Source organism: Oryza glaberrima, chromosome 5 (genome assembly GCF_000147395.1).
Source record: "Oryza glaberrima chromosome 5, OglaRS2, whole genome shotgun sequence".
NCBI classification, from domain to species: domain Eukaryota; kingdom Viridiplantae; phylum Streptophyta; class Magnoliopsida; order Poales; family Poaceae; genus Oryza; species Oryza glaberrima.
Window position 1 is genome coordinate 24,214,788 of NC_068330.1, and position 136,506 is coordinate 24,351,293.

The 136,506-nt window shown below is 44.9% G+C and overlaps 17 protein-coding genes, 1 non-coding gene and 1 pseudogene across 25 annotated transcripts in view; 12 read left to right on the forward strand and 7 right to left on the reverse strand.

The window, feature by feature from the left end:
* The first annotated feature begins 2,915 nt into the window (after nt 1–2,915).
* LOC127773863 (serine/threonine protein phosphatase 2A 57 kDa regulatory subunit B' kappa isoform) lies at nt 2,916–6,089 on the forward strand. Its single transcript, XM_052300071.1, has 2 exons — nt 2,916–4,726; nt 5,305–6,089. Exons 1-2 carry the CDS (start codon nt 3,563–3,565, stop codon nt 5,671–5,673), a joined length of 1,533 nt encoding a protein of 510 aa, XP_052156031.1. The 5' UTR covers nt 2,916–3,562; the 3' UTR covers nt 5,674–6,089.
* Nucleotides 6,090–6,373: 284 nt separating this feature from the next.
* TRNAE-CUC (transfer RNA glutamic acid (anticodon CUC)) lies at nt 6,374–6,446 on the reverse strand. The gene has a single exon. It is a non-coding gene; the product is annotated as a tRNA-Glu (tRNA).
* Nucleotides 6,447–6,578: 132 nt separating this feature from the next.
* On the reverse strand, nt 6,579–8,098 carry LOC127773864 (photosynthetic NDH subunit of subcomplex B 3, chloroplastic). 4 transcript variants are annotated; one of them, XM_052300074.1, is made up of 7 exons: nt 7,814–8,098; nt 7,617–7,730; nt 7,433–7,486; nt 7,145–7,228; nt 6,951–7,013; nt 6,821–6,853; nt 6,579–6,720 (listed from the first exon to the last, which is right to left on the reverse strand). In XM_052300074.1, exons 1-7 carry the CDS (start codon nt 8,039–8,041, stop codon nt 6,685–6,687), a joined length of 612 nt encoding a protein of 203 aa, XP_052156034.1. In that variant the 5' UTR covers nt 8,042–8,098; the 3' UTR covers nt 6,579–6,684. The 4 variants fall into 4 exon arrangements, with proteins under 4 accessions (XP_052156034.1, XP_052156035.1, XP_052156036.1 ...); XM_052300075.1 differs by lacking the exon at nt 6,821–6,853 and having other exon boundaries at nt 7,814–8,096; XM_052300076.1 differs by lacking the exon at nt 6,821–6,853 and having other exon boundaries at nt 7,166–7,228; nt 7,814–8,095.
* A 14,558-nt stretch (nt 8,099–22,656) lies between these two features.
* On the forward strand, nt 22,657–37,040 carry LOC127773744 (glutamate synthase 2 [NADH], chloroplastic). The gene is made up of 23 exons (XM_052299911.1): nt 22,657–22,821; nt 23,145–23,576; nt 23,691–23,810; nt 23,914–24,027; nt 24,141–24,293; nt 24,388–24,488; nt 24,790–24,886; nt 25,387–25,496; nt 25,620–25,723; nt 25,977–26,156; nt 26,246–26,589; nt 26,689–26,753; nt 26,829–27,298; nt 27,819–28,685; nt 29,914–30,068; nt 30,193–30,354; nt 30,563–32,128; nt 32,284–32,502; nt 34,821–35,095; nt 35,188–35,493; nt 35,642–35,909; nt 36,059–36,313; nt 36,434–37,040. The coding sequence occupies exons 2-23, from the start codon at nt 23,202–23,204 to the stop codon at nt 36,698–36,700; spliced, it is 6,573 nt and encodes a 2,190-aa protein (XP_052155871.1). The 5' UTR covers nt 22,657–22,821; nt 23,145–23,201; the 3' UTR covers nt 36,701–37,040.
* Nucleotides 37,041–38,591: 1,551 nt separating this feature from the next.
* Nucleotides 38,592–39,547, forward strand: LOC127774482 (uncharacterized). The gene has a single exon (XM_052300741.1). The coding sequence runs from the start codon at nt 38,754–38,756 to the stop codon at nt 39,189–39,191; it is 438 nt and encodes a 145-aa protein (XP_052156701.1). The 5' UTR covers nt 38,592–38,753; the 3' UTR covers nt 39,192–39,547.
* Nucleotides 39,548–41,240: 1,693 nt separating this feature from the next.
* On the forward strand, nt 41,241–43,141 carry LOC127774810 (60S ribosomal protein L35a-2). Its single transcript, XM_052301102.1, has 4 exons — nt 41,241–41,408; nt 41,526–41,754; nt 41,875–41,917; nt 42,926–43,141. The coding sequence occupies exons 1-3, from the start codon at nt 41,344–41,346 to the stop codon at nt 41,914–41,916; spliced, it is 336 nt and encodes a 111-aa protein (XP_052157062.1). The 5' UTR covers nt 41,241–41,343; the 3' UTR covers nt 41,917; nt 42,926–43,141.
* A 767-nt stretch (nt 43,142–43,908) lies between these two features.
* On the forward strand, nt 43,909–48,135 carry LOC127774806 (uncharacterized). 2 transcript variants are annotated; one of them, XM_052301098.1, is made up of 15 exons: nt 43,913–44,134; nt 44,219–44,296; nt 44,395–44,444; nt 44,522–44,575; nt 44,773–44,825; nt 44,909–44,981; nt 45,257–45,318; nt 45,728–45,796; nt 45,993–46,101; nt 46,466–46,533; nt 46,787–46,887; nt 47,122–47,217; nt 47,308–47,375; nt 47,703–47,748; nt 47,832–48,135. In XM_052301098.1, exons 1-15 carry the CDS (start codon nt 43,928–43,930, stop codon nt 47,910–47,912), a joined length of 1,215 nt encoding a protein of 404 aa, XP_052157058.1. In that variant the 5' UTR covers nt 43,913–43,927; the 3' UTR covers nt 47,913–48,135. The 2 variants fall into 2 exon arrangements, with proteins under 2 accessions (XP_052157059.1, XP_052157058.1); XM_052301099.1 differs by lacking the exon at nt 44,522–44,575 and having other exon boundaries at nt 43,909–44,134.
* Nucleotides 48,136–48,624: 489 nt separating this feature from the next.
* LOC127774801 (dynamin-related protein 5A) lies at nt 48,625–54,178 on the reverse strand. Its single transcript, XM_052301092.1, has 16 exons — nt 53,835–54,178; nt 53,412–53,475; nt 53,218–53,322; nt 52,888–52,989; nt 52,579–52,629; nt 52,419–52,480; nt 52,044–52,134; nt 51,900–51,964; nt 51,483–51,677; nt 51,278–51,397; nt 51,040–51,110; nt 50,221–50,446; nt 50,041–50,091; nt 49,508–49,736; nt 49,131–49,270; nt 48,625–48,994 (listed from the first exon to the last, which is right to left on the reverse strand). Exons 1-16 carry the CDS (start codon nt 53,961–53,963, stop codon nt 48,866–48,868), a joined length of 1,830 nt encoding a protein of 609 aa, XP_052157052.1. The 5' UTR covers nt 53,964–54,178; the 3' UTR covers nt 48,625–48,865.
* A 5,574-nt stretch (nt 54,179–59,752) lies between these two features.
* On the forward strand, nt 59,753–64,002 carry LOC127774802 (wax ester synthase/diacylglycerol acyltransferase 11-like). Its single transcript, XM_052301093.1, has 7 exons — nt 59,753–60,312; nt 61,757–62,368; nt 62,482–62,548; nt 62,644–62,735; nt 62,866–63,081; nt 63,242–63,379; nt 63,698–64,002. The coding sequence occupies exons 1-7, from the start codon at nt 59,896–59,898 to the stop codon at nt 63,845–63,847; spliced, it is 1,692 nt and encodes a 563-aa protein (XP_052157053.1). The 5' UTR covers nt 59,753–59,895; the 3' UTR covers nt 63,848–64,002.
* Nucleotides 64,003–65,345: 1,343 nt separating this feature from the next.
* LOC127774808 (cytochrome b561 and DOMON domain-containing protein At3g61750-like) lies at nt 65,346–68,393 on the forward strand. The gene is made up of 4 exons (XM_052301100.1): nt 65,346–65,639; nt 66,079–66,481; nt 67,493–67,779; nt 67,899–68,393. The coding sequence occupies exons 1-4, from the start codon at nt 65,481–65,483 to the stop codon at nt 68,157–68,159; spliced, it is 1,110 nt and encodes a 369-aa protein (XP_052157060.1). The 5' UTR covers nt 65,346–65,480; the 3' UTR covers nt 68,160–68,393.
* A 5,880-nt stretch (nt 68,394–74,273) lies between these two features.
* LOC127774805 (uncharacterized) lies at nt 74,274–78,905 on the forward strand. The gene is made up of 5 exons (XM_052301097.1): nt 74,274–74,595; nt 75,354–76,046; nt 77,128–77,470; nt 77,579–77,656; nt 78,409–78,905. Exons 1-5 carry the CDS (start codon nt 74,507–74,509, stop codon nt 78,463–78,465), a joined length of 1,260 nt encoding a protein of 419 aa, XP_052157057.1. The 5' UTR covers nt 74,274–74,506; the 3' UTR covers nt 78,466–78,905.
* Nucleotides 78,906–82,922: 4,017 nt separating this feature from the next.
* LOC127774803 (T-complex protein 1 subunit beta-like) lies at nt 82,923–87,424 on the forward strand. Of its 2 annotated transcripts, XM_052301095.1 has the most exons (12): nt 82,923–83,054; nt 83,657–83,713; nt 84,127–84,192; nt 84,333–84,444; nt 84,629–84,757; nt 85,123–85,194; nt 85,424–85,539; nt 85,712–85,788; nt 86,025–86,224; nt 86,291–86,510; nt 86,602–86,917; nt 86,998–87,424. In XM_052301095.1, the coding sequence occupies exons 1-12, from the start codon at nt 83,052–83,054 to the stop codon at nt 87,142–87,144; spliced, it is 1,515 nt and encodes a 504-aa protein (XP_052157055.1). In that variant the 5' UTR covers nt 82,923–83,051; the 3' UTR covers nt 87,145–87,424. The 2 variants fall into 2 exon arrangements, with proteins under 2 accessions (XP_052157055.1, XP_052157054.1); XM_052301094.1 differs by having other exon boundaries at nt 86,025–86,510.
* A 1,271-nt stretch (nt 87,425–88,695) lies between these two features.
* On the reverse strand, nt 88,696–90,545 carry LOC127774804 (probable purine permease 4; annotated as a pseudogene).
* A 3,758-nt stretch (nt 90,546–94,303) lies between these two features.
* Nucleotides 94,304–96,195, forward strand: LOC127774809 (60S ribosomal protein L35a-2). The gene is made up of 4 exons (XM_052301101.1): nt 94,304–94,462; nt 94,563–94,791; nt 94,904–94,956; nt 95,999–96,195. Exons 1-3 carry the CDS (start codon nt 94,398–94,400, stop codon nt 94,943–94,945), a joined length of 336 nt encoding a protein of 111 aa, XP_052157061.1. The 5' UTR covers nt 94,304–94,397; the 3' UTR covers nt 94,946–94,956; nt 95,999–96,195.
* A 2,551-nt stretch (nt 96,196–98,746) lies between these two features.
* LOC127773726 (60S ribosomal protein L37a-1) lies at nt 98,747–100,814 on the forward strand. Of its 2 annotated transcripts, XM_052299878.1 has the most exons (5): nt 98,747–98,854; nt 99,683–99,722; nt 99,821–99,909; nt 100,409–100,491; nt 100,563–100,814. In XM_052299878.1, exons 1-5 carry the CDS (start codon nt 98,852–98,854, stop codon nt 100,624–100,626), a joined length of 279 nt encoding a protein of 92 aa, XP_052155838.1. In that variant the 5' UTR covers nt 98,747–98,851; the 3' UTR covers nt 100,627–100,814. The 2 variants fall into 2 exon arrangements, with proteins under 2 accessions (XP_052155838.1, XP_052155837.1); XM_052299877.1 differs by lacking the exon at nt 98,747–98,854 and having other exon boundaries at nt 99,671–99,722.
* A 146-nt stretch (nt 100,815–100,960) lies between these two features.
* LOC127773725 (aspartic proteinase NANA, chloroplast-like) lies at nt 100,961–104,707 on the reverse strand. The gene is made up of 2 exons (XM_052299876.1): nt 103,669–104,707; nt 100,961–102,081 (listed from the first exon to the last, which is right to left on the reverse strand). The coding sequence occupies exons 1-2, from the start codon at nt 104,289–104,291 to the stop codon at nt 101,220–101,222; spliced, it is 1,485 nt and encodes a 494-aa protein (XP_052155836.1). The 5' UTR covers nt 104,292–104,707; the 3' UTR covers nt 100,961–101,219.
* A 6,637-nt stretch (nt 104,708–111,344) lies between these two features.
* Nucleotides 111,345–116,694, forward strand: LOC127774649 (uncharacterized). Its single transcript, XM_052300928.1, has 17 exons — nt 111,345–111,587; nt 112,076–112,139; nt 112,310–112,418; nt 112,613–112,675; nt 112,776–112,876; nt 112,981–113,047; nt 113,139–113,210; nt 113,316–113,477; nt 114,111–114,184; nt 114,264–114,361; nt 114,791–114,898; nt 115,036–115,133; nt 115,227–115,364; nt 115,470–115,517; nt 115,753–115,867; nt 116,212–116,306; nt 116,396–116,694. Exons 1-17 carry the CDS (start codon nt 111,512–111,514, stop codon nt 116,483–116,485), a joined length of 1,578 nt encoding a protein of 525 aa, XP_052156888.1. The 5' UTR covers nt 111,345–111,511; the 3' UTR covers nt 116,486–116,694.
* A 5,767-nt stretch (nt 116,695–122,461) lies between these two features.
* LOC127772666 (MACPF domain-containing protein NSL1-like) lies at nt 122,462–126,518 on the reverse strand. 2 transcript variants are annotated; one of them, XR_008017437.1, is made up of 8 exons: nt 125,874–126,518; nt 125,523–125,761; nt 125,201–125,405; nt 124,969–125,040; nt 124,667–124,850; nt 124,354–124,526; nt 123,455–124,247; nt 122,462–122,820 (listed from the first exon to the last, which is right to left on the reverse strand). XR_008017437.1 is itself a non-coding variant. In XM_052298619.1 (7 exons), the coding sequence occupies exons 1-7, from the start codon at nt 126,168–126,170 to the stop codon at nt 123,534–123,536; spliced, it is 1,884 nt and encodes a 627-aa protein (XP_052154579.1). In that variant the 5' UTR covers nt 126,171–126,517; the 3' UTR covers nt 123,152–123,533. The 2 variants fall into 2 exon arrangements, 1 of the variants encoding a protein (XP_052154579.1); XM_052298619.1 differs by lacking the exon at nt 122,462–122,820 and having other exon boundaries at nt 123,152–124,247; nt 125,874–126,517.
* A 5,601-nt stretch (nt 126,519–132,119) lies between these two features.
* Nucleotides 132,120–136,506, reverse strand: part of LOC127774293 (uncharacterized) — an 8,218-nt gene continuing 3,831 nt past the window's right edge. The window contains exons 8-9 of the mRNA XM_052300526.1: nt 136,267–136,506; nt 132,120–135,111 (exon numbers count right to left, since the gene is read on the reverse strand). The exon at nt 136,267–136,506 is cut by the window's right edge and continues 47 nt beyond it. Coding sequence (XP_052156486.1) covers nt 132,273–135,111; nt 136,267–136,506 — 3,079 coding nt within the window. The 3' untranslated portion in view covers nt 132,120–132,272. The remainder of the gene's footprint in view (nt 135,112–136,266) is intronic.

Sequence of the window (136,506 nt, forward strand, 5' to 3'; positions counted from 1 at the left end):
AGAGCTGTTATAGGGCACAACCGCTGGCGAAGCTAGAGGGGACCGGTGATGCCTCCAAATCCGATGGCCCGACCTTGTTGCTACAGGGACCTCATGCCTAGATCTTCGTCACCACACAACTTGGTGTCGTTGGAGCAACAAGCCTGCGGTGCACAGGAAGATCAACATCGGCTACGATCCTCGCCATCGACATTGGCTCTAGCACTGTGACCAGTTATAGCCCGTGGACGCTGCAACCGCTGCTCTCTTCCAGCTACACGAGCTCGCTGGAAGAGAGGAGAGAGGGAGAGGAAGAAGGGGATGGATGGAGAAAAATGGATAATTTGGTCCTAAAAATTTGAAAAATGTAATGAATGAGTAAGTAGTGGTATATTTCGAATATGTGTGAAATTTCAATGGCATTGTTCTAATTTCACAAACAATAATAGTATATTTCAAAACGGGTAAATTTATAATGTCATAGATCCAATTAAGAGAGAGAGAGAGAGTAGGAAATAACGCAATTTTCCTTCAGTCCAAAGAAAATAGTGGAATCCCATGAATGAACAAGTATCAGGGCCCCTTTGATTTGGAGGAAAAACATAAGAATTTTAGAGAATTTCAATCATATAGGAAAATTTCCTATGAAGCCCTTTGAAACAAATGATTGAATCATATCCAATCCTTTGAAATTCCTATGGAATGAACAATCCTATAGAGATTTTGGAGGAAATTTAGCAAGAGCTCCAACCTCTTGCTAACTTTCCTTTGAGTCTATCTCTCTCATCCAATTCCTGTGTTTTTCCTGTGATTCAATCAAACGGTCATTCTTGTGTTTTGCAATCCTCTGTTTTAAACTTATATTCATATCAAAATTCTACGTTTTTCTTATTCCTACGTTGTCTCCATCCTACGATTCAAAGAGGCCCTCAGAATGTGCACTACCTGCCTCTCCGGTCCTTTCACCCCAATATCTCTTTCCTCCTGAATAAACGCCTGATATGTTTCGATCAAGTGTTTCTGTTGGTATAGCCGCTGATTGGCCTTGAATGGACTCGTGAGCTGTGCTTATTGTGACTGAACTCTGGAGACTTGGAGTTGACCCCCAATTTGTTCATCGGATGTGCATGGAACATGGGGCTACTCTACTCATTAGCACGTCCATCCCCAATTCCCCATGGATCAAGCAAGGAACTACTGCTATTATTTCATTGCAGATCATGCAGCCAGACCACCACCATATTGGCGCTGATCGTTTCTGCTGGTTGTTGCAGCCAGCAAGCTGGGCATCCTGTTGCAGCGGTAGAAAATGAACTTGCATTAGGCTGTCTGCAGCCAGCAATACCGATCAGCGCCATTGATTGCGGGCGATATGACTACAAGAAAATATCGCTGATCCTCTCTCACACACACACATGTATCCGAAGATGTTACCGTGAATCAGAAGTCATAGGGCCGTTTAAATTGGTGCCATTTTAAATCATACCAATATTTAGTAAAATTAAAAAATATATAGTTGCATTTAGTTTGTGTACTCCCTCCGTTTAACAATATAAGTCATTCTAACATTTTCCACATTCATATTGATGCTAATGAATCTAGACGTATATATCTATCTAGATTCATTAACATCATTATGAATGTGGGAAATGCTAGAATGACTTACATTGTGAAACGGAGGAAGTACCAAATAGTGATAGTGCATAAGAAATTTTGGCACAACATATTTTTATTCTATACTATCAAAGTTTGAAAATTATACCAACTACCAAAAAGTTAAAATTTGAAAGATTGATCTTGACAATTATCTGAATTGAACAGGCACATACCCACTCAGGAAACATCTAGGCTCTCACGCCGTCTCACGGTCCCCACCTGTCGGCGACCGAGAGATGGAAGGAGCAGCGAGACGGACGGCACGGGGGCCCGTCAGGGTGGTCCGTGCCCACCGCCACCCGTGACGTTTGCTCGCCATCGATTGTGCCGGCGGCCGCACCGCCCGGCTCGGCCGGACACGTGTACGACCCTCCCCGCGCCGTGCGGCCTCTGCCACTCCCCATCGGACGGTCGGCCTCGCTCCGCCCGTGACCGTGTCTTTCGAATTAAAGGGGAGGCTTCCGCCGACCGGGCCCGTCCCCCCCTGCCCGTGCTGATGGGCCGGGGCTCCGATTAAAGGACCATATTTGCACATACCACCCTACACTTTCTCGAAAATTGTAGTGCTCGTACTAGTACTGGTTTCTTTTGTTGTTCTCATTGAGCATTAGCATGTGATTATTGGCTAATCTCTCCTTGTAAACCAAGGATCTGATGAAGCTTTGAAAAAGATCCAGATTTGCAGCTGGTTTTCTAATCAACATGGACATCGTAAGGCGTGCACAGCTCTTCTATAATGATCATGTCCGTACTACTACCACATGTTTAAAATTTGTGTTCCACAAGAGACACCAAAGGAACCATTCCTTGCGGTCCAGACCTGATGGCGATTAAAGTATTAAACCGAGAAAATTAAACCGGTCAGTGAACCTAGCATGTCTTTTGGCTTCATTGTTTGGCTTATTCGTGGAAATATTTATAAACTAGAAGTAATTTGTGAATAAAATTTTTATATACGTGTTCTCAATGGCATAAAAGTAAAGACTGAAAACTAAACTTTGATGAGAAAACCTCAAAACCAGCTTTAAATTTAAGGTTAAAAAATTAAATTTTGGCTGATAAGTATAAACATAAACGGAAAGATAGGTCAGTTTGTTTGATTTGAAGAGAATTAAACAAAATTAAGGGAGAGTAATTCCATATCACAATAAACGTATAATAACTTCCCTCCAAAATACTTTTCTTATGCTCTATTTCCAATCTTGCAAGGACCCTAATGTAAAAGTTTGCGAGACACAAAAAAATATTTTCTTTAACTTTCCCATCTCTTTCACAAATCACACACACCCCTCTTCGGCTCTTCCTCATCTTCTTCTCCCTTCTCTCGTCCCCTCCTCCCTTCTCTCCTACCGAGTCCAGTGTCGAATAGCTAGAGGCGCCGGCCGCCATTGCTGGCCCCTGCACGCGCCGCCCCCCCTGCGCCAAGGCCGTCGCCGCCGGCGGGAAGTGTAGCTCGCCGCCGCCACTCTGCGCGCACCCCCTTCGCCTTGCTCCGCCCGCCGCCGCCGCCGCCGCCGAGGTCGCTGCCGGTGCCCCCGCGCGTGCCCTAGCCACTCCCCCTGCCGCCTCCGCCTCCACATTGCCCCGCCCGCAGCTGACGGAGTCGCCGCCGTCGCCCCCCGCGCATCTGGCATCCAAGGCCTCCCACCCTCCACCGACGTCGCTCGGCTTCGCGGGGACCCTCCGGAGCTGTGGCCACAGGTTCGGCGAGGGCGCTGCTGTTGGTTGGACGAGCTCGTTGGTGGCCTGATCTGCTCAGTGGCGGTGCGGGGAGGCACGACAAGATCCCCGCCGGCCGGATCAGGTGGAGATTGGTTAGATCTTTTGGTTGGCATCCGCGGTTGTTGGTCCACTCGGTGCTAGCCTTGGTACGCTGCCTCAAAGCCTTGCTGCGGCCATGGTTTTGGCGTGAGAAGCTCGGTGGAAGATGTGGAAAGGGTTCCTCAGCAAGCTGCCCCGGAAGACCTCGGCCTCTGGGAGGGGCGCCGACCTCGACTCCGGCCAGTGCAGCAATGGCGCTGGGAATGGGAACCCGATACAGCGCACCAGCAGCTGCGGCAGCATCCCATCTGGCCGCTCCACTTCCACCATCAAGCGCATGTCATCCGCCATCTTCCCGTCCAGCGTCGTGGCTGGCATTGAGCCACTTGTCTCGTTCAAGGATGTCCCCAACTCGGAGAAGCAGAATCTGTTCGTCAGCAAGCTGAATCTGTGCTGTGCTGTCTTTGACTTCTCGGATCCGAACAAGAGCTCCGCGGAGAAGGATATCAAGAGGCAGACGTTGTTGGATCTCATAGATTACGTGGATTCCAGCAGTTCCCGTTTCTCCGAGGCGGTGATTGCTGCTAGCTCTAGGATGTTTGCTGTCAACTTGTTCCGGGTGTTTCCTCCAAATTACAGGTCCGGTTCATCTGGCGGCGGCGAGGGTGAAGAGGAGGAGCCAATGTTTGAGCCTGCATGGTGCCATCTGCAGCTTGTTTATGAGCTGCTACTGAAATTTATTGGATCCTCGTCCCTCGATGCAAAGGTAGGGAAAAAGTACTTTGATCACTCCTTCATTGTGAAACTGCTGAATCTTCTTGATTCAGAGGATCCAAGGGAAAGGGATTGTTTGAAAACTATTCTGCACAGGATTTATGGGAAGTTCATGGTTCACCGTCCTTTTATCCGGAAAGCAGTAAGCAATATATTCTACCACTTTGTGTTCGAGACTGACCGGCATAACGGAATTGCTGAGCTGCTGGAGGTATTTGGCAGTGTTATTAGTGGCTTTGCGTTGCCTCTGAAGGAAGAACACAAAATCTTTCTTTGGAGAGTTTTGGTTCCTTTACACAAACCAAAATCAGTTGGTGTGTATCTCCAGCAGTTGACATATTGTGTGACACAGTTCATAGAAAAGGATCCCAAGCTTGCTAGCTCAGTAATTATTGGTTTGCTAAGATATTGGCCAATAACAAATAGTCAGAAGGAGGTGATGTTTCTGAGTGAGATTGAAGAGATCTTGGAGACAATCAGCACGGCGGAATTCCAGAAATGTATGGTACCTTTGTTTAGGCGGATTGCTCAATGCATCAAGAGCTCTCACTTCCAGGTAACTTGCCCAAATAAATATAACCTATCGATGTTTATTTTCTGTTTTTGCCGCTATGCATTTCCCTCACCTAAGAAAAATAATATATAGGTGGTAAAAATAATATATCGGAGTACTACATATGAAAGTAGTTGTGGCCCTGTTTGATTGATCAATTGCCACGCTGATGAATTACTATACTAGTCGCTAACTCTACCGCTTCACCTAGACATTTTATTATATAGGTGGTAAAATTTTATGTAAACATCACTCAGTTGAAATGGATCATGATCGTAAAGCTCACATGGTATATAGGGTTTTTTTGGTTGCATCATTTATGTAAGGTATGAAAGCATTACCTGTTGACTTGCCAAATGGATGAGATAATAGATGTCTGATGGTCCGAAATAAATGTGGACAACAATAGTGGGCCATTATGTTATCAACTAATCATGCTTTGGGCATGGGGTTGCTCTGTACTGTTAATATCACAAATGTGAGATATTTGGACCAGCATTAAGAATTGAAGACATTTGTCTGCCATGACAGACTAATGCTTTTTATCCAAGTAATTGCCTCAACGAGATGGGTTTTTTCAGGTTGCTGAACGGGCGCTTTTCATATGGAACAACGATAACGTTATTAGCTTGATTGCACAAAACCGCCAAATGATCATGCCTATCATTGTTCCAGCATTGGAACATAATAGCCAGAATCATTGGAACCAAGCTGTCCTGAATCTCACAGATAATGTAAAGAAGATGTTTTCTGAGATGGATGACGTGCTCTTTTCGGCGTGCCTGGTCAAGTACAAGGAGGACGAAGAAAGGCAAGCTTCACTGGAATCAAAGAGGAGGTTAACATGGGAGAAGCTAGAATCAGCTGCTTCTTTCCAGCCAGTGACGGGCCATACAGCCGTCCTGGTAGGCCGCCAACCCTCAGCAAATTTGATTGCCACCCTTATTTAGCATGTGTTCAGTGGAGGTGAAAAATTAGCATGTGTTCAGTGAAGGTGAAAATGGGGTTCTTCACTTTCTGGTGATGCTCACCAACTGAACGACTTCAGACTTCACTATTTTTCCCTTATTTCTTTTTTATGTCTGTATTAGTAAGCAGTGCTGTAAGTTGTAACTATTTTCGTATGTTTATGCTCTGAAGGCAAAGCATGTATCGAGTGCTTAAACTCCTTACCTGTATCTTTGCCTGTTTATTTATGAGCAATTTCCTACGCCTAAACTCACTCTTCTTCTGGTCATGGTTGCTCAAGCAACTTCTAATACGTTGATTCAGTTTGGTAGTATCTCCTAATGTGGTATTCTTACAACCTAAAAGGGCATCTGGTGTGCTTGCAAATAAAAATTGTAAGATGATCTACGTAATGACCCTTGTTGAATTACATGCCATAAAGCTTCCAGTGTAGCATTTAGCTATTTAGCTTTGAAGATTTGTTAGTTTACTTGGCTACCTGTGTTTTCTTACTGCCTAAATGTGATCATTCAATGTCTTGTGTATTTGAAAATAAATACTTCACTTGAAATACTGAGATGCAAAAGAAGAATTTGCAAGATAAGAACATGAAAAAGCCTAAATGTGATCATTCAATGTCTTCTGTATTTGGATATAAATTCTTCACTTGAATTTCCTGAGATGCAAAAAATGAAAAAAAGATTCCGTTGCCGGGACTCGAACCCGGGTCTCTCGGGTGAGAGCCGAGTATCCTAACCAGCTAGACTACAACGGATTATTGAGTATTGTTTCATGTATAGTTATATTCACTAAGGCACTTCACAAACAACTCCGTAAAAGTTATTTTTCTACCGAAGTAAATGTAAATTTCAATGATATGGTATAATTTTTACATATTGCCAATAAATTCCAGGAGAAAAATCATTGCATGCTTCCGTGTTCAACAGTGCATAGCAGGTAGTACAACTTGATCGCTGATCACATGCAGTTAGTGCATCACGTGTGCACTACAATCATTTTTTCCACTGGGGCAGACGTTGGACGACAACCTGCGAAAATAAATAATAATAATTAAATCTCACTGAAATCATGGTGAATAAATGCATTTTCGTGGGCCAAATTTTGGGTGATAAGCATGAGCGAAAAGACCCTTCGTTCTTGTGGTATACTTGTAGTCTTGTACTGATTTATTCACAAAAAAAAAAAGAGACACATTTTCATAAGGACTCTTTTGGAGTAACATAATAATGAGAATAGTTCAACGTGTTAAGGAACATGCCTTGCCGGAATTTTCTTTGTTTCCAACAATAGTCTGACAAGCAAGCCTCCATGACTCCGGTTTCTGGCATATAGACAAGAAATACAAATAGCAGTCAATTGGCAGCTGTTTTGGTGTAATCAGAAAAGCATATAGCAACAGAAAGTTCAGAAAACAGGGAAGCCCAGAAACAGCATTGCCCAACTGAAAAAAACCTGAAATGGAATGCTTGGTACCTTCTTCAGATACCGGTTCTCAGTGTTTGTTCTTTCATTCAGGAGCTCCTTGCCATCAACTATCTGTGTCACATTGACAATTCCAAGCTGTGGTTAACTAATCCAGCTACAGTTTAAAGTTGCATAGCTAATATCCTAGTAAGGTGAAATGTTTCAGAGTCGTTTTCAGAATTCAGACCATGAACACACCATTTGCAGGTTCGGCCAAGCATCGATTTGAGGCAAGAACTAGAGATGCCATTGGTTAGGCAAGAGAGAGTAGGGTACCTCGACGATGCAAGTGCCGCAGCTGCCGCCGCCGCCGCAGTTCATCACCTTCCCCTGCAAAAACAACAAAACAGCAATGCAACTCTCTCTGTTACACTGCAGCTTGGCTAGAAGCAACCTGACAAAGTGACAACCGTAGCAAAAATCTTCAGAGAAATCGAGGCAGGGCGAGAGGGAAACTCACATATGCCGCGTAGAGCTCGATCTTGTTCTCGACCATGACGTCCCGGAGGAGCTTCTCGCCGCTGCCCGCCGCCGCCCGGTCCACCGGGAACGACCCATCGGCATCCGCCTTCGGCTGCACATCACCCAGGCCATCACACATCATAAGAAGGCAACCCCAACCTTCCCCATGGCGGGGACAACCAGCCAGTGACTTACTCCGACGAACTCGAGGTCGATTTGGGGCTTGGGCGGCGGCGCTGCCTCCTCCGCGGAGGCGGCTCCGGCGGACGCGTTCGGCGAGGCGGCGTTGGAGCACCTGATGCGGGCCGCCCGGAAGGGGCCACTGCCAGAGCTAGCCTTGCGGTGGCCTCGGGTGGAGCCGACGCGGGAGGAAGGGATGGCCAGCGAGAAGAGCGCCGTGGAGGTGGAGCTCGTGGCCGCCATGGCTTTCCTTCCCCTTCTCTTTTGGCGAGCACGTGGCCTCGAGCGAGACGGTTTTTTTTTATCGGCAGGAGGCGCGTCCACGGTGGAAGCCTCGCGCGCCACACGGTTGGCTGCGTTGCGTCGCTTCTCGCGGGCTTCTTTCCGTTTTCTCTAGGGCCCAAACCAAGACGAGGCGGGCCGCATCGTTGCCGTGGGCCAGCGCACGCGCGTCTTCCCGTTGTTGGGCCGCGTGCATGCGCGAATTGAGATTGGAAAAAGTACACCGAAGGTCCCTCAACTTGTCACCAGGATACAAAAGCGTCCTTGAACCGCAAAATCAGATATGCGAGGTCCCTAAACTACACAAAACCGGTCACCTGAGGTCTTTGGTGGTTTTGACTCCGGTTTTGATCTATGTGGCAGCTGAGTCAGCGTAGGACCCACATGTCAGCGTGCCACGTCTATGTGGCGTTCTCTTCTTTTTAGTTATCTTTGCTGCGGGGGAGTAGCATCGGGCGGCGCAGCGCGGGGCTGAGCGGCGGCCGGCGGAGGCGGCGTGCGATGGGCGGCTGGCAGAGAGCAGATGGGCGTGGCGGGCGTGGGCGGCGGCCGGCAAGGGAGGAGCTACCACCGGCGGCGGCGGCGTCACCGCGATCCCACACCTTACCCCTCCACCTCCACCTCCGCCGCTGATGTAGCAAACATGCGCACGCCGCACTCCCCCCATACACACCCCGAACGCGGCGCCCGACGCCGCCGAAGACGACGCATGCCGACGCCACTGCTGCTGAAGACGACGATGACTATGGCGACGGGTTCGAGGAGGAGGAGGACACGCACCTCCGCTGTGGGATCGCTGGTATCAAGCAGCAAGCATCCATCGCCGGCGAGCCACCATCCGTCGGTCTCGTCATCCCATCAGCTCTCCCGTCAGCAACAAGCGCATCTTCATCAGCAAGCAGCGAGCATATCCAGATCCACAGGCAAGCCGCAAGATCCAACGCCAAGCTGTTAAATCCACAGACAAGAAGCAAGCTAGCAGCAACAAGTAGCAAGTGTTAGCTTCAGTTATAATCCTGTGCCATATTATCGGTTACTGTAACGCGTCTAGCGTTGTCGTTTCTTCAGTTTCGTCAGAGTCTGTTTCTCTGTTTTTTTTTCTCATGTAAGCCGAGTCTTCCGGGTCGTGCGTCATGTGTGAGTCATCCGGGTTTCAGCGTCGTGGTCGCGTCGTCGTGAATGATGGCGTAGTGGTGTCAGTTTGAGTCTGTACAAATTGGCTATATATATGAGCATCAGAAAAGTCGCAGCGAGTAAGCGGCACCAAAAACTCTGTTCGTGTTCATCGTTCTTCCGAGATCAGTGAATTCGCGTGAGAGAGAGATAGTGAGTTTACACAAATCTTGGGCTTGGCTTTCATTTGGTATCAGAGCCATGTCCGCTCCCACCAGCGGCACGTCTCGCACTCCCCGGCGAACAGGCCGCCGGCTCTCGCCGTCTCCGCCACGGCCGCGCGGGTGACAGCTCGTCGTGCAGCGGATCGTTAAGGAAGGCAGCTCGGTCTCCTATCCAACGCTCACACGCTCAAATTACTCTGATTGGGCGGTGTTGATGCGAGTCAATCTCCAGGCTCAAGGTCTATGGGATGCTGTCGACACCGGCGATGTCCCGTATCAGGAGGATCGCCAGGCACTTTCGGCCATCTTGCGAGCGGTGCCGGCTGAGATGGTCCGGCCGCTCGCCGAGAAAGACAGTGCCAAAGATGCCTGGGACGCGCTCAAATCCATGCGAGTGGGCGCAGATCGTGTTAAGGAGTCCCGAGCACAGAAGCTGCGCCAAACTTTTGAGTCCATGCGATTCAAGAATGGCGAACACCTGGAGGATTTCAGCCTTCGTCTCCAGGGTGTTGTCAGCGATCTTCGTCTCCTTGGAGATGATCTGTCTGAAGAGAAGGTTGTTCGAAAATTGCTTCGCGTCGTTCCCCGGAGGTATCGCCAAATGGCTCTATCGATTGAAACCTTGATTGATCTGACCTCGCTTTCTATTGAGGATCTGACTGGCCGGCTTCTCACCGTCGACGATCACCCCGACTCTGACGGCGAGGACGCGGGTCAGGCGCTCTTCAGCGAAAAGGAGGCCTCTTCTCACTCAAACAAGGAAGCTGGGCATAACTCAGCCGGGGGGAGCGCGTCCAGCTCGCGGCAACCACACCGCAGTGGGCGCAGGCGCGACGGCAACGGCTCCGACGGCAAGTCGGGTTCGTCCCAAGCGGCGAGCCGCAATGTGTCCAAGGACAAATGCCGTTACTGTGGCAAACTTGGTCACTGGGCCAAGGACCGTCGCAAGGCGAAGCGAGACCGCGAGAAGCTGGCTCAAGCAAATCTTCTCATCGTTGAGCCAGCTCAGCCCGCGGACGAAGGGGAGCCGACACTCCTGATGGCGCAAGTGTGCGAGCTTGCCCCTGCTACCGATTCTGTCATTACTGATGGGGAGGTGACACTGAACAAGGAACGTGCTCACGTTTCTCTTCGTGATGAAGGAGAGCCCATTGATCCAGACTGGATCCTTGACACGGGCGCTTCAAATCACATGACGGGCTCCCGTGATGCCTTCTCCGAGCTTGACAGCACCGTGCGCGGCACTGTCAAGTTTGGTGATGCGTCGAGAGTCCGGATTGAAGGACGAGGCACGGTGCTGTTCGCCTGCAAGAACGGCGATCACTGCGCACTCACAGGTGTCTATTACATCCCCAAGCCTCGGAGCAACATGGTCAGCCTTGGCCAGCTTGATGAGGCACGTTACAAGACGGTGATTCACAGCGACGGCTGCTGTGTAGGGTGCGCCGAGGAACTGGGCGCCTCTATGTTCTCCACGTCGAGCTGGCGCAACCGGTTTCCCTTCTCGCAAAGGGGAACGATCAAGCCTGGGTCTGGCACGCCAGATACGGGCACCTCGACTTCGACGCACTCCGCTCACTGGCGAGCCGCGGCATGGCGCGCGGCATTCCCACTCTGGAGCGGGTCACCCAGGTCTGCGATGGCTGTCTAATAGGCAAACAGCGACGAGCGCCGTTCTCAACAGCGGCGTTGCATCGCGCCACTGGTCGTCTTGATCTGGTGCACGGGGACATCTGTGGACCCATCACGCCGTCGACACATGGCGGTAAAAAATAGTTCCTTCTTCTGATTGATGATCTAACTCGCTACATGTGGCTGTTTCTGCTAACATCAAAAAGCGAGGCTCCTGCTACAATCAAGCGGTTCAAGGCAGGAGTGGAGGTGGAGACCGGCTGCAAGCTGCGCGTTCTCCGCACTGATCGAGGAGGCGAATTCACCTCTGTCGAGTTCGGGCTATACTGCGCGAATGAAGGCGTCGCCTGGCAGTTGACGGCGCCGTACTCTCCACAGCAAAACGGCGTCGTCGAGCGCCGCAACCAGACGGTTGTGGCAATGGCCAGATGCATGATGAAGGCCAAGAACATGCGGGGGGAGTTCTGGGGCGAGGCGGTCACAACTGCCGTCTACATCCTCAACCAGGCGCCGACAAAGAGCGTCCGCGACAAAACACCATTCGAGGCGTGGCACGGTCGTACACCTGCTGTGCACTACTTTCGCACATTTGGCTGCATAGTCTACGTCAAGGAGGTGAAATCACACATCAACAAACTTGATGATCGGAGCAAGGCGATGGTCTTTCTCGGCTACGAGCTGGGTTCCAAGGCGTATCGTATCTACGACCCGGTGGCCAAGCGCATCGTCGTGAGCCGCGATGCCGTGTTTGACGAGGAAGCGTCGTGGCCATGGGCGTCACCCGGGGAGGAGGATGGGGGGGGCGTCTTCTCAGGAAACCTTCACCGTTCGCTACGAGGTAGCGGCGGTGAAAGTGCCGTCCCGCCACTCCGACTCCATGTCGTCGCCGGCTCACTCGGGACCACCGGCGCCATCAATCTCTGCATCACCGGGCGTCCCAGCGGTCGAGTTCGTGTCGCCGCCTGCGGAAACGCCTGATGTCGACGACGACAACGCAGGGCCACGTCGTTTCCGGACGGTGGCTAACATCCTCGACACTACCTCGCCAATTGAGCTCGATTCCGACGAGCTTCATCTGGCTGCTGCCGAGGAACCAAGTAACCACACTGAGGCGGCACAGGACACACTCTGGCAGCGAGCGATGCAGGAGGAACTAAAGTCCATCGTGGAGAACAACACGTGGACTCTCGCTGACCTCCCTGCTGGCAAGCGTCCCATTGGCTTGAAGTGGGTGTTCAAGCTCAAGAAGGACGAGACGGGCGCAATTGTCAAGCACAAGGTCCGACTGGTCGCTAAGGGTTACGTTCAGCGGCAGGGGATTGATTTCGACGAAGTATTCGCCCCTGTCGCCAGAATGGAATCCGTGCGGTTGCTACTCGCCATTGCAGCTCACCTTGGGTGGTTTGTGCATCACATGGATGTGAAGTCAGCCTTCCTGAACGGAGAGCTGGAGGAGGAGGTGTATGTCGCCCAGCCACCAGGTTTCGTCGACGACAAGCACCCAAATCAAGTCCTGCGCCTGAACAGAGCACTTTATGGCCTGCGTCAAGCTCCTCGTGCCTGGAACGCGAAGCTGGATGTTAGTCTTCATGAACTCGGGTTCACGCGGGGCATCACAGAACATGCTGTGTACACGCACGGGACCGGGAACGCGCGGCTAATCGTCGGCGTCTACGTCGACGATCTCATCATCACCGGCACTCACTCTGAAACAATTCAGAGTTTCAAGGGGGAGATGCACTCCCTATTCCGGATGAGTGATCTTGGATTACTCAGCTACTACCTCGGCATTGAGGTTCATCAAGGCAACGATGGGATCACAATAAATCAATCCACTTACGCGCAGAAGCTCTTGAAGATGGGTGGCCTGGCGGGATGCAATTCAGCTTGCGTTCCAATGGAACCCAGATTGAAACTGACGAAGAATAGCGATCGACCAAGTGTTGATTCAACCTTTTATCGCAGCTTAGTGGGGAGTCTGCGGTACTTGGTGCATATACGGCCGGACATTGCTTTCGCTGTGGGCTACGTCAGCCATTTCATGGAGTCGCCGCGCGATGATCATCTCATGGCGGTGAAGCACATTCTGCGCTATGTTGCAGGTACTGTGAACTATGGTTGCAAGTTTGCACATTCAGGAGAAGAGGGGATCCATTTGCTGGGATTTTCCGACAGTGATTTGGGGGGAGATGTGGACGATCGGAAGAGTACCTCTGGTGCTCTCTTCTTCCTCGGCTCAAGCCCGGTTGCATGGCAGTCCTAGAAGCAGAAAGTGGTCGCTCTTTCCTCCTGTGAGGCTGAATACATCGCTGCCACTGGAGCGGCGTGCCTCGGCATATGGCTAGCTCGATTGCTGGCTGAAGTGCTGGGAAGTGATCCGGGGAAGGCTCTCCTCAAGGTCGACAACAAGTCGGCTATCTCCCTGTGCAAGAATCCGGTTTTCCATGACCGGAGTAAACACATCGATACAAGGTATCATTTTATCAGGCAATGCATTGAGGAAAAAGAGGTTGAGGTGGAGTTCGTTCCTTCGGACGAGCAGGTTGCCGACATTCTCACGAAGCCACTCGGACGAATCAAGTTTCAAGAGTTTCGCAGTAAGGCGGGTGTCGTGCAGATTGTCACCCGGCGACAGGATTAGGGGGAGTTTGTTAGCTTCAGCTATAATCCTATGCCATATTATCGGTTACTGTAACGCGTCTAGCGTTGTCGTTTCTTCAGTTTCGTCAGAGTCTGTTTCTCTGTTTTTTTTCTCATGTAAGCCGAGTCTTCCGGGTCGTGCGTCGTGTGCGCGTCATCCAGGTTTCAGCGTCGTGGTCGCGTCGTCGTGAATGATGGCGTAGTGGTGTCAGTTTGAGTCTGTACAAATTGGCTATATATATGAGCATCAGAAAAGTCGCAGCGAGTAAGCGGCACCAAAAACTCTGTTCGTGTTTATCGTTCTTCCGAGATCAGTGAATTCGCGTGAGAGAGAGATAGTGAGTTTATACAAATCTTGGGCTTGGCTTTCAGCAAGCTCCCGCCGTCGTCGTCCATCACCACAAGCAGCAGCAAGTTGTACACGCCCTCCTGTTCGTCTTCAACAGCATCAGCAAGTCGGGGCCCCCAGGCCGCCGTCGATCGCTGTACGAACCCGCGCCGATCTCCGCCCGCATGCGCCGTAGCCCCGCCAGTTTCGGAGTTCGGACGCGTCGGCACTCCGCCCGCCGTCGCCCCTCTTCGCCCGCATGCGCCATTGCCCCACTCCGCCCGCTGCCGCCCCGCCGGCTTCGCGCGCGTCGCTGCTCCGCCCGCCGTCGCCCCGCTTCGCCCTCCGTCCAAGATGGACTGTTTCTTGTCCTCCGTTTGCACGCCACTTAATCTCTAGGTACACATCGATGATATAGATAGATGCTGCTCTGTGTGGTTGAGGTGATTTTGATCTTTGGTTGGATGCTTGATGTGCTCAGTTCATCGACGTGGCGTCAAGGTGGAGCGGGCGACCACGACAGTGGCGGCGGCAAAGGGGGGCGCCGCTGGGGAGGATATCGCACGCCGGGGCAGGAGGCGGTGGTGGTGGCGCGCAGGAGGAGAGGACGATACTGAAGGGGATAACCGACAAGGTGAGGCCGTGGGAGGTGCTGGCTGTACTGGGACCATCGGGGAGCGGCAAGTCGACGCTGGTCTCCATCCTCGGCGGGCGGCTCGCCGGCCGGCACGCCGGGATGGTGCTGGCAGGCGGGCGCGCGCCGTGCCGTGCCGTGCAGCGGCACACGGGGTTCGTGGCGCAGAACGACGTGCTCCACCCCCACCTCACCGTCTGCGAGACGCTCCTCTTCTGCGCCATGCTCCGCCTCCCGACCTCCGCGCCCGCCACCGCCGAGGCCCCCGCCGCCGAGGCCGTCATCTCCGAGCTCGGCCTCGCGTCGTGCGCCGACACCATCGTCGGCAACGCGTTCGTCCGCGGCGTCGCCTCTTCTGTGCCATGCTCCGCCCCCCCGGCCGCCGCGCGCTCGCACGCCGCCTCCGCCGACCGCCGCTCAGCACGCTGGGCGCCGCCCGTTGCTACTCCCTGCAGCAAAGAGAACTAAAAAAGAGAGAGAAAAAAGAAAGGGGAAATTTGACGTGGCACGCTGACATGTGGGTCCCACGCTGACTCAGCTGCCACGTAGACCAAGATCGGTGTTAATACCACCGAAGGACCTTAGGTGACCGGTTTTGTATAGTTAAGGGACCTCGCATATCTGGTTTTGCGGTTCGAGCCTCCACGTAGACCAAAATCGGTGTTAAAACCACCGAAGGACCTTGGGTGACCGGTTTTGTATAGTTAAGGGACCTCGCATATCTGGTTTTGCGGTTCGAGGACGTTTTTTATCCCGATGACAAGTTGAGGGACCTTCGGTGTACTTTTTCCAATTGAGATGGGATGGTTTGGGCCGGTTCTTCCAGCCCATTCAGATCGAGTTGCATTGACCAAACCCCCGATGGGACTAGCTAATCGTTTCAAATTCAGCGGCATTTGTGCCTACCTGAGTGCTAAGTAAATGGTGATTCTCTGAAGATACTCCAAGATATTCTTCTCGGCAATCGCTGCCTGAGAAATATCTTCATGTCAGCTAGTGGCAGCGAAGAGCACATTGCATGGCGTCATGGCGATGTTGATATGAGGCAAGCTTACCACTTGCTGCATGGCACTATGCTATATTGCTATGCCATCTACTCGCACTGTAACACGGTGTCTTTTTGTCACAAACGACATTGATCCCAACCTGAACAATGCTAGCTGCGAGCCTGCGGCGTTGGCCAGCATCAGGCCGGAGATGATGCACATATATGGAACAATCCATTGATGATGTGCACGTGTTTGTCTGCAACCTTGCGCCAGTGTTCTGGGTGACGGTTGTACATGCATATGGTCGATTGAGCCGGCCAGAGGTGGTGAATCTTGAAGATATTTGGTGATCCGATCCGATCCAATGCAGACACTTTTCATCTTATCATCATGTTCTAATACATTGACGTGTAATCCTTTTCACGTGTTCGTGAAATCTTCATCATCATGGGGTGCCCAATTCGATCATGCCGCGTAATTTATCAAAGCTTCTACATATTGTTCAGGACAATTCTCAACTGATCGATTTCAATGGAACATATACATGCATGCATGCTAAACTAGCTAAAGTAACCAACATCTCATCATCTAGCTAGATTCTTCTTCCTCTTCTTCTGAAGGATCATCATCATCATCTGGATTCTGGATGGGGAAGAAGATCACTTCCTGCTCCTGCATGCATGGATCAAAATATCCTGCAGGGTTATGGATAAACTCGAGGCAATGACTGGCTGTTGCGTAGCCAATTGTCGCAGCAGCCACCACTGCCCACTGCTGACACGACCGGCCGGTGTTGGGTACCAACGACAGCAGATGATTGTACCACCACATTGGTTGCCATCAGTTCAGTGCATTCTCTCGTCAACCTGGCCTCTCTTTCACAGGCAGCACACCGAATCGCCCAGCAACTAGCACACCGGAAAGAAACTAACTTAACCTTCAGTAGGAGTCATGCATTGACGTCGCCCTTGATCGCTAGAGCTAGCTGCAACTCAAGGAGAAATGGAACACCTCAAGCAGCTTTTGTAGAACCAATCAATATATAATTGTGATCAGTTTGGATGTAATTGCGAGCCAGGGCATAAACGTCGCCGCACACTAATACACTATCATATTCTAATGCAGGAGTTGCAGAATATTAACCCATTGATGCCAACTTGGATTATTCTGTAAGTAATATGCACGCATGAACGTGTGTTAGTTTTGTAACCATGTCATGTCATGTCATTTAAAGTCCAAATTAACAATGTGTGACGCATCAAAAAAAAAAAAACAATGTGTGATTCCTTCGCTATATTTGTGGGTGGACGCAGGCTAGTCGAAACCGTGAAGGGATCAACTGATGGCGAAGTTTTAGATCAGTGGATATTTGCATGATTAATTAGTTACTCGATCTGACGACCTGCCTTTGTCGTTGCAAAGGTTGCAGTAGAACGGACTAATTTTTTTCTCTCTTTTTTTTAAGGAAGAAAATCTGGGCTGGATGATACGTACACTATATCCACTTTACTTTTTGTTATGGCCGGACCTTGAATCTATGGGAAGATTTTGTAGTTGCAGCCAACTGTTTAAGCAATGAGATACTTGTCTGGTGGTTGCCCACTCAGACGTGTCCAAAGATGAAAATGATATGGGATTTCATGGCATCTTCTCGATCCTAATATATTGACAGGCCAAGCTTTAATGTGATCGTGAAAATTAAAAGATATAGAATATTGTAGCTCGATCAACTATAAATGAGTTGTCAAAACTCAACAATAGGCTGACATGGAAAGGAATCATCTAACTTAATTATTATGCTGTTAAGTCACTGCCATGTGAGCCGTAAAAAAGTGAAACCCACATGTTAATTATTGGGGGAGTATCTCCGGATCAAAGGAAGCTAGCCTCCGAAGGGCTGTAGCGCTCCGGAGAACCATCCTCCCCGGGAGATGACCGTGAATCATGGCCATGTCGGTCTGCAGATGGCTCCTCACTCCGGAAGCCTCGGGGATCCGATTCGGATCCCACAGTGCGAGAGGAGCAGGACCTAAGCAGGCTTCGGATGATGGCCGCCCGGCTCCGGGAAAGCTCCGGGAGGTCATAGCACCATGGGCTCCGGTGCCACCAAAGGTGACCGGGCTCCGAAGCCCAGAGGGGTTCCCAAAGTCTGGAAGGGGAGCTCCGGAGGCTACCTTAGGGCGTGGGAGCTCCGAGGGGCCCCTAAAGCCCGATATGCCGGCCGGAGCGGATCATGTCTCATGTGCTCTCACAAGACAAGCCAAGAACTAGGCGCTAGTGGACGTGAATAAATGCGCACTACGCGCCCCAACTAACTCTGACACTGTTGATGGCTGCCAGGCGGAGCATGCTATTACCCAAGGGATGCCTTTACCCGAGTAATAGCGAGGTCGCTCGGCAACAGTGGTGCCCCCATGCTGGGGCAGCACTCCTGTCCTCTGTCAAATTACCGCTAGGACCAAGGTGGGCCCACCGGTAAGTCGCATAGGCATATCATAAGGATAGGGACACTGAGGCCTTTTCCTCTTATGTATCCATGTAAATAAATACTTCCTCCGTCCCATAATACTTGTCTTTCTAGCATTTAAAAATTGTCCCAAAATAGTTGTCATTTTGAAGTACTACATGTCACATCAACCACTTCCAATTCAAATTTCTCCCCATTCTACCCCTAACCACCATTCCACATCCAACTATCCATTATTAATTAAGGGGTATTATAGTATTTTTCTTCAAAATATTAGTATATGCTAAACAACCTATAACGACAAGTATTTTGGGACGGAGGTAGTATGTAAATATCACCCATAGAGGGCAGATTGAATACATGAGAGAAATTGAGACACTTGTTGAATTCTTGCAACAACATTAATGACTCAACTATATATATGTGTCTCAGACTCGTTCGGTCTAACGTATATATCTAGTGGTATTTTTCAAACTCTGAAACTTCTATGGTGGTGTTTATGCCCGAATGTCTTTATTTCCTTGTTTTTCTCATTTATGATCATGTATATTTTAGCAGTTTTAAATTACTTCCCATTTTAGATTTTCCATAAGTTAAACATGTCTATCTTTGACTACCAACATCTACAAATCTAAAAAAAAAATAGTTTGACAACATGTGAAGTATATATTATGAAATTTTTTTCAAGGTGAATCTAAAAGCATACTCCTAAATCTTATGATGTTAAATTATATAATTTTTTAGAAACCGGTAGTCAAAATAAATATTTGACTTAAGATATATAGGTAAAACTATAACAAGAAGTAATTTGAAACAATTTTTTTGGATTGATCCTATATATCTATGTGCAGTAAATGTATACTCTGTATATGATCGATTGACTATTTGACTTGTAAGAGGATGTATATACTCCTATATATCTACTTGTGAATTATACTCTATCTATTGACTGCAGTGTCTCGAAAAAATGTCATGCATGCATAGACATGACCACTAGATAATGGTGGAAAACTGGAAATAAATCAGTTAATACTGCCATTTATGAGGCTTATGTGATTAGAGGACGCGTCTGAGAAGATAGCGCGATTATGACATGCTGATGAAGAGAGATGCGGCATTTAGCAGGCGATTTGTACTTCCTTCCAATCCACGTACCCAATAGATAAGACGTTGCTGAATGCTGATCAGCACCGGGCGGATTGTCCAATTAATTGTCCTCTTTTGGCTTTCATGTTCAGGTTGGGTAACACTAGGAAACTGAAAGAAATAATCTGGACCGGTGATCCCGAAGATCACAGTACGTACATCCTCCGATAATTTTCTGAATCGTAGTTAAACATGCGAAAATAATTGTAAATCAAAAACAGAACTCGAACTTCAGAACCAGCAATGCTATAACTCAACTGTTCAATCAAAGAATAGGTTGAAAATGACAAACTGATCGAGCATCATAAGGATTTTGACATATGCATGTGTTTATTGGTATTTCCAGTGATCAGATACAAGAGAAGTCATTGCCTCATTGGCATCTAGAGTTGAAAATTTTAATGTTGAATACGTCTAGAGAGGAAATTGCATTCTTACTTCTATTATCTAAAAAACATCTGCTAAGTTGACAATGACGATAGCTACATTTTCCGTTTGGGATGTGATTATATATATGTGCATATGCATAGAAAAACCTCTATGTTCTTACCACACTTATTGTCATTTTTCCTGTGGACAAATCTACCCATTGGTTCTGGAGCCATTAGTCGGGTTCGATGATCTGTATCGTGATATAAACAAACGAGAGAAAAAATATAAATAGAATGGTACATGAGTCATCTGAATTACTCCCTCCGTTTCAAAATATTTGACACCGTTGACTTTTTAGCACATGTTTAACCGTTCGTCTTATAAAAAAAATTATGAAATATATAAAACTATATGTGTACATGAAAGTATATTTAACAATGAATCAAATGATAGGAAAAGAATTAATAATTACTTAAAATTTTTGAATAAGACAAATGGTTAAACATGTACTTAAAAAGTCAACTATGTCAAATATTTTGAAACGGAGGGAGTATTTAACTTTCTTCTTTGTAGGTTGATGACATCTATATCTAGTTTCTGAAATGTTCAGAACTAGGAGCACCCCTGCACTTGGTTTCTCAGGCTAAATCCTTTGTTCTGTAGCGTTTCAGAGTATGATCTCACGAGTAGCATCGTGCACATATATAAAGTAGTAACATGTTTATGATTTTTAATTTTTGCAGAGATCAGATTCCTGGTCCCATTCTTGCCGTGCTTGACACATACTCTTCTGGAGGCAGCGGATTCCTGTGTAGCTAGGTAGGCTGACCTGAATATACCAGTGGATACGTGCAGACAACGAGCAATATATTAATCGTGACAGTGGCAAATTCAACGCTTTCACCTCTCACTAATCGCAGCTGCAACCCTTCAAATCCCTTTCGTTCACGTCAACTCTTTGGGTGCTACTAGTGGTCGAGAATAAGGGGATTTAAGCCAACCTTGCTTGGTCAATTTTGTGGATCACGGTAATGCGATTGGTTGACTACTTAAGCAGTTGTGGATACGTCTTGGTAACTATCATGTGTAAATAAAGTTAATTACTTCATTACCGACGAACTAATAATCAAGGTGTAGCTTGCAATTGTTAAGGCTTAAATTATGTGCAACTGATTAATTGACATACTAATTCTTTGTGCTCGGTAGCATGATTAATCACATTGATTCGAGCCCAGAAATTATTGAAGACCTCTCTCTATCTTCCCTTTTATTTTATTTTTAAAAAGAAGCAAATTCTTGAACTTCTCATCTTAGGCTTTGGTTTAGCATTCAATTTTGCAGAGAAGCGTTGTTTTGTCCATAGAAATTTGTCATGAATCATTGTCTTTCCGTTGTCACAAGCCGTTGTTGTAATCTGCAAGGAGATATCCTTGATAGGACAGTACCAAGGGGTATATAGGGCATGTTTAGATTGATGCCCAACCAAAATTTTGGTAGTGCCAAATCTTGGGCAAGTTTTGGTACTATCAAAATTTTGGTAGGGTAGAGTTGAAAATGTTTATTTGGATTGAAGCCAAAATTTGCCCATAAGAGACAAGTTCATAGGCAAAGCCAAATTTATGGCATTGGTAGAGTTTTAGTAGAGATGTTTGGTTTGCTACTCTACCAAAATTTTGGTAGGCAAATTTTGGTAGGGTAGCAACTTAAATTGGCCCATAATTTTAACTTCGAGATCTTGTATTTAATCCCTAACTCGCTACAATTTATACTTAAAAAGTATTTAGAAGTACGACTCTCCTCCAAAATCTCCTCCTGTTTTTGTTGTCGCCTGCACGAGTGCACGTGTCAGCTTGCTGGTGCAAGCGATCAATCGGTGACCGCCTGACCAGCCGGATCGAGATCGATCAGATCAGGCGCCGCTTGCGCCTCAGCTCGAGCCGAGCGGATAGCGACGTTGTCCTACGTGCAAATGGCGCTACGCGCTAATGAACAAAGAACCCAACAAATCCAACGCGACAGCCGGATCGTTCGCCGTTAAACTTGTGGATCGATAAGATGATGATGATGAGAAAAGGTGAAAAACAACTGGGTTTCGCCGCCTAATTGAGCGCGCGGCTTTGGCTCCCCGCGCCCGCTCGCCTCATCGGCATCGCCGCATCGCCGGCTGTGCCTCGCTGTCGCCGTGGCCCCCGCCAGCCGCTCCCCGTTTCCGCACGTCGCTCTCGGCTCGCTGCAGCTGAGCTAAAAGATTCTGCTTTAGCAGCGTCGGATTACGGGCTTTGCGGTTTGCGATCAACACCCTCTGAAGATGTAAATTATCGCGCATTTTGCCCATAGTTTTTTTTCCTCTTGTGAGGGTTGATGGAAGATTGTGAGCTTTTGAAGTCTACATTGTAATCTTCATATAACTGTCATGCAGTTCTTTGTAACTTTGGATGACGGTATAGCAATATGGTTCAATAATTATGTGCTTTTTATCTTGTGTTGATGTTCATTCCTTTGTGTTTGCTTTAATTATTGGAGTGTTTTTTAAGTTTACTTTGAGATACACTCGCTTCAAGTAATTTGATGTAATAATTAGCTATAACTCGTTAAGTAAAGGCCGGGATGATTTTATATTCCATAATTAGAAAAAAAAACTTTTTTCACCACCTGCAGACTGCAGTTACATTTCCTACCAAAATGCATGCCATTTGATAAAATTCTTAGTTATAATAAATTTAGGATGGAGGAGTATAATTTATAGCATACTGTAGAAATTTTTTCAAATTATGATATGTCCCTGGAAGTATTTGCTGTAAAACATTGGAGTCCCCCCTCCCAGCCATGTTGCTTTAGAAAAAAAAACATTGATGCCACCTACAAGGCTACAACAAGAATCAACGAAGAATCAGAGGGAGAAAAAAAAAGAAGTCCAAGAAAATACCACACGAAAATCTACGGGAAGATAGGGGGTGGTAGCGGCTATTGCGGGTCCCACACAAAATAACCCTATAAAAATGAGGGCGTGCTCTGTAGAACTTCAGAGCAGAGAGAGAAGAAGCGATACACACTACACTACCACGAGGTGGAGAGGCGAAGAAGCCGAGCGATCGGAGAGGGGAGAAAGCGGCCGGCGAGCCGCAGTTCGCCGGCGATCTCCATCCATCCGAGGTGAAGAGGAAACGACAGTTCAAATCTTCCACAGAATCGTGAGGTATAGGAATATCAGCTTTGTTTGTTTTTACGGCGTGATCTGCTTCTACTACGTGTGTTCGTCTCCTTTTCTGTTCTTCTTTTCCCGGTAGATTTCTCGGTTTATCCGAGGAGTTGTTGGTCACTTTTAGTTATCCGTAATACGGAGTAGTACTTATCTTGGTTTTATCTAAGATGGGTAGAACTAGACAATTCTGAACTTTCTGCAAGCTAATGTGCAGTTCTATATTTTTAAAAAAATTCTAATATTTTTTTATAATTTAATTCACTACCTTTGTTATTATCTCTAACGTTTTCTGTTGCATTTGCAAATTTTGTGTGCAGATTTAAAATAGCAGTTCTACTCTACTAGTAGCGGAGGCATTCGTTCCCGCGCGGGCAATGTCGGCGGCGCAGGGCCTTGCGCTGAAGCTGCGCGCCGCGCCGGCGGCGGCGGCGGGTGGCGTCCGCGGGGAGAAGCGGCGCCGCGCGGCATCGGCGACCGCGGCGGCGGCGGCGCGGCCTCGCCACGGCGCCATGTCGCTGGAGGGCGGGTTCCTCGGCGGCGCGCTCCCCGCCGAGGACCGGGTGGCGCCGCGGGCATCGGCGTCGCGCCAGGCGGAGGCGGGGGCTGGGGCGGGGGCGGCGCGTCCTCCTCCCAGGTCGATGTCGAAGATCCCCGAGAGCAGCATTGGGCTGTACGACCCCTCCATGGAGCGCGACTCCTGCGGCGTCGGCTTCATCGCCGAGCTCTCCGGCGAGTACAGCCGCAAAACGGTGAGGTTTCCGCGGCTAAGCACGGCGCTGGAGTTGATTGTTCCCGTGCAAACAATCGAAACCCCCAACGCGGCGTGAATTTCTGAGATTCTGAAATTGTTCTCGGTTTTGCAGGTCGATGACGCCATAGAGATGCTCGAGAGAATGGCTCACCGTGGCGCCTGCGGCTGCGAGAAGAACACCGGAGATGGCGCAGGCATCCTCGTCGCTCTGCCGCACAACTTCTTCAGAGAGGCAAACCTACTTGAAGTTTTAAGCCGAGAAATATGGGAATTTTCTACCGCTGGGGGAATCATTTTTTTTTTCTGCCTGTTTTTGTTTTTTTGTGTTCTGACAGGTCACGAAGGACGCAGGTTTTGAGCTTCCGCCGCCTGGTGAGTACGCCGTCGGGATGCTTTTCATGCCCACAGATGACAAACGCCGTGAAAAGAGCAAGCTTTTGTTTCGTGAGGTTGGTGACCAAGCAGAACACTAGAACAGTTCAGTTCAATCCTATTGTAACTGATATCATGATACCATTCTCAATTTCGTGTTGTATCTTTGGATTTGTTTGGGTTCATGCAGAAAGCAGAGTTGCTGGGGCATACCGTCCTCGGCTGGCGCCGGGTTCCCACAGACAACTCGGGCTTGGGTCAATCAGCGGTAGATACAGAACCAGTGATTGAGCAAGTGTTTGTCACCAAAAGTGCAAGTTCAAAGGCTGATTTTGAGCGGCAGGTTATTTGATGAGCCAGCACATTTGAACTTTATGGAATTCATCCGTAGCTGTTAATTTTTCCTTGACTTGTTCTTTTGTTGACTGCAACTCCAGATGTACGTCCTACGGAGGTTCTCAGTTATGTCCATACGAGAAGTTCTAGGCGTCAAGAATGGCGGACCAAAAGATTTCTACATGTGCTCTCTATCTTCAAGGTTCTGTGTTACCATCCCATTAAAGAATGTGGTTTAAGTTTCCAACCTTGGGTAATTTGAAGCGCTAGCCACTAAGGATTTCAGTTATCTGTATTAAGCAACAGTAAGCTGTGATATGGAATAAAAAAAAACATGTTTCAGAAATGCTTCATTTTGATAACAAGGAATAGAAGAAAACTTTTGGATGTTTTTTTTTTCCTTTGTGATTTGATCTCATCTGAAGTGAAGTTTGATTTGGTCACATGTGCATGCATTCCATTTTCTGCCAAGTAATTATTTCCTGAAATTCGGTTTTTTACAGGACCATTGTTTATAAGGGTCAGCTTAAGCCAAGCCAACTCAAGGGGTACTTCTTTGCAGACTTAGGCGATGAAAGCTTCACAAGTTACATGGCACTGGTAAGGGCATAACCATTTCAATATTATCTGAACAACAAAATCCATGATCATAGTCAGAAGATAGGATTACTAGCAGCAAGATTTTTGTGAGGATATATAATGCTTCTAAGCAGGCATCAAATATCCTCTTTTCTTTTATTAATATTAATATGCTATTTCCCTCCTGTTTCATGATGCCTTTGGCTGAAGCTGTAGAAACTGAAACTGTGTCAGCTGATGCCCAACAAAAAAGACACTTCAGAATCCTTGTGTAGTTCTGCTATTAGGTACTGCTTTTTCAGAATGTGTATCCTAATTAGGTGGTTTGAACAAACTTTATTTGGCTTGAGGTAGCTTAGGTTCTGAAACTGTTTTACATGGATGATAGCATATGGAGCAGGATTCAAGGATAGATAGTACTGGCCTACTGGGTATTCATATGAAACCATATTGCATATCATTTATATATAGTTGTGCAAAAGATGAACAAGGTATAGTTTAAAAGTTATGCATGCAAACAGATCCACTCAAGATTTTCCACGAACACCTTCCCTAGTTGGGATCGAGCGCAACCAATGCGTGTTTTGGGGCATAATGGCGAGATCAATACCCTTAGAGGGAACAAGAACTGGTAATTTCACTAAACACATCTCTCATCATTTTCTTGTGAGCAAGAATCTTCACATGCCTATGGACCATGGAGCTTATATTTATATGCTTACTTGCACTTTTGTCCTATTTCCATGTTTGGTAGGATGAAGGCACGTGAGGGTCTCTTGAAGTGCGAGGGACTAGGTCTAACAAGGGATGAAATGTTGAAACTTCTGCCGATAGTGGATGCTACATCTTCGGACTCAGGTTCCATTCCTTTATCATAATTTACACATGATAAAATAAAAGCAGTAGTTTGCTGCTAGCTCTGTCTCTGAAACAATGTGTGTGTGTGTGTGTGTGTGTGTATACATATATATATTGGGAATACGTGAGATGCACATTTTTGTATTAAGAGAAATAAATGTGTATATTTGGGATTCCATATCCCTTTTCACCTGTCAAATGGAAGTATGGCCATCTTTGCAAAGTTATTTATTGAATTATCTTGTGAATTCAGGTGCAATCGACAATGTTCTTGAGCTCCTCATACAATCTGGAAGAAGTGCGCCAGAGGCTGTCATGATGATGATCCCTGAGGCGTGGCAAAACGATGTTAACATGGACCCTGAGAGAAAAGCTTTGTATGAGTTCTTTTCAGCACTTATGGAGCCTTGGGATGGACCAGCTCTAATCTCATGTAACAAGATAAAACTAAACTCTCTTCTTAATATTGATGCATGCATTATGATAGATAAGTATCAATTCTGACCTGGTCTTCACGCACAGTTACTGATGGCCGCTACCTTGGTGCGACCCTTGATCGTAATGGTTTGAGGCCAGGCCGGTTTTATGTGACCTACAGTGGCCGTGTAATTATGGCTAGTGAAGTTGGTGTGGTCGATGTTCCTCCTCAAGATGTTTCAAGAAAGGGTAGGCTAAACCCTGGAATGATGCTTTTAGTTGATTTTGAGAACCATTGTGTTGTGAATGATGATGAATTGAAGAAAGAGTACTCCAAAGTTCGTCCATATGGAGAGTGGCTGAAAAGACAAAGGATACAACTCACAGATATCATAGAATCTGTAAATGAAGCAGAGAGAATTGCACCGAGCATTTCGGGTGCACTTCCAGTAAGTTAATTATCTTGCTAACTTTTGGAGTGTCCTGTTGGTTAGTAATTTACCATGTAATGGTGAGGTATTTTATGGATTTTTCACACTTTGCTGCAGATTACAAAGGAGAACAAAGCAGATATGGGTATCTGCGGAATTCTGACTCCGCTGAAGGCTTTTGGGTAAGCAACAGCCCAATCTTAGTATGTTTCTTCTCATCCTCCTTGTTGAAAAATTACCTATTTGGTTGGATTCAGGTATACAAGAGAAGCCCTTGAAATGTTGATGCTACCGATGGCCAAAGATGGACAAGAAGCTCTTGGATCAATGGGAAATGATACTCCTCTAGCTGTGATGTCAAACAGAGAGAAGCTGACTTTTGAATACTTCAAGCAGATGTTTGCACAAGTTACAAACCCACCGATTGACCCGATCCGGGAGAAAATTGTCACATCTATGGAGTGCATGATTGGTCCTGAAGGTGACTTGTCTGAAACAACAGAGCGGCAGTGCCATCGCCTCACGCTTAAGAGTCCTTTACTGAATACAAATGAAATGGAGGCTATTAAAAAGATGAACTACCGGGGTTGGCGCAGCAAGGTGCTTGACATAACTTATCCTAAAAAGAATGGCAGGATGGGCTTAAAACAGACTTTAGATAAAATTTGTGCTCAAGCACGTGAAGCTATTCATGAGGGCTACACTATTCTAGTTCTCTCTGATAGAGGTCAGTAAGATTCAGTTACACCAGACTCACTAAGCATGAATTTTATGATCCATGAATTTATCATCATCTAGATATAGATTCATGAGCAATAGTGTTAGTATGAAATCAATATTCTCCCCAAAATCTTTACTTTTGAGCTGAATTCAATATTGTGTTATTGTGGTACGAAAGATATCAAGATTTTTTTCTATATAGATCATGAATAAGTATATTTTCGTAACAACATGTTAACAGTCAACATCTTAGTTTCATCTTAGGTTAGGTCGTACTTAGTTTTTCTTGCTCCTCTTGGATCATGTGTCAACATAGCTCAGCTTTTCTTCTTTTTTTTTTTTTTTTTGCATCTAAGCTCCTCTTGCTATTCTTTTTTTTTTTTTGTTTGCATCCAAGCTCAGCTTTCCCAAGCTTGTCACCATGATATGTGCTCTGCATTTCAATGTTTAATTCTCAAAATTAACTTGATCCGTCATCTGTAGCATTTGGATTAAAACATTTGCTTTAACTAGAAGTTTCCATACAGGTTTTTCTTCAGAGCGTGTAGCTGTCAGTTCCCTATTGGCAGTTGGAGCTGTCCATCAGCACCTTGTCTCACATCTTGAGAGGACACGCATAGGATTGTTAGTTGAATCTGCTGAACCTCGCGAAGTGCACCATTTTTCCACCCTTATTGGATTTGGTGCTGATGCTATATGCCCTTATTTAGCTTTAGAAGCAATATGGCGGTTGCAAATTGATGGGAGGATTCCTCCTAATGATGGGAAACCTTATACACAAGAACAACTTATCGAGAAATATTTTTATGCTTCAAACTATGGAATGATGAAAGTTCTTGCGAAGATGGGAATATCCACTCTGGCATCTTACAAAGGTGCTCAGATTTTTGAGGCCCTTGGTCTTGCTTCGGAAGTGGTCAGCAAGTGTTTTGAAGGTACTCCTAGTAGAGTTGAAGGTGCAACCTTTGAAATGCTTGCACAAGATGCTCTTCGTCTCCATGAGATTGCATTCCCATCAAGAACTTTACCTCCTGGAAGTGCAGATGCAAATGCTCTTCCCAACCCTGGGGATTACCATTGGAGGAAAAATGGAGAAGTACACCTTAATGATCCTTTTTCCATTGCAAAATTACAAGAAGCAGCACGGATTAACAGCAGGGAAGCATACAAAGAATATTCTAGGCGCATTTACGAGCTGAATAAGGCATGTACTCTGCGTGGCATGCTGAAATTTAGAGAAATTCCAAACCAAATTTCCTTGGACGAGGTAGAACCTGCAAAGGAGATAGTGAAGCGGTTCTGTACTGGAGCAATGAGTTATGGATCCATTTCCTTGGAAGCTCATACTTCCCTGGCTGAGGCTATGAACACACTTGGAGGAAAATCTAACACAGGTATCTCGCATCATATACGGACCTGAACTTTTGCTGAGTCAGTTACTTTAAATGTCATGTGTGCTTTGTGTTGCATGTTTGCTTGATATAGTTCTAAGCTTCTTGATTTCCCATGATAACTTGCAAAAACTTTGAGCTAAAAAGTAACATCTAAAAACTAGTTGGCTCTTTTAGATCCTTTTAACATTGTTATTCCCAAATCACTTGAATTATGCTTAAAGTTCTTAATTATATGTGCCTGGAACGTGAAGGTTATATAACTATTAAGAATGGGAGCAAAGGCCAGTTAACAACTCAAACACTGACCTTCTTCCATGGCACAGGTTAAGCTTTATAGTAGCCAAATTACCCTTGATATTGGAAATAGAAGTATAATATCCCCCCATTAGTTGCCAGACCAATTTTCGACGGTGTCGATTGAACTGCGTATCATTACATAGTGGGAGGGTAACCACATAAGCGTAGAGTTGTAACACCATATGACCCAAAATTCGCCCAATGGCTGGGCCTCCATTTGGTGGTGGGGGATGGGCCACTCTTGCATAGCACCTTACTTGGGCTTTCATCCTTGCTTTCCCAGAAAGGTTAACAAGATCAGGAAATGTTATATTTTGGGCCAACAGGGCTTATACGCTACTATAGCTAAAGGTAAACAGGCAATTGGTTTTTTTACCTTTCCAGTCGAACCATTTGCTTTGGGTAGATGGTGTTGTGAGAACTTTGTTCCTTTCAATCTTAATACAAATGATGCACAAAGCTTATGCGCATTCCCTAAGAAAAACGTAAGTGAATAAATCAGGGGATCCTTTGACAGGCGTATAAGGCTTTCTTTTTTGTTAATTGATAGTAGGCATATATCACTTGGATTCAATCCAGTAGCTTAGATCATAGTCTTTGTTTGTTCTCCGATTTCAGGGCTAGTCGCAATTTGATATGAACCTTTATTTTAAATTCCTTCTGAACTATTTTCATATGCTACACAGAAACAAATGGGAAGATGCCTGTTGTTTGCTTATTTGAGCACAGCAGCTAGGCTGATGCAAGTTATTTATCAACTTTTGTTCATTCTTATTTTTCTCTAATATTGCACTTCCTATCTGCAGAGCATCTTATGTAAACCTTTTTATGACTTATTTGTGCACAGCTATTTATTTAGAATATCAACTTACTACTGTAGTGAATTTGCTAACTGACTCCATTTTATATGTTAATTGGGACATCTAAAAAGGTGAGGGAGGGGAACAACCTTGCCGTATGGTGCCTCTTCCTGATGGATCAAAGAATCCAAGAATAAGTGCAATCAAGCAAGTTGCCAGCGGAAGATTTGGAGTTTCCATCTATTATTTGACTAATGCAGTTGAGGTGCAGATAAAAATGGCTCAGGTATTTGACCAGATTGGTTTTTTGTAAAACTAAATGAGTTACTTCCTGCAATATGTCCATGACCACTGGTCTGGCTATTTCATCAGGCAGTAGAAATTTATGTCTTGTTCCTCTAACTGTATAGGGTGCTAAACCTGGTGAAGGTGGTGAGCTACCAGGCCACAAGGTCATTGGTGATATTGCAGTCACTAGAAATTCTACAGCTGGTGTAGGGCTCATTAGCCCACCTCCTCACCACGATATATATTCTATTGAGGATCTCGCACAACTTATCCATGACCTTAAGGTATAGTCTCATTTGTAAAAAGTCTCATGATGGTGGCTTATAACTATTTAGTGCAAGACTCCAGTTTGCCACTTACACATTTACTTCCTTATTAATTGGCATTTTTTTGTTGTAATGTTTCATATTAGAGAACCTTTTTAATTGAAATCATGCATGTCGCACTTTACAGTTTTGCTTGCTTATGCTATATCGCTTCTTTCTACTGTAGAATGCAAACCCAGGTGCCAGAATCAGCGTCAAACTAGTCTCTGAAGCTGGTGTAGGAATTGTCGCTAGTGGTGTGGTGAAAGGACATGCAGACCATGTTCTGATCTCTGGACATGATGGAGGCACTGGAGCCTCCAGATGGACAGGGATTAAAAATGCTGGACTTCCTTGGGAGCTTGGATTAGCTGAAACACACCAGACTCTTGTGGCCAATGGTCTCCGTGGCCGAGCTGTTCTTCAGACAGATGGACAGATGAAAACTGGTAGAGATGTTGCTGTTGCTTGTTTACTTGGAGCAGAAGAATTTGGATTCAGCACAGCGCCATTAATCACACTTGGCTGCATTATGATGAGGAAGTGCCATACCAACACTTGCCCTGCTGGTATTGCTACACAAGATCCAGTGCTCCGCGCAAAGTTTGCTGGGAAGCCAGAACATGTCATAAACTACTTCTTCATGCTTGCTGAAGAGGTACGAGAAATCATGGCACAGCTTGGCTTCCGCACTGTTAATGAAATGGTTGGGCGATCGGACATGCTTGAGATCGATCCCAAAGTACTGGAGGGCAACGAGAAACTTGAAAACATTGATCTCTCACGGCTGCTGAAACCAGCTGCTGAAATTAGCCCTGGGGCTGTTCAATATTGTGTTGAGAAGCAAGATCATGGCCTCGACATGGCATTAGATAACAAACTCATAGCCTCCTCAACAGCTGCCCTTCGAAAAGGTGTTCGTGTTTTCATTGAGACACCAGTACGGAACATTAACCGAGCTGTTGGTACTATGCTCAGCCATGAAGTCACAAAACGGTATCACATTCATGGATTGCCATCAGATACCATCCATATTAAGCTGAATGGAAGTGCTGGCCAAAGTTTTGGTGCTTTTCTCTGTCCTGGGATCACTCTTGAGCTTGAGGGAGACAGCAACGATTATGTTGGTAAGGGACTATCTGGTGGAAAGATTGTTGTGTATCCACCAAGAAATAGTCGATTTAATCCACAAGACAATATTGTGATTGGTAATGTGGCTTTATATGGTGCTACAAAGGGAGAGGCATATTTCAATGGTATGGCGGCAGAAAGGTTTTGTGTCCGCAATTCAGGAGCTCAAGCAGTAGTTGAAGGGATTGGCGATCATGGATGTGAGTACATGACAGGAGGTACAGCTGTTATTCTTGGAAAAACTGGTAGGAACTTTGCAGCTGGCATGAGTGGAGGTATTGCTTATGTTTATGATGTGGATGGGAAGTTCAGTAGCCGTTGCAACTATGAGTTAGTTGACTTGTATGCTGTAGTTGAAGAGGATGACATCACAACATTGAGAATGATGATACAACAGCACAGACTTCATACACAAAGTGATTTGGCCAGAGATATACTCTTGAATTTTGATACTCTCCTCCCAAAATTTATAAAAGTATATCCAAGGGATTACAAGCGGGTTTTGGATAAACTAAAAGAAGAGAAGGCTGCTAAAGAAGCAGAGCAAAAGGCAAGAGAAGTGGTGGATAAGAAGCCAGTTGAAGTAATTCAAGCTCCAAATGGCATTTCAGTAAAGACAGAGGTAAATAAGGTTTAAGCAGGATTATTTCTCATTCTCTATATCGGTGATATTTAACTTGACTGTTGGAAATTTATGATGTCCTTCTTAAAATAGTTATTATTGTAATTCTGTAAGCTAAGCTTTCTAGTCTGACTTAAAGTCTTTTTGATATGCAGAAAGTAATGAACGAAGAGCCATCAAGCCGACCATCACAAGTTTCAAATGCTGTGAAGTACCGAGGTTTCATAAAATATGAGCGAGAGGGTACTTCTTACAGAGATCCAAATGAGCGTGTAAAAGATTGGAATGAAGTTGCAATTGAATTGGTTCCTGGGCCACTGCTAAAGACGCAATCTGCTCGGTGCATGGATTGTGGCACTCCTTTCTGTCATCAGGTGATACTCAGTTTTTTTCCCTTTTGTATTAGGCAGTTTTTTTTCATAAAATACAATGATGCTTTTCAGTACAGTAGTTTTATATGAATGTCACCCGGCAAAAAAGTTTTATATGAATGTCCTTGATGCTCTTGATTTCTTGTCCATATATATTAGTGCATATAGTCGTGCATTCGCACGAATTTAACCATCCTCTATACTGAATATCTTTACATATTATTTGTAGTAACAAAATATACTTCTCTTTTTAATAGATGACACTGTTAACTTTTAACATAATATTTAATCATTCATCTTATTAAAAAATATTATGTAAATGTTAATTTTTTTGGTCTGACTTGTTTTATCATTACTGCGTTATGATATTTTGGTAAGTTGGCAATGGTAGGGTATGCTTAGTTAGTTACCCTATAAAATTTGGTATTTTTTTCTATTTTATTTAATTTTTAGGTAAACTAAATTCATAATATTTTACTTTACTTTAGAAGGTGTGTTCGTTGAAAAAAAACTGAGATGGTTAATTTGTGTGCTAAACAAAACCGACAATCCGAGTGTACTTTATACAATGTTTAAAAAAGTGTGTAAAGAATATAATCTATTATATTATTAAAGGAATAGAAAAAGAAGCCTCCACGTTCGCTCTCATGGCCTAGAAATTCTCACATTAATCGGAGAAAAAGAAAAGACAGAGTCCATATAGAAATACAATTTAGAAATAGCTGAAATTTGGAATTAAAAAATAAGGAATATTAGAAGAGGAGACTAGAGTCCATATAGAAATACAATTTAGAAATAGCTGAAATTCGGAATTAAAAAATAAGGAATATTAGAAGAGGAGACTAGAGTCCATATAGAAATACAATTAGGAAATAACTGAAATTCGGAATTAAAAAGAAGGAATATTCGAAGTAGAGTATAGAGTCCATATAGAAATACAATTAGGAAATAACTCAAATTCGGAATTAAAAAATAAGGAATATTAGAAAAGGAGACTAGAGTCCATATAGAAATATAATTTAAAATTAGTTGAAATTCGGAATTAAAAAATAAGGAATATTAGAAGAGGAGACTAGAGTCCATATAGAAATACAATTAGGAAATAACTGATATTCGGAATTAAAAATAAGGAATATTAGAAGTAGAGTATAGAGTCCATATAGAAATACAATTAGAAAATAATAGAAATTCGGAATTAAAAATAATGAATATTAGAAGTAGAGTATATAGTCCATATAGAAATACAATTAAGAAAAAAAAAGAAATTCGGAATTAAAAAATAAGGAATATTAGAAGTAGAGTATAGAGTCCATATAGGAATTTAAAACTAACTAAAATTCAGAATAAACATAATAAAATTAAAAGTAGAGTTTAGAGTCTGTATAAAAATACAATTTACAAATAACTAAAATTCGAGATTAAGAAAAACATGGAAAGAAGAGTTTAAAGTCAATATAGGAATACAATTTAGAAGTAACTGAAATTCGAAATTAAAAATTAAAGAATATTGAAAGATAAGTTTAGAGTCCACATAGAAATACAATTAGAAATAATAAAAATTCAGAAATAAAAATAAATAATATTGGAAGAAGAGCCTAGAGTCTATATAGAAATACAATTTACAGAAAATTTGGAATTAAAAAAATATATTAAAAGGTGAGTCTAGAGTCCATATAGGAATATATATATTTTACAAATAACTAAAATTTGATATTAAAAATAATTAATAACTAACACGTATATAAAATACAATATGAATATTACACATTAGTAGTTTCGTAAAGTTATTGCAAAATCTAAAATTATGTTGTCATTTTAATATATTTGGATAATATATTGAGAAAACATATATGCTATTATATGAGAGAAAATATAATGATGCTAGCCGCGCAATCTGCACAGGACACCATGCTAGTTTCAATAGTAAAACTCAAAACTTTCAAGGTTCTTCACGTATACGAGGTTTTAATTGTACACAAGGTATAAAAATAATTTACCAATATTCAAAACTCAAAACCTCCAAAATTATACGCCTAAGAAAAAAATATTTTTTAGGCTTAAAAATAAAAAGGTGCCATGGTTGTGACATATTGGCAGGTTCAGAGGTGGACTTGGAATATCTAGTAACTTCCTTGCCACTCTTCCATCGGACAGCTGAGATTTATTCTTCAGTTTTTGTCCTTTTATCGATTCTATGGCCATTATTTACTACATGATGTGGCTTTTTCTCTTTGCATCATCAGATTGTCTTTTCACTTGTTAAGATTTGTGAAATTTTCTTGGTATGGTTCCTGTATTTTTCTTATATCAAACTTTTGCAGGAGGGTTCTGGTGCTGGTTGTCCTCTTGGAAATAAGATTCCTGAATTCAATGAATTGGTTCATCAGAATAGATGGCATGAAGCCTTGGATCGGCTACTTGAGACAAACAATTTCCCTGAGTTTACTGGACGAGTTTGTCCTGCTCCTTGTGAGGGTTCGTGCGTACTTGGCATTATAGACAATCCAGTATCCATAAAAAGCATAGAGTGCGCCATCATAGACAAAGGATTTGAAGAGGGATGGATGGTACCACGGCCTCCACTTCGGAGAACAGGGTGTGTGTTCGGCACAACTTTGTACTTGCTTTCTTATATGAGTTGAAGCATGTAACAATAGCTGCACCTAAAGCTACTTCATTTTTTTGCAGAAAGAGAGTTGCTATTGTTGGCAGTGGCCCAGCTGGTCTAGCTGCTGCAGACCAACTGAACAAAATGGGCCATTTCGTGACTGTCTTTGAACGTGCTGACCGTATTGGAGGACTGATGATGTATGGGGTTCCAAATATGAAGGCTGACAAAGAGGGCATTGTTCAGCGACGTGTCGAGTTGATGGCTAAGGAGGGGGTTCAATTCATTGTGAATGCCCATGTTGGAAGTGACCCTTTATACTCCGTTGAAAAGCTCCGCTCTGAGAATGATGCCATTATTTTGGCCTGTGGAGCTACAAAGCCAAAGTGAGTTAATACAAAAACGAAAAAAAGAAGAGTTTGTAACTCTAGTTTACATCTTTCTTGGCACCAGTTTTTAAAGTCTAAGCAACACAGTCTATATCATTCATGCCTTTGAAACTTGGCTAATGTTTAGAGCATTATCCTTGAGCAGAGATCTCCCTATTCCTGGACGGGAGTTGGCAGGCATCCATTTCGCTATGGAATTTCTTCATGCCAATACCAAAAGTTTACTTGACAGCAACTTGGAGGATGGTAACTACATATCAGCCCAAGGGAGAAAGGTGGTTGTCATTGGTGGTGGAGACACAGGCACAGATTGCATTGGGACATCCATTAGGCATGGTTGCACCAACCTTGTAAATCTTGAACTTTTGCCAGAGCCACCAAGAAAGAGGGCACCTGACAACCCCTGGCCCCAGGTTAGTTCCCTCATCATATAAAACAACAGCATCTTTATATTCTTTTTTTAGTGAAAATCTTTGTATGTTTAGAATGTAAGCATTGCGCCACTACGGTTGCCTGAAATTCCACTAACATTACTCTGTTGTGTTTCTACTATTGCCTTCAGTGGCCCAGGATCTTCCGTGTTGATTATGGGCACCAGGAAGCAACTAGCAAGTTTGGAAAAGATCCAAGAAGTTACAAAGTCCTGACGAAGCGATTTATCGGAGATGAGAATGGAAATGTGAAGGCCCTTGAGGTAATACGTGTTGAATGGGAAAAGGTGAACGGAAGGTTCCAATTCAAGGAAGTTGAAGGATCAGAAGAAATTATTGAGGCCGATCTTGTCCTCTTAGCTATGGGATTCCTGGGTCCCGAAGCGGTTAGTTTTCCTCCCTTTCTCTTATGAGTTATGACAAGAATAGCATTACACAATTGTGCACATAGCTATCTGTTTAGAGACCAACCAACACATAGTGCCTAACTGCATATCCTTCTACAGACTGTTGCTAACAAGCTGGGTCTAGAACAAGACATGAGGTCAAACTTCAAAGCTCAATTTGGAAACTTTGCGACCAATGTGGAAGGTGTATTTGCTGCTGGAGACTGCAGACGTGGGCAATCACTGGTTGTTTGGGCCATCACAGAGGGGCGCCAAGCTGCAGCAGCCGTAGACAATTACCTGTCGAAGGATGATGAAGGTGAAACCAATGGCACAGAAGACATTGCTGTCTCAAGTGAAGGTCTGGTCCAACCCGTAGTTGCATAGGCCGAGAGAACATTTCTGCAATTTTGATACAGCATTGATGATGCGAAGATAGTAGGGCCATGCATTTTTTAGCTATAAAAAGGTAAAATAAAGGGCCTGTAAATAATTTACAAGAAAAGAGGGGGCCCTTTTGTTTATATAAGTATGATAAAAGGGAAATTTTGCGGACGCGTATATTTTTTCCCTGTTTCTTCTTGTGAAGAGATGCAAATCCTGTGATTATAAGAGCAATGTCTGGTTTTTGTTAAATAAATGTGAGGGGATTCTGTTAAAAACATCTATTTATTATGTGTAAGTACACAATGGATCTTCGTGTTTCTCTTCCATCCATGAACCTACCACAATGCTGCTGCATGAATTGTAAATGTTTTTAAAGTTTTTGAAGTGTTGTCATTGACTAGTTCAAGAATCGATCTGCAGCCATAATTAATCAGTTAAACTTTTTTTCTTAAACAAAAGCAGAAGCTCTGTTTCATTTCATTGATTCGCTTCCTTTATTGAAAAGAAACTCAAACCTCGTGTGACATGTTTGGTTGTTATTAACTGTTTTATAATTGGAGCGAAGTCACGCATTATTAGTCTGACTAGAAGATATTACTGACGACACCTGATGCAAAAGAAATTCATATTTGATATGCCTTGTTCTAAATTGGCAATGCCGTTATGAAAAAAAAAAGTACAGTCCATTAGTGACTGCGTGCATGACGACCAATAATTATTCTGGATTGAGCAACGAAACACAAAAGAATATATAGAACGGGTAACAAGATTGACCTTGTAAAATGGTGCTGCTTCAATTATGAGATGTATATACCTGTTAAATGTAAACAATTTTATTGAGAATTTCTCTATAAGAACTTTTTTTAACGAGGACTTAATTTTTTTTTAACAAACTGGCAAGCCGCCAATTTCATTAAATAGAGATGGAGTAAATTGTACAAAACCCAAAAAAAAATGAAAGAAGTTACAAGCTCAGAGCCTTTGGACCGAGCTAACCACATAATGAGCCAGTTGCCAAGGTTCTTCTCACCCACCAAAACCCATGTTTTGGCTTCCTCTTTAATCTTGGCTAGGAGACTGGTTGCCAGGAGCTCCTTTTGTTGGAAGGTCCCGCGAGGCCACTAGCAACAGGAGGGTTTAATTTCAAAGTAATGATATGCACTTGCTAGTGTATTGGTATTGTAGTAGGATGTATTAGTTTAACTATATGATCCCTTTATTTTGGTTCTCAACATGATAATATTTTATTTTTAATTATTTGACAAAAAGATTCCCCCGGTTGCTCAGTCCTTTTAAAAATCAAAGCTATACTGTTGCATACCATATTTGTGGATACACTTTGTACATAGGCCGTGTTTAGATCCAAAGTTTTTCTTCAAACTTCTAACTTTTCAATTACATCAAAACTTTCCTACACACATAAACTTTCAACTTTTCCGTTACATTGTTCCAATTTCAACCAAACTTCCATTTTCAACGTGAACTAAACACAAGCATACTCACATTTAGTTTCAAAATTAAATGTCATTGCACAAAATGTATTTGCGGATACATTCATAATACGTACTACCTCCGTCCTAAAATATAGCAATTTTTAGTTATGAATCTGGATACACAGTTGTCCAGATTTATAACTAAAAATTCTTACATTTTGGGACGAAGGAAGTACATACTCGCTGCAGTATGCTTGGAAAAATATTTTTACTATTGCAACTTATACGAGCCAAAGACCGTTGACAAGCTAGTCAACAGTCATTAGCGTACCTGACCGGCTGACTAGTCCATCGATCGAGGTTACACGCATGACGTACATAATAGGCTACTATCAGAATTCTTTTTTAGTGCAAAAATTTGCCTAATTTTAGTCTATAATTTGATACCCCATCACTTACGCTCGCTTCTCCTACTGAACAAGTCAAGCTCTCCTCTTCACCGCTATATAACGCACACTTTCTCCAATTCTCCATCCAGGTGCCACTCAAAGCTCACACATCGCCATTGATTCTCCACTCGAAGCTTAGCTACACAGAGAGAAGCATCTAGTAGTAGTCGCATGGGCAACAGCTTGCAGCTGCCATGTCCGTGCCAGGAGGCCACGGCGGTGGCCACCTCGGGAGTCAAGAAGAGGAGGAAGAAGTCGCCGGCCACCGCCGCTGTCAGGAGCAGCAAGGCGGCGGCGGCGGCGTCGTCGAGGCACGTGGTTCCGGTGATAGACACGCCGGGGGAGGAGGAGGAGATGAGGATGGCGTGGCCGGGGTGCCACGTGGAGCCGGCCGTCGACGGCGGCGACGGCATGCGGGTGAAGGTGGTGATGAAGAGGAAGGACGCGGCGGAGCTGATGGCGAGGCTGGAGGAGCGGTGCGCCGTCGAGAGGAAGGCCAAGATGGTGGAGCTCAACGCCGGCCTCCGCGGCGGCCACGGCCACGGCCACGGCGGCGGCGGCGCCAGGGACGCGTGGGCGCCGCGGCTCGTGGCCATACCGGAGAACTAGCAAATTAAGCAAGAACTGCAACTGCGAAAAAATTCTGCATGCACAGTACAGTAGCTGTAACATTTTTGGAGCCCTGATAAAATTACATATAGCTCGAGTACATTAGCTAGCAAGTTTTTAATTAGTGACATGGTGAATTGAATTGGTGATTTCTACTCTCTTTGTTTTTTTTTCCTTCTCTTGATTCCTCTTGGCTTCTTGAGAAGATGAACTCTGTCGGCTCCGCCATGGCGCAGCAGTGTATGCAGAGAGTTGTCAATTGTGCAACTTATGATGAGCATGATATGTTCATATCCATGTGTAAATAATCCCCTTGTTTTATAAGATGCATCCTTGCTTGATAAAGAACAGGTTTTTATTTCTTGTCACGCTATTTTAGCAAGCAAGAGGAGATTGATTCATATGTTGCAGACTTGCAGTTGTAGCACATCAACTCTTTGTGAATTCTCTAAAAACAACCTTTTGAATTGAAATCGAAATTCGATCGGCTGATCTGGATGTTGCTGCCTACCAGCTTCCTTCTACCAAACTTGTCCTCGACATTGACATATTTGTTGTGATCGGAATATTCAGACGGAGTGTTGTCGATCGAGGTGAGACGTTACACAGCTTAGCTGTCACTCATCAGCAAAACAGTGTTGATTACCTTCGTCACACTGCCATGAATCATGATGGGTGAAGCTATTGATGCCAACGGATAATACTCTAAAACTCATGTTGGCATATTGTGGTTAGGCAACATTGACCTCTTCATAATTCAAAGCAAGCAAAAGCTAGCTCTATCATGGGCAAGCTGCGCAGTATCTTCTGAATCCATGACATTTCAGACTTCAGAGTTCAGAGGATCGAGGTAGCTAGTCAGCATGACCAGTTCAAGCATCAGCTATCTTTGTTCTATCTGAGAAGCCTGTGATTACCATTAGGTATTGTTATCTGCACACACGTAAGCGTTGAAAAAAAAAATTCACAGTAGTTAGTCTGGTCGTAACACTGACACTAGCTGTATGAGAAACTTAATCGAGTGATAATTTACTAGTGTATATTTTTATTCTGTTCACACAGTAACTTTGTCTGAACAAGAACGTTAATCTGTTTTCTTTTATCCCCCTGTGGTCGTTGTCATGACTGCAATAAAAATACGTACAGAAGTAGAGAAATTTGCGAGCAAATGATTTGCCTCTGAAAGTCTGAATCGAAGCTAATCTTTGTCCAAGTCAGCAATAGGTATTATAGGTATTAGTCCACATCATTTTATTTTTTTATCTGTTATTTTTTACACCCAGAGTCTGATTATTTATGTCACAGCTACGCCATCAAAGCATAAGAAAACCAAACATCTCAATCTGCCGAGACCTACACTTGCAAAGTCTCGTCAACACACATGCGAGCTCGACATCAACACACCACCATCCAGACAATGAACAGAAGCGTCAACACGTACGCAGTGCGTAATTCCATACTACAATATCACGTATATACTCTCTCAGTCTTCAAATACTACTTTAAAATTATTTTTTCATGCATAATAATTCAATATTATTCAATAGTGTAAAGCATATATTGATTTTTTTTGTTTTCAGAAAAATTATGTCATGTTTTTTTAATATTCTGCAGATGAAACTTTATATATCACATAATTGAAGCCGTCGAAAAAAACTGAGATGGTTATAAAGAGATTATTCAGCCCAATCATGAACGACATATTTGCAAACGAAAAATAATTTGTGAAACTTTTATATACGTGTTCTTAGTGATTTAAAAGCAAAGGATGGAAAATAAACTTTAGTGACAAAACCCTAAAATTAACTCTAAATTTAAAATTTGGCTGATTAACATAAGAAAAAGATGAGGCTTTATGTTAACAGGCCCATTTTCCCTCGCAAAAAAAGGACTATAGGTCCACTTTGTTTGTAGGCCCATATATTAGATGGGCCTTTCATCTTGGGCCTTCTCCGACGGGGATCTCGATGCACATCCGCCGTCCATCTAGACGCAATCTCGGCCGTCCAATCTACCACAAGAAACTTTTAAAACCCCACATGCCCTAGGGCTCATCTCATCTCATTCCCCTGCGCCGTCACTTCCCCTCCTCCTCGCTTCCCGCCGCCGCCGCCATCGCCATCTCCACCCTCCTCGGCGGCCGCCGGCGACGATGAAGGGACGGCAAGGCCAGCGCGTGAGGCTGTACGTCCGCGGCACCATCCTCGGCTACAAGAGGTGACCGCTCGCTCTCACCCCCCCCCCCCCCCCCCGCGTGGCGGGGTATCTGCCTTCTCCGTCATCGCCGCGGTGGAGTGGTGTTGATCTTGGTTTGGCGTTGATTTTCACGCGTAGGTCGAAGTCGAACCAGTACGAGAACACGTCGCTGCTGCAGATCGAGGGGGTGAACACCAAGGAGGAGGTTGGGTGGTACGCCGGGAAGCGCATCGCCTACGTCTACAAGGCCAAGACGAAGAGCAACGACTCCACCATCCGCTGCATCTGGGGCAAGGTCACCCGCCCGCACGGCAACTCCGGCGTCGTCCGCGCCAAGTTCCGGTCCAACCTCCCGCCCACCTCCATGGTAAATCTCGCTCTCTCCGTCGTCCGCGCTATCCATTGATCCCTTCCTGTTTTGGTCCAGTCGTATGTAGTTTCGTTGTCCATTTCTGATGTTTTATGCTGGATTGTTTTGGTGGTGCAGGGCAAGAAGGTCCGCGTCTTCATGTACCCTAGCAGCATCTAAGGTAGAGTGCTGTACTTAGTTCCAATTGTTTCAAGCTTTTACAATGTGGTGATGTATTATTGACTATTGCTTCTGGTTATGTTTATTGTTCATTGAATCATCGAGCTCGTGGGGTTGGTCAGAATCTTGTGCAATTGTTCCCTGGATTCTGTATTTGTGACAGTTGTTGCCTGATTAGATGGAATGGTGCATTGTTAGGTTTTGGTGTGAGTGATCATTATGTTTGTGTCTAAGGGCTCCATGCCAATGGGGGAAGCTCTTTTGCTAGCTTCGAAATACCTGCAGGTTCTCTGCGGGGTGCTCGGAAGTTGGGGCCCTAGATAAAATTCAGCGGTCTCATAGTACGAGGCTATGCTTTGGTTGATGGGTCTCTCATCAACCTGTTCCTCACAGCCTTGCCTCCAATGACCTCAATATCTGTTAATCTAATATGTCAGTTTCCTACTGTTAACTAGTATTCATGCGAACCCGAGTGACATAGTGATCTCGAGGGTTGTAAACTAATGTGTTACACTATATGCTTTGCCGTTTAATTGATCTAGGTGTCCTTCATACTTTGTCCTTGTTTAGGGGTCCCAATCAAGTTTAGGATGATAGCCCCATCCTGACTAAAAAGGAATTGGGGTGGCAGGAGGAATTGCCTGAGATCCCTGAGATCGGTTTGCTCTGGATTTTTTACCTGATGATGGATCAAATCCCTTATTATGCATAAATGTAGAAATTGGTGAGTCTTAGCATTGGAAGTTGAAAACGTTAATGACTATTTATTGGCGGCTATCTGCATTATCTGATCCAGTGGTGTCCTGGTTGACTAGTGGAACACAACTTGGAACACAACCATCTCTCGGTATTGTGGTATGATAGTTGATAATGTCTTCAGAGCATAATGCAGTCCGTTTGGTATAATATATTTTGCTATCATTGTGTTTTTTTTTTGTGCTTATCTCCCTTTTGCATAACAAGTCAAAAGTTTGAAAACTAACAATAATTTCACTTTTAACTGAAACAGGTTTCTTGCCTATTCTGCAAAACTGGTAGTTGGCATCGTGGAGGTTTTATATCAGCTAGTCACTTGGTTTACCGGCCAGAGAAATTTAAGCGATTTTGAGGAGTTTAGCTTTTGTTTTACTGCACAGACTATCTGGTTGCATCTTGTACAACGCATGCCAATCACTCATTTGCGTTGAAATGATATTTCCATGCGGTGTTAACTCTTTATCTGTAATTTCTGTCTGATTGTCATGGTGACTGTCAAATGCAACCTTCTATAGCTTTCCATGAACCAGATGCCCTTTGATCTATACAAACATAACATCGCTATTGTGAACCAAATCATCGTATCAAAACTGTTGGCTTGCAGTATTTTAGGATAGTGATCTTGCAACTGCTAAAGTGTTGTTTTTTACTACGTAGCAACATTTTGAGGTGGAGGTAGTAGTTGGCTTCCATTATCTGATTCGTGATACCTTGCGTGTACAATGGGAACTACAGGGATCTCATTCGATTGGATAACTTCGTACTGGACTTCTTTGTCGTGCGTCAAGTGAACTGCGTGTGGTGTAGTGTGCCAATATTCTTTGCGACCTCCAGTCAATCCTACTAGTTAGTATACTTAAAATAAGAAGCAAGTATATTTGAATTTAAATGTAGTATACTTCAAACAAGAAGAGTCGTGTTCACAGTACTAGTATATTAGAATTTAAATTTGCTAATTGAAAACACTATCCCACATCAAATTTTTCGGCACCGCTGCATCGCCACGAGATCAAATCTACAGGAAACCGCGCGAGATCAACCGGCTTTTCAACTCTTCCGAAATGCCGGAGCAGCCGTGCCTAGCGCCGCGCCACCGCGGAATCGCCGGCGCGGATGCGTGAATCCTCTCACCTGCGAGGCTGCGACTGCGACGCTACACACACTGACGTCTCGGTCTCAAAAAAAAGAAGTCGTTACACTCCTCCCGGCATTCGAGTCCCAGACGAATCCGACGCCGAGATAAGTGACGGGGGAGATGGAGATTGGTCTTCTCGTGCGGACGCAGACGCAGCCAGGCTGGGCACCAACCACCCGAGGAGGAGGAAGACGACGACCACTCGCTCTCGCGCTCGGGCGGCTCTCGTCCCGTCGTCCGGTGCGGTGCCGCTGCCTCGCCGCCATGCAGACTTCGCCGCCGCCGCCGTCCGTGCGCACGGTCTCCATCCCCTTCTCCGACCTCAAGGTAAGAGAGGAACCCGCTGCATAGCGTCGTATGGTTCTTGATTCCATCAGAGTTGCGACGCCGTTTTCTCTGCTGCTGATGCAGGAGAGGGATAGGGACCTGAGCGGGAAGATCGAGGAAGGGCTCGGGCCCAACGGGCTCGGGATCATCTCCATTGCTGACGTGAGTGTAACGCGTTGAAAACTGATGCGCGCTGCGTTCCTGGCCTGCAGAGAAAATTTCGAGTTCCTGAACTGAATTTTGTAGCCGTCTTTTTGCAGGTGCCTGGTTTTCCCGTGCTAAGGAAAACGTTGCTGCGCCTGGCACCAAAGTATGTTCTTCTCTTAGTCTCATCTTTGTGTTGTTCATAGGAGGCACATTTCAGTTTCTGCTTCCATTTTTTTTTAGAGTTGCAAACCTTCCTGAAGATGTGAAGAAAGAACTTGAAGACCCAGACAGCAGGTGAAAACAGAACTGCATGGTGGTGCCATTTGGTTCTGTACTTATGTTCTTAATCACGAATTTGATGTAGCCTATTATGTCCTCCAATTGGGAGCTCCTAGTTAGGATCAACACCTGAATTGTACTTCAACTTCTATCCATTTTGACAGTCTAGAGTGAGTACACAGCAATGATGAGTTTGCTCCTTTGCCTCTTAGGTTTAACTTTGGATGGAGTCATGGGAAAGAGAAACTTGAGTCAGGGAAACTCGGTAAGCACTTTTGCACTTTTATCTAATTATACATCTTACCATATGTGAGATATTGCACTTTATTGAAAAGATCTGTATCACAGACACATTCAAAGGCTCCTTTTATGCCAACCCAATTTTGGATGCTCCAACCACTGATGATGTACTTGTGAGAAGGTTCGTTTTTTCATACATAAATAATTTAACTCAGTTTACTGTTACAATTTAGCACTGGAGAAAACTGAACAATTTGGCAACCTTTATTATTCTAACTCCAACGAATTTAGTATGATTTGAGTTAATTAAAGTTTAATTATCTTACTATGGTCGATCATTTGTATCACTCAAAATGTCCTATTGTATTGCTAGTGCAAAAGAGTTGTATCATATACTCATAAAGACCAAATATGACCCTTATTATAGGTGTTTTTAATGTAATATTGAACCAGCAGGTACCCATCTTATTGCCGAACAAATATATGGCCAGCCAGTCATCTTCCTGAGCTCGAAATAGGTATGACTGACTGACCATATGTATGTATATTGACTGACTTGAGGGCTATTTCTCAGTATAACAGTACATATTTGTTACCTTTTATCACTATTTTAATAACCCATTCCTACTTATTTTAGCCATTAAAATGGAGGACTTGCCATAGGCCCATAGCACATGTTTATATGTTATAAGTCAGGATATCTGTATTGAATAAATGTACCAAAGGTTGTACTCCATTTACCTTACTGGCTGTCTTGTATCTCAAGGTGCTAAATGTAAGATACTGAATGGTTAATGTTCATTTTCAGTGCCTCATGATCATTACATGCTGAAATATATTTTTTAAGTGGTTTTGATTTTTGTAGAACTTATTATGTATTTCCATGCTAGAATCCAACCATCTTTACAACATTTCTTTCATTTGTAGCATTTAAAGCTCTTGGAAAGCTGATGTTGGAAGTTGGCTTGATGTTGGCTCATCATTGTGATCGCTATGGTATGTACTATATAATTCTATAGGCTTACCTGATATTTCCTTTAAAAATGTCCAGGGACAAACCACATCTGTTTGGCTAAGTAAAAAAATCTCCACAATTTAACCTTTGGATTGATTATAATTGTCAACTCTGTACTTTGGTCTTTAAGTTTGGTATTCCATTGGTGAATTGGACCAACTTCTGTTTGTTTGTCAGTAATGCAGCAAGGAGTGGGACCATATGATGGTGAAAGCCTTGAGCAGACAATTGCCAGCTCAAGGTGTCACAAGGGCCGCCTTCTGTATTACTACCCCCAGCAATTTAGGTAAATATGATGTATACACAGTATTTCTGACAAGAAAAAACATGCATGAATTGATCTCTAGGCAGTGATTCCTTTATGACCTTCTTGTATTTTGGAGTTAATAAGACTTAGGAATGGATAAACAAGATCAATGTCACGCGATTCCACTAAACAGCAAGATGGTGCCTATCAAGTATTACACACCATTGACACGCGATATCATCGCGCATATTATAAGGCATTTTACATGTGTTGTCCATGTAGATCAAAGCTTTCTAACTTTTCTTACCTTTATAACAATCAATATATTTTTTTGGATTCAAGATTTTTCAATGTTCTAGCCTTTTAGTTGTAAGGATTGATGCTTGCATGTCTCTTATTTCAGTAAACAAGAGGAAGGTGGTTCTGTTTCATCGTGGTGTGGATGGCATACTGACCATGGATCTTTAACAGGTAATACATGTTATCCCTATGGTTGAATATTATCAGTTGCACGATAACTCCTGAACATGAAAGTTTGTTGTGGTCAAATGAGCATGTGGTGAAATTCTGAACCCATAACCTTACTGTATTATACATATATTGATAACCATAAATCTGATCTTCGTTTTGTTTCCTACTATCATCTATGAGGCTTTAGCGTTTAAAAAACGTTTGTTTTAATTTATATATTTTTTTCAATTCTGATTATGCATCCTACATGCAGGACTTACATGTGCCTTGTTTACGAAAAATTCAATGGAGATCCCCTGTCCTGATAGTGCTGCTGGATTGTATATAAGGACTCGTGATGATAAAGTTGTTAAGGTAATTTCCTGTTAATCACTATAGACTTATCATCAAGATGATGCTTTGTAATTTAGGTTGTACGCAGTCATCTCTACATTGAAATTGATCGGTGCTTGCAGATTTGGAAATGTAGCCAGACATTTGAAACAATGTTTTATCATTGTTAGTTGAATAATTGCCTGTGAATTGCATTAGCATATTATACAGGAGAGGGTTATGTGGTCTGCACTAATTGAAATTTTACTGCATAAGGTTACATTTGAGGAGAATGAATTGGCTTACCAAGTTGGAGAAACCACTGAAATACTATCAAGAGGTCGTCTATGTGCAACTCCACACTGTGTGAAGGTATTGTACTATAAATTTGTAGTCATGGGTAATCAGTGTTCCTAGTTCCTGCAGTTGTAAAGTAATTTATACTTTTACTGTTGTCTCTAGGCCCCCAGCAGTGAAAACGCCTCGAATGTTGATCGTTCGACCTTCGCGATGTTCATGCAACCAGATTGGTATGTGCAGTTTTCTTGACCAAATTGTAGTGTTCACATATTCTCTCACATGGAGAACTTTTGAGTTTCCTGCCCCTCATCCTACTAGTGACTTGCCACTTGCCAAAGCTCCCAACCAATTTCAACACATAATGTTAGCCCACATGAAGAGTACTGGTTTTCCCTCATCATTATGTGTTATGTGGGTTTGTTCATTTATACGGTCAATACTCAATAATCAATAGTAATATGCTTGCCGTTACGAATTGGGCACGTAGATTTTCAAAGCCTAGGTCTGATTAATGTGGGTTTGCTGACATTTTCTTTTTATTGTGAAATATTTTGTAGGGATGAAAAGCTCAAGTTTCCAAGTGAAATTCCGTATCATCAAGAGGTTTGTTCCTAATCAGAAACTTGCATTCAGTGCTCCTGCGTGCCTTTTTCTGATATAGTAATCTATGTTTTAACTTCTGGCAGTTGATCCCACCGAATGGAACTCTTACATTCGGGGAGTATTCAGAAAGATTGGTGAACAAGTATTACCAGGGAAAGACATGAAACACTACAATACGCATGCAATTTTCAATTGTTGTTTGTCCGTTTCGTACTAGCAGTGAAATCGTCAGTGCAACCTGGACAAACTTAACCGTTAGGTTCTCTGCGTGTGTTTTGAACTGGAGATTCGAGCAACCAATCATAGAAAAAATGTGTCTACTGTAATTGTTTTTTCCTTACGATAAAAGCAACAACACCGGTGGCAGCGTCACCTTTTCTTGGTTCAGTTTCCACTACACTCATCTTCACCATACTTGATTGAGTTTCCTCTGTAGTATGGGGTGCTTAGATCTATGGGTGTGTAAAGTTTTGGTGTGTCACATCGGATAAGTTTGGGTGTGTCACATCGGATATACGGACACACATTTAATGTATTAAACATAGACTAATAACAAAACAAATTACATATTTCATTTGTACACTGCGAGACAAATTTACACACAATGTCATTAGCACCACATTATCAAATCATGGAGCAATTAGGCTTAAAAGATTCGTCTCGCAATTTACACACAATGTATGCAATTAGTTATTTTTTTCATTTATATTAAATCCTCCATACTATGTTAGAACTCTGAAAACTCGGATAAACATCTACATGGACTAAAGACACATACAAATAATACAAATTAAACAAGCTGAAAATAAAGGGAGCGAAAGAATGGACTAGTAACAAATTGAAGACGATATGTGTAAACGGAACGAAAGAATGGGCTGTGACAAAAATTAAACACGATATATGAACTTGGTCGTAATACAAAAAGTACAGCAGCCTGGTGTCTCCTAGATCCTCAAGCACAAGGAACAAAAGCACAAACCAAATGACACCTCACAGCTGCGTTGATCTATGAATGACCTAGAACGGGGTAAAATCAGCTATATATGCCCCAAGATAGGGGAGGATCACCAACTGGGAGTAAAGGAGAAACATGAGTATGATAAGTAGATGATCAGGACTATTTGGACCATGCAACCGCATCAATTTCTGCTTGAGCACTCCGATATAGCTCCAGCCTCTTCGCAAGATTAGTCCTCCGTTCCATGACGGCCGGGTCTTCATCAAGAAGCTTAGAAAGTTGTTTAATCTGCATAACATTTAAAAGGCAGTATTACTAGTTAGATCAATTCTGTTGGACTTTAAAAGGCACACCAAAAAAAATGTAAAACAGGGCCCAAAAACTTATGTTATGCTTTATTAAGCTTTAAGAAAGAAGAACTCACCTCTCTTGCTCCCAATTCAGTAAAGAAGTGATCGAGCAGTGAGCGCTTTGCCTCCCGCACTTGACAGTAGACAATAGATTTCGGAATAGAGTTCCTCAAGGTTGAACATACCATGTTAATATATGCCAGAACCGTTGTTCCTGTTGAGTATGAATTGCAGCAAGGTTCAGCAGAAAATACAGGTAAAATAAGTTAAAAGGCAGCCAAGCAAAGCCTTGATGGCATGTATATTCATCATTAAACTAAATTAGTGGGCAATATTACACAAGGTTGCAACAATATGATAAACCACTTCTCAACTTCAACAAATGGCCATCATTGCAAAGCAGTAATAGTATACATTGAATATATACAAGGAAGAATGGTTGATGACGTACCAATTCGTCTAAGATAAGAATCATTATATCTATCAAAAATAGAGTGGCTTGGATTTCCACCCTTCTCAACATCCTGGGGAAGTTTCCTGAAGAAATCTACGGTTAAGTAGCTGCATTCCATATCAACAAGCTTTAATGTGTTTTTCTTGCTTTCATCCCTCATTCTGTCCAATGACTCAAAAGCCGCATTGCCTACTTCCACACGAAGAGTGGGGAACTGCTTCAGCTCCTGCAGAGAACTCACTCACATCTTTTAGGACGCTTACACAATTACAAGTGGAGTAATGACAATTTGACAAGCATGCAAATCAATTATCATGCTGCTTCTCATCTTAAGTCGAGCAAAAAAGTTCCAGGTTCAGATTTTATTAGAAAGACAAAATATTGAAACAACAGAAGGCAAAAATTTCAACAGTATTAATTGATTACCTCCTAAACTCCTAGTACAATCAGTATACCTCATGTACCATCAGAATGCACATATTCCCCAGTATAAGTTACAGAAAACATTGTGCAACAGTGCGAAGACTTACATGTGTTTCATTGATGGCCTTGTGCACTAATTCCTTGAGTATCGCATGGACCTGTCAGTACAACAAACATACGATAATGTTGTAGTGCACATTCTTCAACAATATATGACACGAAAAGTTAGAAACGCTCAAGCTATTTTGTTAAGACTAAAAAATAGATCAAATTAATAGATAGCATACCGCATCCACAGCTGCCTCAGCAGGACCTCTGATACTAACAAGACAAGACTCTATGAGCCGTCGATATCCTTGCTCTGGAGCTATTAAATGAGGTTGGTATCCATCAGCCTCCGTTATGAGCTTTTTCACATTTTCCATTGCCAGTTGTTTGTCAAACTGCAACCGTTTAATGGCTACAGGAAACTGATTGTCAAAGACATGATAGATTTTCTCACCACCAGGACGCCTGGACATTAGAATTTTTGTGGGTAAGCATCAGGGAAAGCAACATTCAATTCACAAAAGAACAAGCACACAAGGGAGAATGATGCTAATTGCATATAACAATCTACAAGTTAAATTGTGTTAAATTGCATACTTCAGCAGCAAGAAAATATGCAAATCTTTATTAGCAATAACTTTGTAAGTGCTATCATGTAATTAGGTTTTAGGGTTAAATTCGATGATCCCTTTCTTCTGAAAGAAAAACAACTGGAGATTCTAGGTGCATGTACGCTCAAGCAAGCTTATTGAAATCTTTATTACATTTGATAGAAATTTATTGTTTAAAAATACAAGACAAATTAACAGGTTACTTTGCCAAGAACCTAAAATAGGCTGTATGCTTACGTTGGAGTAAACACACAAGACTAACACCAAAGGAGAGCTTATCAAATTAGGGCCACACAAATTTTAGAAGGCTTATACAGATCAGAGAGGGGAAAATGTTATTTTAGGATAAAATGTTATTTTATCTCGGAATTCAGGAAGCACACACGTAGCTACAATAAAACTTCTAAGAGAACATTTAGCAACAGAAACATTAAGTTTGAAACATACACTCCATCCAGATGTTCTTTGTAGATACCATCAAACATGCGGCATATTTCCATGATCGTGTACAGCTTTCCCTGCATGGCCAAATATGTACAAACCAATTATGTCCATTAGCACAATGATCAAGAACATACACAAAAAAAAAATGGGCACTACATTAGCAATTAGCATAAAAAGGGGATGCAGAATTAGGCTCAATAAACCAGTATCTAATTAAAGAATAAAAAAGCCCTAATCTTACTCCAGCATCTGTAGCAATGGGCTTCCCAAGTCGATTAAGTTCTGTCTCCAGTTCGGCAATTGTCTTTGTAATGAGAGATTGGAGCCCTGGGATTCTTGACTTAATAACAGTCTCCAAATGCTACATATACACCAAAACATTTAAGAGTCAATGTACCAAACAGAGTTACAGGTATTCTACATTAGAAACGAAATGAAAGGCATACCTTCGAGAGACTCTTTGCTAAATGTTCTGATCCCATCCTATGAGCAAGGTGCTTGTATTCTGGCGTAGTTGAAAAATATTCACGCTCTCTGCGCCTAGCAGCAATCATGTCCACATTCTTGTTGATATCCTGCTGAGATCGATTGACGACACCAATCCATTGTTGTTGGAGCCGGTATGATCTGCCTTCCAATATCTGCAGAAAAGAACCGTAAGAAAATACAGCTCAAAGAACAAACATAACCTTCATTTTCTACAACTGTATATCTTCCAACAGATAGAACAGAAGAATATTCAACATAGGAGATTTAAAAGGTCCCAAAAGCAAGGGAACAATAATCCATGTTGACATCTCCGGGGACAAAATGTATCGATAATAAAGTTTTTAGCAATTAATTTTAGCTGGGAAAAAACTTACATCAACAGCATCGGTGCCCTTGTCCATTAGATCAATTTTTGTAAGCACACCAAACGTCCTTTCACCTGAACATTACAAGACAAACCACATCTCAAAAAACATGATTGCCATCCTTTATCCAAATGGCTTACAACAAAGGCATACCTTTGGGGTCAACTTCCCGTGAAATCTTAATTGCATCAGAAGTTGCAAGATCCTGATTGGCTGGAGAAACAGCCAGAATGATACAATTGGGCTGAAACAAACCAAAAAGGGTCGATATACATATAAGCTTTTGCAACATTACAGACATGATACATGACAAGATAAGCATAGCTCACACACTACAAGCATAATGCATGATACAAAAAACATATTCCAAATATGCTAACACATGGCTGAAATCATAAGAATGTCGAAACAAATATGCATAGAATAAATTACTGTATATGTGCGTACAAAGCTATGGTACCGAAATAAGGCAAGCATAGTCAGCAATGGCAGTGGACAAATATTAAAAGGTTACAGCAAAAAATATACCTTTTCTATGAACGAGCGAACCATGTTTTCAATGTCCTGAACAATACTGTCAGGCTGACCCTCTGGAAAGCATATAGCAAGTGGTAAATCAGGAAATGGACCTCTTTAAAAAGAACAAAGAAAAGAAAATAGCTCACAAATGACAATGGGTAATACTGACCAACAGCAACTTTAGTAAGCCCAGGAAGATCGATAAGAGTCAGGTTCACAACTGCAAAAGAGTGGGAGTTAAGACGCTAACAAAAATAGATACTAGAAACCAGATAAATCATAAACAGGCACGCACATATAAAGACAAATAAGGTATGGTCATCTTATCAATGACAGAGATCTCACCAAGTAAGCAACAGACAAAAGGAACAGCTTTTAAGCCACATATCCATCTCAGAAAACAATAATCAAAATGAACCAATTTGACTGTGATAAAGCAACTACATCGAACTGACATTTTATATTATTGTTATCTTACCATTTGGAGAATATATGCTTAAATGAATAGGGACCGATGATATTTGCTTTGAACGACCAGTTTCTCTGTCAGTTTCATCAGCTATCTCCTTCCTCACAAGAGCTGCAAGAATACGACTATCATCATTAACCATCATGCAGTTGAATATATGTTTAGCACTTGAAAGACTGTTTCCACCAACAATTACAGGTGTAATCATATATGTTTGACTATCATCCAACATTGGCAATCTAGTTCAGTTTGAATATATGATCTCCATAAACATGCAATCTCGCAATTTTAATCACAGAATGATATGACCAAAAATGAAGGAAAAGGTAGATGGAGTACCGAAATCAGTGAATCTCTTCCTGGGAAGGTGCATGAACTCTGCATATTCTCTGTCTCCGTCGATCCTATGAAGCTGCAGCACCAAGGGACGACGGGTGACAATGCCTGGAAACCAAATCCAAAAATTCCAAATCAGATAAAACAGGAGCAATAACACTGAATTATACAAGCACTTGCTATTGGAACCGCCATACCTGAGCCTCTTGGTAGGAAATCCTTCCCAACAAAACTCTCCAGCACCGAGGATTTACCCGAACTCTATCAAACGTATCAGGAAAGTTCAAACGTCAGGTTACCGAAGTACACCCATTCTGGTACAGAAATAAGCTTAAACCATTTCTAACAGACGCAACTCCGCACAAAATTCCATCGAGCTGGATGGTTCCATCAACTAGTTTAGTAGCTTCAGTTGCTACAAAACCTATCGATTTCATGTAAGCGTCCAAATCTAGTCTTCGGCGAGCACAGCAATCGTAGATCCAATCGTAGCTAGACCGCATCGGCTACTAATCCTTTCTGCCCTACCAGCAACTCGCGAGATCCAGATCGACGCAGCTGAGGCGCGAGGGGCCAGATCCGAGCGAGATAAAAACGGGTAGGGGGGAAACGACGGGAACCTGGCCTCCGACGACGGCGATGGCCGGCAGCGAGTCCCAGAGGGTGGGGAGGGCGCTCTCCTCGCCGTGGTCGCCGAGGGCGGTGCAGGCCCGCTGCAGCTTGTTGACGAGCGAGATCAGGTTCTCCATGGCCGCTGCTGCTGCGGCGGCGGCGGCGGCTCAGCGAGATCTGGGCGAGATCGCGCGCGTGGGGGGAGGGGCGAGATCGAGGTCGGTGGAGAGGAGGGGGGGAGATGAGGGTTGGCGATGCCGACTGCCGAGCCGCGTCGGGGTCGAGAGCTGCGCGGCCTCGGGCTGTGTATGGTGGTGCGCCGCGACGGTTTGGTGATTTGGACTTTGGAAAAAGGCTTCGTGGGGAAGAAACGGGCCAGTTTGAGCGTGTGGAAGATGGAGGGCCAGTTTGGTAATTTCGAATGATCCTTTTTGTATCTTACACTTCTTACACCCGGGCCCTTGCTTGGTGTAGTGTAATGTCCTAAAATTTGAACTTGAAATACATGCGCGCTACCTGCATCAGTTTTTAGTAAAATTTATCCAAATACCATCGGTTATCAAGCGATAAGTGATTATCCATGATACCGCTATAGAACCGGTCAACAATTTTTAATGATAATCATGTCTTTATATCTTACACTCCACTGCTTGCTTTTTATAATAACTTATAAGCCGTTGTAAAAAAATAAATTCAAAAACTTAATTTTGAAATTAATTTTAGGTTTTTATTATAATTTATTGTCCAGTAATTTTAAAAAATCATGTTAAAAACAGATATATAAAGATTTTATCTGTTGATCGCTGCAAACGAAACGATCATGCTTCTCGTAATAACCAAAAACCAAAGGGGGTAACTGCGTAATCACAGGTTTCACCATGGGTTTGATTTCGAATTGGTAGCTGCACACGATGGCAAAGCGCAGCATAGCACCAGAACTAACGGGCAGGGACCAGACGTCCAGACCATCCGGCGAACGACGAGCTAGCTACCGTAGTCGGTGGGCTCTCCTCTCACGGCGGCACAAATATTTCGCTCGTGTTTTGGGGGGCAAAAGGACATTTGGCTGTTTTGCAACCCCATATTACCAACTCATCTTCCTCATTTTCCACGCGCACACTTTTTAAACTATTAAACGGTGTGTTTTTTGCAAAAATTTTCTATATGAAGGTTACTTAAAAAATCAAATTAATCCATTTTTTAAAAAAAATAGCTAATACTTAATTAATTACTCCCTCCGTCCCAAAAAAGACAAACCCTGGTTTCCGTGCCCAACATTTGACCATCTGTCTTATTTGAAAAAAAAATATGAAAAAAATTAAAAAGATAAGTCACGCATAAAATATTAATCATGTTTTATCATCTAACAATAATGAAAATACTAATTATAAAAAATTTTCATATAAGACGGACAGTCAAACGTTGGCACGGGAACTCACGGTTTACCTTTTTTTGGGACGGAGGGAGTATGTGTTAAAAGACCGCTCCGGTGCAGAAGGGCCCATCCTACACTTGCGATAAGGGCAAGTACTATAAGGTTCTAAGCACAAACTCCAAAGTGACATGTATGCTTAAATAATGATGTGGATGAGAGAAAAGAAGAGAAAGGAGAGGAGCCACCCCTCATGTAAGAGCAGGTACAATAGCAGGTTATAAACCGGTTGTAACTATATATCGAGAAGAAAAGAGAAGAGAGAGAAGAAAGCGGGCTACAGATTTGTAGCCGGCTGTAACACAGACTCCAAAATGTTATATGTGTATGAGAGGTGGGACCGTGTATTAATGATGTAGTATATTTTTATAGTTAACTATTGTATGAATGAGCTATTAGATTAGCTATAGATGTTTTGGAGCCAGTAGTTGGCTATACTATTGACCTTGCTCTAAGAGCAAGTTTAATAGTATAGCTGGCTACCGGCTCCAAAAGTTCCATGTCAACAAAAAATAATGGAAAGAGATTAGCTTGTAAAACAAGTAGCTACATTAGCACATTCCTCTAAAAGATTATCTTATAATCTTCTAATCTGATCAGCTCTTGCGATTGGCAGGGCAGCCATGCATGCATGGAACTATGTGCTGGAGCTAGCGACTAATTAAGCGCCAGCGTTTCTCTCTCCTTCCGTTCTCTCTGCTCCACCTCAACCAAAAACTAAATTGTTTATTCCTATCACCGGCTGACATAAGCCTATTGAACCTGCTCTAAGGGGCAACCTCCATACAAACTTCAATAAAGAAGAGAAAATAAGATGGCTGATTGGTGGCAAGTGTACTGGGACTAGTGTATTAAATACAATGCATTTACATAAGTTAATTTTAATTTTTGGATGGATAATGTGGATAAAATTAGAGGTGACCACCACATCTATTATAAAACTTGCCCTAGCACCCATTGTGGCTAGTGGAGCCACTGGAGCGCCTGTAGTTCCCCAAGGGCGAGAGGAGGACCCACCGGGCGATCTGGACCGTCCGTCTGCCGGACTGACTACCGGGGCCGCGGGTGGGCGGTCACCTCGCCGTCGACGCTCTGTGGGGCCCGCGCGGCGCACCTCGCGTTTCAAATTTGAAAACCGGCCTCGTTCGTTCTAGCCGTTTGGTGCTACAGCTACAGCGTAGTTGTACCAGTGCTCCGCTTCGTTACTCCGGTCACGTGCCACGTGAGATGCACGGTGCAAAATGGTGAGATTTGGCCGAAGCATTTATCCACCTTGGAGCGGGATTGCACGTTGCTACGCTCCTCTGATCCTCTGTGCCAGTAGGCGGCAGTCGCTCTACGTCGTCGCGGTTTCACTTGTAGAGTGCTGTACAGCAGAGTACAGGCAAATTCGGCCTGGTTGGATCAGTTCGGCGGCCCATGAAAACTGCCCCAGACTTATCCCAACTAAGGGACAGGCCGTCTTCCGTTCCGGGAAAGGAATAGGTTCACCGGAGGTCCCTCAACTTAACAGCGAGATTTTTTAAGGTCCCTAAACAACAAAACCATAAATGTGTACCCTAAACTCACACAAACCGTTCAAAAGAGGTCTCATGGCAGTATATGTAGGTGGTTTCGCTGACGTGGCATCCTAGTCAGCAAAAAAAAAATTAAAAAGTATGTAGGGCCCACATGTCAGTTACACATCGTCCTCTTCTCTTCTCTTTCTTTTCTTCTCCTCATCTTCTCTTTCTCTTCTTCTTCACTAAGTGAATACGATGGGCGATGGGCGGGCGGCGGGCGAGCGTCACGGCGGGTCCGCGCAGCAGCGAAGCGGCGACGGGCGCGGCCTATGGGCAGAATGGAGGCGGGTGGAACAACAGCGGGCGGAGCGGCGCTGGGATGCGGGCAGAGCGGCGATGGGCGGTGGCGAGAGAGCGGAAGGCAAGCGCAACGGACAGCGGGGGAGCATGGTGGCGGGCAAGTGGACAAGCACGGCAGGCGGAGGGGGGCCGTAACAGCGGAGGTGGCTGAAGAAGGAGCGTGGCGGCGGTGGGCGAGCTCCGCCACCCTACTCTGGCAGCCGTGTCGGCAGAGGCGGTGAGAGCGGTGCGCGGAGCGGACAGAGCGAACGAGCACGTCGTTCTCGCCGCTGGTTCCCCTCGCCAAGTACACCCTCTCTCGCGTCCCTGTCCTCATCCTCGCGCTCTCCGTCTCCGACCCCAACGTCCCGCTCGGCCCCGCCGTCGATGAGTCCTACACGCTTTCTGTGCTCCTGGACTCCGGATCGGCCGATATCTCCGCCACCACGTCATGGGGCATGGGGCGCCATCCGCTCTGCCCGCCGCCCACCCATCGCCGCTTTGTCCGCCGACCGCGCTCACCTGTCACCGTCGTCCGCCGCTCAGCTACCGCGCGGACCCGTTGTCTTTCTCGCCCGCCGCCCGCCCATCGCGCTCACTCAGTGAAGAAGAAGGGAAAGAGAAGAGGAGGAGAAGAAAATAAAGAGAAGTGTAACTGACATGTGGGCCCCATGTACTTTTTTATAAAAAATTTGCTGACTAGGATGTCACGTCAGCGAAACCACCCATATATACTGCCATGGGACATCCTTTGAACGTTTTGTATGAGTTTAGGGGTATACGTTTATGGTTTTGTAGTTTAGGGACCTCAACAAATCTCGCTGTAAAGTTGAGGGACCTCTGGTGAACTTATTCTTTCCGGGAAAAGAGAACAGTTTTGGGTCAGCATTAGGCCCGATGTACACGACTGGGCCTCGTTTAACAACTACTAGTACGTATTTAGGCCCAAGGGTCTGGAAGTTTGAAAGCCCATTTTCTCGTCAAGAATCGCTCTCTCAATCAACGAAGACGATGACTGGACGGGGAGAAAAAAGAAACAAACACATCCATGTCGAATCGAATCGAATCAAATCAAATCAAAACCTGCTTTTCTTATATAGAGAGATCAAATAGAATTTTCTTTTTGCCAAGTCAAATAATGCCTTCTTTGACAGTTAATCGGTCACACATTCACCCCATTTAGAGCAAGTATAATAGGAGGATGCAAGCCGACTAAATACTGAGGTAAAGGAGAAAAGAGAGGGGAGAAGCGGGCTATAAACTTACAAACTTACAGCCAGCTTGAACACAAGAACCAAAAAACTTTGTGAGAGATAAGTGGACCCAGTATTAATTGTAAAGAGCTAACTATTATATGGGTAGACCGTGAGAATGCTACAAAACCTTAAAGCCAATAAGTCGGCCGTATTATTAGCCTGGCTCTTAGAGCAAGTTTAATATTATAGCCACTACTAGCTCTAAGTCATCTATAGTCAATTCATACAATAGTTACATACTACACTATTAATATCCGGTCCCACCTGTCATACACACGTGTCTGGGAGTCCGTGCTATAGCTGGCTACAAATCTGTAACCCGTTGCTATTCTCTCTTCTCTTTTATCTACTTTAGATATATTTATAGCTAGCTTATAGATTGTTATTGTATCTGCTCTTAGTTTAGAACAAGTTTAATAGTATAGCCCACTACTAGCTTCAATTAATCTAAAGCCAATTCATACAATAGTTGCTTACTATACTATTAATATATGGTCCTACCTGTCATACACACATTGTGTCTTGAAGTCCGTGCTGCAGCTGGCTACAGATTGTAGCCCGCTGCTCTTCTCTCTCATATTTTATCTTATTAAAATATATTTATAGCTAACTAATAGTCTGCTATTATACCTACCATTAGGCTCCGTTCGTTACCTCCCTTTCCCAACCTCCCTCCCTTATTTTTCGTGCACATATTTTTCAAACTGCTAAACGGTGCGTTTTTTGTAAAAAAAATATACGAAAGTTGCTTAAAATATCATATTAATCTATTTTTTTAAAAAAATTAGTAAATACTATACTTCTAGGTGCTTTGTTTTGCCGGGAGGCCCCTTCCCAAACACAGCCCTGTAGGCTGTAGTACAGTGGAGTCATGGAGCAGTACTACTACTAGTAATCCCTCCGTTCAAAAATAAGTTTAATTCTAGTATAATTTATGTTCAACGTTTGACCGTTCGTCTTATTTGAAAAAAATAATTTTTTATTGTTATTAGATGATAAAACATGAATACTATTTTATGTGTGACTAATTTTTTTAATATTTTTTATAAATTTTTTAAATAAGACGGATGGTCAAAACGTTAAACACGGATATTTATTTATGGTTGTAATTATTTTTAGACGGAGGTAGTACTCCGTAGTCCTACATGTGACTCCGTGAGTCGTAACTCCTCCGGGTTCCGTGACCAATTAAGACGGCGACTAGCCGAAACGCCGAGCCCAACCAACCAATCAAGAACGACGACTACCCGAAACGCCGAGCCCAGCCAACTAACCTCCACTGTCGAGAGTCCGAACCCCAAAGGCAGGCAGGCACGGTCGGGTAGTTCGCGCCACGTCGCTTCGCGTCGCCTATATAGAACAGCAAAGCGACGACGCAGCAAATCGCGAACCCGCACGCAACCCCCGGTCCCGGTCCTCCCCCGGCCGGACGCCGGAGTCCGCAAGGCAAGCTCCCAAACGCCGCCGTCGCTGTCCCCACCGTCAAGCCGCCCCCGACCGCGTCCACATTCCACACTTGCCACCGCCCGTACAAGCGCCGATGGATCCTCGCTCGACGGCCGATCCTGCCAGCTCGAGTACTTCCACCTACTCCACCACCACCACCACCTCCCCTACCCCTACCCCCTCCCCCTCCTCGCTGCGGAAGCGGGTGCTCTCGATAGACACGTCGTCGCGTGACTCGCGTGGCTCGCCCGGCAGGGAGAGGGAGAGCAAGGCGCGGCAGGAGGAGGAGAGCGTGATGGCATCGGCGGCGGCGTCGGAGGCGGAGAGGGAGAGGGACGTGGAGGCGGCGGTGCCGGTGCCGATGAGCCCGGCGGGGCGGCTGTTCCGGGAGACCAACTTCAACTGTTACATCGTGGCGGTGATCGGGCTCGGCGCCCGGGTGGACGTCGCGGCGGCGCGCGCCGGGCTGGAGGCCACCCTCGTCCGCCACCCCCGCTTCTGCAGCGTCCAGGTAACTAAACCCACCGCTCCATGATCCCTTTGCATCGATTTCTCATCTCGTCCTCGATCGCCAACTTGCACCCAAAAAAATGCGCTCGTTTGGTGGCAAAATTAAATTTGCTGAAGCATCCCGCATCTCGGGCGCACATGGAGTTGAGACCGCCGTTGTCGACGCTGACACGCGCACGTTGTTCCTACTTGAAAAAAAAAATTCTGGGGCCGCGTGGAAGCATTGATTTCTGCTTCATTTTTCCGGTGGATGGACGCTCCTGGCGCCTCGCCGGCTCACTTTCTTGCGGTTGTCTGGGCTAGAATGGCTGCTTCCGAGGATACGCACGGCGGCCGTGACTCCGGCCAAAAACAAGCTGGGACAAAAGTAGGAAGTGGCTGTGCTGTGTGTACAATGCTCTTGCTAGCTTTCTCGAAGGCATCTGATGCTTGAACCGACCAATCCATTGGCTCAGCGAGCATTAATCCCGGCGAGAGATAGTGCGCGAAGCCACGAATCAGTGTGAATCACCATCACCTTTACTCCCCGTCAAATCTCTTTTGTGTTAGTTAACCGGGCTGTTATTGCCTGATTTATGGTTTGGATCGCGAAGTAGCTGGTTTGATACTGCACCCATGCCCTCCTATTAATGCGGTGGCAGATACAGAGCAGCCGTCCTAGACTATCGCTACTCATCAGCTACTGTGTTTATGACCGGGAGCAGCCGTTTGGCATGAAAATGTGGAGAGAATCATCCGAGAAGCTGGCTTTCATCGCGATGGATCGTCCACGTTTTCCAGCTGAAAGCAGATACCGGACATGTGGATTATAATTCCGCGACGTGCGGGATTTGAAGCAAATCAACGTCAGAATTAAGTACCGTCAGTCCGTCACTGTACGCACGGGGACGGCTCGCTTTTCTTCGTTAACCCCGTGTATGGATTGCGAGCCAGGTGAAACAAACATCTGTAGTGTGTTTGCTAGAGGCCTCCAGATCGTATTGCAAATCGTTAACTGCCAGTGGTAAGTAGTTAGGTTTCACCGAACCATGTTAGGTGGGATTACCGTCGCCCCACGATTTAATGGTTATCATTGTAATCATATAGCTACCACGAAAACCGTACGATTACCACGAAATATACCATGTTTTGAAAAAAACTATAAGGATTACCATATGTAATAATCATGATAATGATACGATTTTGTAAACCCTACTACTACGTGATCAATTGCTTTCGAATAAATCCTTTGGAACAGCGTTGCTATGCCTAGTTGCATAGTACGTGTTCGTAGTGTTTTCTCTCTTTTTTTTAAAAAAGGCAAAAGCTTTGCCATTTTTAAATTAGCTTTCATAGTGTAACACTGTCGGTAATGCTTGATCCATTGTATCCATTGTCTTTTTTCTGAACCTGTCGCATTCAGCGTACAGTTAAAAAAAAACACTTTAAGAAGTGCATTTCTGCAGGTGTCGGATGAGGCGAGCAAGCGGGCGAAGCCACGGTGGGTCCGGACGACAGTGAACCTGGACGACCACCTCATCTTCCCCGAGCTGGACCCCACCGCCACGTCAGCCAGCCCCGACCAGGTCATCGAGGACTACATGTCCACGCTGTCCACGCAGCCGATGGACCACTCCCGCCCGCTCTGGGAGCTCCACGTCCTCGACTTCCCGACCTCCGAGGCGGCCGCCACCGTCGCCGTCAGGATGCACCACTCCCTCGGCGACGGCGTCTCGCTGCTGTCCCTCCTCATCGCGTGCACGCGCAGCGCCGCCGACCCGGCGAGGCTGCCGGCGCTGCCGCCGGCGCCGGCGCGGCGGGACGGGCCAGTGTACGCACGCCGGCGACCGCCGCTCTCGGCGGGGATCGTGGCGCTCGCCGCGTGGGCCTGGTCCTACCTCGTGCTCGCCTTGCACACGCTCGTCGACGTCGCCTGCTTCGTCGCGACGTCGCTGTTCCTCCGCGACGCGCGCACGCCGCTCATGGGGACGGAGGGCGTCGAGTTCCGGCGCAAGCGGTTCGTCCACTGCACGCTCAGCCTCGACGACGTCAAGCTCGTCAAGAATGCCATGAAGTGTGTAAGACCATCTTCTCCCTATTCTTGGGTTCTTAGTTCTTGCTGAACTGCATATGTCAGCTTAACTCCTCTGAAACATCATACGAAATGTCATTCCTCCTGGTGTTTTTTCAGACTGTGAATGATGTGTTAGTTGGAGTGACTTCTGCAGCATTGTCGCGCTATTACTTCCGCAAAGAAAGTGAGTGATCTTCCTCCAAAGTTATCATGGGCTAATCGTACGTAGTATATATACTGCTAGCTGCATCTGAAGTCATGTTTTCTGAACTTATTCAGATGATACGAACAGCGAGAAGCGTACGCGACGAAAGCGCATCCGTGTGCGGTCTGCTCTTCTTGTTAACATCAGGAAAACACCTGGCTTACATGTAAGAAAAGGATTCATTATGATCTGTCCACTCTTATTATAATTTTCATGAATGGGTATTTCAGTTCCTTTTAGCAGTCAAGTCATGATAGTTACTGAACTTTTGGATATTTTGTTTCTGCTTTGAGCAGGTATTGGCAGAAATGATGAATTCCAACAAGAACAATGTTGCGAGATGGGGAAATCTAATTGGTTACATCGTACTTCCTTTCCGTATAGCCATGTTCCACGATCCTCTTGAATATATTCGTCAGGGGAAAAGAACAGTTGACAGGAAGAAGAGCTCGTTGGAAGCAATCTTCACTTATTGGAGCGGCAACCTAATAGTCAAACTTTTTGGCATTAAGGTATTGATTTCTCTACGTTATGTTTTGCTGGGATAATTAGTAGAGCAGTTTATTATCTGAATTTTGTCGATCATTAACCGGAGATGCTAACTGAGGCCATTTGTCTTTAGTTAATTAATCTGTTTATTCATTGGTGTAATGTACATGGCAACTTCTGTAGACTGCAGCTGCTCTCTGCCATGGCATGCTCGCTAATACCACTCTGTCATTCTCGAGCATGGTCGGACCTGCAGAGAAGGTGGAGTTCTACGGGCATCCTATCGAGTACATTGCCCCAAGTGTATATGGGCATCCACATGTAAGTAACCACTTGTTTTTTTTTTAATGAGAAAATAAGTTCATTTGTAAAGGTTGCACGTCAGCTTTCACACGTCATTGATATATTATCACCTGCTTTGCTTGAAACATAGATAACTGTTCAGAAGTCACCGTTTTTAATTAATTTGGTGATGACATGTAGCGATTAAGTTTCAGGCATAAAGTGAAACATTTCCAATGATAATTCTCCAGTTGTGATTGCAAGCCTTTTTTGTCAAAGAGACATGACTCATGAGTGCTTCGACTTTTACATAGGCACACCTGAAAGCACCCAATCATTTCATTTGAATATGTGCAGGCACTGACAGTACATTACCAGAGCTACATGAACATTATCAAGCTTGTCCTCGCCGTCGATGATGCACAGTTCCCGGATGCTCACCAGCTGCTGGATGATTTCGCTGAGTCCCTCAGGCTTATCCGGCAGGCAGCTTCAACAAAATCATAGAAGCAGCTAGACTGTTTTTTCTCTCACTTTTTGAGATTGGTAGTAAGCACAAAGAATCACAGTGCACCCTCCAATCAGTAAAAACTTAGTTGTACCACAATTTTCAGCATTCAATATTCTTGTCACAATAAAATGGCCCCATCTGGACTGCCTAATTTTGACACCATCTACTGACATGTCGGTCCTTCAGATTTCCTTTTCCCTGAAAGGACCGTCCGGCTTGTCCTGTTAACGGTTACGGCTCTACAAATCCTGGAATTCTGCATCTCCTAACAGAAGCAACCCGAATCTCACAGCACGTACACAGATTCACCACACCTCCCTCCCACATAGAAACTCTCTTACGAATATGCTACAATCCATGTCACGTGTTCACGGCGCAGCAGTAGCAAACGGATCAGAACCTCTTGCTTCAAAATCACATGACTTTATTCTTGATAGGGAAAACTATTTTAAACTCTTAAAAGGATGTTCACTTATTATTTACATATCATTCAAATGGTTATAATTTTTTTTAAAAAAATAAGTAGATATATTAATATGTGATATATCACTACACAAATACTACCTCCGTCCCAGTATATTTGATGTTTAACTTCCTATCCATTGTCCCACAATGCTTGATGTTTTAGCAAGGAGCATAAACGTGGGGCCGTGCAACAGCGTACGATTCAAAATTTACTAATCGGGTTTCCAGGAACAACAGCTCATCCATGATTCCACCGTGGCAGGAACTGCGGTGTATTCTTGGTTTGAAATGACTACTCATCATGGTTATTCAAAGTAGCTAGTATTCCAGTTAGGACTATATGGTAATTTTCACCAGAGCTTAATTTGGTGTGCGTCTCTCTCTCTCTCTCTCTCTCTATATATATATATATATATATATATATATATATATATATACACATACGACTTCTATATTTCGCAACGAAAAAACAAATTAAACTACAACCATCTAATGTGTATTCATAATTAAATTTGTTTTTCCGGTTGTGATATGTAGAAGTTGAATTTTATTTTGCATGTTTGTAAAGTGGCATGTTAATAATACATTTTCTCAAATTATTCTATAACTATTTGATTTTAAAATCCACTATCTTCATGATAGGTCCTGGACTCACAAGTTATGGAGAACGGCACGGTTTTTTCAACAGTAGAGGATCTCGCTCCGTAGCAAACCGTACGCGACGAATACGTGGGGTCGTGGGCCGCTTTTGCCCGTTTTGCACTCCAAGCTCCCCACACCGTGCGAGCGTCGGTCCGTTCGCTCGCCTCCAGATCTGGAGGAGATCCATCCATCCATCCATCCACCGAGACGGCGCGGGCCGCGCGCGCAAGGAGAGGGACACCCAAACCGGCACCACCAACAACCACACACCTCCTCCGCTAGCTGCACCAATCATAGGCGCGCAGAGACCACGGGGCCCCAGCCGCAGCGACACGCCACCAGCAAAATCTCCTCTACTAGCTCATCCAAAGCGCCACCAACTGATGACTGCAACCTCTCATCAACCGGCTCTCTCCTCCTCCTAAACCGGGCAGCTTCTCTCTCTCGCGTTGCTGCCGCGCGCGGGGCACACAGCTAAGCTAGTGTCGCCATTGCCATTGTCTTGGAAGGAGGTTGGTTAGCATGGCTCGCGTGTCGGCGGCGGCGGTTGCCGTGCTGGTGGTGGCGTTCGCGGCGGCGGCGGCGGCGCAGGAGAGCTGCAACACCGAGCTGCCGGGCGTGCTCGTCGGCAACTACTCCGGCCTGAATTGCCAGCCGGTCTGGAACAATTTCGTGCTCCGGGTAAGTGGTTTCTCCCACCGCCATTGTTCTTACCTGTTCTTCTCAGCACATAATTGAGGTTGTGTAGCGCTGTTCGAGCATAGCTAGCTCTAAGTTCAGTACTCTGCGTGTGCTTGCAATGAGCTGAGATCTGCAAGGATTTCAGGTGGATCTAGTTTGTACCTAACCTGCTAGGACATTGCCAACTGCCCAACTGAAATTGATGTATGATTCGCTAGTGCAGCAGTAAGCCAGTAACTTTTCAGTGACAGTAAAACAGTGAATTCGAGCAAACCAAACCACACAATTGCCAAGAAAAATCCTGAAGTATTACAGTTAGTTTCGACTCTACCATTCCAAAACAATCTCAATTCAGACTCTCATACAATTATGACAATGTAAATCACTTCCATTTTCTAAAAATTCGGACTCTCACATACTCCAATGCATATATGCGCAGTATCACCAAGACAAGAACAACGTGCTGAGGGTGGTGCTGTCGACGATGTACAGCACGGGGTGGGTGGGGATGGGGTTCTCCCGGGACGGCCTCATGGTGGGCTCGAGCGCCATGGTCGGGTGGATCGGGCGGAAGGGCCTCCCGCACGTCAAGCAGTTCGCGCTGCGCGGCAAGACGAGCGGCAAGGTGGTCGTCAACCGCGGCTTCCTCGTCTCCAACTCCAACAACCACGACCACACCGTCGTGGTGCAGCAGGCCAGGATCTACGTCGCGTTCCAGCTCCAGTTCTCCTACCGACTCACCCACCAGCACATCATCCTCGCCTTCGGCTCCTCCATCCCCGTCAACAACAAGCTCACCAAGCACCAGGACAAGACATCCTTCACCTTCGATTTCACCACTGGTACATATATATTCCCTCTATTTCAGATTATAAGACGTGTCAAAGTCAAACTATTTTAAATTTAACTAAGTTTATACATAAATATAGTAATATTTATAATACTAAATTAGTTTCATTAAATCAATAATTGAATATATTTTCATAATAAATTTGTGTTGAGTTGAAAGTATTATTTTTTCTATAAACTTGGTTAAATTTGAAGCAGTTTGACTTTGACCAATGTCAAAACGTTTTATAATTTTCAGAGGGAGTATATTATATGCTTCTCATCAACCTGATCTTGATCTTCTCCTCTCTCCCTCTGTTTAATTTGGACAACTTGACATTTTCGCTGCACTATGTGTGAGGTTCAGAGTGAAGTCCCTGACGGTGGTTAGCAAATCTGTTGATGAATGACATTGCACCTAACTGGAAAATTGAATAATAGGAGTAACAAATTACAGTTGACATCTTAGTCGATCCTATATACCTTAAAAAATGAGCTGACAATATCACTTGAACTGTAATCAATGTGTCAGTTAGCGAAAAAGGTGTTTGATTCTTGAAGTTTCAGTCGTCAGTCGCCACTTTTCTGTTGCCGTATCAACATTCTTCCTTGGTGGCATTATGTGCACAACAAGATGCTTTTACACACTCCGTCTTCAAATACTAGACCTCTTATTGGATACTACTCATATTCATCTTTAAACTTTAACTACTTATCTTTTAAAAAACTATATAAATATTTAATCAAGTGTTGCATCCTAAATATACGGCCCCATCGTATCACTCAAACGAAAAATAATTTGTGAATAAAACTTTTATATGTATTTTCTTAGCGATTTAAAAACAGAGACTGAAAAATAAACTTTAATGAAAAAAAACCCCAAATCAATTTTAAATTTGATGTTGAAAATTTAAATTTTGGCTGATAAGCATAAGTATAAGCGAAAAGATGAGGCCGATAGTTGTGAAACTTGAGGGAGCATTTTCGAAAACATTTTTTTTACAGCAGAGTTGATGAATCTGCAGGTAAAGCTTTCGTGGACGGGTCGTTCCCCTACGGTCTGAGGAGGGCACACGGTGCTCTGAACCTGTTCGCGTGGGGCGTCCTGATGCCGATCGGCGCCATCCTGGCGCGCTACTTCCGGCGGATGGACCCTCTCTGGTTCTACCTCCACGTCGGCGTCCAGTTCGTCGCCTTCATCATCGGCCTCGCCGGCGTCGTCGCCGGAGTTGCCCTCTACAACAAGATCCAGGCCGACATCCCGGCGCACAGGGGCCTCGGCATCTTCATCCTCGTCCTCGGCATCCTTCAGGTCGTCACCCATTGCACGCATCACATCTCTCTGCTCCGTTCTTGCAGAAAGCAAGCACGGTCACTGCATGAACAGAACAGATGAACTGATGATGATGATGATTTTCTGAAATGTTTCAGATTTTGGCGTTCTTCCTGCGGCCGAACACGGACTCCAAGTACCGGAAGTATTGGAACTGGTACCACCACTGGTCGGGCAGGCTGGTGCTGTTCTTCGCCGCCGTCAACATCGTGCTCGGTATCCACGTCGGCGGCGGGGACAACTCGTGGAAGATCGGGTACGGCTTCAACCTCGCCATCATCCTCCTCGCCGTCATCGGGCTGGAGTTCATGCTGCGGACGAGGTGGTCCAAGGAAAGCGAGCCCACGCCGACGTACTAGGCGCGGCGCCGGCGGCCGCCGTCGATGCCGCGAACCCACTATTTTTTGGTTTTTTTTTGTGCCCTTGGGCGCTGGACTGTGTCTTAGCTCTGGTGGTGTTGTGATTGTTTTTTGGCCTTCTGTGCTGTTCGATTTTCTGCATGTTGCTGTCAAGTGAAACTGTGAAAAAGTGTAAGCGTGAGCAGGTGCAGTTGCACTATGCCACAATTGATAGGTTTTCGTTTTTGTTTCTGAGATGCACTGTCCTGAGGTGTAAGACCACTTGCTTAGCAGAAAAAGTCAATGACGGTCATGGTGCATAGGACAACTGCTGCTAGGAGTTTACAGCGTACCAGATAGTAGTTCACAGTTCAGGACATTTCTGATCGAAATTTTCAAAATGTTGAATACACAAGAGTATCTCGGTAGGACTTGGCACCGATCAAAAAAATTCAGCTAAAAAAACAGATTCAGCAAAAATATATTCAAAATTCAAAATGTTTTTTTTGGAATATTCAATAAGCACATCTTTGCATTAAGAGAAATAAAAGTTATTTATGAGCCAACTAAAAGACAAAAAAAAAAGAGAAGGGGAACGGGAAAGGGGAAACTGAAAAGAGCAAAACTGCGAAAACCTATTCTCGCTACAGAAGTTGGTGATCACCAGGACCCCTAGTAGCTAAGGGGCTGTTTGGTTGCTGCCCTCGCCTGGAGACCATTGCTCAGGCAGGTCGATCCGACCGCAGGCGACCGAAATTGGACGCCTGAGATCGACGCCTGAGCTAGGCGCGAATCTGAGGGCAGCAAACACGCCCTAAACTCCTAACGTCGGCATTAACGCATTAGCCAAACGCCAAAAGCCCCGCCTTCCGCAGCCATAGCCTTCCCTACCTCCGCCCAGGATCTCTGTTGAAAGTTGAACATCCTATTTTCCGTTCCTTTCAAATTGTCCATGCTACAAGAGTTGCAATAGTGTTGAACCCTCGTCGAAGAACCTTGGTGAGAGCCACTAGTAAAACAAATTCTCACGCATCGACAGACTGTATGGCTACCCAATTGCCTTGAGCGCCAGTCTTCCGGGCATACGACCAAGATATGATTGATATTGTCCTCTTGCTGATCGAAAAGGACACAACGACCAGGGTGTGCTAGCCCATGACTACGGAGGCGGTCGGCCACCTAGCACATGTTTAGAGTGACTAGCCAGACGAAGTAGCGACAACAAAGTGGTGCCAACGACTTCTAGAGAATTTAGGTCCCGTTTGGCACAGCTCTAGTTCTCAACTCCAACTTACCTAGAGCTAGAGTTGTGCCAAATGGTACAGATTCTTCATTTTTCGGAGCGGAGTTAATAGAATTGCTCCACAAATTTGTATTACGGGGGTGGAGCTGTATTTTTTTTCTCCTCCACAGCTCCACTCTACCCCCAAAAGACCCACTACCCTTTAATTTTTTAATGTATTTACGCAAAAATGCCAATGAACTACCTCCTTCAAACCCCTCTCATCTCGTTCTCTCTCCTCCCCATCTTCCTCCCGACCTAGGCGACGACTGACGAAGGGTTGCGGTGGAGTCGACGGCGGGCGCATGTCGCGGTTGTGAAGCGATGCGCGTGGCAGCAGGTGGCGACGCGCGGGCTGACTGGCGGCGGCACGCGAGCGGAGCGGCGTTGGCAGGCGCGGGCTGACTGCTGGCGGCACGCGAGTGGAGTGGCGTCGGTGACGCGTGGTCTGACCGCCGGAGGCAGTGGCGTCAACAAGGTGTTTGATGAAATGGCGACAAGAGATGTGGTAGCGTGGAGCTGACAAATCTAGCCAAACACTTTCTATACCCACCTCAGTTTCTATTGGAGCTGGTTTCCACTGGAGTTGGAGTTTGTAACTCTACCAAACGGAACCTTAAAATGTTCATTAAAAATATTGGAATTCTAGTCCCTAAAATATTTTCTTACCCCAAAACTGTGAGCTCTCTGAGACATCCGGATCAGAAGTTCAGAACCAATCACACCACCGCTTGGAGTGGATTGAGTTCAGGTGCAGTCATTACTATGCCTTCAACTTTAGCAATTGCAATGTAGCTGATGAATAAAAACCAACAGCTCAGGGTGTGTTTAGTTGGGGAAAAGGAAATTTTTGGGTGTCACATCGGACGTTTGATCGGATGTCGGAAGGGGTTTTCGGACACGAATGAAAAATCTAATTTCAGAACTCGCCTGGAAACCGCGAGACGAATCTTTTGAGACTAATTAAGCCGTCATTAGCATATGTGGGTTACTGTAGCACTTATGGCTAATCACGGACTATTTAGGCTTAAAAGATTCGTCTCACAATTTCCCCCATAATTGTGCAATTAGTTTTTCTTTTTATCTATATTTAATGCTTCATGCATATGTCCAAAGATTCGATGTGATGTTTTTGGGAAAAAAAATTTGGGAACTAAACGGGCCCTCAGACCATTAGAAAACATGAATTACTGTAGTGAATTTCTCCTGTAGCGATTACTATATCATCAAGGTGTGAATGTGTAATAGCAAGGCACAGCAAATCTGAGCCTTTAGCTCTATCAATCCAACGGTTATAATGTGCTCCAACTGTTAAAGTTGCATTCGTTACTACTTACTATAACTGCACACATGATCTGAATTCGTTTGGAGCAGCAGGCTGCGCGGCGGGCGGCAGGCTCACGCTGATACAGGCCGCGCCGGTGCCGCCCAACCCAGCAAAGCAAAGCAGCCGCAGCAGCCCACGCACGCCACGCGCTCCAAGCGGCCCGCTGCATGCCACAACCGCGCAGTCCGCTCGGCGCCCGCAATGGCGCAACTCGCGCATCAGCGACGGCAAGCGCTGGCTCTGTGGCTGCACCTGCACCTGCATTGCTGCGGTCAGCGTACGTGCGTATTTGGTGTGTCAACTGGCTTGTTTACGACTTGATTTCGCACCCAGGAAAACACCAAATTGGGGTTCGTACAAGTAAGGCAAGGAAACCGATCCTACTGTAGCACAGCCTAACATACGTTGCTAATGAGGGTAGGTTTGGGATATTTTTGCGATGCAGCGTGACGGGAGATTTAGTTCCGGTGTCGGTCTGAAATCTGAATGGATTATATTAGGCATTAAATTGCCCGTAATCCAAACTCCGAAGGTGACATGAAGAGGTCCAAAGAGTGGCAATCACATTAACGACCACACTTGATGAAAACAGAGAGATGCCCTTCCTTTGCAACGGTGGGGATTCCATACTTTCATACCACTGGATTTGGCCCTAAGGCTACACATGGGTATATGAACTCCGTCTTTCGCCCCATATGGATGCACCAATGTGCATGGAAAATATCATAAAAACTGCAGGAGTGTAACTTTGGGTTATAAAACACGGATTGAAATTTTGGCATTTGTTTATCATATTAATACTAGCAGCTTGTCTTATTTATTTATACTCCACTTTGTGTGGATCTTTTTTAGTGATGTATTTGTGGTTCATTCATTACCAATAAAAACTACATTTAGCATGGACCATTTATAATAGTGTGTTTGTTGGTCTTTGTGTGTCTTTGACACAATGATAACCATCCATTATCTAGAAAAAAAACTATGTTTAGTGTGGATCACTTGTAATAATGTGTATTGTTGTGCTTTCTTCTTTTTTTTTGCGGGGATATTGTTGTGCTTTCTGTTCCTTCAATACAAACAGACCGGTATACAAACCGTGGCGTGGCTTTCTTACCCATGCGACGGTTTTTAGGCATTACAAAGATGGCAATTACATGATTGACATATAAAGAAAAGATTGTTAGAAGAAATCTTGTGAGTATATTGAATTCAATGGTTGTGTTGCAATGCAAGAAATACAATTTTGTCTTTCCTCTAGCTACATGGATCCTCAACCTCCCAAATACATTCTTATATTGTTGCTGGTTCTTAGTGTTAGAGTTTATTTAAAACATGATTGAATTGTATCGAGTCCGCCCTTCTATTTTGATCCTTCCATATTTCCTCTATCTCTCTATATAAACCGCCCCTCGATGCTCAACGCAACAACTGACATTACACGTTACCATCTCTCTCACACAAGCTTTCATGTCATTATAGCGGGTGGTTTAGTGCCGTTACAAACTTCCCCACTACTGCCGCCCTTAGGAAGATGGGTCTCTTGGGGGCGCCCCACCTCTTCTCGCTTAGCTTTTCGTCATCGTCTATGCGTCCATGCCATCTTTAGGCAACAACAAGCCATTATATATCCATCGCTCCCGATCTCCTTGACCTATACTCCTCCTAGTTTTTTCATTCTTCGCTTGATAGTGAATTGCTTGGTCACCACAGCTGGTGGCTGGGCCTATGCCTCCTCTGTCCCATCTCTGATCGGAGGGCTGAAGTTGTCGCCGAAGCATGGAGCTGTTCCCCCCAACCACACTAGTTTTCTTTCTCATCGTCATCTGCACCACAATTCGCTTGGATCTGCCTCGACTCCGATTTGCTAAACTCTCTCAAGCTTCTTCGCATGGCTGCCTGATCAGTGAGTCGCTACCGTCCCCCAGGGCCCGTCTCCGTCACCGTCGCTCAGTGGGCCTTGGTCTCTGCCGAGGTTATCAAATTCCTACCGGTATCCTTATATTCCTCCTCTTCTCATAGGTCCAAGCTAACATGTCTCTTTATCTTCCCTCTCATATCTAAATCATTCAAAATTGAAATTCATGTGATTTTTCTATGATTGAACCAAACACCTCAAATTCACTTCCAATATGGCCTCACTATTCATGGCATTTAATTATCAAAAATTATATTTCTTTGTTTTCTTCAATTATGCATTTCAAAATGAACTGGATCTCTAAGTAAGTTAAGGCACGAAATCAATGTAGGCTCTGTTTAGATCCTCCAAAATGGCAAAAGTTTTGCCATTTTGTAGCACTTTTTGCCATTTTGGATCTAAACACTAGTAGCAAAAGTTGGCAATTTGGCATTTGGCATTTGCTAGTCCATAATAGCAAATTGTGCCAAAAAGTGCTTTGGGACCACTTCCTCTCTCTTTCTCTCTCTCACTTTAGTGCTAGAATGACAAAACTTTAACATGCATCTAAACACCAACTAGTATTTTTGCAATGCCAAAACTTTTGCCACCAAAACTTTTACCATTTGCCATTATAAATGGATCTAAACAGGCCCGTATTCCTCGTATAGAACAGTGATCCATGTATAGAATTTTACCAATCCCATTACTTTGTTCTAAAACATCTTTGGATTGGATAAAATTAATTTTTCTTGGTAACTGAAAAGTAAGAAACTCTGGAAACCGGCGTCTCGTAGTCGTAGTACCGGCCACGCAAGACCCGGGGAGTCCTCACGCTCTCCTCCCTCTTCGCGCTCCCATGACCCATCAATCCGTGACGTGGAAGTGGATAAGCACATCCACGTCCTCACGCTATCCAATCCTGGCCGTCCGTCCCCAACCCCCACGTCACGTCTTCTCCTACCTAAATCGCACACGAGATGTATATCACTCTGCTTTTCTGGGGCCACGTAGTTGCTGGACCCACACGGCAGTGTCCATTTTGTCCGCGCAGGTGCTGCGAGGACAAACCCACCGTCAGTGACTGGATCGTGTGGGTGACTCGGAGCTGAGCTGGGACCCACTGTCAGTGAATGGATCAAGGGTGACTCGGATCTGAGCTGGGACCCACTGTCAGTGACTGGATCAAGGGTGACTCGGATCTGAGCTGGGACCCACTTTCAGTGACTGGATCGTGTGGGTGACTCGGAGCTGAGCTGGGACCCACTGTCAGTGACTGATCGTGTGGATGACTCGGAGCTTGGGTGGCGCTAGGAATTTTCTCGGGTGGCTTGCAGAACGGAGCACGGGGATGAACTGAAGAAGACGCGTGATTATGCAAACCGCCCCCCGGAATTCTGAGCTAATCCCGCACTGTGGCATGGGCCTGGTTTCGCATTAGGCCAGAGAATTTGGTGCTAATCACACTCCCTGCCATTGGAGGATTTTACTCGAACACCACTGGTTCTTGTGCTAATCACATCTACACCCTAGCCTCGAGGTGCAGTCGTAGAGGTGGCAGAATTGAGAATAGGTGCGAGGAATGGAGGGCATTGTTGGAAGAGTGGAAACGATAAAGCCTTGGGCCGTCAGGCTCGCCTCTCCATCGCCATTGCTGCTGCTCGCTCCGCTTCTCTTCTCTTCTCTTCTGGTCTCGCTGTTAGATTCACCAAGAAACTCATTTCTTCGCGCAATTTCTCCTCGGCTTCTCGGCTCGAGATGTTTGATCTGTAGAGTGAGGCGCAGAGGTGGGAGAGAGTGCGTGTGATTGGGGGGAAACTGAAGAGGGGCGAGGAGAGGTAGAGAGGGAGGAGGCCATCGATTTGATGCGTGGCTCCGGCGAGGCCGTCGCCGTTGCTCGAGACGTCGCGTCGTCGAGCCCGGCGAAACCCCCATCGGCATTGGACATGATGAGGTGAGGCCTGGAATCTCCAATCCCCTGATGCGTTCGTTGCTGCCGTTGAAAATTTTCTGCCGTGCTTCTGGGTATTCTATCTGCTGCTGCCGCTGCGTTCTTTCGCGAGATCAAAGGTGTGATTTTATCTGCTCGTTTGGGCTTCTGGTTTGTGTCGCTTCGGCTCTCGCCGCCCGATTTAGGCAAGTTTTGTTCATTCCTTTTCTTGCTCGCCGTCGGATTTCTGTTCGTGTGCCGTCTTGATTTCCTTGTTTGACAAAAGGCATCCTTTGATCTATGTTCGGTTTACTGCTGGATTTTGCCAATTCGTCCCTGTTCGGTCCGGCTGTATCTTATCTTTGCTTGTTGCAATTTCGTTGCTTTTTTCCCCATTTCATGGTCACTTTGACTGGTTTCTGAGTAACTTGTCGATTTCGTTCTTGTGCTTGTTCTTCGTCGGCTCCGTGCTGATGGGGATGAGAGCTCACGGCTGAAGATTTTTCGTTCCCTGAGTGGCCTAATTGTTTCAGATATCCACGATTTTCAGCGTTTTCTCGAGTTTGTGTGGTGTGCTGGTTTGTGCCGAACAGATCTCTGAATGGTTTCGTTTGGTCTTCGATTTTGCACTCTGCAAATTTGGGGATGTTCTACTGTTTTTCCTGTCGCGAATTCTCGCGAAAAAGGAGAGTTTTTGCTGTTCGTTTCATCCTCCATTCTGAAGGGGAGACCTTGTTCGTCTGATCCAATCGCTCTTGTGTTTCTGTTTGATTCTGCTGCAGATTTCAGAGAGTCAGCCCTGATTGTCTCCCGCTCCCCAATGGCGGCGGCGGTGGCGGAGGTAGCCGGAAGCCCGCGGCGGGGCCCAGATCGAGCAAGGACGACGACGCCCCGGCCGCCGCCGCCGCCGCCGACAGCGCGCGTACCAGTCCCTACCTCGCCGCGGCATCCGCATCGCTCGAGTCCAAGCCGCGCACTCGCGCTCCTCCTCCGCCGCCACCGGCACCGGCTCCGGCCCCGCCGTCGTCGTCGTCGGCAGCCGCTGCGCCAGGCAGGAGCCCGGCGCGCGAGCGCGAGCGCGACCACGGCCACCACCCCTCCGACATCTCCGACCCCACCTCCCCGAGCTCCACCGGCGTCGGCGGCGGCGGTGCTGGGGGGAGCGGCAGCGCGGTGCCCGACTCCGCCGTGCTCCTCCAGTGGGGACACAACAAGCGCTCGCGCGGACGCCGCGACGCCTCCGCCTCGTCGTCGTCGGCGGCCGCGCCCTCGCCGCAGCGTCGCCAGGCCGCCGCCGCCGCGGGCGTCAAGATCCAGCGCCGCTCCTCGGCGCCAGCGGAGAAGCTGATGCCGCCGCCGAGCACGACTCCCTCCCGCAGCTCCACCCTCCGCGTCACCTCCTCCCTCCCCGCCCGCGGCGGCGGCGGCGGCGACGCCCACCACCATGGCCGCTCCGCCCTCCCCCACCACAGCAGGTACACGCACTTACCCATCCTTCGGTGGATAGCCCGGCCCGGCCCGGCCCATCATCTCATCGTCTTCCTCCTCTTTTCCTTTTCCCCGAATTTTTCACTCTTCCGGTTTTGCCCCTCGGACCGAGCCGTATTCTCGGGCTCGTGGCCTCGCGGTCGCCGGCATCGGATCGCTTCCGGTTTGGTTCTAGTATAGTGGGGCTCTAGGCTCGGCTCGGCTCGGGGTCTCCCGCTCTCTCACACTCTGGATGGTGAGCTGAGCTGTCACGCCCCCTCCATCTTTAGCAACCGAGGTGAGGTGCGTTTAGATGATAAGATACCTTCTCCTCTTTTCTTTCCACACCATTTTTTTCCCTTTTTTTTTTTGTACAACAAGAGCAATGAAAATAAAAATATGTAGTAGCAATACTGGTTTGATCGGACTAGTGGTCAATCACTCGGTTGCTTCTGCTTTTAGAATCGACTTTTAGAATTTCTCTTTCCTGATTTTCGAGATCCTTTAGGCAACAATTTTTTGTACTACTAGCCTCTGTCACCATGTCCATGTCAGGATCATCATCAAGCGAGGAGGAGAGCACTTTCCCCTCTTCTTTTCTTTGCTAATCTGTGGGCTCATTCCCATTCATGTCGATCTAGCATTTCATTTCTGTATGCAATATTGCAATCCATATGTCCATTAATGGCTTCTTTTGGTTCATGTGGTGTGGTGATGTGCCATGTGTGTGTGTGTGAACGATCAACCGTGACATCAACTTCAGGCAGCTGATATAGAAGGTGTTGATGTAATATAGGTATAAAAATAGGACACACACTTACACATGCACCCTCATCTCATTCTCATCTCCTCCCTCTTTATGTGGGTTGGCATCTGGCAGTCGCTTTGCCGGTGCTCTGCTGTGCTCATTTCATCTGCATCCACCATTTCACCTGGCTGCTCTTGCATCCACTAGAGCTAAGATAGATAGATTGATAAAAACACAAAAAAAAAAGTTTCTGTTTTTGTTGTTGTGTCCAGCATCCACCGCTGTAGTGGCGAGTTTGCTTTTGTTGCTATGCTTGAATTTGACGGCATGATGATGATCAGATCCGGCGAGCAGTCGGCGGCGGCGACGAAGGCGGAGAAGCAGCAGCAGCGGCCGGCGGCGCACAGGGTGGCGGAGGCCGGTGGGGTGGTCATGGCGCTGGCCAAGACGGACTCCAAGTATCAGCACCACACCGGCCATGGCGGCCACGGCCAGGCCGCCGACCACCATGGGCCCAGCTCGTCGTCGAAGGCGGCGACAGCGGCGGCGCAGAAGATCGAGCTGCCGCGGATCTACACGACGCTGTCGCGCAAGGAGAAGGAGGAGGACTTCATGGCCATGAAAGGCACCAAGCTGCCCCAGCGACCCAAGAAGAGGCCCAAGCTTGTCGAGAAGCAAGTCAACGTATGGATAAATTATGCTACCTAATCAAACTGTGTTTTACTACCATCTTTTTGCTTGATGGTCTTGATGAGAAAACTGACATGATTTTTTTGTTCTGTATTTGTGCAGTTCGTCTGCCCAGGAATGTGGCTCTCGGATGTGACCAGATCCAAGTATATCGTCCGCGAGAAGAAGTCCACCAAGAAGGTACATATACTCCTCTATCGATTTTATCCACATCCACTTTCTCTGATTTGCATCAAGTTAGTAAGTATTTAAAAATCGATAGGTTCAGTAATACTCCTAACTACTTAAAAATCGATAGTACTAGTATTTGGCAGTATCGTCTGAAGTTGCGTAAAATTTGGTGAAAATAAAAAATTGCCGGGAAAGCCTGAGAAAGCATCAAAGCGAAGGGGCAGGAAAAAAAGCGAAAGGGAAAACGATCCGTCCGTCCGTCCGTCCGTCCGTCCGTCCCCTATGTCGAGTGGGGCCCACGCCCGTGAATGCGCGAGGGGTGCTCATTGATGACTGTGCTTAACCGGCATCTCTGCACTTTATTATCTTTTGCCGACGAGCGGACGTGGGCCCACGTTGGCAGCCTCTTAACGCGTGCTGTCCCGGTCACCCTGCAGGTGGGACCCACCGCAACGCTCGTTGTGGCTCACTGACACGTGGGTCCCTCGTGCAGTCTTGTTGCTGTTTCTGCTTACGTGGGGTTCTTTCTTCTCTTGCACTTCTGAAGTTAGATTAGGACATGTAATAATCAGCATCAACTGTGGGTCATCGTTAGTTGATTCGTCGAATTACTTGTGCCAAGTAGTAGACCTTTTGTCTCTTGTTGTGTTTTTGCTAACAGCTGTACTCCCCGTTCGGTTTGTGTTGTGCGAAATCTGCAATTGCCTCTGACGAGAAATCTAATATCTCTATGTGTTTTTCTTTGTTCCTCTCCTCTGCAGCAACAAAAATACAGGGGACTGAAAGGGATGGAGAGCATGGACAGCGACTCCGAGTGATCGCGAAAACCCGGAGCGCGACGCACAGAGATAGCAGCACAAGTGGGGTGAATTTCGCGTTGGAGCCTGGAGAAAAATCGCGGAAAAGAGAAACGTAAGATCAGTAGAGGAGGAAGAAGAAGAGGAGGAAGATAGGTCAAAGATGGATGGCGATGCAAGCATGAGCCTTCTTTTGGTTTAGGAGAAAAAAACAGACAAAAAAAGGATGATGAAAAACTTTCATTCGGCTGTTCCTTCGATTCCATTTTGTAAATCTGGGTGATTAGGGGCGGCTTTTTTTTCTAATTGTTTTCTCTTTTTTGTTTTGGTGAAATTTGGTGGTTTACATCCATGGCCATTGCCATGTGGTGATGGTGGTGGGCTGTGAATAGTTTTAGACTGTCAGAGACATTCAGAGTCTCAGGAAGAAGAAAGGAGAAAACTGATGTTAGCTCGCTCAATTCTGCGTATCATTCTTCCGTCATTTTTTCTGCATAGACTGCCTGTGTTTTTTTTACTATTGGCCGTGCATTGCGACGGCGAGCTCTTTTGCAGGAACATTTGCTGGCAACCTTGTACGGCTTCAGCAGATGCAGATCTGACCTCCGGCTGTGGTTGCAGGGATGAAGACTCGCAGGCAGTGTGTCATCAGAGGCCCAGAGCCCAAACAATGCTCATATGATTATAGTGCTACTGTACTCCATCTCTCTAAAATAAACTACTTTTGTATATTTAATAAATGGAGGGAATACTACAAGCTTCTTTAGACTGAAGCTAACCTCTGCTGTTCCACTAGGAAATCATGCGAATGACACGTGGAAATTCAGTAGAAATTTGACAAATTGACATATTATTCATTATCAATTTATTTTAATTGATACTTATGAGAATGACACGTGGGACTATCCGAGTGAAGGGAAATGGATAGGGTATCAAATAATTGAACCTCAATTTTGTGGAGTGTTAAATTATCAAAATCTCTGATCTGAGGACAAATCTCTCGGTTTTGAGGGACAGGGCACGGGCAATGTTTGGTGCTTTGAGGCTCCGTGGTTACTCCATCATGCAGCTCCGTATGGCAGTTCGACCAGTGCATACAGGAGTATTAGTCTAGGAGTACTATAACTGGGACGGCTGTAAAGTGCAGATTAATGTTGGGTGACACAGGCACAGTTTGGTGGAGGGCACCCCTGCTCACCAAACGGCTTTTGGATTCTTCTTCTCTCCTCTCCATGGCAGCCGTCGTCATCTGTGAGCCGCCATCCACTGCCGTGCCTCGTCCACGGCCAAAATGGCAAAAAATCCCTGCAACTTGCTTACCGATCGGGTGATCTATCCTCTCCTACTTCGGTGAGATTTCATTCACTTCAGTAGTTCAGTATCTCTCTTGCGTGTCGGTGGATTGGCCGCGAGGCGTGTGATCTCTTGCGTATCTCTCTTTAGTTTGGTTCTTCAGTTGAGAAGACCAAGAATGTGAAATTGAGATGTAGAGCCGGATTAATTCGGGGATCTCACTGGAGCTCATGGGGGGAGGGAGGGATCAAATTGGCGAGCAAAAACTCCCAACGCGCGCGATTCGCCGGGCGGCGCTCTGACGGACAATCCGAGGCGGCGAAAACGACGAGCGGCTGGTCCTCTCTCTCTCTGCTAGATCGCCCGTCACGTCGCATCTCCCGGCGGGGACACGGAAAACGTCGAGCTCCAAACGCTTGTTCGCCGCTGCCTCCGGGCTGCAGGCAGATAATGCTAGTACGTGGTTATGATCCGTGGTCCACAGCGACAGCGCGCTGAGCCCGAGAGCAAGGTTAAAGTAAATATTATAGCTAATTATTAGCTTCAAATCATCTATAATCAATTTAACAATCAATCTATATAATAGGAGTAAATTTCAGAAAACTATAACTTTAGTGATAAAACTATTGTTTTGCTGCAACAATAGCGTGGGAAATCTATCTATTATACTATTAATACAGCTCGAAAAGAAGGCACCACGTTCACCGTAGAGGCTAGAAATTACCACGTTAATCGAAGAAAAAGAAAAAATATCGACCGCTTGGTCGTTGATGGCCTATATTTTAATGGCTGAGATTTAATTAAAATTTTGGAACATTAGACTTGGTTTCACGTATACAGACATATCAGGCACTATAAATCGGGCATAGTATCAGACACGGATCGACATGTGCAGTAGTAATAGGTACCAATTACCACAATAATAGCAATAAGACAGTAGATTCCAAAATAAAAACACCCTACACACAATCCGACTCTGCCAACCTTCACTGATTCCTGGCTAATCTTGATTGACTCCCCAATAAATACTAAGCACCAGAACGGAGTCACCAACCAGAACAACAAGAGAAGATGTCAATAGCAATCAACACAACTGAACTGTCCGCAAAACACAGCAGCAAAAAATATGTCCAGGACGCCATTGTCGCCGGATCATTATCGTCAAATTTAGCCTTTTCCAGTTCGGTTTCTTCCTCTCACAAAGGCCCTTTGGTATGTTCTGCTCATCTTCTTCTTTTATATTCATGTTTACATATTTGTTAAATTTATTAGCTACTCATTCAATGGTATTTGTTTTAAGACTGAAATAATCTCGATTAACCATACATCGTCAAATATTTTTGATGTCAAATATTTTGGATGGATATGGAGTGTGTGAGCACAATTTTTTTATGACATCCCCAAAGGAATCCTGTGAGCTTCGCATTGCGAATCCAATCAAACATCCAACAAGCAAGACGAGAACTTGATATTTTGCATGAGACAAAACAAATGATATGAATGCACATTACTATTTACCTGAAAGATCCACTGCTCCAAGCATGGACAGCAAAGGAGATGCTGCGCCTAAGGGACCTCGGGGCTTCGTCGCACACAGTAACCGCACACCTCTGATGCATGAGAACGGATCTGACCCTGGAGGCTGGAGCCCTTCCACGTTTCCACCACGCCAAGCTGGACGGGGAGTAGGGAGGGACACCGAGAAAAGTCAAGCAACCGACGACTGGCGGCTGGCGCCGGCCACTGGGAGGGGAGAACGAGGGAAAATTTTCAGGAAGCAAGTGGGGAAAAGATGATAGAAGAGAGGGAGGCGGAAAAAATCAGGAAGCAAGGAAGTGGAAGTGGGGAAAAGAAGATGAGAGAGGTAAACATGACTGACTGACTGGTGAAGTGGTAAGTGGTGAGAGCGAAGACTTAAAAAAAGAAAATGTTGTTGCGCTTGAAAATAATGTAGTCCTCCTGTTACTTTTAATTGATGATACCTTTAATTTTTAGAGACATATTTGACCATGTATTTTATTCAACATTTTACGTAAATACTTAGGATATAACTCATGCTTAAAATGCTTTTAATGATAAAACAATTATAATTATGTAAATTTTTTCAATAGTGCCATCTATTAAAATACTTAAACATTCAACTCTACCAACAAATATAAATAAATAATACCTAAATTTTGGGATAAAAAAGCATAAAAATTCAGACACACAGCACAAGTGCACACACGTGACTACCAGACATATCTATGAAACTGTTAAAAGGTCCAATTTTTAAACTTTAGAAACAAAAAGGTCTAAACTTTAAAGATTATAAGGAGGATAAATATAATTTGTATAGATCCGATGAAAAAAATAAAGGGGGTGAAAAAAAAAAGAGGTAGCGAGTAGTGTAACTTTAAAAATATATAAAATTAAAAACACGGGGATAATAAGGATCAATATTTTAAAATCATAATACAATGAGATGATTATTTAATAAAATTTATGTGTTAAAATAAATAATTTTGTAGGTGCTAGCCGCGCAATTGCGCGGGCCACCTAACTAGTTATCACAAAATAACTTTTACGTGTAGCAGCATATAACGTAAAAGTTGCAGTTTTGTGATAATTTCCCACGCTATTGTTACATCAAACTGAAACATGCTACTAATGTTGTAGCAAACTGATAATTTTGTCATTAAAGTTGTAGGTTTTTGAAATTTACTCATATAATAGTTACTTGTAAACATATAATGCACTATTAATATCTGGTCTTACCTATAATACACATGTTGCGTCTTGAAGTCTATATTATAGCTGGCTACAAATGTATGACCCGCTGATTTTCCCTCTCCTCTTTATTTCCACGGAATATGTTTACCTTTGGTTTTTGGTTTATAGTATGTTATTTTACCTGATCTGATCGGCCGATTTATTTATGGATAAAACGAAAAGATCCATCCGCCGCGTCTACGACTGCGACGTTGGTCGGTCGCAGACTCGCAGCCTCCTGATCCATTTACTACCAAAAAACGTTCAGGTCAGGGAGAGACTCAGGACCATCTCGGGAGAAATTCTAACGAGACCCACACAGTCTGGCCCAACTACTGTCGCATTTGTTTAAATGGGCTGAGCTCTCGGCCCATACAATTGGATGGTTATTGGGCTGATGAGCCGGAAATGCGAGCCCAATTGTAAACCTAAAACACCGCTCGCCGCTGCACCTGCACGCGCCGCATCTCTCCCTCACTCTCTCGATCTCTCACTCGCGTCGCCGCCGTCGCCGCCGCCGCCGCAACTGCCGCTTGCCGAAGCTCCTCCTCCTCGCCGACGAGATGGTACGGCCGCCCTTCCCTACTCTATGGCTCCTCTGATCCTTGCTCTCCATCTGCGGAGCCTTAGGTTTCTGTCCGTTCGTGGCTGGAGCATTCTTGATTTGTGGCTTTATCACAAGTTCCTTTTCCGCGCGATGGAGATATGGTTTCTCAGTTAGATTTGCGAAGGTTTTAGCTTGTGTTGAGTGAAATGATGCCCGTAGTCGTGTGGTATTCCTTAGATCTATGTGTTTTTTTGGATTTATTTTTTGTGCTTGATATGGAATGTGGCACTGTGAAATCTGACGGAGCTATTACTTGTTTGAACTGTTATTAGAATGCTAGTTACTGCCGTCCGAGGTACCTGTCACTCGCTGGTATTAAGTGATACTGAAAACTTGAGCTTAAGTGTGCATTGTCATATAGATGCAACAATTTAAGAACACTCGTAGTAGCATTTACGAGTGGCAATCAGTACACATCCAATCGTCTGATCCATCGACATCCCTGTTCAACTGCTCCTCCTTGTTTATGATTGAAGCTAATTTATCATGTTTTCTCTCTTCCCTCTGCACCTCACTTTTGTTTGCGTACTTGTTTTGACTCTATTTCCACGTATATTCCAGGTTGATAGACTGCTTAAGGATGATGCGACCGAGGAGAAGGGAGAGCGTGCCAGGATGGTTAGTTCAAATCATTGCCCTTTCAATTCCTCCATCCTTGTCTCTGCAGTGCTATGCTATGACGCTACATCCATTTATGTCATGTGTTTCCTTGGGTCCTGCATCACCAAAATACTGCCTATAGAACAGCCAAACGCTCTCTAGTTCTTGGCTCTGGCTCATTCCTGATTATTTCACAACCAAAAACTCTATACCTGTTCTGTGTCCCAATGGTGACCAAGCTTTTCTGCCTTACTGGTTATGCTTTAATACTAATACTGATTGCTTTTGAAGCCACAGTATTACATTTACTGGTATATCCTATAAATTTCTCATTCGGAATTGGCGAATGTTCTGACTGACAGTAACGAAAATGGTTTAGACTCAAATGCTTTTTCAGGCAAGTCTTGCATGCTAACCTGTTTCTTATTTAGGCATCCTTTGTTGGTGGTATGGCAATCAGTGATTTGGTCAAGACAACGTTGGGGCCAAAAGGAATGGTATGCTCAAAAATCTAAAGCATCCTGGTTTTCTTCATTTATTTGCAAACTATCACCCCTGATATTGGCTCAAATTTTAATCTACTCATCAAGTGCCAAATTTGTAATCACATAACCGCCTTTCTATGTTCTATACTCAGGACAAGATCCTACAATCAACTGGTAGGGGACGCAGTGTGACTGTTACAAATGATGGTGCTACAATTCTGAAGTCTCTTCATATCGACAACCCAGCTGCTAAGGTCCTTGTTGGTATCCTTTAATTTGACCCTTTTTTATTGCTACACCGGTTAGGTAATATCACTGTTTTAAATCTCTGTTTCATATGTATGAAGTGTTTTTTACTTCATATTTTTGATAATTTATTGGATCTTCTTGTTGGCCAATCTTTATAATGCAAAAATAAAAAAAAGTTATTCCTTAATGTGGGCCTCAGACATCTCAAAAGTGCAAGATGACGAAGTGGGTGATGGAACTACTTCTGTTGTTGTTTTGGCTGGTGAGCTTTTGAGGGAAGCTGAAAAGTTGGTAAATATGAAGATACATCCAATGACAATCATTGCAGGTATATTTCAGTTCTACATGATCACCAGTATACTGATGCCACGTATTTACTGTTGACAATTAGACCACTCATGCTTAATCGGAGTTTAATTTGTCTTCTCACGGCATAAGTCCTCATCTAGATCATAATTAGAGTTGACTGTGCCCAAGAGAATCATGTGCAATGTAATGCATATGTTCCTCACTAGCAAGTTCGTAGTACTGTTACATTCTATTGCTCATGGGTTGTCTTCAATAAACAAAAAAGTTTTTTGCAAGAAGTTCATCCATGTTATGTAGACGTGTGATTGAGCATCACTTTCTGTACACATGGGTCAGATTAAACTTTTTATTTCCTGTCCAATGGATTTGTTTCACCAATTTCAGGGTTCAGGATGGCTGCTGAATGTGCTCGTGATGCTTTATTACAGAGGGCCATGGATAACAAGGAAGATTCAGGCTAGTTACATTTCCTTACGCATGTGGTTTATTGATTTAAACTGAAGATGTCCTATATATTTAATGTTTTGCCTCCTGGGATTTATGCATGGAAGTTTGCTCAAAAGATCTACCATTTAATGATTGCTTGTTTGTGTTCACAGTACATAATTTGTCTAGCACTCTAGCATCTCTTCCATAAATTGAATCACACCACTAATATTCAGCTTTTAATTCCATGTTACTGCAGATAAGTTTAGATCAGATCTGATGAACATTGCTATGACAACGTTGAGTTCAAAAATACTTTCCCAGGACAAGGAATACTTTGCTGGTCTTGCAGTTGATGCTGTTCTAAGACTTAAGGTACTGAAATTGTTAATGCTTTATACTATATATTTGCAGTTAGTTGTTTTGAACTTTTGATTTGTGACTGTTACTACATATTCTGCCGCTATATTGCCTTAAATACTTTTCATTATACCATCATTTAAGTCACTGCAGATTCTGATTTGTGTGTGCTACTACTGAATTGCAGGGCAGTACCAACTTGGAAGCAATTCAAATTCTTAAGAAAACTGGAGGGTCTCTAAAGGACTCCTTTTTGGATGAAGGGTATGTCAGAATTGTGTTTGACAATATTTAGGGAGAAAATTTCCTTCAGTATCCAACCTTTATTGACCCCAAATATCTGTTAGGTTCAAGAATAAAGTAGTACATGATATTTATTCATTGCAGACTAATTAAATTTTGAAATTATGTAAATCATCATATGTTGGAAGCAGCCATGAGCAGATCAAACTGAAGTCCTGCTCTTGAGGTGGCAATTTCATGATTTTTTTCTTTTGTAGGTTCATTCTAGACAAGAAAATCGGTCTTGGCCAACCGAAGAGGATTGAAAACGCCAAGATTTTGGTTGCAAATACTGCTATGGACACCGACAAAGTTAAGATATATGGAGCACGTGTACGGGTTGATTCAATGGCTAAGGTTGCTGAAATTGAAGCTGCTGAAAAGCAAAAAATGAGAGAAAAAGTGCAAAAGATCATAGGTCATGGAATCAACTGTTTCGTTAACAGGCAGTTGATCTACAACTTACCTGAGGAACTCTTTGCAGATGCTGGCATACTGGCAATCGAGCATGCTGATTTTGAGGGCATTGAGCGGCTTGCTCTTGTCACTGGTGGTGACATCGCCTCCACTTTTGATAACCCGGAGTCTGTCAAACTTGGTCATTGCAAGGTCATTGAAGAGATTATGATTGGGGAGGACAGGCTGATTCATTTCTCTGGGGTTGAAATGGGGCAAGCCTGTACTATTGTCCTCAGAGGAGCAAGGTATGCTCATGCCTATAGTTGGACTCTTTTTTCTTTACATTTATCTATATTCCATCTTGAGCTTGTGTTGACTGTGTGCTTTTACCTGCAGTGAGCATGTGCTTGATGAAGCAGAGAGGTCCCTGCACGATGCCTTATGTGTGCTTTCACAAACAGTGAACGACACCCGTGTGTTATATGGTGGTGGATGGCCTGAGATGGTTATGGCCAAAGAAGTAGATGGACTGGCGAGAAAGACACCTGGGAAGAAGTCCCATGCTATCGAAGCCTTCTCGCGCGCTCTTCAGTCCATTCCAACCATCATCGCTGACAATGCTGGTCTGGATAGCGCTGATCTGATCTCTCAGCTCAGAGCAGAGCATCACAAAGAGCAGAGCACTGCTGGAATTGATGTCATTTCTGGCGGCGTAAGTTTGCTAGTGCATATCAGAAGTTGCATTTACATTTGTTCTAGGGGTTGGAGCTGATACTAAGACTTCTTCCGCAGGTTGGAGACATGGAAAAGCTGGGGATATCAGAGTCGTTTAAGGCGAAGCAAGCTGTTCTTATGTCTGCTACCGAGGCAGCGGAGATGATTCTCAGGGTCGATGAGATCGTCACTTGTGCTCCACGGAGAAGGGAGGACAGGATGTGATGTGTCTGATATTTGTGTTCTAATCTGAGGATGTTTGTTTTTTTGAAGTGTTTTGTATCAGTTCGTCTTGTAGACACATATGGGACGGCCGGGTCTGTATTATCATGAAAGCTTTGTCCTAACAGCGGAACACTTTGAATGGGATTCTTATTTGCAGCTTTACTCATGTGCGCTTGGCTCAAAATATGTTGGGTTTCGGTCTTGAGTATACATTCTATTGTACCATGTTATCTGTTTGGATCATCATTCTTTCTGTAATGAGCATTACTCCCTTTGGTTGCACTTGGGCATGTCACATGTTTTGCTGACATGAGTTACACTTACACATCAAGCCATACTGAGCTAAGCATGGACCAAGGTCACTATCAATTGCATTCTTGGGACTCTTTGAGCTCTGCTGGCCTAGATGACTCAATCAATGTTCCATAGTTTCTTGTTTATCTGATCATTGATGAGCAGGTGCCTACTGTTGATTTGCAAAGGTAAGGATATAAGGAATGGTCCATACACATCATAGAGACATAATATGCAACACACAGGAGAAAAGTACGAACGGAATTAAAAGAACTGTGCCTGGATAACGAACCATCAATCGACAACAATGGATGATACAACAAAACTGTTTCGGAGCATGCAAGCTAGAAGAACTAATCATGCAATGCACAAGCATTTACATGGAAATCATGATCCATCTCCAGCACTGACATATCACCTTCAAACAGTGTGCAATCCTCGTGCTGAATTGCTGACGGTGAGAAGCTAGGCTGGTTAAAAATAATACATCAGGTTTGCGAGGTTGCTTAACTTGCATTCTGCATATCAATGGCTTCGATGCTGTGTTCATCCAGCTCTTGGGAATAAAAATCAAACAAGAATCAAATTTGACTCAGTGTAAAGCCGACATGAATATGGACATGAAACCTATAAGGACTTAGGGATGAAAACAAATGCTTGAATGAGAAGTGTTAACAACAACAACACGAATTTGGTTATGAAAGTAAATGCTAGAATAAAAAACCAACATGAATTCGGTTATGAATATGGTTTCGCCCATCTCCTCCCACTTCCCCGGCATTCTCTCTCAAACCACCCTAAGGCTGTGTTCTTCCCCACCTTCCACTCACCTCCCTCGTGTTCCCCGTACACGCTTTTCAAACTACTAAACGGCGTGTTTTTTACAAAAGGTTTCGGTACGAAAGTTTCTTTAAAAACATTTTAATCCATTTTTTTTAAAAAATAATATTAATTAATCATAAGAAAATATGTCGCTCCGTTTTGCGTGCGCATGATGTGAGTTCCCAATCTCACCTCCCGAACACAATGTTATTGTTCTTCTATTGCTCACCCTTCGTTGCTAGCCCCCAAAGCCTAATTAATCTGGCAAAGCTTGCTAGAGTTTGGTTGTCGAGGACGTTGAGGGGCTCATCGAGGAAGTTGATGTCGTGCGGATTTAGTAGAATCTCACTTGACTGAACAGTAGCAACAGTGATAAATAAATGCCAAAATTAACTAAAACCGACACAAATTTGGATAAGAAGATAAATGCTAGAACGACAACTATTTATAAAACCGACGCGGATTTAGACATGAAAAGTGAATGCTAAAACGACAAGTTTTTACAAAACTGACACGGATTTAAACATGAAAATAAACGCTAGAATAAGAATGACGAAGGGACTATCGATTCGGTCTAAATGAACCCTCCATCATAACTAATCACCAGCCATACCAATGGAGACAGAGCTCCTCTGACGTAAAGTTAGAGGGAGCCTTTAAGTCAGTGACCATGTCCCCTCAGACTTTAAGTCAGGGGAGCCTTCTTCCTACCAACAGCTATCACCCTCTGAACAAATCAAGCTAACCCATCAGTTACAAGCACAGAAAGTCGGTCTACTGATCCATGCAACAATTTTTGTCCCTTGCAAGTAAGCCTAATCCATGCAACATGCATGACTCAACTACACCTAATGGCATCGCATCCTGCCAATTTCTTTTTGTTGCTTCAGTTTCTTTTCCCTTTTGTTGCACCGCTCGCTCCCTCCCTTCGTTTCCGCGCGCGCGGCCCAGCCCATCACATCACATGGCTCGTTCTCTTCAAACTGCCGTCTCGACGTGTCCTCCGGCCGCGCCGCCACCTGTCAGGCTCTTGTGGACGCTGCCCTCGCCGTCGGAAGCGCTCTCCTCCTCCTCCGCCGCCGCAGCCGCCGCCGCCGCGGCGACCTTCTTGGCCTTGGCGTACTCGCCGTAGAGGTAGGAGGAGAAGCCCCAGGCGCAGAGCGCGGTGGCGAGGGCCTTCTCCGCGCCGAACGGGTCGCCGAACACGGCGACGCCGCCGAGCACGTTGAGGGTGAGCACGGCGGCCATGCAGACGCCGCTGTGGAGCGACGAGGTGAGGTAGATCACGCCGGCGGTGCCCATGAAGCACGCCTGCCACGTCAGCACCACCGTCGCCACCACCGCCCAGTACACCGCCGGCGAGGACCCGCCGTCCACCCAGCCGGACACGTCGTCCGCCACGCCGCCCGACGCCGCCAGCCCCACCGCCGCGATGAGCGACGCCATCGCCTGCATCACCGCCTGCACCTCCACGGCCAGGACGAACCCCCCGGAGACGGCCTCGCGGTACACCAGCTCCATCACCGGCAGGTACGCCGAGAAGAGCCCCGCGGCGCCCAGCGTGACGACGAACCCGACGAGGTAGCTCTTCCTGCCGCCGCCGCCGACGCCGCCCTCCGCCGTCTCACCGGAGTCCCCCGACCGGAGCGCGAGGAGCACCGAGCTGAGCGTCAGCAGCACGACGGCATTGAGGTTCACGAAGGTGACCGGGTGGCGGACGATGACGACGGCGAGCACCAGCGTGAACGCGAGCTGCGTCGACAGCAGCAGCGACGACGTCGACACGGGGAGGAGCGACGTGCTGTACGCGAAGAGCAGGTTGTTGGCCCCCATCAGGGCGCCGATGACGAGGCAGACGGCGAGGAACCGCCGCGACAGCCACGTGAACGGCCGCGGCGCCGACGCCGGCCGGCCGCCGGCGAGCGCGCCGGCGACCAGCAGCGGGAACCCCGCCGACTGCACCAGCGTCACCACCCACCGGTTCCGCCCGCCGTGCGTGAAGTAGAACCTCGACAGCAGGCTCGACGCCACCGACCCCACCAGCAGCGCCGCGTAGTTCGCCATTAGGAGCAGCATCCTGCGCCGGCGAGGCCCCGCCATGGCGGCGGCGACGGCGGCGGCGATTGCCATCGTTATCGGCGAGGAGGAGGAGGAGGAGTGTGTAGGCGGCGATGGCGATGTGAGTCTCCACTTATTTATGCAGATGATGAGATGAGAGGGGATAAAATGGCGTATTATATAGATGATGATTTTTTTTTTCTTCCAAAGTTTGACTCCTTTTGCATTTTCAGGTTCTACGCCTTTCGTTTTCAAACAAAATTAAAAGTAGCAAATTGAAACTGAAAAAAATAATCAAGGTGACTGGTTTGTCTACAAAAGAAGACGGAATTTAATTGCTAGAGACCATGATCGGGATATGAGATACATGAATGTGCTGTTCATGAGTAGGTCGTTCTAAAAATGGAGTAAATTAAACCATACTTAATTATGGCTACAAATTGATAATAAATGGTCAGTATAGCATATCTCTTTATCATTCTGGTGAATTAATTGATATAGATTCCAATGCATCCGTTGATGATAATAAGATGATGATTACAGAGAATGTTTTCATCCCTCGAGGGTACAAAACAAGTCCCATAAGCAGAAGTCCCATTTGAAAGACAAGAAATTCTCCTCGATTCATATGTATGTGAACCGAATTTTACAATCCACCAGTTCATGTCTGATTAATCTGCACCATCCAAACTAACCAAATGCAGCAAAGTGATCAGAATGCCAGCCCAGTAGTAATTAATCCGCAGTAAAAATCCAGCTACATTTTACGCTGACCCGATCTGCGTCTGTTTGCTCTGCCCGCATTTGCTGGCAAGTGGATGACAACGACGACATGCCGGCTGGCCGGCCGGCCCGGCGCGCGGCGACTCGCCGGAATGCAAGCAAGCAAGCACGGACGTTAAAGCTAGCTATATATCCAGCCGAGCACGCACCCCAAAACGAGAACTGAATAACTGAACCGTTCTTGTGTGTGGGTTTTTGTTATAAAAGTTAGTCAAAATTGCGGAACACGACTGACTCTTGTTAGCCATTGATCAACCCCAGACACAACAAACCACGACATATATATACTAGAATTTATTAATGATATTTAGCCGAAACATATACTCACAAGACTCGGATTATATATAGGTGTTTTTCTTCGATTAAAATAGGACGTGTTATAGTGTGTCACGTGTTTGGATCACTTATGATATTCTTTCGGGTTCAGCTTCTAATATATGTATCGGTGCCGATTTTTGTAACAGTTTTCTCCGAAAATCAGGCTAGATCGAGATCGAGCTATAGCTAGCTACCGAATCGAGCTTGACACTTGTCATGGCAACCAGCGGATGCGACCAGGAGTGATCGAGGACGAAACGGCCCAAGAAAACGAGGAGATCACCATGACTCCTCCTAGCTAGCTGCTCCAGATCACTACACGATATATATGTCTGTGTCTTATCTGATGACGACGACCTGCCTCCAGCTAGCTAGCTAACAACCTCCATGGATATATTGCGTCTCAAGTATGCTACATTTGGGCGTGCAAGGCATGTGCTAAGCTGTCCGAAACGTTCAAGATAACTTAAGGGTATTTTCTTTTCAATAGCTAAATGATTTGTGATAAATATTCAAAGGTACAAACAAATAAATTAGGTATTAGAAGATTGAAAATGGATTTAAGAAGATTTTCCAATAAAAAAAATCATATATAGAAAGTTTTTGCAGAAAAAATGTATCATTTATGAGATCGGAAAACATGTCGCCATTCCATTCCATTCCATTCCCACTCGGAGGAAAAAGAACAGGCATATCAATCTATATATAGGGAGTGGATTTTGATCTCTCGAGGCAATGTTGAAACTTGTATATTTGTGAAGTGATATATCACATGTTAATACATCTTCTTTTTTTATAATTTTTTTCATAACCATTTGAGTGACATTCAAACAACGAGGTGACATTCTCTCGAGGGATCAAAATAGTTTCCCTGGGTTTGTTTGTTCTAAAATATATAAATCTGTAAGATTTATCGCCCAACGTATCGTGTGATGATGTGATCCATATACCCTTTCATGGTTTTGGCCATATGAATAGCATGGTTTTCTGAAGATCACGTTCAGGGAACAGCTTGTCGAGCCTTTCTTGGATATGCAGTACGGACGCGCTGAGAAATTGAGAACCAAGCTAGCTGCTCTTTCACTGGTTCAACACGTCACGGCTTACAAATTGAGACGTCAATCTTTTTTCTCTCAAAAAGGAAAATTACATGGAACTAACCTGATCAGATGGACGTCTACATCTGCTACTATAGTACTTAAGATGGAAACTGCAGGATAATGAATGCATTACAGTAGTGGTTCAGTCATAATTCAGAAACCTTTATGTTTCTTCCAAGTTTCCAAGTTGGTGCTCATGTAATTATCCTAGCACAGTAAGTAGATTGCGCAGCGATTCTCTCTGCTGTGCCATTCGGATATGCACAGAGAAATTTATATGAAGAAATTGGGATCAGGTCCGAGAATTATTTGCGTCAATTTCAAATATATATCTGAATGTTCTGAACTTGACAAATTCTACAACAGACTGAGATCATGCATAAGTCATAAGAGAGCATACAAAGCCACGTAGGATTGATTGCTTATCTGTATTCTTCTAGGCCCTTACAAGGGGTTGCAACACTGCAGCAACCAAGAAACATAGTACAGTACGCTGATCAGAACTCAGAAGTTCATAATCAACATTCCCTAGTACTGCTGCATGTCTGCAAGTATGGCAGAAAGCCAGAAATGCACATAGCTCAAGGATAATATCGACGAACTGTAGTATGATTGGCGCCATCATTCATGCAGCAGAAATGCATCCATCTTAAGGTTGGCCATTAGCCATTCACTAGCTAGCTACCTATGCACACATGCAGAACTGCAGATAGATAGAAAGATAAATCCATCAGGAAATTCAGGATAGATAGAGTAGATAGCTAGCCAGTGGCAGTACTTTCAGGAAGATTTAGCCGGCTAGCTGCTCGATCGATCTGTCTACTTCTAATTGGGATGATAGATGCGTGTTCTTAATCCATGCATTTGGCGTCTGACAACAAGAGATAGCGCGTGCTGTATTTTTTCTGTGTGATTAGAGAGAGAATAAAGTGAGTGTGATTGGAGCCTAATAATTGCATTTGACATCAAAGTAAGCACTAGGTTGACTATTGCTGTGGACCTGCAAGTGTTAGGAGTACTGTTCTTCTCCAATGGGTGATAAAGAGTATTTCCTTTTCAATCGCTATATAATTTTTTCGAGATAACAACAGCAGAACACACCACATGCACACCTGGTTAGGAGGGGATTAGACCAATCCGTTCCGGTTAAAAATTTGAGTTCATAGTCCCACATTAATCAAACCAAATTTCACTATTTAGAGTTGTGTTTAGCCGCGGTAGTTTTCTAAGCTTCAGTTTTCTTGTTTTTCTATTTTGCCTTTTCTCTCTTCCCCTGGCATAAACCGGTCTGGCTGGTTGCTTTGTGTAATAAAAACTATTTTCTTCTAATATATTGACATGCAATCCTTTTACGCGTTCGCGAAAAATTGAGCAAACTAAATTCTAAAATTTCAGAAGGGGATAAAATACCCTTCTCTAAAAAAATAAAAAAAATTCACCTGAGGCATTTCGCAACAAAAATGGAAACTAACTTAGCATTCGGCCCAATATAGGCCTTGTTTGGGTGGGCATCAATCTAGACCCAGTCCACGTACGTGGGGCTAGGTCTATAGACCTGGATGGGCCGGGATTTTGGACTATTCAAATAAGTCCTTCTAAAGTTGGGCCGAAGAGAAACTAAAAAAGGCCCAAATGTGGACTAATAACACTAGCACCCCTACCAGGCCGGAAAGCCCACTCCGCGTGTGGAATTCATAGCGAAGCCCAACGTGTCACTCCGTTAGCAGCAACGAGACCCCGAAACCCTAAGCCTCACCTATATAATGCTCCACCACGCCGCCACGCGCTCGATTTCACTCGCCGCCGCCGCCGCCGCCTCCCTGCTCTCTGCCGCCGCCGTCGCCGCCGCTTGCCCCGTACTCCTCCTCTTCAGCGGCGATGAAGGGACGGCAAGGCCAGCGCGTGAGGCTGTACGTCCGCGGCACCATCCTCGGCTACAAGAGGTGACAGCTCGCTCTCCCCCTGCGTGGCGTCTCCGCCTTCTCCGTCATCGCCGCGGTGGAGTGGTGTTGATCTTGGTTTGGCGTTGATTTGCTCGCGCAGGTCGAAGTCGAACCAGTACGAGAACACGTCGCTGCTGCAGATCGAGGGGGTGAACACCAAGGAGGAGGTTGGGTGGTACGCCGGGAAGCGCATCGCCTACGTCTACAAGGCCAAGACGAAGAGCAACGACTCCACCATCCGCTGCATCTGGGGCAAGGTCACCCGCCCGCACGGCAACTCCGGTGTCGTCCGCGCCAAGTTCCGGTCCAACCTCCCGCCCACCTCCATGGTGAATCTCGCTCTCACCGTCGTCTGCGCCATCATTTGATCCAGTCCATTCCGCTCCTGATTGTAGTTTTGGCCATTTCTGATGTTTTTGTTGGGTCGATATGGTGGTGCAGGGCAAGAAGGTCCGCGTCTTCATGTACCCCAGCAGCATCTAAAAGCATCCAAGGTACTTAGTTTCACTGGTTTTAATCTTTTACAGTGTGATGCATTATTGCCTATTGCTTCCCGTCATGTTGTATACTGTTCATTGAATCATCTAGCTCGTGGGGTCAGTCAGAATCTTATGCAATCGTCCATGAATTCAGTATTCGTAACAGTTGTTGCCTAATTAGATGGAATGGTGCATTGTTAGGTTCTGGTGTGAGTGATCGTTATGTTTGTGTGTAAGGGCTCCATGCCAATGGGGGAAGCTCTTCTGCTAGCTTCGAAATACCTGCAGGTTCTCTGCGGGGTGCTGATAAAATTCAGCGGTCTCATAGTGCGAGGCTGTGCTTTGGTTGATGGTCCTCTCATCAACCTGTTTGTCACAACCTTGCTTCCAATGACCTCTATATGTATCAATCTAATATTGTCAGTGTTTTACTGTTCACAAGCGTTCATGTGGGTAAAGTGACATATAGTGAACTCGAGGGTTATAAACTAATGTGTTACACTATATGCTTTGCCGTGTAATTGATCTAGGTTCCTTTCATACTTTGTCATTGTTTAGGAGTCCCAATCCAGGTCGGGATCATGGCCCCATCCTAACTTAACAGAATTGGGGTGGCAGGAGGAATTTACTGGGATCCCTGGGATGGTTTCAGGCTTCCAGTTGTTTGTGGAAAGGTCTGGGTTTTTTGCCCGATGATGTATACATACATGTAGGAATTGCGAGCTTAGCATTGGAAGATGAAAACACCAATTACTATCTATTAGCTGACAGTCAAGTTGTGTCCTGGTTGACTAGACAGTCAAGTTTCAGCTCATTCCTAGTGGAACAGGGACCATTTTTTTTTGGGGGGGTTATTGTGGTATTAAAGAAACCTGCAGTATGGGATTTCTTCATGTTTTTGTGACTTTATGTTGATGTTGATACTGTCTTCAGAGCATAATGCACTTTGCATGGTTAAAATATATTTTGATATCATTGTTTTTTTGCCTATCTCCCTATTGCATAACAAGTCAAAAGTTTGAGAACTAACAATAATTTCACTTTTTAACTGAAACAGGTTTCTTGCCTATGCTGCGAAACTGATAGTTGTCACCGTGGAGGGTTTTATATCAGCTAGTCACTTGGTTAACCAGTCAGAAATTTAAGCGGTTTTGAGGAGTTTTAGCTTTTCTTTTTATTTCGGACTATTTGCTGTATCATGATGACAATTATTTGAAGGCTTTTTAGCGGATTTGAAGCTACAGAGGTTTAGCATTTGGATCGTGATCTCAGCCGTTTGATATCGTATCTGTATATCTAAATTTGGTTGACACTGCTCGTTGAGTATATTTGAAAATGATAGGCAGATGGATTCAGTGGTTCAGATATCTGATGTCCAATCGAGAAGGTGGTCATTTAGACGGACAGAGTGCCGGTACCTGATTTTTCTGCTGATTGCTTAGTCATGACACAGCACAAATGCTGGTGTCATTGCTGTAGTACTCCCTATAATGCTGGAGTATTTCCGAAGAGAAATGTACGCCCTATAATCAGGGATTCCCTAGTGTTTACACTTAAATCTAAATGAGCGGCGATGATATTTTGTTGAATCTGACTGATTGTTGATGCAAAACACGGTGGTCTTTGAAGATTTGCTTTACTCTAGTGTAGGTCCTAACAATAAATGAAATTAGATAAACGCGTTAGAATATTTACGATGAATTGAACAAAACAAAGTGCGTTAGGATCTTTATGATGAATTGAACAAAACAAAGCCCTGAGTATGTTCCATCGACTGCAATATTAATCATGTAAGTTAATAAATCAATATTATGAAAACTAGTCGATGATTCAATATTTAGAGCGTAAAGATAATGTATTGGCTATTATTTTAATACAAACTTATATAAAAGTGTTTTATATAAAAGTGTTGACCAAGTCAAATATGCCAAATAAGGCCCAATCCCCAACATGATGATCTGGCCTGAGATTGAATCATACTTATATATTTGAAAAGATCAATTATCTCATATAAGTGGCAGACACAACACGTAGCAAGTTAAAAGGTACGCTAAAATAAATATATCAGGTAAAATCGGTTGAAACTTCGATAATATTGTTATTCTTGATCAATTTTAGGTTAGGTTTTAGGGTTATAGATAGGACTAAGGTTGATGTACCTCAAAGTATGTAGAGAAATCTAAAGCCGATCTTAGCTGATATGGTCAAATTAAAGTGCTAAGCTAGATTAATTAATATATATGATAGAAAATCATAAGTGCACATAGCTCAAGGATAATTATCGACGAAATGTAGTATGATTGGCGCCATCATTCATGCAGCAGAAATGCCATCCATCTTAAGGTTGGCCATTAACCATTCACTAGCTAGCTACCTATGTACGCATGCAGAACTGCAGATAGATAATCCATCAGGAAATTCAGGATAGATAGAGTAGATAGCTAGCCGGCAGTACTTTCTGGAAGAATTAGCCGGCTAGCTGCTCGACCGATCTGCCTACATCTAATTGGGATGATAGATGTGTGTTCTTCATCCATTCGGCGTCTGACAGCAAGAGATAGCGCGTGCTGTGTGTGTTTTTCTGTGTGATTAGGGAGAGAATAAAGTGAGTGTGATTGGAGCCTAATAATTGCAGTTAACATCAAGTAAGCACTAGGTTGACTATTGCTGTGGACCTGCAAGTGTTACTGTTCTTCTCCAATTTGGTGATAAAAGTATTTCCTTTTCAATCGCTATATATTTTTTTCGAGATAACAACAGCAGAACACACCGCACGCACACGTATGCAAGGCGCAATTACAAGTGTGAGTCTGGATAGGTGGGGATTAGACGAATCCGTTCCGATTAAAATTTTTACTCATAGTCCCATATTACTCCCTCCGTTTACTCCCTCCGTTTTACAATATAAGTCATTCCTAGTATTTTTTAAAAACAAAAATTAAAGATGTTTTTGCCGGTACTTTGGTACATCATTCATGTATGAGTCGGTTTTTTTGTTAATTCGCTTTTGGAAATATATATCCGGATTTGAGTCGGTTTTCAATTTCGTTCACTTTTGAAAATATAGGAGTCATCCAAGCGAAGGGCCTGTTCACTTTGATGCCAAAAAAAACCTTACTAAATTTTGGCAACCAAAATTTTAGCATAGTTGCCAAAATTTTGATAACTTGTCAAAATTTTGGCAGAATTTCTTATATAATTACCAAAATTTGGCAGCAAACTAAATGTAGCCACTTTTTTGGTAACTTTACCAAAACTTGGTAAGGTTGAAAATGGCATCAAAGTGAACAGACCCGAATTCTCACTATGAATTTCATCTTAACTAAACCATATAACAATAATAAGATTAAAATAGTTTTACCCGTTGCAACGCACAGGCTTTTTTCTAGTTATTAAACAAACCAAATTCGTCCTAAAATTTCAGGAAAAATCACCTGAGGGCATTTCACAATCAAACAAAAGAAAACTAACATATACAGAACTCCAATAGTGGGAAGATTTTCGTCCAATAGCATTCGGCTTAATCTAGGCCTTGTTTGTGTGGGCCTCAATCTAGACCCAGTCCACCTATGTGGGACTAGGCCTACAGACCTGGATGGGCCGGTATTTTGGACAATCCAAACAAGTCCTTGTAATACTAGGCCGATGAGAAACTAAAAGGGCCCAACTGTGGAAGGCCCTACCAGGCCGGAAGGCCCACCTCCGCTTATGGAATTCATAGCGAAAGCCCAACGTGTCACTTCGCCAGCAGCAACGTGACCCCGAAACCCTAAAACTCACCTATATAAAGCTCCACCACGCCGCCACCCTCTCGAGTTCGCTCACAGCCGCCGCCGCCGCCTCTCTCACTGCCGCCGCCGCTGCCGCCGCCGCCGCCGCCTGCCTCGTACACCAACTCTTCGGCGACTAGATGGTACGATCTCCTCTCCCCGTACCTACGTCCTCTCCAATCCTTCGCGTGCACTCGGATTTCCCCTTCGTATCAACTCGTTGTCTCGCTGTGCTGATTGAATCATCCTGACCCTTTTCGGTTTAGCTGTAGCTTTGTTCAGCGCAATGGGAATATGTCGTTCCGGTTAGATTTTAGGAGGAATTTGCTGTTCCTGTTTGATTTTAGGAGGTTTTGGTTTGTGCCGGTAGAATGTCCTCGTTGGGAGTCGTGTGAGATCTTGCTGTTGACGCTTTTTCGTGGCCAACACAAGATCACCTAACGATTTCGTGGTACAAACACTTGCGTGATGCTTCCGTTGTATTTCGCCCTTGTAGTTCTTGATACGAATTCTATCACTGTGAGATCCCCCGCTGTATTATTACCTGATGAACTGGTGTTGCCGTCTTCCTGTTGTTAAAGTGACAATTTCTGCCTTCCAAATTATTAGTTGGAGTGGGTTGATTAATAAAGGGCATGATCATTACCTCAAATTATGCACCATTAAACACTTTAGCTTGTTAAGCTTCCTTTGAGGCCAACTGCCATGTGCCGATGTTTCCATTGGTACTGCATGATCAGTTAATATAATGTTTTGGATAATACTTATAGTAGAGTGGAGTTTCTTATTAGCACAAGTTCTTTCTGCTCTACTGTGGAAATGTCATGTGTTTTAAGTATATACAAGTTATACTTTCCAAGTATTTTTAGTACAGAGTGGGGTTGTCTGCAATCATCACCATACGTAAAAGTGTACTGTACCATTAACTATGCTTGTGCTCTGTTTAAGTCTTGTTTGTGATGTTTGTGCAGACGAAGCGCACCAAGAAGGCAGGAATAGTTGGCAAATATGGTAATGACATTGTAACTGTGCACACTGTTAGTTCATAGCATCATGAATGTCTGATCACTCATGTTAACATATGCCCTTGTAATATCAATGATATACAGGTACCAGGTATGGTGCCAGTTTGCGTAAGCAGATCAAGAAGATGGAGGTTTCCCAGCACTCCAAGTACTTCTGCGAGTTCTGTGGCAAGGTAATTCTTCCAAGGATATTAATGATTACTTGTCAGCAAGATGCTTTAAGTGTCTTTGGGTTTGCTTGACTGTATTATGATGTGTCATGCTTGTTGTCATATGACTATCCTAAAAGCAGCACAATATTCAAAATAATCATATCTGGTTTTGTTCTGCTGTGGTTGGTTTCTTGCATGACCTCTGGTTAGAGGGAACTTGAATAGCACCATACCTTCAAATTTGCGTAGTGCTGACCATGCTACTCTACATCACTTGCTTAATATTTAGTTATTAGTTTTTTAGGTTAGGTTAAGTATTCCTCTTTGCAATTCATTTCAACTATCTAGACAATCAAACAGTAAATAACAGCCTCTGATTATGCAATATGCTCACTATCTACAGTGTTTTCCCTCTTAATCAGTGTGTTGTTCTGTATTACCTTTGTTTTCTATTTTATCTGCATTGTTTCTGTATAATCGCTTCTTGCTAACCATGTCTACTGCTATTCCTGATTCACAGTTTGCTGTGAAGAGGAAAGCAGTTGGAATCTGGGGATGCAAGGACTGTGGCAAGGTCAAGGCTGGTGGTGCCTACACCATGAAGTAAGTGTGGTGTTTTGTAAGGCGCACCGTCCACTATTATGTTTCCTAACTTTGTTATTACGCTCTTCCAGCACTGCCAGTGCGGTCACGGTCAGAAGCACAATCCGTCGCCTGAGGGAGCAGACAGAAGCCTGATCAGGATCTGTTTGAGAAAGTGTTCTTGGAGTTCTATCAAGACTGGTGAAGTTGCCATTTTGCATATTTAGCTAAAAAGAGAAATCTAGAATGTTATCTATCTCTTTGTAGATGGAATATCTGTCTGCATTGTGTACTTGATTTCCCAAGCTAATTTTATCAAATGCGAGCACTTGATTTGCGATCCAGATTCTTAATTCTCTGAACAAATGCGAGCATTTCCAAGATTTGCCATCCTGATTCTTAGTTCTGTGAACAAATGCCTGATAGCCGCTCATCATTTTGCTTCTGAATACTTTGCCTTGATGTTCATAAACGTTGTGAAGTTCTCTAATACCCCAACTTGCTTTTCTGATGTTTATATGAAACGTTGTGGAGTTCTCTAAATCATTTACATGCATCCCCTAAAATGCCATTCGTCATTTCTGCTTGCAAAACATTTCCATTCGCTGTACGCACATTCCTGCCCCCCCCCCCCCCCCTCCTCTTTTTTTTTGTTTCTTTGAGAACCCGTTGCATTAACACTTTTTAATTAATACGATCGCAAAATCACCAATTACAATAATTGAATAATATCTGCATCAATAGACTGGTCATTGGGTGCAGCTCGTCTGCCTGAACCTGAGCCACCGATTGTTGAGGTCGAACTCCCAGAGGTGCTCCTGCTGCAGGATGTTGCCGATCACGGACACCCCCGGCCACGCCCCCTCCTGCACCCCGATGCACTTCACGCCGGGCGCCGCGTCGATCACGTAGCTCTTCGCCGGCGGCTCCAGCCTCGCCGACCCGGCGAACTGCACCGCCAGCTTCGGCACGGCGAGGTCGCCGCCGCCGTCGCCGCGGGCCGTCCAGTTGTAGCAGTAGTCGAACGGGTCCATGGCCACGCGCGGCAGCCCGGCGAGCTGCTCGCTCAGCGCCGCCACCACCGCCTTGTACGCCGGCGTGGCGAGCACCGTCAGGCTCGTGCCGGAGTCGATGATGGTGCCGCCGTTGCTGCCGACGTCCCACACCTCGGCGGGGATGTCGAGCGCCACGCCGTCGACGGAGACGGAGTCGACCGCCACGGCGTAGAAGGGGCGGACGCGGGCGTCGAGCAGCAGCGGCGTCCGCGAGCCCGGCGCCGGCGCCGACGACGAGGCCGCGTCCGGACCGGCGCCGAAGGTGAGGTAGCTGGTGGCGTTGCGCGGGGCGAGGTGGTCGACGAGGCAGTAGGAGAAGCGGCCGCCGAACCGCGACGCGGCGCGCGACGCGAACGAGATGTTGCTGTAGCCGAGGCTGAGCACGCCGTCGGACGCCTCGAACCCCTGGCCGGCGTGCGCCGTGGTGCACCCCAGCACCACCCCCTGCAGCTTCGCCTTCCGGTCGCCGCCGCCGCCGCCGCCGCGCCCGCCGGAGAGCGCCACCGTCGCCGAGTCGGTGCCCACCACGCCGCGCGCCGCCGAGTTGTCGTTGTACCTGCCCACCGCCAACGCGTTAGCCACCGTTAGTTAAGATCCATGCACATGCTAAGATTCGTGCGCTAAATTACACACAGAAAAAAAAACTGCCAAACTTTAGAACTAATGAGTAATAATATTTTTAGCCCAAAATGTACACTTGGTTACTACTAGATTAGAACTGATCGTGATATGACTTTGGGACCTGGCTTTTCTACAAAGAACCGGCTTGTAAGTTACTCATCTTCTACATGATCTGTATCAGAATCATGGAACAGGTAAGACATATCTTTTCATGAACTGTAAAGCACAGGGAAAAGACTAGCCGAGATTGCAGCGTTATCTCGGCAGCTCATTCACATCGTCTACGCCGGCCAAGTGATGACCAGTCTGTCGTCGACAAAGAACAGTAAGGTGAATGAATCTGACTGGCAGTATCAACATCATGAAGTCGGTATAATTAGTTATTTATTATGCCTTTTAACCTTAAAAATTCAAGATAAGCATCCAGCAAAGGAGAGCAGAACGGTAGTACTCCTGACTCCTGAGCAGTAGCTTTGCCGTTTTCATATTTGGAGTTGGGTTATTCTAGGAGTACTAGCTAGTACAGCCACTGCAGTTAGTGTAAAACAGCTGCAAACTATTAAAAAAAACTCAGTTGGATATACAGAGATCATACAGAACATGGCCACAATTTGGATATGGTCAGTCAGACAGGTTGAATTAACTGCTAACGTGCCTGGTTTAGTACACCGGCTAACTTTGGGTTTAAGGTAGCCGTTACACTATTATACGACAGTGATATATAGGTCGTTCACGACGGTCAGAGCAAACTGCAAAGGTTGGCAATTCAATACGGGCTTCAGTCAATCAGCCGCGTTTACAGTTGCAGCATTTCTCTGAATATTTCCTGCTCCGTTCTCCGCGACGCGTGCAGAGCCCGAGGCGCTGCGTACGGCGCGCACATGGCGCGCGCCCCCGGCCGCCCACTGCCCACTGTTCGGCGCGCGGTGTCGCGCGCCAACTCGCCCCACTTGCGCTTCCGGGGACGAGAAGCGACAGCGCATCGGCGCTCGCGAACGCGAACGCGCGACCAGCCGTAGCCGATCGTGCGGCGACGTGCCCGGCGCGGCGCGCGCGCGCTCTCGCCACCCACGCCACGCCGCGGCGCGGCGTCGTGCGCGGCCAGCAGATGAGCTCAGTAAATGTGTGACATTAAAATCGGGCTCAGCTCCGACCAAGAAGACCATAAAAAAAGTCACGCGAAAATTACTGCAGATTGCAGAGTACCACGCTCCGTACGAGCTGTCGTGCTACTGTAGAACTAGGACTACTCCTGCTTGCTTCAGCTGCGCGCAGTTAATGGGGTTTCGATCAGCGCAGCAGCAGATGGAGACGAAGGAAAAAACCCGCGAAATTTATGGCGCGCAAGCGAGATCCCGACCCACCCAACAACCCGGCACTTACTACGGCTGCGCTGCACACGCACGCACGAGCCACGAGCACGAGGATCACTGCATTGTGAGATGAGATCTACGCGCGCGTCAATGGAGATGGAATCATGGCAATGGCAATGGCAATGGCGAGGAGAGGAGAGGATACTGACCGGTAGTCGTAGGAGCAGGCGGCGGTGGAGCTGGAGCAGTTGGCGAGGGAGAAGGGGATGGTCGACTTGCACGTCTCCGACGAGCACGGGATGGGCGACCACGTCTTGGAGTCGCCGGGACGGAACACCCGTGGCGGCGCCACCGCCGGAGACGGCGCCGCCGCTGGCGAGGCGGTGGCGGTGGCGTGACTGGGAGAGGCGGCGCCGCGGCACTTGACCCAGGTGAGGTCGCTGCCGGTGTCGGCGATGAGGACGAACGGCTGCGCCGGGGTGCCCACGCGGAACCGCACGAAGTACTGCCCCGTGCCGGTGTACGCCCCCGACGACAGCGGCATCGCGAACGCCGACGCCGCCACCGCCCCGGCCGACGACACCGACGAGGTCTCCTCCGCTCGCCGCCGCCGCCGCGACGCCGCGAGCCTGGCGGAGATGTACTCGTGCCGCCGCCTGTCATCCCTCGCCCGCTCGGCCATCGACGCGCCCGGGGCAGCCGGGACCAGCTGCAGCCTCGCCGACTTGCCCGGGCGTCCGCGACTGTGCCCCCCACCGCTCGCCGCCGACGCCGCCGCCGCCGCCACGGCGAGACAAACCACGACCATCAACACCACCTTCCCGCGCGCCATTCCTCCTCCCTCCTCGCCCGATCACCTCACGTCGTCCCCAATGCGCGAGGCGACGCACAAGAAGAAACCAAGAAACGCACGCAGCTCCTGCTCCTGCTCCCTCCTCCTAGACCACGACACGAGCTGCCATTGTCGCCGTCGCGCTTTGCCGAGACACACCGCAGCAATCAAACACTCGGCGGCTGCTCTGCTCTGCTTCGAAATGGAGGAGGAGATTTTCAGCTGCGGCTAGCTAAGCGGAGGCCGCTTTTTGGCTGTGTCCGGCACGGCGATGGAGGAGGACGAGACGACGTCGTCTTTTATAAAAGCCGACCTGCCGTGCAGCGGCTACTGATGATCATGGATAGAACGCGCTTCTGCGGCGGTCGGTTTTATGCGTGCTGCGTTGGCAGATCGCCTCCGGTTCATACTCCTATCCAATTTCAGTTCGACCCGCTATGGTATAATATATTTTTTTATTTTCGAGAGAGTGTAATGCCATTTTTTTACATAGTAAGGGATACATTATTTTAAATAGATTTTTTATATAAATTTTTGCATGGAGTAAAATAATTTCTTCACATAGTAAAGGGTACTGTATGCTACTTTTAAATAGATTTGCGAAATTTCCGTTGATAGAAATTAGCAGGAGAAAGAACCCATGACCTCCTGTTCGTAAACATGTTTTGTTAGTTATGTGTAAGTTATATATGTATAAGTTATTACAGTATATTTTACACTATTAAGCCCATCGTTTAAGCCTATCGTTTTAGCACTTTAGCCTTCAACTTATAAGCATAAGTAAAATTTTAAAACACAATTTTGGGGTTAATTTTAGGTTTTTTTATTGTAGTTTATTTTTTTTATTTGTTTTAAGTCACTAAAACCATTTATATAAAGTTTTACCTATAAATTATTTTTAATCACTAATAAGTTGATTCACTTATAGTGAGTATACAAGTTTTCAATGGATATTTTTCCCATGATACCATAGTTATATTTGAATGATTTTGAAGGTTTTTTTTTTCAAAAGTTGTATAGCTCCTTCTTAAATTGTATAACTATTTGGCTGCCGGTTTCTTATTTTTTACATAGCAAGGGATAATTTTTTTATTTCTTGAGGAGTATAATACAATTTTCTACATGGTAAAGAATTCACGATTCTTAAACATCCGTGTATAATTGGGTGAATATTCATTGGTGACTGTATATTGCTGCCGTTTTTATCACGAAATTAATTTAGACGGACGGCCTCATCTTTTCGCTTATACTTATACTTATCAGCCAAAATTTGAATTTTTAACCTTAGATGGAGCCGAAAGTTCTGTGCCGACCCAGCAGGAGAGGATCAATCACGATCTCACCCGCCGGATGTTGCTGTGCAATTAACCGATGATTATTCCAATCACAAACCATCGATGATTCTTCCATTCCGATCGAACTGTTCTGATCTCTCACGGATCAGAACGCGCCGCATGGCCACATGGGAGTGACATGTCACTTGATTTTCTGGTGGTGTGTATATAAACTCACTGATTTTCAACAAACACAACCATAATGTCCCAATCAAATCAAATCACAGGCCTGGAAAATCTCGGAATAACGCTGAACCCTGCACGCCATCTCACCGCCAGCCGTGCCGGCCATCCGTTGCCGATCCAGTGAAGCATGCGCACGTACGTTCTACTACGTTGCCGATTTTGATCTAATCTAATTTTCTATCCACCTCTTGAGGAAATAAATGCTGTGTTATATCCAAACTTCAGTCATTTTATATCACATCAACTTGTTATACACATAACTTTTCAGTCACATCATCTCTAATTTTAACCAAAATCTAAACTTTGGATCCAACTAACACAGAGCCAACCAGGAAAGTACAAAATGTTTTTTTTCTCATACTGTTGCCACGTGGCAGTTTAGGTATTGGATTGGTCCACGTGGCCGTGTTTTTGCTGATGCGTGTGGACAGAGAGTCAGGAGGTGGATGGATGGATGGCCGGTGCACGTCATCGCCTTTTGTGACGACACGTTCGAGTATGATGCGTGCCATGGATGGCCAAATTATTTCTCCGGATATCGCGAACGGATCAACGGAGAAAATAGTTTGGAGAGATCGTTCGATCGATCGATCGGCATCAGCATCATCAGCATCGCGACGACATAATGGCCCATGCAACGCAACGCATGCATGCAGTGATGATGCAGAGTCGTGTAGGATCATGATGGCGATCGGCGAAAGCAGCCGGGCCGCCGTCGAGTCGTTCGGGCCCGCGCCGGTGGCCGGTGGTGATAGTACGTACGCGCGTGCGCACGGTGGGGATCGCCTCGCCCGCATTCATCGGCGCCCCGCCAGCGGCGGCGCTACGTCGTCCAATGATTCGCGGCCCGACGGGGCATGCAAGGTTATAAATGGTTAACCCACGAAACTTATTTATAGATCGAAATAAATTATTTATTCACTTATTTTTAATTTATATGTGGGTTTACGAGTTACCACTTACACTCCAGAAGTCATGTACCGATCAAACGTTCACTTTTTTTTGTTTGTTTTTTTATGAGAATAAATGGAATAGATCTTAGAGTTCTGACAAAAGTCACGCTCGAGGTTTTAAAAAGCAGTTGGCAATGGTGATTAGCTAGTTAGTTAAATCTGAAAAATAATTTCCCATCTTCTGAATGTTAGTTTTTTTAGTTCAATCTATACTTTCTCGTATTCTTGATGAAATTTTGGACTATTTAAAAGGGGCTGAAGATTTTGAAAAGCTGCGGCTATCCAGCCCTCGCAGGGCATACGTATGGCGGGCACGTAACGATCAACATTTTGGCTTCAGAGTTCAGGCAGAAAGAAACCCAATCCAAATGCATGTACTTGTACTAGTAGTTCAGAAATCAGAATTAGGCTGCACCCATGTCCTAACTACTAACAGTTGATCAGTTAATTGCAACAGAGTGTATCAGCTGTATCTGTCTGTCCTTAAATTAATACATTATGCATACAAAGTCAATCTAATTTTTAATTTCCAGCACTTAACAATGCAATCTCACAAAACTCAATCCATTGTCCTCGCGATTAAAAAAAAGAACATGTCTGCTCCCGTGACAGTGCAGCATGATTTGATCAACGACTAGAGAGAGCGTCAATGATGGTCATGGAGAGGAATTTGGCTCCTTAAATTTAACTTCTTGGTGATTTGGTTACCGATCGAAAATGGGCTATCTGGTTCTCGTCTTCAGTACATGCTGCAGGGCCCGGGTGAGCTCGATCGATCAACCTGCACAATTTGCCTGCATTTTAAGCGATCTCACCTTACACTTTCCGTAACATATTGCATGTCTGGGTTCGATTTGGACACTGTTAACTAGTCGCCTTGATCCACCTGGCCTGCTAACCGCTTTCATCATTGGATGCATCAATCGCCATAATTTTGCTTAGGTGTTCAACACTAGGCCCTGTTCCAGTTAGCATAAGTGAAAGCTTGATCTTGTTGTTCTCATTATCACTCATGATCAACCACTATGCACACTAGATGCTACGAAAGAATTAATCATGATCTGATCGGTGCAAACAGTTTCATTTGTCTGTGTGCACTGTTGTGCATAGATTGGAAGTGTTCTCAGAATTTTGAGTTCAATAAAAGCTTCCATTATTAGAAAAACAGTTTGATATACTTCCCTTGGCATCGAATGGAATGCTTTCCACTTCCTTGCACATTTCATTCAGTCAACCAAGCTAGGAGATGAACAAGTTATCTCTTGTGCAGTTGTGCTTTGCTCTACTTTCTATGCTTTTTCTAGAATGGTCATCGTGGATGAAATGCTCACCTAAATATATTACTTTACCTCTGGTGTTGATTTCTTCCATGAGTGGCGCTGTTCTTGCCGGCTCAAAGTTCCGAGGGAGCGTCGTCGTGGGTTCGATACGATTGTGACTCTTAGCGCTTGGTCCATTTGTAAGGAAAGAAACAATCGTGTGTTCAACAACCGTTCCAGGTCCTGGCCTAAGGTTGTCACAGCCATGGCGCAAGAGGCTGCCCTTTGGTGTCTTGCCCATCTCCTGTCGCCAGCGCTCCCTAATTAGCGTGTTTGGTCGTTCAGTCGTCACACTGTAATAGTGAGAATAGGCTTAAGTCATTGTTTTTCTTTCTCCCTTTTCTTCCCCCTCTCTCACTTCTGTGTTTGCCGTTTGTATAAATTCTATTCCTCTTAATATAAAAACGCGCAATCCTTTTACGTATTCCTAAAAAAAATATTACTACAAACTAAACGGTCTTACACAGGGCAAGTTTTAGCTGCGTAAGTGCACAAGCCCTCTAGAGGATAAAGTGGAGGAATACACGGAGGGATTACAAACAAGAGCAGAAACGATGGTCACCACAACCTCCTCAAGACGCAAATTGAAACATACTAAAAGGATTAAGAGAAGGAAGAGGTGCTAGACGGATGTTCAGCCGAACCACAGCTACTACTTTCTATGCTGATCATTCAGCCGAATCTGCATGTGTTGCAATGCTTTTCTCACTCACTTTGCTGAAAATACAGGCAGGCACCTAGTCCTATTCTCATCGACTAGCTGCTTCATGCAGGTTCTATCATGCTGGTTATTCGCTCCAAGTTCCCAAAAGGAAAAATGCCACAGCTCACGAGTTGGATATTGGCCCTAACTGCTGCTGATCGATATCATGTTGTGGATTGGAAGCAAGGCACATGCACTGCAAAAATATTCTGTCAAGTCACATGGCCAATAGAGAGAAAAGGTATGTGAGAAGAGAGTGCCAAGAGAGCAGAGTTAGCAAGCACTCATTTGTGCTTTTCTTCCAGCTAATCATCGATCCATTGACTACAGGAAAGCCAGTGTAGAACCAAGTACACCACCACATGTTCAGTACTATTACTATATCAATCCTAGAATGAAAGTGCCCTGCTTACAACTTAATTTAGGTGATTAGCTTATTGTACGATACATGAAAGTTTACACATGTAGGAACAAAAGTACAAACTTCAGGCACTACTATAGTATATATCAACACATGTTTGGTGAGTTCAGTTAGGTTTACAGCTTAGCAAAAGACACCTGAATTTCATAGTCAATGTCTATAGGTGAAGACCAGGAATTTACAGAAGGATGTTTGGTTAGCCAGATTATTACATGCTGCATCTTAGTTGGCATTTGGTTGGTGGATGGTAGAGCTAGAGGCTAGAGAACAATACTACTATGTCACCAAAGATCCAAGGGAGAACAGACAAAAGTTGCCCCTAGTTACATGTATGCAAATAGTAGAAGTGCTGAAGGTTTTAAACTCTGAAGTTTTTCAGATTCTCAGCAGGTAGAGATATGATAATATACATTATCATTGATTGCAAGATGTGATTGTTCACTTGTCCTTTACCAAAACGACCAGTACTCGTGTTTTCCAGTACTCCACGTCGACATCATGTGTGTTCTTCAGGCTACATAAGACATGAACTGCAATTCCAGATCAGGTTCTATTCAGGACTTAAAATTGCCACCCTACCTGCAAATTGCAGGCTTCACTTCAAGTGCACATAAAAGTTGTTGGCCCTCAGCCATGAATCCAGCAGATTGATCCATTATGAATGAGTGAATGAATGAATGAACCCAGAGTGATCCATATATATGTAGAGGTCTGTCAACCTAGAACTTTCCAAATTAGGAAGCACTGTGACACTATCTGAAGATAAAAGATTCAACTTCCTGCATTGTTATTACTTGTCATCAAGTTTCAGACATTCAGTATCCAAGATTTTTTTTTGAAAGATACAGGATTACACTGTTGCTGTCTATTGCTATTACACTTCTCATCAAGTTTCAGTATCCAAGAAATTGTTTTTGAAGATACAGGATTGCACTGTTGCTGTCTACTGTTGTTACACTTGTCATCAAGTTTCATACTTTCAGTATCCAACAGAGAAAAATGAAGATACAGGATTGCAATGTTGCTGTCTTGAGCACAGTCGGATTCAGACAGGAAACATGGGAACAGGTCAAGGGTTATACACAGTCTTGCAGAAAGTTGCTTCCAGCTTGATCTAGTTGCAGTTGACTAGTAGTATATGAGAGAAGCAAATCGTGTATCCATGCATGATGCATGGATATGGATGCACAGGGCTTGTGAATTGTGATAGAGCTGTTCTTCGAGTGCTTGGACTGTTGGACTACAGGAGAAGAAGACTGTAAGGGCTTCCTGCACTTTCAGTTCTCTGTAGTGTTCCATCTCCATCAGCCGATGAATGTGGTCATTGGCGTACAATTACTGTATTGTGCATATAAGCTGCATATCTATCACTCTCACAAGTTTTATTTTTTGAAAAATCACAAGTATACATATGACATAATGACATGAGAAAACATGAAATTCGGTGAAAATTTACCAAAACTAAAGAGATGAAAAATGCTGCATTGTAAGAGCAGGTACAATAGTAGACTATTAGCCAGCTGTAAACATATTTTAATGAGATAAAAGATGATAGAGAAGAGCAGCGGGCTACAGATCTGTAGCTAGCTGCAGCACGGACTTCAAGACGCAATGTGTGTATGACAGGTGGGACCATATATTAATAGTATAGTAAGCAACTATTGTATGAATTGGCTATTAGATTTACTATAGATGAATTATAGTTGGTAGTGGGCTATACTACTAAACTTGCTCTAATAGGTAGGCTGCAGAATTATGTGAAGCCCTCGAGGCCTCGACTGCTTCAACTGTTGGACTAGGAAAAGAGAATGTAAGGCGCTACCTGCACTTTCAGTTCTCTGCAGGATCTCACAAGTTTTCTCTTTGAAAATTCAGAAGCATATATTTGAAGTCATGAGCACGAACAAACATGAAATTGGGTTCTGCCGAATTGTGCCAAGCATCGAAGTAGTGCGAGGTTCGAGAGGGCCCAAGTCAAACTGAAAAGATTCTTGGGCTCGGCCCAACAAGGTTGTCATCCACTCTTTGAGATCCGTGCGCTCGAGGAGGAGGATGATCGGACGGCTCAGGCCGCTCTCGGATTTGGATAGGCACGGCCGGCGTGTGGGGCCCACGCCGCGCCAGCGATCGCCACGCCACGCCGCCGTCGCACGCGGCGAGCACACGCGGCGCAACCGACTCGGTGGAGATCACTACAAGCGGAGTTCCGAGCAGAGCGGCTGCCTCTGCCTTTGCCTTGCCAGTGCTCGAGTTCGTCTCGCTCTCCGCATCCGCAACTAGGGTTTCCCCCCAAGCAAGTCGCAGATGGAGGCGCCGGCGATGGAGCCCGGCGAGATGGAAGCGATGCTCCGGGCGGCAGCGGAGTTCGCGTCCTACCCAGGCAATGGCCCCTCCTCGTCCTCCTTCATCTCATCTGGCTCTGGGCGAATCATTTTTTGGCCCGCACTAGCTTCTAGCTCACGAGTTACTCTTTTGGGGGGGGGGGGGGGGGGGGGGAGAGATCAGGGGATGGGGTTTTGGGTTGCGCGTAAGAGTCGATGGGATTAGCTTGCTTTGCATGTTGCTAGGTGGGAGCCTGCTTAGTAGGTGTTGCATATCACCGCAAACATCTGATTCCGCACTCCTGATCGCGCTTGCTTTCAGTAACTTTTGTAACTCATGCGTTAGGGTTGGATTATATTATGGCTTGCTGGTTTTGCAATGTTGCTGTAAATAGGGTTCCTCTCTTCAGTCCATTTGTGAATGACTGGTTTTTTTCCCCTGCTAATTACTCAGGTGGCGCGTATTAAAATTTTCAATTGGACTTGTTTGCATTTGGAGAAGGCACAATTTGTTTAGGCACTCAGTGCATTACTTCCTTTGTGGCAGGAGCGCATGGTGATGACACCGTGAGGCAGTTCCTGGAGCAATACCCTCTGCCCAAGCTGTTAGGGTAAACTGCTTGTTCCTCAAAATGAGTTCATGAAATTACAGCCGACCTGTTCAAGTCATCTATTTACATCTCTAGTCCCCACAAATGCTATGATGCTTATACTAGTTTGTTGTGCAAAATAATGAATTAGTTATCGAGTGGTCGTTTTAATTTTCGTCTTGGTCCTGTAGTGCATTGCAGAGTGAGGCTGATGTACCTGGGATGGATGAAACTATTGCCGCATGCTTGGACAAAGTATTTTCTTCGAGATATGGAGCATCATTTCTGCCAAGCTATGGTGTATGTGTGAAATAGTCTCTTTAATTTTTAAACCTGGCACATACACCTGTTAACCTTGGTCAATTGCTTGTGCTTCTTTGAAGCATATTCCAAAATGACCAACTACATTATTCTGTTTCTTTTTATTCCTTAAGTAATCTATAACTATATACATCTGTCTACCTGAAGTTCAACTTTTCAATTTGATAATTCAGGCATTTATTCAAGCTGGATTGCTTGCAAACTCGAAGAATACCAGACAACTAGCCTGCAAAGCTGTATGTCCTATTGTCCCTGAATATATATAAATATTTTGACTGCTGAGAATTCCTGTTGAAATAAACGTTTTCACATAATTCCTTTCAAATTCTTTACTAGGTGATACATCTTCTTGATAAGGCTGGAGATAGTGCTGTTGTTGTGGACACATTTGTTCAGCACAATCTATATCCTCTTCTGATGAACTGTTTAACTGAGGGGTAATTATTTTCGACATCACAAACTACATATAGCAAGTTCTGTTGGTTGGATGACACATGTTCTTGGAGATATACCTGTTATTAATTCTGTTTGCCTTTTGTAGAGATGAGGAGATTTCATCAATTTCTCTGGATGGCATAAAACGTTTAGCACAAATTCCTAAAGGCATTGTGAGTATAATCATGTTTTTGAATTGTTGAGTATATATTCCTTTAGTGCATTGTGGTTATCACTGTGGCTAATTTTTGCTTTGGCTTTTAGGAGATCATATTTCCACCAAATGGTCAAGGGTCTGTGCAACTCCACAAAGTGGCAGCTCAGTCATCGTCCATGGTATGACATCTTGATTCTGTTCTTGTCAAAGTTTTTTTTTTTTCTGAATTTATCAATACACATGTTTAAGTTGTGTTAATGTTCCTTGCTTCCTCTTCTTTGTAGGCACGAATTCGCATTCTATCACTGGTAGCTAAGCTCTTTGCTGTGTCAACCTATACTGCTACTGCCATTTACGACTCAAATCTTCTCAGCTTATTTGAGGATGAGATAAAAGATAGAGGAGACATGCTTAAAACCCTGAGTGCACTAGAGGTCCTCTATGAGGTAACAATATACTAGTATTTTTTGTGCAGTACTCCAGTTTGACTTTCATGGCTTGCTAAATGTTTGGCACTTTGGCTTGCATCCCTCAGTTTTCCTTGATACATGATAGTTTCCATCAACTTGGTTTCTAAGTAGATAGGCCCTTTTGCTTTTAGTTACTGAAAAAGCTTTACAATTGAAAGAAAGTACTTATGGCAAATTGGCTTATTTCTGGCTTTACGTCAATAGTGTGGTGGGATTCTTCTTTTCTCTTCATTTGCAAGAGCCTTGCATAAGTTGCATTGATAGTTGTAATTCATCATATGTTGAATGTCTGGATGAAACCAGACCAATGCCATTAGATCTTTATACTAAATGTACTTGTAATTTGACTAATCATTGGTTGTAATCTACGAGGTACTAACATTTTAAAATAAAAAAAAATATGCCTTATAAAAATCAACAGAGGGAGTACCTAGTTAAGCTGCAGCAAAATCCTCAGAATAGAAGCAGTGAGGAGAATATGGCTTTGGATGCCTTTTTTTCCCCCTTCCATTTTGGTGATCAAGATCAATGACTTGGAGATTCTGTTATATCTAAGGGTAGCTATATGTTTCGTTGTTGCAGCTAATAATGCATTGTGTTGTAATGCAGCTCGTGGAACACCCTCACAGCAATATCTTCTTGCTGAAGACTAATTTACTTCAACTCATGGTTGATGTGATCAAGTATTCCCCTAATGCTTCTGTAACTATGTTTTGTCTTGCAATTTTCATCCATTTGATTTTTTTTTTTGGTCATGTATAGCGATTCATCGGCTGATTCTATTGTACGGTCAAGGGCAACATTGATTAGTGGGAGGCTTCTTTCTTCAGCTGATGCTTTCATGACAATAGATCGAAACTGTAAGCAGGTTTATTTGCAGCTATCCAACTTCTATTCTACCAGATGTGCTAAAAATCTTTGCAGCTATGGAATTTCTGTTCTACCAGATGTGCTAAAATCTTTCCTTTTGAGCATTGAAGATTTTCGAATCCACAGTTTTTTAATCGCTATGATTTATACTGTTTCCTCCATTTATGACAACTTCGCATCATAATTTTTTTGTGGGGGTTTCTTTGAATTGTAATGAAACTGTACTAAATGGTATGTACATTAGTTGTTAACAGATCTTTCATGTGAAGTGTCGAGGAATGCTATTTGATAACCTATTTATTGGATTGTTCTTGGCACTTTTACTAGGATAATATTCGTGTTAATGCTATCAGGTATTTACAGTATTTTTTTTTAAAAAAATTACAGATAAGTTTCTTATCAAGATTTGTTCATGTTAGGTGTTGCAAATCTGCTTCTAGCTATAGACAAATTATTGAAGATGGAAGAAAGTCAAAATACAGATGAAACTGAGAGTGCATTGGAGGCCTTAGGTCTGATTGGTACAAGTAAGTTTATGCGTCCATTACCCTTCTGTTATACAATAATGAAATATTCATCAATTATTGGGGTGGGGTATTTACTAGAAACTTATGTCATCATCCTAACTAAGCGTACTGTTTATTTGGCTCTATTGGTATAACAGCATCTGCTGGAGCATGTTTGTTGCTCACAGATTCATCAAATGCTGCCAGACATGTGGTAGAGGCATCCTTTGGTCGGCAGGGTAGAGGTAAACAGCTGGTAAGTTGCCTGCCTAGTTTATTCTATTGCCACTCTTTTCAATCAAGTTACCAGAAATCGGTCCTCTAATGTGAGATTGTTTTATATGTTCAGGCTGCTTTGCATGCATTTGGAAGCATATCTGGTGTTGATCGGCAGGAAGACCAAATAAAACTGGATAATCAAGCGGAAGAACGCCTGAAGCGTTTTGTCTATACCACAGCAAGAAACAGTCCAAAACTGACACCTTTGGTTAGTAGTAACTTTATTTTTTTTTCCATTCCATGTATCTTTACTTTATAGTTTTCCTTTCTTATTAGGTTTGTTTATATTGGTTCTTGCTTCATATTTTTACAGGCTCTTCTTCTGTCGGTGTTACAACAAGATCCAGACATAAGGATAACTGTAAGCAGCACATGCTTGTTGAAGTTAGAACCTGTTTGGAACACAGGAAGCATCCCAGATTTCAGCTGGGACTTAACTATTTCCCGTGGAACTCCTGTATTCCAAGCAGTTCTCTTAACTTATTTTATACTGAATATCTACTTCTATCCCCCAGTTGCTGACCCGTTATGAGTGAGAAAGTGAATTGCTGTCCCTTGATAGTGAGGCTATGCTAATTGCCTTTGGATGTCTGCAGGGTTACAGAGTAATATCTGGCCTTGTTGCCAGAGAATGGTGCCTAATGGAAATTTGTTCAAAGTTGGACATAATCAACCTTGTTACAGATCCCAAAATGGAGATGACAAAACTTGGTACGTACCTAGGAAGACTTATGAATTGCGATGATGCTGATGCAGTAAATTTAGCGCCTCCTTTTCTAGTTTTCCAGCCCAAGGGTGATACAGTATGATGTTTGCTTTAGTATTTGGAGAACTTTTGTACAACTGCTTTTGGAGTTGCTGACTGCTTAGAGTTGATCATGGTTTCAAGCTTAAGCAACTTCTTACTCCACTTTTAGCACTTAGCACCAGTTACTAATCAGAATTGCGCTTAGCAATGCAATGGAGTAGTGGCTCTTATTTACTATTGTGGTCGTGGACATACAGTTTTCTGTTTACCAAATGAAAAAAAGAGTAATGTTGGTTCATTTTTGTAGGCATGGAAGCACGGCATGATTGTTGTCTGGCGATCAGCAAGGCATTATCATCATCACATCTTCATGAACCAAGCCTTTCTGAACTCATTGGAAAGGTATCCTCGTAAATTCCATTGTTTTCTGATCTTGCTGTTGGATTGTGAATAGTGAGGTGCTGACCACCAAGGAAAACATCTTGTGACAGTTGAATGAAGCGGTTAAAAGGGGTCCTTATCTTTCTGAGAGGAAGCGTGTGGAGCCACAGCCGGTGGTTGTCCCGGCAGAGAGGTTTTAACTCTTTACCTGAAGCACAGGCCGTCTAACCTTTGCAACCCAGAGAAAACTGAGGATGCCTATGCAGCTGGCTTTTTGTATATGGTTAACCAAAAATAGAGATGATGGATGTACCACCTGTGTTCCTGGTGCGCTAAACATGTCTTTGACGACCGAAGATACTGTTATTTCAGCTAAGTAATATAATTCAGTGGATGCTGTTGGGAACGAGGATGATTGCTGATGCCAAACTGCCAAACCGTCTCACATTCTCAGTTCTCACCATTGCCAGTAAAAAGGATCCCATCTCTTGCACTTGCAGTGAAAATAATCATACATAAAACTTTTTGAGCTGCATGCCTAAGGAAACCAATTTCAACAACTATATATACTCCTAGTTTTGCTAGAATCTAAGTGCAAACCAAAACAATTGTCTGCTGTGTAGTGTACTGATATAGTCTAGTTCATACATCCAATAGCATACCTGACTTCTAGCGTGCGCAATGCCGCAATCTGTACAGTATACGCTGAGCTGAGCTGACCTGTTGTGTAGCATTCCTGACTACTCGCGTGCGCAATGCCACAATCTGTACAGTATACACTGAGCTGAACTGACCTGTACTAGGGGTGAAATCGGGTTGGGTTGGGTCGGATCTCACCCTTCTCATATCCTAACCCACATTTTATAAACGGAATCGGGTTGAATACGGATAGTGTCGAATACGGATATAAGATCGGATAATATCGGGCAAAAATATGGGACGAATACGTACAAAAAAATGGATATGTACACTATCGGTTACCAATACTTATTCGGATATCAAGTCGAAGCAACAATCATAAATACCACATAGACAATAAGCATTCAACAATCCTATATACCCATAATGCGATTATATTAAGCCATTAGGGGCTTAGGAAACATGTACCTCACAGCCACAAGCTTAAAGTAGGCATCATCCAAAATGTCACCATTCATATTAGTACGAATACATAGTACCATAATCTTGCTCAGAACAATAGTCTTGCCAAGCATATCACTCAGGGGCGGGCTCAGAGTTTTAAGGTTGGGTATTCAAAATAAAGAGGGAAAAAAATTTCTACACTAAAAAATGATAATAATTGGTTTATATAATATCACATTAGTAGTTGTATATAATATATAACATATATAACACAAAATTGAGCATAAGTTCATGTATATAGAATTTTTGGTTGGGTAAAATGGAGTGAATCAATTGTGCTAATGGGCCAATAAAGAAGAGGGAGGACACGGTTGGATGGTTTCTTTGCTTGATGGGCTGTTTGATGTCTTTTTTTTTAAATTTTTTGAATACACATATAAAATACATAGTATATATATCTTTTTTTTTGCCAAAATTCTTGGGTATTCATATGGGTATATATACTTTACCAAAATTCTTGATAAAATTCAAGTCTCAAGCGTGGACTATTGAAGTGGGCTGCCAGGATTCTAACTCGAGACCTTTGGCTCTGATACTGTATTAAGTTGTATGCATCAACTAGTTATACTTAAAAGCCTAAGCTGATAGGGAAAGACGAGCAATTCACTTTATACACTCTAACAATTTGAATACCCTTGAATTGTTGTAGACTTGTAGGCCCGCCCCTGATATCACTTATCAGTACACTATGTCATCATAATATCGCTCACAACATAAGCCTTGCCAACTAGGAAACATATCACAAATTCACAAGTACCAGCGCCGCTTAAATCATCAGTTGTTTTCAGCCTCAACACTATTCGCTACCTGATGATTTAACGGCCAATGAAGCGAGAAGTTTGCTAGGATGGAGGGAGAGGCAACACGGGCACCGGTGCAGGCCGTGCAGCAGAGGTGGCGACGAGCGCCGTCGCGACGAGCACTGGCGATGGCGACGGGCTCAAGCTGCACGATGCAGGTCAACAACGCAGGTGGCGTAGCCGGCGTAGTGGCGAGGGTGGCGCAGCCGGCATGGATGCGTGGTGGCGCCTGGCGCAGGTGACGTTGGCGCAGCCTGCGCAAGGGCATGGCAGGCCAGCGGGCAGCGGCGGCGGAAATCCCCTCACGCACGGGCGCACGCCGCACGGCCTCACACCTCTCTCTCTGACTCTCGATCTCCCTCAATCTCTCTCCTATTTCTTAGGGTTAGAGCATCTCCAACAGTCTCTCTAAATTCGACTCTCCAGATGTCTATTTAGCTAATTTTCCATTTCATTTGTCAAGTCAAATTCATTGTTTACTCCAACAGCCTCTCCATCTATCCTCTTTATTTTGAGTTTATGACAGGTGACAGCGGGACCCATGTGTTAGCCCTCTATACCCATTCTTCTTCCTCTTTCTCTCCCTCTTCCTCCTTTTCTCACTCTTCCTCTCCCGAATCCACGCCGCCCAGTCAAATCCACGCGGGACGGCAGCGGACGGTGACGGCAGTCGCGGCTGGCTCTGGGATGGCGAGGACGGCGGCGGCGGTCGCAGTTGGCTCTGGGACGGCGGCGGTGGTCGCAGCTGGCTTAGGGGACGGCGCGGACGGCGGCAGCGGTCGCGGCTGGCTCAGGGGACAGCGCGGACGGCGGCGGCGGTTGCGGCTGGGGACGGCGCGGACGACGGCGACAGTCGCGGCTGGGGACGGCACGGCCGACGACGGCAGTCGCGGCTGGCTCCAGTGTCTCTCTCCTCTGTGCCATCGCCGTTCACGAGCAGCGCCGTCGACGCCTTCTTGCTCTAGCCAGGAGAGGGAGAGATGGTGCGGGAGGGGGAGTGGTGGGGCCCACGAATAGCCAGGCAAAGAGACTCTCCAAGTTTGGCCAGTGAGAGGTGCGATTGGGCCATCCAGATGGCTTGGCTAACCGGATGGAGAGGCTGTTGGAGGATATTTTCCTCTCATATTTGCTAAAATTTAGCTTGGCCACCTATTTGGCCATTCTATTGAAGTTGCTCTTAGTATTGGCCTATTGGGCCAGTGGGTTGATGGGCTGGTGGCGCCTGGTGGCTAGTGGTTGGCCGTTTGGGCTGGCTAGCCTCAAGCCTGTACGGCTGTAACATATAATACTGGTACTATCCGTATATATAATCGGGTAATATTCGTATTTTTCCCGGATAATCCGTATCCGTCAGATACTGCGCTCTCGAACCCGTTCTCATATCCTCCAAAAAAAACCCATATTCGAACCCTATATCCATATAAAGTTTCGGGTACCCGAATTTCTGACCCGAATTTGTCCCAAAATAATACGGCCAGGCGGGCGGTTGGGAAATACCCGCCCCGTTTTCACCCCTACCTGTACCGTACACAACATCACAAACAAGCCAAAAAAGATGCACACACCGTGCAGTTCTCAACTTCAGGTAGTCCATTTGCGCGATGAGCAGCGAGTAGACCTTGAGTGCAACTTTGCCACCATAACCGACGCACATGCCACTTGCTTCCAAGATTATTAGGGTTCCAACTAATTACAAAAAAAATATTGTTGGAGCCATGCCGTGAGAACCTTCCACCCGTCAAGTCACGAAGTCGGACGCCGAAGGATGTGACCCGCACAAATGCCGAAGGCAAGCAGCAAGTAGCTTCGCCAGGCCAACAAGGTGAAACTTTGCCACCATAACCGACTCACACGCCACTTGCTTCCAAGATTACCAGGGTTCCAACTAATTGCAAAAAAATATTATTGGAGCCATGTCATGAGAACCTTCGACCGGACTCTTGAAACACCCGTCAAGTCACGAAGTCGGACGCCGAAGGATGTGACCCGCACAAATGCCGAAGGCAAGCGGCAAGTAACTTCGCTAGGCCAATGACAAGCGTCTTCACCAAGCATGCAACAAAGGGGCATCGAATGGCGAAGAAGGACAAATTCCTCGGTGGGGCCTTCACACTGGAAGCCCAACAAATGGCCCAACAAGGACCCTTTAGGGCCCATGGGCCTGTAGGATGGGCCATAAGACGATTATTACCCCTATAAATGTCCCTATTATAAGGGTAGTTAAGTTAATTCCCGAGTGAACAGTAACCCTAGCCCCTGGGTTGTAAGCCTGCACAGCTATAAATAGACCCCAAAGGGTGTGTAATTGGGGATCCAATTTTTAAGAAATACATTTTTACCACTATATAAATCAACACATTTTTATTGCTTTATATTCCACCTTGTGAGTGAAGCCTACCTTTCGGTAGACGTTTTAGTCCATCAACAACAAATATGTCAATGTGTTATTCCTAATTAGTACCTTTGAAACATCCTCCTAGCTAACTTCTTTAAAACATCATCCTAGCTAATTCTACTACTTTATAAAGAACACACCAACTCAAATAGAAAGTGTCCATTATTTGTTACAACAGTTAGCCATCGCTTCTCCATCTAAGTACATTACTAAAATCCTGCATAAAGATATTAATTATATGATGTACATCTAAAAAAGAAATATTAAGAAAAAGATCACAATAACCTTATTTTAGCAACATACAATTGAAATTAGGTCAAAAACTTAACTTGGCATACGGTATTAACAATAATTACATTATGGTAAATATACATTTTTCAATTGCTCATATAAATAAACTATGAGACACACATCCAATCAACTTGTAACTGTCCACACATATAAAACCACAATTCTGTAAGCATTATTTATTATAAAAATATGAGTTAAGTTAAATATAAGTTAAGGTTATTACTGTTTACAAAACTGAAAGAATATTATATATAACTTTTCAAACGGAGTTTATACTAAATGTTTCACCACATTGTAAATAGATTTAAAGTAATCCCTACCACTGTATATATAGTCAGCTAAATGTTTGTCATGATTCATATTGGTAAGTAGGTCGGTTCTTATCTCATACAAATCTCTTATCTCATACAAATCTTCTACGTCTACGTTAAGTTTTCTTGTTAAGCAAATTGAAAACACTAAAAATCCTCGAAATAAAGTTTTTCTGTTTATTAAGTTTTATTTTTAAGGAAATTGAAAACCCTAACAATCATCGAAAGAAAGTTTTTTCTGTTCAAATTTATCCATCCACACATTGAAAGCAAGAAATAGTAACCAACCTCAAGTTAAGTTACCCACCAGATTCTTAATGACATGATTTTTTTTTCATTGTCATCCATCCAACAGATAAATTCTTGATCATGTTGTAATCGCAACAGAGTTTTTCATGACTAGCTTTAAATCTGCTGCAAATCCATCCGCTTTAGAAAACTCTAAAAAACCCAACATCGTTTAAATTACTAATTGCTTTCTTAAATGTATAGTCAATCATACCAACTCCAAGAATTCTCACTATTTTTCTTCTAAGCAAATATTTTCTTTCTTATTATTTATATAACATATTTTGTTCTTAAAAGTACTGCTAACACATATGATCAGATGCCTGCCAAAAGTATTACTCAGTAAAAATAATGGAAGTTTAAGAAGAATGCGCAGGACTAGAGTGTTTATAGGTGTGATGCAGGTTGAAGTATGAAATGTTAGTATTGAATCCTTCACACTCCGACAAATCCAGTGGCGCAGGCCTAAATACTGCAATGCCTAAATACACATGATTATCTTGTAAATTCGAAAGTAAATCTTGCGCATGCACTTTGTAAATAAATAAAGATAGTTTTCAGCATAGCTTATATCAGTAACTGGAGTAAAAATCAAGTTTCCTCATATTGCCATATGTTAGTAACAATTAAGCTTCTCTATATTAAAACTTAATTAATTATGTGCTAGTTAAGTATTTATGACAAATATGCTAGTTGAGAGAAAATGGTAGAATTGTCTCTAAATTTTAATAAACCAATTAAGTCATTTGCCTAGTACTGGATTAGTAGATCTCATTTGTGTGATTTTTTCTAGATTTATGTTGTATACTTTAATGTTCTCATTTGCGTGATTTTCTCTATATTTGTATTTTGTTTCGAAGAACACGTTGCTAGCGTAAATTTTATTATTTGCGTTCTTTTCTCTATATTACTCTATATTCTAAAGAACATGTCAAAACTCCTCCCTTTATTTCTTTTGAGATATATATTTTGTTTTACAAGAAGAGATTTATATTGTGTTTCACAAACATGATTGGTTAAAATATCACCGAAGATTTGCATCGATTTAAGTTACACATTTTATCGATTTATTCCTAGAAAGATGAAATATTCCACGACCGTGTCTCCTTGTGGGTGCACCATTCAAACCCTAGAACAAAAAACATATAGGAGATCTCGATTCAACCCCTTATTCAACAAATTTGTGAACTACATAAATAACTAATCATGCGCTTGCAACTAGCCATCGATTGGATGATCTCGTCTTCTCTTCAACCCTCAACCATGCCGGTGTCTTCTCTCTCTCCTTCCATTGAACCAGTTACATCCTAGAACAAGAATGAAGTGAAGGTAAAGAAGAAATGAGACACGATCTTTGATTTTCTTTTTCATCAGTACGGATCATATTGAACGCTAAATCAACGAAGTATATATGATTTATGTTTTTTTTCTCTATAACGAAACTGATAAATGGAGCTAGCAGGTATTCAATTCACATGAAATGCCCATATTTCACTAGTTAATTATTCCATTGCTATCGTATTACAATAATTTTATTTCTTATCTTGCCCCTTTATTAATCAACGGTTCAGCTCCTTCTCTAAGTAACTCGCAAACACTGTAAAAGGCCTCCTGTTATACTGTTGGGAACAAGGATGATTGCTGATGCCAAATTACCAAACCGTCTCACATTCTCAACATTGCCAGTAAAAATGATCCCATCTCAGGGCAATACCAGAGGTGAGAAATAATCGTACATAACCTTTTGAGCTGCATGCCTAAGGAAACCAATTTCAACAACTGTGTATGCTCCTAGTTTTGCTAGAATCCAAGTGCAAACCAAAACAATTGCCTGCTGGTAGTGTACTGCTCTACTCTGTGGTTTATACATACAAATAGTATACCTGACTACTAGCGTGTGCCCAATCTGTACAAGTATACGCTGAGCTGAGCCGACCTTACCTGTACTGTACTGTACTGTACACAACAGCATCACAAACGAGCCAAAAAGATGCACACACCGTGCAGTTCTTCTCAACAGTCACTCAGGGTAGTCTAGCACCTCCGCGATGAGCAGCGAGTACTTGACCTTGAGTGCAACTTTGCCGCCTTCGATGCAGAGCTTCGCGCCGGTGACCACCCAGTACCCCGGCAAGTCGGCGGGGCCCCTCATCACCTCCGTTGTGTCGACGTACCTCGCCATCCTCTGCACCGGGAGAGGCACCGGCGGGCCCTTGGGGAAGATGGCGGAGTTCACCTCCACCTTCTCCCCCACCGGCTGCTGCTGCTGCATCATCTGCGCGGAGCCACCGGCACCGGCGGCGGACAGCCGCGCGCTGAACAATGCCGACAGCGAGCCCGACTTGCGTGACACGACGAACGGGCCATCCCACTCCGACCGCCGGATCTTGGTGGATGCCACGCCGGAGAAGCCCAGCCGCAGGAAGAGCACCTTCTTGAGGCACGTCTCCTGCACCTCCAGCCACGCCCTCGTCACGATCGCCGCGCAGTCGTCGATCCGCGCGCCGTTGTACTGCACCGGCGCCGTGCACACGTGCGACAGCAGCGGCGACTTGATGGGCTCGATGTAGTCGCGCTCCCTCACGGTGGCGTCCTCCGCCGACGCCACCTCGCCGGCGATCGTGATCGTGCCCGGCGTCGCTGACAAATGCTGTAGGTGAACGCCCAGCCGGTTGTTCTTCTTGCCTTCCAGGAACAGCCGAATGCCGGTCACCGGACGATTCCCAGAATCAGCCTGCAGGAAACAAAACGGAACACACTGTGAGCTGAGTTCTACTACAAACAACATGGAATCAAACTGACGAATTTCACTAATGCAGAATGCCGGTATTGATTGTTACCTTGGCAGTGGTGACATGAAGCTTAGGACCCATGAGAGTAAACTGAAGAGATGGCAGGCTGTTCTTCTTCTTTCTCGGGCCCAAAGCCAGAGGGAGCTCCCCAAACTCTGGAGCCCATTGTCGTGGCACCTGGAATTCCAGAAATTGATGGAGTTCCTCTATTGGAGGTTTGTCTGAATTTACCAGCAGAAAACAGACAGATAATTAGACTTGTAACCTGAGTAATTTAGCTATGTCAGTACTTGAGATACGATGTGATCCTTGAACTGGCATGGTTTTGTTTGTCACCAGCAGTAACTAACAAAGTGCTTACATCTGAGGTAGAGGTTCACTGCATGATTCAGGAACCCGCAGCCTCGAACACCAGTGAGCAGAGAAGTAATCGGCACAAAAGCCATAGAGATGACGTCCGGTGAACCGCTGATCGTCGAAAGCCATTTACTGTGGCCTTGGCCATTATCAACGCCCCCTCTTCTGATGTGGATACTGACGATGTCCTGTGAAACGAAAGGACATGCGACCAAACAAATTAATCATGGCTCTCTCATTAATTTCCTGCTGTTGGAGTGATAAATCACGCAATGAACATCGTCAGTACATGTGTGATTGCCTTACATCTTTGTGTGACACGACTGATGGTCTGAACAACCGCCAAGCAGCAGATCCAGGACCCAATAATAAACTCCCCTGCACAACATCACAGCAATTAGCAAGGCTACTTACAATCATTAATGGCGCCTGTATCTTCAGAAACCGAATCATGGGTTATGAAAGTCCAATACAGTAATTCTGAAGCTTCTAAGAAAGCTAATTTTGAAGCCATATAATGTTAGAGTAGAGAGCTCACGTTTAATCCCAGCAAGAACTTGTCGTCTCTTGCAGTTAAACTTTCAGGTGAATCCTGAGCGAGCTTGTCGTCGGAGAGTTTCTTGAGCCGAGACTGCACATCGCTCTGTGTGAGATTGGATCCCTTGAGCTGCTTGATGCAGACCACATCCTTCCCTCCCATCTTCACCCCGGCGATGACGTGCGTCCCGTACTTGTCGATGAATCTGAACAGAAAATTCGGCAGCGACCATGTCAGTACACTAGAGTCAGTGGCCACTGGGGTAGCAGCAAACGCGACGAACGCCGGGAGCGCGGCGCGCGACGGGGGAAGGCGTACTGACTCCGCGAGAGCAGCGGGGTCCCAGAAGGGCGGGACGTCGCGCTTGACGCGGTCGAGCAGGGCGAGGTGCGCGCGGGGGGCCTCGACGGCGTAGAGCTCGACGAAGCGGCCGTCGAAGCAGAGGCTCCCCGTGGCGGCTGCGTCCTTGTGCCAGCACCCGCGGTAGTCGAACATGGCGTTGAACGCGCCCGACGGGATCTTCCCCGCCACCGACATCGTCTGGTTCACCTGCTCCGCCATCTGCGAACCGCCATGGCAGGGAAACCACCCAACACAACAAAACTCTCAAGCTCAATTCCGAGTGAACTGAAAGGGATCACCCGATCGAACACCTGTGAGGCACTGTCGTTACCTGAGCGAAGGAGAGGACGTCGGAGCGGAACCGGGTGCGCTCCCCCTTGTCGGCGACGATCCCCACCGGCACGCCCCCCACGACGGCTCCCCCGGGGAGGACCAGCTCCCGTCTCGCCGCGCCGCTCGGCCCGTCGATGTCCACCAGCCTCCCGCCCGCCTTGACGCGGCTGAGGCGGAGGTCGCTCGTGAGGTCGTACCCGCACCCGATCGCGCCCACCGCCGCCTCCGCCGCAGCCTGCGCCGTCATCATCCCACCACCACCACCATCTCCCATGAAACCCAACACCCTCATCATCACCACCACCACCACCGAGTCGTCCGCGTCGCGCTATAAACGGCGTGGCCCCGTCCCCCGCCACGCTAGTGCTAGTCCGTCCGTCGTCTTCGCGAGGGCGAGGTCGTTGTGTTTGTGTGTGTGTGTGTGGCAGCGAAAGCTACCCGCGGGGAGGAGGAGGAGGAGGAGGACGAGGCGAACGATAGCGACGGCCGAGTCAAGGAGGCCTCCGGTGGTGGCTGCCGGGCGGGGACGGGACGTCGTCGTCAGTGGAGTGACGTGCGGCGTGGGTGCGGCCATTGACGCGGTCGCGAGGGGAGGAGTGAGGTGGGGCTAGTCGCTTTCGCTTGTGAATGATTGGACAGCGAGCGGGAGAGGAGACGACGGGGTTTGGGTTGGGTTTGGGTTGGCTGGCCTGGCTGCCGGTCGGAGTCAACCGACGCGAAGGGGAAGTTTGGGAGGAAACGGGGCCAAAAGAAAAAAAAAAAGGAGGGTAAAACCGCACCAATTTTTACATTTTGGTCCTTTTTGAAAACTTATTTTACAAATAAACCCCTAAAAAAACTTAAACCGGAAATGGTCCTTTTTGGGACGCCAGAGTGGCTGGCGCCGTACTCCAACATGGCGGCGCCAGCCACACTGGCGCCGTGCCCGTGCCACCGTGGCAGTAGGGCTGTCGTGGAGGTGCTGACTAGGCCGAAGGGGGCGCCAGTCAGAGTGGCGCTGCCCCTCATACCACGGCGCCAGCATGGCTGGCGCGCCACTCCTCTGCGGGCCCCACCAACTTTCTCCCCCCCTCAAAATTTTCGCCAAGTCTGTTCTGCCTCCGGGCAACGGCTGGCGCCCCCCCCAGACCGTGGCGCCAGGGTGGCTGGCGCCGCCCTCCTCCTCCCATCGAAGCCCTTCTGCCTCCGGGCCTCGGTTGGCGCCGCCCTCATGGACCACGGCGCCAGGGTAGCTGGCGCCGCCCTCGCCCCAGCCTGAAACCCTTCTGCTTCGCGGCACTGGCTGGCGCCGCCCTCCCCAACCGCGGCGCCAGGGTGGTTGGCGCCGCCCTCTGCCTCCCTGCAAATTGAAGATCCATATTGCACAAATGTACCAATTCACAGTTCGCAATTCAAATCACAATTCACATATTCGTACAGACTAAAACAAGTTCCAATTGCACAAATCACAATGCCAAAAGTTCATCACATAGTCCATCACATATTCCACACATCAAATAATGCCAAAAGTCCATCACATATCCCACACATCAAACAATGCCAAAAGTCCATCCTATATTCCACACATGAAACAATGTCAAAAGTCCATCACATAGTCCTCACATAGTCCATCACATTTTATATCACATAGTGCACCACATATGTCATACTACCAACCAATAGATTAACTTCATACAAATCACTTCTTCCGTTGGCGCCGAATTGCTTGCGAGCCCGGAGTGTACCTACATTTGAAAATCCAATGTTTAAAACATTTTAAAAACAAAATAAGGGAAATCAAATAACATTTGAGAATGGTAAGCTCATTTTACTTCTTTTTCGCTGCCCAAGTGGATCGCAAGTTGTATTGCGTGGGTTGTGTCCCTTGAGGCGCGTCGGGAAGCTGCGACATGTCTATCTCCTCGGCGTCTGGTGCGACGTAGTCCTCATCCTCCTCGTCCTCGTCGTCATCGTCGTCGCTAGGTGGAGCCAGCGCCTTCCCCTTTCCCCTCCCTTGCAGAATGCGTGACGACGACGAGCCACCAACTCCTTCACGCTCTTCTATCCTGATGGAGTGTCGAGCAGTACTTGGACGCGCGGATTGAGGTAGTGGTGGTGGTAGTCTCCGCGGTTGGTACACGTCGTCCAATCCAACCGACCTGCAACCTAATCTTGCTGCAAGTTTCCGGCACCTTTGACGAACTTTCTGCATTTAAAAAAAAAAGAAGTTTGTTAGGCATAACTCAAGTAATGCAAAGTGCTAAATAAATTTTACCTCTAAAACGTTGCGGAGTGTGTTCTCCGTGTCCTCACCACCCCTCGGAGCTTGGAGGGCATGCCCCATTTCATTCACACTCCTGAGGAGCTCTCTCGACTGAAAGCGTGAGAAGATATATGTTAGGGTCTAGGGTGCAAATGGAAGTAACTTTGACAAATGCAAGAAAACTTACGACTCTGTCTCTAAGTGAGGCGTGCTCCATTTGATATCCAACTCTAGTCCGGACATCATAGGGATTCTGCCCCTCATCGGAGTCGCGGTCATCCTCTATGTCGGCTTCCGTCCAAGTAGGGCGGAGGAACAGTCTATATGTCCTATGCAGCCAACGAAGGTACTATGAGAAAAGATGATTTTGGTGTATAGTCTCAATGTACCTGTCGTTCCTTCCGTCTAACCTCCATTCATCAATGTATCTATTATGCTCTAGCCCCCAGTCTTTCACCTTCTTTGTTCTCACCCTGTTATACCTAGACAAGTAGAAGGTGATGAAACAATAGTGAGCATCGATAAGGGTTAAATGGTACAAAATTGAACATTGACAATGAAAGCAAACAAAGATAAGAAATATTTACTTGTGTAATTCAGCTCTAGTTGAGATGTCCTCAACCGGCCAGTCTTGTTTCTTCCCAAACTGTCGCATGACACGGTGCGGAAGGTGGTACTCAACTGCCCAGAAACAAATCAATGGGCACTAGTACATGAAGTAGTTAGAGTCTCGATTGCACATCGAGTTCAGGGTCAGGCTTGAAGCCTTATTTGTGTGGTATGGTAACCACTCAATCTGTAAAAGTTGAAGAGATGTCGTTGGTTAGTATCTCAATTAAAGAAGTAAATGTCTAACTAGAAGTGATATTGGAAGTACTTACATAACGCTCTTCTTTGTTCTCACCCTTTTCATCTCCCTCGCTGCATCCACATCATCAGTACCGCAATGTCTCTTTAATGGTCCTGCCTCCCATAAATCATTTCCAAGCAAAGGTCTCTTCTTCTCTCCTTCCCCCTCCAAGTCTTCTCGTACCAACTCAGTCTTACTTGCACCCTCTCCACGACAAGAATAATATGTCACAAAATTCTTCTCAACATAATGATAAGAAAGAGATTTGTTTAGATCCAAATTTTCTACGGTACGAACTAACTTTGATGCAAACACCTCTAGAGATCTAAACTGAGACTCTTTTACCAAATCAAAGTAAACTTCCCATTCCAACTGACCTATCACATTTAATATATACTTATGCCCTTGACCAACATCGTATCTCCCATAAAAACGAATCTCCACATTATCCTCGGTCCATCCAAGAACTTCTTTCACTCGTGACCTTAGTTCATCTAGAGTTGGGTGGGTGGGAAACAAAATGGTCTTCAATGACATATCCTCAAACTCAACATGTGCACCAACATAAGGTTCCACCACTCTACCACCGTAGTAAACACGAACAAGTCTATCCATCTACACCAAAAAATCAAATGTAACTTTACAACAAAAATTAAATCTTCATTCCTAAACGTAGTCCAAACCGACATATTATAACCAATGCATAACTTAAATTGTCCCAAAGCTACTACTCCAAAAAAATATTTAATCCACCTACAACTATCAACAAGTTTACTAGTGCATTACACATCGAAATATTACAAATACTCCGTCATACAACCCAACCTAGTTCTAGTTAACTATAATCAATTTATATAATGCAACCAAAATTTTCTCACCTTCATATAATTAATGGTTAAAAGTTTAACCTATAGACTATAGCATCAAGTCCATCAAATTAAAATTAATTTCATGCCTCAACCATAATTTTTCATCCATCCATCCAACCAAACCATCCGAAAATAACATTACCACATATATGTTTAAAAAAATCGTGACACCAATGAGTACATTGCAAACATGTAGCACTACAACAAGCCAATCCTAAGAACAAATGCTAAAAATCACAAATTTGGGTAAAAAAGGGGTTCTAGGGTTACCCACCGATCTACAAATTCAACCAATAAAAACGAAAAAAAAGAGGGGTGAATGAAGGAGTCTACCTTTCTCTTCGATTTCCACAAAAAATCCTGCGAAAAACGAGTTCAAATGGAGTGGATTTGAGGTGGGGAGGTGAGGGGGAGAGCTGCTGCTGCTCAGCTCGGGCTAGTGCTTGGGCGAAAATGGGAGTGGGGAGGAGATAGGTGGTGGGGCTCACGGGGTTTAAGGGGTCGGCCCACAGAGGAGGGGCGCGCCAGCCATGCTGGCGCCGTGGTATGAGGGGCGGCGCCAGTGTGGCTGGCGCCCCTATTCTGCCCAGTCAGCACCTCCACGATAGCCCTAGTGCCACGGTGGCACGGGCACGGCGCCAGTGTGGCTGGCGCCGCCATGTTGGGGTACGGCGCCAGCCACTCTGGCGCCCCAAAAAGGACCATTTCCGGTTTAAGTTTTTCCAGGGGTCTATTTGTAAAATAAGTTTTCAAAAAGGACCAAAATGTAAAAATTTCAGGGTAAAACAGCGCGTTGGGCGAGGGCGAGGGGTTTATGCGTGCATCGGCGCGGTCCAGTCCAGGGGCCGTGAGGCAGACGGGGTCAGGTTGGAATGGAATGTGGTGGATGTTGTCACGTCCATGCGATGCGATTGTGTTTCTGCCTCGCCACATGGCGTGCACGTTGGATTGGCGTAGAGATGGGCGCGGTTCTATGATATATCTCTCTCTCTCTCTCTCTCTTCTTTCTTTCTTTCTAGTACCTCCACCCAAATCAGATGTTGTTTAACTTTTTCTTATAACGTTTAACCATTCACCTAAATTAGATGATATTAATTCACACTAGTCGACTAAAAAAAAAGAAGGCATATATCAACCTGAATATGCTTTAGTTTTAAAAACCTGAGCCGTCCTTGACGGAGAGTCGGACACAAACGAGTAGAATTGTTATTACTTCCACTCCTAAAATATGAAAGATTTTTAATGGATGGAACACATTATAGTATTATGAATCTTGATAGACTCTCTATCTAAATTCTTCGTAGTATTAAGATGTGTCTCATCTATCCAATATCCTTTTTATTTTGGAAGGGAGCGAGTACAAACTTACCATTACAATTAACAAAGATAGGATGGACTAACGGGCTGATATAGTTTGGGCTAGGCTTCGGGCCAGCCCACTACGCGTTGGGCCCAATAAAAAAATATACTAGCTTTCACCACAGGGAAAATTAGGGCTTAGATGATGCTGAAACCGTTGTCTGTATGTATATTACTCCCGTTTCATCATATTATAATCAGTTTTGAGTTTTCTCTAGTCAAAACTTTTTAAATTTAAATAAATCTATAAAAAAATTTGACAACATCTACAACACCAAAATTAGTTTCTTTAAAACTAAAATTTAATATCTTGATTTGTTTTGTATCGAAAATGTCACTATATATTTTCTATAAACTTGATCAAACTTAAACAGGTTTAACTAAAAAAATATCAAAACGACTTACATACGCATGTGCGCCTCTTTAACATATGAAAAGAAAAGGAACACGGAGGCTAACGGTAAATTTCTTCTCTCTCACTAAATTATCATGCAAAGACCAAAAGCATCTGCGTGTGCGTCGCTGGCTGAACCTCCTAATTTCTGTGCTCCTAAAGAACCGTCAAGCTTCTAACAAATGTTGTTGCTTTAAAACACTACATACTCGTACGGTGAATTACAACGTACGGACAACGGCAAACAAATCAATGGTGAGCATTGCAACGTACGGACAACGGCAAACAAAATCAATGGTGAGCAGTGAGCTACCGAATCGACTATGCATCACATGGCCTGCAACCCGGACAACTGAACAAGATCTGCAATGACTACCCAAAAACAGCATTTGCCATAACTTCACGCAGATGTAAATTCTCATGGGTCAGAAATCCACCTCGGCTGCCTCTGAATACCAGAATAATAACAGCGTAATTGTAAACTGACTAGTAGCACATAGAAATGAACGGAGCATTTTAAACATTATTGCTGAATGCCCAACCTGAATAGCTTCTTTTGTATGTAATTTTGCTTCAACAAGGCAGGTATGTAAGTGTGTAAAGCAAACATAGACATAAGAAGCAACCTATTTCTTAGCCTATAGAAACCTTCTCTATATTTCTCTTGCACAGATGAAAACTTGTTAAGAGCTAACTGTGGAAACCATTTCATATTCACTTGCCTTCCTGTTCTTCGAACAAATGAAGAAAGCGCCTCCAAACCGCTGCTGAAGGAACAGAAGAACCAACAGCAGTATTGCTCCACACGGTATGGCAATGTCCCATGCGAGGCTGAAGAGATCATCGCGAGGGTTTGCATACCTGTAAAATGGTCTCAAGCTGGGCACAAAATGCTTAGCCCTGAACACATCATACACATGAGGTAGCGCACGAATCATGGTGCTTCCAATGTAAAATCCCGGGGAAAGTGCCTTCACTTTGGAGCCTAAGCATGCGTTTAAGATAACCTGAGGGAGCAAGAACCCGTCGAGTATTAATCCCCCATATGACACAAGGTCCTCCCAGAATGCATGTCTATTAACCTGAGGTAAGCGAGCAACCTTTCTAAGCATCCTTCGGTTGTTGTTAAATTGCATGTGAACAACCCAAGCTGCGACTGCACCTATAATGTACAGTGGCAAGCATATCCAAAGCACTTTCTTCTCAGCAGCCCATGATTGATCTTTGCTTACATCCATGGAACGTGCGGAGCATGCCAATTGAAGAAGTCGTAACTGCATCAGAAAGGTTACCATGGTAATGATTCGCACAATGACTTCATTCACCTCAAGCCAACCACCACCTGAAAGTGGAAATGTCTGTTTGTTACTGTTCTTGAAGAGGGCCTCAAAGTTCAACACAAGAGGTATCATGTAACCCAAAGAGAGAACTACAAGCATGGCGATTGACATGGCAGGAAGCGCTTCAGGAACCTTCTTGACATGGAACAGTTGCACAGCAATGAACAAACAGGATAGTGTCATCGAGATCAGGGCCATGGTGCTTTCCAAGTCCATTCTCCAGATCGACTCATCCACTTTGTCTATGTACAACCCATACGAAGCAATGTCCAGCGGTTCAAAGAAAAGAGGGTCAGTCTTCTTCCTCAAGCTTCTAATTGTCCCCTTGACATGCTGTGCTACTTTTGTATCCAAAGGAGAAAACTGAGCAGTTACAAGAATTTCACAATCCAACGAGATATTAACCACCCGACAAGCAATCATACACAAGGAGCCTGTCTTAGCATCATAAACACCCTCTGCAGAGATATGCTGACGGCGAAATGTTTCTAGCGACCAATTCCCGACATAGTGAATGTCATAGCTGACATTAAGTAACCTATGATTCGTCTCTGTCATTATATGATAGGAACGATCTGAATCAACCAAAGAGTTCCCATCATATAGCATTGACCCAATTGTGACTGGTGATGCATATCCAGAGCCCCCTCCTTTCTGCAAGAAGAACCGGAATGTTAAGTCCCGATATGAATTGCTATCAGGGAACTTTCCCTTTCTCTTCTTGTTCAAGCCATACTTCTCATAATACTTCTTTGCCTCATCAACCTTGGTGTAGTTATACTTCAGACCCGAAAGACTTCCCCTAAAGTATGGAGCTATTGTGTTGGAGCTTGCAGCTATGCCCTCACCGCTCTTCAGGCTCGTGTTCCAGACCAAACCTGCAGCAAAGCTCCGTTCCTGTAGTGACCACACAGCGGGGAACCAGAAGCTCATCCCAATCCCACACTCGCCCACCGCCAAATCCGCACGGGATGGTCCCGAATTCACAACGTGACACCCTTTGAGACACAGCCTGCTCCTCTTCTCGTCCCAGAAACCCTCCACTACCATGGCCTTCTCACCAAGCATAAAGTAGTACGCCGATACATCTGTCTGATTCGCGAACACCACATAAGCTCGCACTGCGCCATCGTCGGCACATCGCATCCGGTTGATGAACATGAACCTCTGGTGAAGCCCCAGCGATGAGGCGGTCGACTCGCTGCTGCCGTTGGTGTAGTCGAGCCTGAACGTCGCCTTGAACAGCGAACTGAGGTGTGCGCATGAGAATTTACTACCTTCGAACACCTGGAGCGCGTCGAGCCTACCGGTGGGCGGCGGCGGGCACGAGGCGCTCTCCGCGTACGCGTATCCCTCCTCGGCGTAGGTGACGAGAGAGACGGGCTCGAAGAAGCTGGGGGAGTCGGTGCTCTCGAGGCTGCCGGTGACGAAGGGGCGCGTCAGGTTGGCGCGGCCGGGGTAGCGGACGCGGAGCACGGCGGAGAGGAGGTTCACCGCCGTGCCGTCGGCGGCGCGGCCGGAGCCGGTGCCGACCATGCAGAGCTCGCCGGAGGCCGACGAGTAGTACCCCTCGAGGCCGAACGTGACGGAGCCGCGGCGGCCGGCGAAGCGGGGGAGGCGGGGGCGGAAGCGGTGCGCCTGGCCGTCGTACTCGACGAGGAGGTGCCGCCCATCGTTCGGCGGCCTCCTCCTCCGGCCGCCCGACACGGTGAGCGTGGCGGAGACGTGGAGGAGGGAGGCGTCGGTGGTGCGCACCACGGAGGAGGGGAGGAAGGAGAAGGAGCGGGGCGGGATGGAGAGGTCGGGGCCGAACAGCCGCGCCCCGCCGCCGCCGGAGAAGTAGCCGGTGTTGAGCTGGAGGGAGAGGCGCAGCGAGGTCGGATCAGCGCCTCCCTCGCCGCCGCCCGCGAGGTCGGGCGCGGAGGGGAGGCCGTGGCAGTGATCCGAGTAGGTTGCCGCCGCCGCCACCGTGGCAGGGACCAGCAGGAGGAGTACGGCGACGAGGAGGAGGTGGTTAGGGTTTGGATCGCGGCGCGGCGGCGCCATTTGGGAGGAGGCGGAGTTGTGAGATCTCCGCTCCTCTCTCTTGGTTTGTTTTGGTGGGGAGGATTTTCCGAAGGAAATGGAGAGGTGGAGGGGAGGAAGCAGTCGCATCAGCCTCTTGACTTTGTGGGGTTTAAGCCTCCGGGTAGATGAGAATTTTTTTTCTCTTTTTTCTTTTTTTTTTTTAGTTTTTCATCCAAGTGATCATCACGGTGATGAAGAGCAACATGGCATTTTTCTTTCACTAGCCCTACTTAAATCCAATTTAAAACACATCAAGTATGAATATGACATTTTGATCCTCAGGATTTGAATTTTTTAATAGGTGCAGCCATACCCACGATTCCATCAATACACTATCATTACTTCCCTAAAGCGTGTCTCTAAATGCATTATAAATTTTATCCCAATTTTATTTGTAAAAGCCATTATCGAGCGACATTCGATTTTGCATTCAGATGAAATTTGTTTTTAAAATGGCCATACTATAAATCGTCAAATCGTACTAGTTTAGAAGGTTTATATTTTGCACTTTAGAGGGTGAAAAGTGCAACCTTTGAGAATCGCAATTGGAATGTGTACAGAAAAAGGCATGGCCGCATGGGTACAAAGAAAAGGTATAGGAATGATTCATTTTAATTGGCATCTGTCATGAGTTAGAGATGAAATACCATCACACAGCAGTGAATTGCACCCCCAAAAGCAGTGATTCATTTTAACCGGATTTTCCAGCTTCTAGTTTATTTTCTGAATTCTACAACATCTTCTTAGAATCTAAACCAGAAGCTAGACTGTTTAGGAGAGCTTTTAATTTTAGGAGAAGCTACAGCAACTAGAAGCTCCTCCAAACAAACAGACCCATATGCTCCGTACCACCACCAGATATATATAAAATATACTAGTAGGATTGAACGGAGCCAGGCATGCACGAGCACAAACCAACTGATAATCTAGCATTCTAGCTGAATTCCAGCGTAGAAGCAGGGATCTGCTGATAAGAGTTCAATATGATATTCTTCAGAAGGCCAAGATGGTGTGGCGTCAATCACATACACAGCGGATTAAGGCTCCGCAGGTAGACGACACCCTCATGCTATGGGGAAAAAAGATATATAGCCCCTAAATACAAACACGGATATGTCGTTTATGTTTACCGGGGCAACTACAAGGCTATTTACATAGGCTACTTCCAGGAAACGGTTAGAATCCGGGGGCATAATGAGTTGAGGATCCTATTTCAATAGCGAAATTATTACTCCCGTCTATCGACCACGCGAGGCTATCAACTTATAGCCTCAATGTGGTGTCTGCTGGAGCTCTAGAAGCCGCGGCTTTGGCCTTCTCAGCTAGGAATTTGTCACACTCTGCTCCCTTGACAGTGAATTCCATCAGAAGTTCCTCAAATAATCTCTTCAGCGCGCTCTTAAACCTCGCCGAGCAGCTCTTGTCGCCCTCATCGACATCCTGCACACCATTTCCAACAAGACATCCAACTTGGGCACCGTCCAGATAGGCTCTGCAAGCTATCAGGATG

Bases quoted from the DNA above. Each gene is read 5' to 3' on its own strand.
- LOC127773863 (XM_052300071.1), top strand. From the start codon at position 3,563: ATGTGGAAAGGGTTCCTCAGCAAGCTGCCCCGGAAGACCTCGGCCTCT. The intron at 4,727-5,304 runs GTAACTTGCCCA...GGGTTTTTTCAG, and splicing joins TCAAGAGCTCTCACTTCCAG to GTTGCTGAACGGGCGCTTTT.
- LOC127773864 (XM_052300072.1), bottom strand. From the start codon at position 8,041: ATGGCGGCCACGAGCTCCACCTCCACGGCGCTCTTCTCGCTGGCCATC. The intron at 7,229-7,432 runs GTACCCTACTCT...AATGTGACACAG, and splicing joins GCGGCACTTGCATCGTCGAG to ATAGTTGATGGCAAGGAGCT. The intron at 7,014-7,165 runs GTACCAAGCATT...TCTATATGCCAG, and splicing joins AGAACCGGTATCTGAAGAAG to AAACCGGAGTCATGGAGGCT.
- LOC127773744 (XM_052299911.1), top strand. From the start codon at position 23,202: ATGTCGGCGGCGCAGGGCCTTGCGCTGAAGCTGCGCGCCGCGCCGGCG. The intron at 24,294-24,387 runs GTTATTTGATGA...CTGCAACTCCAG, and splicing joins AGGCTGATTTTGAGCGGCAG to ATGTACGTCCTACGGAGGTT. The intron at 24,887-25,386 runs GTAAGGGCATAA...GCATGCAAACAG, and splicing joins TCACAAGTTACATGGCACTG to ATCCACTCAAGATTTTCCAC.
- LOC127774482 (XM_052300741.1), top strand. From the start codon at position 38,754: ATGGGCAACAGCTTGCAGCTGCCATGTCCGTGCCAGGAGGCCACGGCG.
- LOC127774810 (XM_052301102.1), top strand. From the start codon at position 41,344: ATGAAGGGACGGCAAGGCCAGCGCGTGAGGCTGTACGTCCGCGGCACC. The intron at 41,409-41,525 runs GTGACCGCTCGC...TTTCACGCGTAG, and splicing joins ACCATCCTCGGCTACAAGAG to GTCGAAGTCGAACCAGTACG. The intron at 41,755-41,874 runs GTAAATCTCGCT...TTGGTGGTGCAG, and splicing joins ACCTCCCGCCCACCTCCATG to GGCAAGAAGGTCCGCGTCTT.
- LOC127774806 (XM_052301098.1), top strand. From the start codon at position 43,928: ATGGAGATTGGTCTTCTCGTGCGGACGCAGACGCAGCCAGGCTGGGCA. The intron at 44,576-44,772 runs GTGAAAACAGAA...TTTGCCTCTTAG, and splicing joins CTTGAAGACCCAGACAGCAG to GTTTAACTTTGGATGGAGTC. The intron at 46,102-46,465 runs GTAAATATGATG...CTCTTATTTCAG, and splicing joins TACTACCCCCAGCAATTTAG to TAAACAAGAGGAAGGTGGTT.
- LOC127774801 (XM_052301092.1), bottom strand. From the start codon at position 53,963: ATGGAGAACCTGATCTCGCTCGTCAACAAGCTGCAGCGGGCCTGCACC. The intron at 52,630-52,887 runs GTAAGATAACAA...ACTCTTTTGCAG, and splicing joins AAGCATATATTCTCCAAATG to TTGTGAACCTGACTCTTATC. The intron at 50,092-50,220 runs GTATGCTATCTA...TTGTACTGACAG, and splicing joins CTGAGGCAGCTGTGGATGCG to GTCCATGCGATACTCAAGGA.
- LOC127774802 (XM_052301093.1), top strand. From the start codon at position 59,896: ATGGATCCTCGCTCGACGGCCGATCCTGCCAGCTCGAGTACTTCCACC. The intron at 62,736-62,865 runs GTAAGAAAAGGA...TGCTTTGAGCAG, and splicing joins GGAAAACACCTGGCTTACAT to GTATTGGCAGAAATGATGAA. The intron at 63,380-63,697 runs GTAAGTAACCAC...GAATATGTGCAG, and splicing joins GTGTATATGGGCATCCACAT to GCACTGACAGTACATTACCA.
- LOC127774808 (XM_052301100.1), top strand. From the start codon at position 65,481: ATGGCTCGCGTGTCGGCGGCGGCGGTTGCCGTGCTGGTGGTGGCGTTC. The intron at 66,482-67,492 runs GTACATATATAT...ATGAATCTGCAG, and splicing joins CACCTTCGATTTCACCACTG to GTAAAGCTTTCGTGGACGGG. The intron at 67,780-67,898 runs GTCGTCACCCAT...GAAATGTTTCAG, and splicing joins TCGTCCTCGGCATCCTTCAG to ATTTTGGCGTTCTTCCTGCG.
- LOC127774805 (XM_052301097.1), top strand. From the start codon at position 74,507: ATGCGTGGCTCCGGCGAGGCCGTCGCCGTTGCTCGAGACGTCGCGTCG. The intron at 76,047-77,127 runs GTACACGCACTT...GATGATGATCAG, and splicing joins GCCCTCCCCCACCACAGCAG to ATCCGGCGAGCAGTCGGCGG. The intron at 77,471-77,578 runs GTATGGATAAAT...GTATTTGTGCAG, and splicing joins TTGTCGAGAAGCAAGTCAAC to TTCGTCTGCCCAGGAATGTG.
- LOC127774803 (XM_052301094.1), top strand. The intron at 84,445-84,628 runs GTATCCTTTAAT...TGTGGGCCTCAG, and splicing joins AGCTGCTAAGGTCCTTGTTG to ACATCTCAAAAGTGCAAGAT. The intron at 85,540-85,711 runs GTACTGAAATTG...ACTGAATTGCAG, and splicing joins ATGCTGTTCTAAGACTTAAG to GGCAGTACCAACTTGGAAGC.
- LOC127774809 (XM_052301101.1), top strand. From the start codon at position 94,398: ATGAAGGGACGGCAAGGCCAGCGCGTGAGGCTGTACGTCCGCGGCACC. The intron at 94,463-94,562 runs GTGACAGCTCGC...TTGCTCGCGCAG, and splicing joins ACCATCCTCGGCTACAAGAG to GTCGAAGTCGAACCAGTACG. The intron at 94,792-94,903 runs GTGAATCTCGCT...ATGGTGGTGCAG, and splicing joins ACCTCCCGCCCACCTCCATG to GGCAAGAAGGTCCGCGTCTT.
- LOC127773726 (XM_052299877.1), top strand. From the start codon at position 99,671: ATGTTTGTGCAGACGAAGCGCACCAAGAAGGCAGGAATAGTTGGCAAA. The intron at 99,723-99,820 runs GTAATGACATTG...AATGATATACAG, and splicing joins AGGAATAGTTGGCAAATATG to GTACCAGGTATGGTGCCAGT. The intron at 99,910-100,408 runs GTAATTCTTCCA...CCTGATTCACAG, and splicing joins TCTGCGAGTTCTGTGGCAAG to TTTGCTGTGAAGAGGAAAGC.
- LOC127773725 (XM_052299876.1), bottom strand. From the start codon at position 104,291: ATGGCGCGCGGGAAGGTGGTGTTGATGGTCGTGGTTTGTCTCGCCGTG. The intron at 102,082-103,668 runs GTCAGTATCCTC...GGCGGTGGGCAG, and splicing joins GCCTGCTCCTACGACTACCG to GTACAACGACAACTCGGCGG.
- LOC127774649 (XM_052300928.1), top strand. From the start codon at position 111,512: ATGGAGGCGCCGGCGATGGAGCCCGGCGAGATGGAAGCGATGCTCCGG. The intron at 115,134-115,226 runs GTAAGTTGCCTG...TTATATGTTCAG, and splicing joins AGGGTAGAGGTAAACAGCTG to GCTGCTTTGCATGCATTTGG. The intron at 116,307-116,395 runs GTATCCTCGTAA...ATCTTGTGACAG, and splicing joins TTTCTGAACTCATTGGAAAG to TTGAATGAAGCGGTTAAAAG.
- LOC127772666 (XM_052298619.1), bottom strand. From the start codon at position 126,170: ATGATGAGGGTGTTGGGTTTCATGGGAGATGGTGGTGGTGGTGGGATG. The intron at 124,851-124,968 runs GTAAGGCAATCA...TTCGTTTCACAG, and splicing joins CAGTCGTGTCACACAAAGAT to GACATCGTCAGTATCCACAT. The intron at 124,527-124,666 runs GTAAGCACTTTG...TGGTAAATTCAG, and splicing joins AGTGAACCTCTACCTCAGAT to ACAAACCTCCAATAGAGGAA.